We start from the raw sequence: 126,832 nt of genomic DNA on the forward strand, positions 1-126,832 counted from the left end.
GGAAAAGAAGGGGTGGTAAAGATTCCCAAGTATCTTCTTTGCAAGGCATTTAAAAATAATAGAAAAGAGCATTTTATTTTTCCATGGAATGGCTTGTCCCGAGGTTTTCTAAGTCCCTAACCCTCCAAGCACACACCATGGGAGTGAAGCAGTACTTCCTGGAGAGAGATAAAGGGAAGGAATCACTTGAATCATTTGGATGTGAGCAAATTCATGAGACCTGATTGGAGGCACCCAAAGGTGCTGAAGGAGCCAGAAATCTGGGAGAGGCTGCTCTCTATCATCTCTGCAATACTAGAGGAATTGGGGAGCCCATAGTACAGATAGCTCAGGCGAGTTTTACTGCTCCCCAGCTAGAGGTACCTAGTCCATGGACTGAGAGTAGATGGAAGCAGATACTTCTCAAAAATGCAGGTTTATAAGACAAGAGGAAATAGGCAAGTAGGAACATGAGAAATTCCAGCTTTTGGGGGAAGAATMACCACTAGAAAATCCAATATTTTGAAAAGAATTTTCATTGTGAGAGTAGTTAAGTACTGGGAGAGGTTGCAGAGTGTGGAATTGCTATCCTAGGGGGTGTTCAAGGCTCAGCTGGACACATCCCCAAGTACCTTTATCATGTTTGACTACAAGACCTCCAGAGGTCCAGTTAAAACTGGCTCTAGGATTCTAACAGCAAAGTACTGCCACCATGGAGRAAGCTGACTAAAGTAAATTAGGACTTTTCGTTTCCAATTACTTGAGCATTCTTTTAAAGTACTTGAGTTTTGAACACTTCACATTGTTTGAGCAGCAGGATATAGGCAATACAATTTAYCTGGCAGAAATAATTGCTGCAGGATGCAATTGATCTAATTATGTTATTAGAATTTCTAGCAGATTAAGTATAAAAATAATTACAACTGTTATTRTTGTGACATAGGATACAAATAAAAAGGCTAGCAATTCACAGGCTGTAGTCAGACCATAACYATATCACCAGATAAAACAAAAGCAAAATTATCTTGTTATAATCATACAAAATCCTGGTCAGGTATATCTAATACACAATACTATCAGAGACAGAAAGTTGAATTATTTAACTATTTTCCTACATGTTATACATGGTTTTAATACTAAAARTATTCAAACACTATTTTGAGTATTTGATTTTTCAGGTTAAGTAACAGACAATACTGAGCATCAGTAACTATTTCTCTGTCTTTCCCTTTACTCATTCCTCCAAAAGATAAAACAACAACTATGACAGTATGCAAAAACCTGATAAAATATTAAACATTTTGCTACTTACAAATTTTTGTCAAAATGTGTCCACTAAAATGATGCTTTTGTATGCAGAGGTGCTGCAAAATAGATTCAAAATGTAATATTCAATAACCAAAAATATTCAGCCTGAGCAAAGGCTAAAACCATTAAAAGGCAAAAGCCTCTATTATTTTCTTTTTTTTTAAATTGCAGCATTTAAAAACATGCCATAAAAATCCTTCTCCATTCCCTTCTCAGTTCAAGTCCTTCCTTCATAGGAATAAGTGCTAAACAGATAAGTATATCCCAAAATAAAACTTTAAAGATAACATCCATTTCCAGGACCTTTTTTTGGAAAAAAAAAAAAAACAAAAAAAACAAAAAAAACCTGTAAGGTTTATGTTCAAAATTCTTGCTGCAAATTCAGCATAAGTAAAAGTAGACATAATCCAAAATCAGTGTAAGCCAATGGCATCCCAGAGGAGGCTGCAAAAAAAATTTACAGCTGGAAAGCTCCAATTGAACAGAAATAAAGCAAAAGTAAACTGACAATGGCAAAGAAAACAAACAACAGAAGATTAAACCAAAACATTTATCACTCTGATCACACTAACACAGATATTGTTTTACCMAAAAAAAACTGTCTTCCAAAAGAAACCTGTTTTTAAAATCAAAAAAAAATCCACGGAGTTTGCATCTAGAAGGAATTTTTCAGTGAAGAATTTGGACTTTCTAAATAATGAGTTTCTAATCAGACTGGGCATTTTTTGAAAGCAAGAAAATCAAGAATAATAACAAGCTTACAAGACTGACACACTAAAGAAATTAATCTTTGCATTTTATCCTCCTACGCATTTGATTTTTGCCCTTCCCATATAAGTGCACTTGGGGTTTAATTATACAAAAACCAATTATTTGGTTCCAAGCCAAGAATCCATTTGCTGAACAAAAAGTGTAAATAGGAGAATAAACTTGAGGAGAATAATTTTGAGAAAATAAATAAATAGGACAATAAATTTGAGAAAATATATTTCAGATTTCTAATCAACCTGATAAAACACGTTGCAAACTTGCATGAGTTTCAAACTGAATTTTCAAAAAGCAAATAACGAAAAGCTTAAATGCGGTCCCAATTCAACATAAGGCAGAGCATACTTTGAAATTCATAACGATCCATTTGAAGATGCCAGCATGGACCAGCGCCTGCTGCTTGTTTGAACTACAGAACTGCAAACCAGACAAGGCAGCTTTGCCTGCAGTGGGCAAATTTTGGTGGGTATTCCATAAGGGTATTCAGGGTGTTGGGTGCTCTATGACAGACATTATACAAGGGAGTCAACCTGAAGCTGACTTGGGAATTTCTTCACTTAGTATAGAACAAAAAATACTTTTTWAAATTTTGTTATATGAAAAATGGAGCATATACATTCTGCTTTTTAAAATTTCTCTATTAAAAAAACATCAACATCATATTTTAGTACAAGTCATTGCAATCCAGCTCCTTAGTCAAACATTTAATTGTGTGGAATAATTAAATCTCACTGATTTTAGCTATCATTGAAGATGCTTTATGCTTCTGATTACCATTAAAACTAGGCCCTATACTTCTGCTTGCTTGGTTTTGTTTTTCAATCATCTTTTTGTCATTTAGAATTTAAAAGTGGGAAGGAACACAGAGATGAGAAGAATCCCTGAAACATAAATACAGTAAAGCATGGAATATATTCAAGGCACCTTTATCCTAAAGACAACCTATGGGATTTAAAGCTTTTGAATGAAATGCGTTCTAGCATAGCAAAGGGACACTGACATCCAAGTTTATTTTACTGCAGAACTGTCAATCTTTCCTCATCTGCAGTCTCATTTATTGAATGCAGTATCCATGTTTTCCAAGTACTAATGTTGCAACACAAAAGTTCCAAAARCTTGGCCTCTCCAACAGCAAATGCATCATATTCAAAATGTTCTTAGATGTAAGTTCTCCCTTATTTAGTCTTCAGTGAAGACCACAGATGGCAATAACATTTGCTCACACTTTATTGCAGAGCAGACTATTTAATAATCAACGTGCTGGCACACTGTTCATTTTGTCTTAAAATAAGTAGCTTTTAAAAGAAGTTCCAGTGGATAAAATTCAAAGGCTTCTTCCTCTTTTAGAGACAGCATGGAAGTTCAATGAATGTTCAGACTAGTATCCTATAAGACTTTAACAACAGTTGCAGCTGAGGATATGCRCAAACTCATCAGCACAAGCACACTAAAGTTGTAATGTTCTTCTAATTGGTTAACACAAATAACACTGTTGAGGCTTAATGAGAGGGGACATTTAACACTCATTTGACAATTTAGAAGAGAACAAAGTGATCCTAAGTGGTCACTAAGTGATGATACAATTCTGAAAAAAATGACAGTCAGGGACAGGAAATCATCCATGCGTTAATTTCTTTGTACATAATACATGGAAACGTGACTCAAACTAATATCTTCTCCCTGCTATAACAATATATCTGCAAAGAAAAGCTAAGATGAACTTCTCTTACAAACAAACCATTAGATATTTTGTCTACTGCCAAAAGTAATTCGGCAACATTTTAATATTGTACAAGAAAGGCAATCTGACAAAAGAAATAAAGACTAAAATCATAAACAGCTGCACAGAGCAAAACTTGACTTAAAGCAAGTTAGCACAAATAATAAAATATGTCCTAGATTAAAGTCATTTGCATATTCCATATTCTCTCTCAGCTAGCTGCAGAACACTCCCTGCATTACAAAAACCAAAACGCAGCATTTTAAAGGTCATGGATCTAACAGGACACTAATGTTTCAAGGTTTGGTTGTGCACTGTTTTCTGCATGATCACCTATTTATTTAAATCAGTCCAAGATGTAGCCTTTGAATCCTTTGAGTTCCTGAGCTGGAAGGGGCCCACAAGGATCATCAAGTTCAACTCCTGGCTTCTGTAAATACAACCCCCAAGCCCCTATTACAAATTGCTTGCACTCAATCACCCTAACAAGCATTACTTGTAATTTGCAAAAATATAATTCTTCTGGTTTTTGTTAAATTGTACACAAAGRCATGTTCTGTCCAAGTCCATTATTTTAAAGTATATTTATATTGTGATGTACTGTATACAATGAGAACATTTATTATTTTCAGATGATTTATTCTACCACATATCCACTCAAGTCACACATACTTCACTAACAATTCATTCTGGCACACAGAAACTRGGCGTAAAGACAACTGTGGAGAAGATAAGCCCGTGAGGAAAATTTAAAATAATTCTTGTAACTACTCATACTTGAGAGAACATAAAAGAGTATCCCTCTCTGTTTTTAATAACTTTTTCTGATATTCAAGTCAAACGATTCTGTAAGAAAACTGATTTTGCAGAAAACTGATTTTGTAACCATTTGTCTCCACAGACATCAGCCATTCAAATAACATTTCAAACATAACCGTTCTTATTCTGATATTTCTGTATTTATCTTCCATCGATAAAAAGATGCATTATGAAAGAATTGCAGTGTTCTCCTTTCCAAAACACAAATAAGATTTATTAACTTCACTGATTTATTAATGTGATTATTTATTAGTGTTATTAATATTAGTAATTAATATTAATGCTGCTGTTTAAAGAAAACATGTCACATAATATAGTTTGTTACAAAATGCAGAAATACAAAAGAAAATATACTCAAGTTTCAAATGAAGGGAAGTTTACACTTAGAGCAACACTGAGTAAGAGGTAAGGACAAATGGCTTTTTTTTWWAAAAAAAAGAAAGAAGTGTCTTTCCTAAAGTGTGGCTGTGGCAGATGAAAATTCAGTATCATTTATCAGTATCACACTAACTGTACAATTATAAGCTATTCTAATTCAGATGCAAATTCATACACACAGGAGTTTTTGAAAAAAATTGTTGAATAGATATGATATCCTAATAATATGCTCTATTTTTTTATAAAATTTCCTTTATACTTCCTGATACAGAGACTTGAACTTGGAATTGCTATGATTCATTTTTTTTCTGAAAGGAATAAATTATATTAATATTATAATATTATATTAAATTATACTGCAGTAAGTTGGTCATATCTGCTAGTTAAGAAAGGTACTGTATTTGCAGTTGGTTTTATTTATATACAACTTTTCCCAGAACCTAAGCAATATTCTGATCTTTGAACAAAATTTGTTACAGAAATGCAATTAACTTACCTGGAGCGTTTTAAAATCTTCTCAAATATTTCATAATTTTAATTTTCTCAGAGAARCTTGTTTAATAAAGGGCACGATGACATTAAGTGTTGCTATAAGCACCCCAAAGTGAGAATCTGAAGGAGAATTTCTTTTTGTTGCACACAGCCTGTATGACCTTGCCTAACTTGCTCAGTCTCCCCTTTAGTAAGCAAAGACAAAGAATGTGTCCCATCATTGGATTGCTAGTGCAATATTTACCATTTTCATCCATTCTGCAGCAAGTTTAAAGAGGGACAGGGAAATAAGAATGGCAAAACAACCAGAAWGACATTTTTTTTCTAGCTATCTGGTGTACATAATCGCTGGAGYGGGTTTTGTTGCTGTTTTTCAGTTTCTTGGGAGGTGTCGATTTTTTTTTGCGGGGGGGGGGGGTAGTTTGTTTCAAGGTTTCTCTGGGATTTTTTCAATCCACAGTGCTAGAAATCTAAAGATTCTATGTTCAGATTGTTCCAAGTTTTTCCAAGTTCCTGTTTTACTCACTGTAATTCAATCTGTGCCCTTCCAAGAGAATCCCACAGCAAACCCAATCCAACATTGTCTGGAACATCCAGACACATTTGCAGACATTTGACTTTCCAAGCTGCACACATGGTACAGCTCACATGGATGATCTGGAAACACTCTGGCAAATTCTCATCATATCTGGAAGTGAACGGAAACAAAACAAAACAAATCTTTCTCAAGAAAACCTCACCACGCCATCTGCTAAGGGGCACTTTACTCCTTATGGCTCATTAAAACAGTGTAGTCTTTTACTAAGACTTTTGCAGATGATGTCATATCACTTTATACTGCCTCTGCATGAATGTTTTTCAAACTCAGCTGACCATAAATTCTAAAATAATACTTCACTATACAAATATTTTAATCTGTGTAAACAACTCTTTTGACATAAATGAAAAGGTGTACATCCAGCTAGACCTATTGCAATATACTTGGATTCCTAACCAAGCTCAGTTTCTCTTCAAGTAAATAAATATTCACAGTCCATCACTGCAATAATAACAGTTTTAAAATACCTGAAGTTTTATGCCTTACATGGGCCTCTAAAAAATATCAAAACATACAAAGACTCAGGCATTTATATTTTGGCAATTAATATATCAATTATATTGTATTACATCTTACTATATTATGCATCTTAAATATATCTTGAGACATATCTTAAACATTTCTTTTTGTATGACTGTTTTAGTTTTTTGTGTTACATCACATTTTCTTTTTCTTCCTGCTTTTCATCTACTTTTTGTTCCCAACTAACTGATCCACTGCTGTTACAGGCACGTCTAGGCCAGGTCAAATTAAGGACCTCAAAATTCTAAGTAAACACTCAGATTCTGTTTACAAGATGGATCCAAGTAAAAGCTCCCAAGYTTGACTCTCACGAGTAATATTTCACATCTAGAGGTTTCTTTACCCCTGGAGCACCAAGTACAGGCAAGAAGTGTGAGTTTTAAATAAAAACCAAATTTTGCAGTAAGTCTAAAAGGCACACAGTTGCAGAAGAGGTCCTGAAGCCTCTCCTGCCATCAGCAAAGCCTGGTTTCCCAAGGAGCACAAGGACCTCTGCTATTGCACTGATCTTGTACCTATTACAACTCGCATCAGACTCAAACGCTTTCACTGGCCCCTGAGAAACAGTATTTCACTGGAAAAYAAACCCTTGGAAAACTCTGCTCCCTTCTGCTCTTTTTACCAAGGGTTATCCGCTGTGCTTTGGGCTCCCTTCCACCTCAGCCTAAATCAACTTTTCCCCCTTTTAACATCTCACGTCACCCAAGGCTGCCAGACACAGCCGGGTCATGAAGTGCACATTCTGAAAAGCTCTATTCTTTTGCCTTTACCCAAAATCATTGGAAATTATGTTGGACACAGGATTTCAGATCTGTGTCCTGCTTAATGAAGACTAGGGTAAGGTATAGTAGATGAAGTTTTGTCTAGTCTTACAAATTAAGTCTTTCCTTWAAGCAAAACAAGACGCAAGCCCTTTGGCCTAATTCCACTTTGGGAACRGTATAAAACAAAGGACATGAATTCTAAAATGTTATACTAATATATTACTAACAAATTTGAATATTCTGACATTTTCTTAATTCACAGTAATTTGTTAAATATTCTCAATAAAACAATGGATATCCACTTGTTTCCTCAGCCCCTTTCTTTTTTCTAAGAAAAAAAATCTTTTTCTTAGCCCTGTTCAGAGCTATTCTCCTAGGAGACATGGATTTTTACTCCAGTCAACTCACAGTTTAGTTAATTACCTGAATAGATTGCAATAGGAGTAAGTCTATAGAGCTGAGGGCATGATGTCTCCTCTCCATGTGTGTCAGAGGGGTTCACTTCAGAGAAGCACTGATCTAAACCCTTGGATCGACCACCATTGGCAGCGGAAAGCAGTGTGTGTTCCTGGAGCAAATCTTATTTTAGCTTCACTTTGGGATCAAGTTCATGTTCTCCRAGACATATCTGTGATGTGAATGGAAGCTTGATAACTAACGAAGATTATGGCCTTCTGTGTCCATCTACAGGATCAGAGGTGAGTAAATTTAGTCACCCATTTTTATTTACCATTAAAAGAGTGCAGAAGTTTCCAGTGCTTGCTGTGGCAATGGCACATGACCTACAGATGCTTTGAGCACATCAAATAACTTCTAGGAGTCAAGAAGCTGCTTGACAGACAGCAAGGGAAAAAGACATCATAAAAACTAGAATTTTTAATGCCAGGAACATTCCTGAAATTTTCATTTGAGGGCCAGCACCTTTAGCTSGAAAAATAAAATGGGAAAGAGAGAACACATACATGTTTCCTTAACTCTACAACAAGAAGACACAATTCCGCATAAGGCTCACCAAAAGAGCAAAAGCAGTGGAAAATTTAGTGCAAATACTGTTCATTACCCTCATGTTGAAATTTTAATTTCCTTTAATCTAGAGGCAATTAGTTCATAATTAATATGACTCAAATAATCTTTTGGGACATCTTGATTAAGACACAGCAATTCACAAAAACAGCAAGAAAAAAAAACAAAACATGCAGTGATTTAGCATAAATACAATTTGCTAAAACAATATTTCACTGGAATGTGGTTAAAATGTTGGGATTCTACATGCCACACATTGCCACAGTCCTTTCTACACCAGCAATGCCCTGAGCTCTGCTCTGAAGAGAGCTGCTATAATTTTTAAGGCCACCTAATCATTTTCCTTGAACATTCCTCAGACATAAAAGCTATTTTCCACACTTTGTTTCCATAGATACAGAGATTTTTATTTTTTTTGTTAATCAGAATGATAGCCTGCAAATTGCCAAGCAAACACATCAGCAGCAAGCAGCTAACATTCCATGCTGGGTCTGTTTAAATGCAATCAGAGTAGGACCCTGTTTAATTTTGGACAATTAAGACAGCAAAGAAGTGGACAACATGATATTTTCTAAATGGAGATTTTAGCACTGTGGTTCAAGACAGAAACCTGGGGTCAGTTAGCATTTAATGCCACTGTTTCAGAGCATACTGAGAAAAGCAATCAGTTGCTGCTTCGGGGAGGAAAAATCCCTGTCAGGGAGACCAAATTAAAGCATCATTTCATCCAAGTATTTGACTAAATTGAATTTTAATCCAGGAAAGCTAACAGATAAACAAAATACCAGAGGGGAAACAGAGTCCTCAATCTATTGAGTTAAACCAAACAAATCTGGAAACATGCATCCAAAGTGAAGGCTCCAGAATGTTTTGCAGAGACAGTGATTTGGAAGTTTTTTCTGTCTGTCTGAATGGGCCAGTGAAGCAAAACAGATGGGCTAATAATAATGCTAGGCTAAAGTTGCTACATTAACTCTCTGGTCTGAAAAATCTCAGCCTTGCAATTTTAGCATATAAAGTATCTGACAGACTCGGAAGAAGTGGAAGGACTCAGAAGTATTCAGGACTCGGAGACATTTAAAAAAAAAAAAAGATCATTTAAAATTATATCCACATTCTCTATTTCCTTTATCATCTTGAAATATATGAACTGTTTAAAAAGGAGAATGAGATTATATCAAGAATATTTGCAGCAAGTTCAAGAAATAAAACAAAGCATGGTTTTGTAACAAAAAGAGGGAAAACGAAGGGTGTGGCAGAAACACAGCATTAAAACTGGTCCTCCCTGAGCACTGTTCATGAGACAAATATTTGATCCTCATGTTAAGTGTCCAATATTGAAATATTCCAGCCCATCTCATGTACTTAGGTAGCTACATTTACCGAATAAAGTAGCAAAATGTTGGGCCTTCCAAAACAGACACACAACAAGGGATGATCCTAAGCAAAATGAAGCTTCATTTATGTTTGTGACAGAAATAATTTCCAGTTTCTTGGTGCTGCTGTAGCTAATGTACCTTTCATTATGTTAGTCTGACAGTTGTTTTTATTGCAACTTCTCAAGCAAGTCCACCACCAGTGGGCAGATATTGCTATGGCAACTCAGCACAAGTGCAGAAACTTGTGAAGTTGTTAGGCAACACAGTGCCATCAGCTGCTGATGTTGCTTAAGTTTAGAGCAGTTCGTGTTGTCTGGAGTCATCTAAGCAGGTACACCAAAAATAGAGCTTTCAGCAAAGTGATGTGGAAACGAGCTGTGATAAAATTTAGAATATGTAGTGGGAAAAAAAATTAAACAGAAAGGTGTCTCACTTTTCTCTTTTGCAAAACCCAATACAAAATAGTAAATTGGTTTAGTAGGTTTTAAAATGCAGGGCATGTAATTCTTCATAACATGGATATAATTAGTTGGAAAAATGTAATGCAGAATTTTCTTTAAAAATTGTAGAATGAAAATTTTGAAAAGTATTTTTACTTTAGAACATTCAGTTCATATCCCTGGTATAATTTGAATTTGGCCTGCAACGGTCTATATAAAACAAATCACAGCAAAATTCCTAGTGAACTACAAATTATTATCCAAATATTTACTGTTCTGTCTGTCTTCCTTACAGTGAGCTGAGTATCTGCTTACAGGTCTGGAAGGAGGACAGAAGTGGTACTTACACCTTGGAGAAATGTTCCTCTCCATGCAAAAGGAAATCCTGACTGACAAYATCCCATTTATTGCTAATTGTCAAACGAAATGGAGAACAGGTAATGTCACAAAGATGACTGGGAAAAGGAATTAAATATGCACGTGCAAAAGACTGAATTAGATTAAATGAAGAGAGTTCAAGGCTCTGTTGGTTTTTTTTTTTTAATCTACAGTTTACAGACATGCAAACAATTTTAAACTGCTGTAAGACATCAGGTCAAAGTGTCACAGAGAAACTAGTTTTGGCACTTCATTGAATGTGGTTTCTTTGGGCCTAATGCAACTGAAAATACTGAGTGGTTTACACCCTGAAGCATCCCAGCACTACCCCACTGCAGAGGCGAGCACAGAAGAACCAAGTGAAGACAACTGCAGATGCACCTACTGAACTCTTGAGTAAAGTAAAAATAAGACCACTTACAACAGTTTACAGAATTAGCTCCTGGGCTAGCTGAACTCTCACATATTAGAGGCCCTCTGTCCTCAACACCTTGAGGTGTTACTACTGTGCTGTTAACTACTCATAGAAGTCTTGCAACACAACTTGTTTTAACTTTTCCCAGAATATCCATGCCAAGCTCAGATGTCCCTGCCTGAACAGTTGGAGCTCTCTAACAGGAGTATCTCGCCTGATAAACAGATTTATTTGAGGAAAGTGACAATTTATTGGAGGTTTTCTGTTGGGATATTTGAAACACAGCAGCAGACACAGAAAAAGTAATCATGAATGAAATAACATGTCATCGAAGGTAAAAATTATTTCAGGTTATAGATCCTGGATAGCATTCATTGAATTCTAGCTCAGCCTGACCTTACTTCTTCATTTCACAATCACTATTCATCGGAGAATTATCTTCTGGCATTAAGTTCATATAGGAGAACAATTTCAGCTGCCTTTCCCTTTATGAAAAAAAAATGAAAAACCAAAAAACTTTAAAAAAAAGTTAAAAAAAAAACAAAAACAACTCCCCCTTTTTTAAATGTCCCCAAAAAGTCTTTTGAGCTAGAAAAGCATCTAAAGTATAAATACCAATTGATTTGTTAAGTCAGACTTCAACAAACCATAAGGACCCATGTGGGAAGTTTCTTAATCTACCGATGAAGCTGAGGGTCAAAATAATTGTAAAATAGTTAATAAATCAATAATAAGAGAGAAGATTTGTTTTAATACAAGAGGGACTAACAGGCTGCAAAGGTGCCCAAGATGTTAATATTTCAGTAACTACTTTTTATTTCATATTTAATTAATGATACTAGTTATTATGTGAGTCATGTGAATCCATAAGTGTTTCACTGATTACAAAATAATCAAGCTTCTGAAATGTAAMAATGATGAGTTTTGGCCCTATTTCCTTATTGCATCATTTATTTCARCAAAAAATACAAAAGACATCCACCTAATAAATCTTTCCAAAATAAACCACCATTGATTCTAAACATCTATTACATTTTGCTAAGAATTCAAAAATTATTCCAGGAGGATCTACTGGCATAGMCTGCTGCTGGACACTCCCCAAACATTTATTTTGCACATGTATTTTTACTTGGCAGCATGAACTATTGAAAATACAAGTAAAGAACATAGAATAACATGCAGTTGGTGTGTGATATTAACTGTTTTTTCTCTTACCTTTTCTCCTAATTCAAGTGAAATCACTATGACATAGTTCAGAGATCTTTTTCTCTGATCATGTCACAAGGGAAGTAGCTATTCTTGATCAGTTCTGCATACCAGGTTTTTCAAAGACATCTGCAGAATGCTAGACACCAATATGGCTATTCTTGGGTCCCTTCCCAAATCCACTAAAGTCAGTAATGAAATGTAGCTCTGTTTAGTGGTTTTAGGTTTTAGAAAAACCTAAGTACTTGGTTAAAAACCAAGAGATTTTAGAGAGCATTTCAATCTTCAAGCTATAAAAACTGTAAGGGGTGATGCAAAAACCATCTTTGCATTCACTGAAAGTACTGAGTGACAGTCATGGAAGCCTGTAATCCATACACRTGGCTTAGCATGCCAAATTGAAAAGTCACAGTTTGCATACCTTTTTTTTTTTCYCTGACAGGCAAGGCTTCAGTGTGCTGAAGATTAAAGATCAATGAKTCCCTTGTTCAAAAGCACAGAACCCATTTTTGGGTCCCCACTTTTGCTACAGTGACTTCAGCCCATAGGCTTCTAGCACCACATTTGCTTTTTTTCAGGAATTTACAACTTCTTGTTCCTTATAACCAAAAGCCTTGGTCTTCACCACTCTCTTCTGATGGGCCTCCAGTTTCCAATAGAAATGCTGACCCACAGAAGCACAACCTTACTTTTCCTAATATTAAATTTCCTATTGCTATTAATTTGTTTCAAAAGGTCATGAAATTGCTTTTATGCAATACGTTTATCATTACCCTCACTATTTTGTACCTCCTGACTTTGTAGCATGAATAAACTGAAATTCCTACTTCTTGAGCTATGGCTATTGGTAAGACCAAAGTCCAAGAYCAGTCTGTAGGCTGATGTTTGGGCGTAGTATCTAATAATCTTACAGTTTTTCCTTTGCCTTGGCCCAGTTTTGTCTCTGTTTTCCATAACTGTTTGTACCCAGATGAGATTGCTTAATTATTCTGTCCTTCAAAAATGTGTTTAAGAGGATTTTGTATTATTATTTTGATAACAAAGGCATCTGCAGTCTGTTTCATTCCCTTTCTYCAAGTTCAGTTACATTTAACATTAACTCATCAAATTACATACAAAAACCTTTCACATTCCATGGCTGTCAGGTATCTGCACAGGAAATAATTTTATCCCTTTTGGGTKAATGTATTAAAATGTTTTGGTTTTCCTTCCAGAGGTAGAAATCTTCATTCGATGCAGCTATTTCTGCTAACCACACTTTTTTCATGTCTAAAAATTGAAGCCAAGAATTCATTTAAGTTTGGGGGCAATATCCACATTATCTTTAAACTCCAATTAGAAAATATCTGCTAACAGAGAATAAAGTCAAATATAAAATTACATTTTTATGAAGTATTTAATTTCAGAWATAGCTTGTGAAGCAAATCATGTTTCTCATTAATCCTTAAATGATGACATAGCATCAGGAAAGGATGCCATGGAGATGTAATTTTAGTAATTAGTGAGGACATATAAGAAATTGCTTYAGGGACAAAAGAATGAGCTAAGGAGAAACAGCTATTTAGTTCTAATTAAATAGAAAGATAAGCAAGAGGAGTTATAGTATGAAGATTCAGTCCAAAGTGTACAAACTTTGATTATTAATGGAATGATTTGGAAATTAAAAATTCAAACATGGAAGAGACTTGASTTTTCTTTTTCAATTAATGATTCACAAACTGCCTTTCCAGGGAACTGTCAAGCAGTACTGAAGAGTAGAACAGGTCTCTCTTACATAAGGGGCACATCTATAGGACTGGCCATATGGCTGGGAAAACTGCAAGACATGAGCTGCTATTTGCATCTCATGGATGTAATATCTGCATTTTTCTCTATGGGAAGTGTACATTTACTTACATTTTTAGCTGTGATATGCCAAGGATGCACAGATATATGTAAGAAGATAAGCCCATGAAAAATTCTCTGTCGCCCCTTGAATTTCTTTTGACCTCCTACAGGCTTCACTAGCAACTCTTTTAAGAGTTACTGAAGCTCTCTGCACAAATGTAGATTGTTGCAGATACTTGGGTTAGAGTACACTCATTCCTGACAAGGATTTGTATAGAACTTGCACTTCAAACACAGAGCAAACAAAGCTCTGACTAGAATTAAAACAGATCTAGTACAAAAGCTCAGGCCAGCTCCCTCTATTCATTGTGCACAACAGAAGCAATAACAAATTTGTAACCCTAGCTGTCCCCTACTGCCTGTCCTGCAGCTGAAGGCAAGCCTGCTGCTGAGGCTCTGGATTAGAACGTGCTCATCCATAGGCATTGGTGGACACAGCCACCAGCAAGGGCAGGTCCTGCCCCGGCACCAGTATATCCTGCAGGAGAACTGTTTGTGTGCACCACAAACAACTCCAGGGGCTCCAGTACCTGGGCTTTACCTACGCTAATTCCTATTATCCACAAGGCTGACCTCCACCTCAGTAAGCGACAGTACTATAGACAATGCTGGAAGTCATACTTAAATCAGGAATGACTCACTGAAACAGCAATTGCACCAATCCTGAGTYGCAGGTGAGAGGATTTTGCTCTGCAAGTTAAACCGCAGTCCACAGTATGGAAGAGATGAAAGGACAAGAGCAGTGGAGGTGAAGCGCTCTCCAACAGTGAGAGCCCCTGCAAACATTCWATGTGAGTCATTAGGAATTATTCTTAAGGTGAGTGGAGAAAAGTTGAGTCATAAATGACTCATCCACTTACCAGATGGGAGGCAAGCATATATGAAATTTGGGACTGCCACTTACTCAACATCATGAGCCTCTAATTCCCAGTCGGCTTCACTTCCTGCTACAAAACAGGGAGCATACAGASTGATGGAAGCAGAAGTGATATACGCACTTTCACCTTCTGGCTAAAGTGTATCACAAATGAAAGCTGTTTAGAATACAAGTTCCATCTCCATTTAGCTGCCAAGCAAGCAGGGATGTTAACTGGCCTTATCCAAACAAAGCTTATATCTTAACTATTCTATAACTTACGTCACCTGTAAGAGGTGAAGAATAAGAATTCAAGAAACGAAAAAGATCTTGCCATGTCTGCTATGTTGCAGGCTACCAAAACAAAAGATCTCATTAAAGACTGGTGAGCAAAGACAGACATCTGTAACCTTACAGAAGTCTGTAACTGTTCCAGCAAAACTAGAAAACCAAGGCAGAATGAAGGCAACAGCTACTCATCTTCACTAATGCTTGCCAAATTTTGGGATCCTGCACTTCATCTTTCAGAACCAGACATCTCAGAAAGCAGAAATGCCAACATGAGAGTGTGGAYTTACACTGAATTTCAAATACCTTAATATGACCTCCTATTCTCCACACTGAAAGCCTCTCTGAGCTGCCTGTGTACATTCTGGAAAGTCCATTACACCCACTCCAGTCCTTGAAGCCCTAAGCAGTTTGTTCTGAAAAGGAAAAGCTACAATAAATCAGCTTCAAGCTGACATCTAAAAAGAAAAAGCTCRGAGTCACCCATTGTTTTTCTAGCCCAATATCTGACAGTTCAAGGTTAGTCAAGGGCSCATCAGCCCTATCTCACTTATGTACTTAGTAATGTCATAAACAGCTTAGTCAGACACAGCTGCAAGGTTTTTGTCATTACTGTTATGGTCCAAACACTCCAGATTTCCACCTGATTGACTGCAGCAGCCTCCCTGGTAGAGAGCTATTCTGTASCTTTAGCAGAACAGGATTCACTCGACATATCCTTGCATTGGGAGTTAAAGATGTAGATTCTGTAGCAATGAAAAGCCACAAAAGTTGGAAATCAGGATTTGCTAGGTGCCACTCTAGACTAAAACTTAAACCTCAGTTGTGGTCACTCTATAGATGGATATAAATCTASTGTCCTTCCAGTCACAGTACAGTTACTCTACCATAAGTATAATACAGACTTGCATAATTCCACAGTCAAAATCTCTGCATTAATRCTTGTCATACCCACAGAAATCAGTTTGACATACTTGCAATATACCATAAAATTCACAATATTTGCTGGAATACCTTATGYAATTCCTGATAAAAGCATGAGAATTAAATAAGTTCAGCTACAGAAGGAGTTTACACAGCACCTAAAAAACACCTCAGATTAGAGTATTTGCTGGTCTATGACACTGAATAGCACTGCATATGTTCAGACCAATCCAAATTACTTTCCAAGGAACATCAGCGTTATTACATGTTGTTTTTTCTCTTCTCCCTTTGTGCAGAAAACTCATGTTTCTATGCCTTGATTCCTCTGAAGGTATAATAATATCACAGTCACAAGGTAAAGGGTTTCCTTATGTAAGAACAAATCCCTCATGGTCCCAGACTTTCATCAGCAGCATCTAACAGGCAGTTTATRTATGAGATTTTAAAATAAGAGATTAAATCTTGCCAACCATAAAATTATTCTGCTTGTGGGAAAAACTCTTTTATCAATATTTGGAGTACAAGTATTGCTTCTGCTTTACATTAAATAGTGATTAAGGCCCCAAAAAATTACATTAGCATTATTATCAGAGATCCAGCCACACTCCTGAGCCTTCTCTTTCTTTCACAGGGGCAAATCCAAGCCAGTGATTTCCATGATGAGTATCTGAATAAAGCTCAATTCAAGCAAATTCTCCATTTTTTTAGATTTATTTATTCATCACGTGGCAAAAAGATTCAGAGATTTTCAYCCAGGATAGCAATTTTATTAAGAAATATATAATCCTGACTGAATCACTCACTTCRTTTCTTGAAAGAAGAGCCCTTAGTACTAACTAGAGATCTCTCCACCCACTTCTTCAGAAAATTGAATTTCTTTATAGCTACAATTACAAATCTGAAGCTTAAATTGCAATTAATTAGTTCCTCATTTCATTGTGAAGGTTAATTTTAAAAATGCAACATGCAAGTTCTGATGGGAAGGAACATCTATATTAATGGCACTCAAACACAGCAACCTTGATGAGAAAATTCCAGGTGAGTTTTCAGTTTACACCTATTGGACTCATTTCAGTTTCTCATCCCAAGTCTTTCTGACCTGAGACCCACAAAGGGACATAAAAATATGATCTTCATGAGTCRTAATAGTCAAAAGTTTATTTCCCCACCATGTCTAGAGGGAGAGGTGGCCCCAAGCATTCATTYAGTGCTTTACTTAAAAGATGTTGCAATTTTTGCACAAAAGAATGAGAAACAGAATGTACMTAAGAACTTTATTTCAAAGTAGATGGCTCATCTCTTAAAAAAAAGACAACTGCATTATCACCTGTCTTCCAATATTTACTTCTGGTGTTTTGTAATAACACAATAAAAACAGAAATACTGAAATCATTAATGATTGGAGAAGGCATTTCATGCAGGCTTTGCTTACTCTACAAGGACCCTGAAAGTTCCAGCTGACCACCTGAAATGTGATTTTACCAGGCATTACCATCATGTCAGGACTATTGTCTCACCTTGTGTTAAACAAACATTTAACTTTTTGCCTTGAAAATCTTGGGAATTCACCTGCCASATGTGAAGCATTAAAGCTGTTCATTCAACCTTGCATTCAAGCAATAAGTTCTTCTGAATTGGAGCTTGCTTAGCAGGCTACTGCTAAATTATCCAGAAGATGATGCTCGATTAAAGCACAGTCCTGCGGGTCAAAAGACCTGGAAGGTATTGCTTTTTTACTCTTCCATTGAGCCCTACCTTAAAATAAGTTGTAATGTTTGTGCTTTGTCTTTTTTATCCRTGAAAGGTGAAAGTGTAAAGCAATTCAAAACTGCATTCAAGAATTCAAATCCATATGTAGCTACTGGAAATGGAACACAGRGACTAACAGTCAACACTGGTTTTGAATTGAATGCTTAAAAATATTAGAAATAGAGATTTACAGAAACTGTCATGATAACATTTTCTCTTTGACTGSTCAAAGTGTTAACCTAGTTAAAATYTTCAAAGATTCATTGAAATCCTCMAAATAGTGACCTCTMTGGCAGAACTGGTRATAGCAGAAACTCTGGMAAGAGTTGCTGGCTTCCTGAGWTAATCTSTYCCTCTCTYGTCCCAARGACAATCCAGTCCTTACTCYATTTTCCTCAATCTTTTCTTTAAGGTACCAGAAACTGAGTGGCTCTWAAATAAACTGGAGCTTCTTYAAGCYGGGAGAATGTTTTGCTAGAGAGCAGCTACTACAAAGCCAGCCAGTGGGAGCCAGGTTGCCTCCTAAAGCTATCTGGCATGAGCATGTGCTGCTCAGATTGAATGCAGCCCTTGATATGGCCACAGAAGATATGTAAAGCTACACAGGATCTAAGGTCTCCTGCTGTTGGTAATGACTCATATCCTGCATCTTKCACATAAGACTGCAAGTTCCAGCTATTTATGGTGCAGCCCATTAAAAATTTCTTTTCATGAAGAAAAAGTGCTGTCAGTTGCCATTCAGGAGTTGATGTAGGAGGCCAGCTACATGTTAGAGAAATCAGAGAAAAATACTATAATCACAAAGAGCCAAATGTTCCCTCTTGAGCCCTTTGAGATARCAGGAGTCATAAGCCAAATCTTTTGTCTCAAGACTTTGCTCATACACAGTTCACCAAAGAAAAAAAGAAGAGTGGAAAAATATGATATGAACTATTCAGTCCACGGAGTTCTGTGCTGTGTATCTCAGGGACATATCCACTCTTCCCTGCATTCTGCCCCAAAATGGAGAGTGTGAGCACAGACACCATTGTGGAACTGGATGGGGAATCAGCAGAGTGTGTGCATGTACCTGATGCTGACTCATATTGTACTCAACACCTTTCAGGAAAAAGGAGATGGGACTACCACTCAAATGCAAAGCTACAATTTACATTACTTCCATTAAAGCCTTCACTGTCTAAACAAAGAATTATTTGTCCACTTAAAATGCATTACCAACATTATAGTTCAAATTTTACTGAGATAAAACTAAGATACACAATCTTTCTGCTAATCTACCCATTCCTCTCTGATGTTATGCTCAGCTTTTCAGTGCCCCTTCAGTGTCCTAAGACCAGTCACATCAGTCTACAGGAAAATTATAGGAGACCTCAGTGTCCCAAATCTTCACTGGTCACTTTGATGGGGGAAAGTCTTTCGTTTTTCAAAGAACATGATATTACATTGGTGATTTCTTCCTTTTCTATGGAAAGACTATGGGAGGGCCCTCTGGACCACTTCAGACTCTTTTTATACATTTTATAACATGTTTTTACACCTTGTTCTTTCATCTGGTGTTTCTACTTGGTAGGCATTTCCTATAAATATTTTTATAGGGAGGAGATCRTCTACAGAATGACTACATTATAGAAAGTTAAAATATCATAGTTGTTGCTGTCAAATTTCAGTTGTGAACTGACTCAGCAGTGTATTACAAAAATTAAAATACATTTCTAGGTAAAAGTGCTGTCCTTTCTCCATATAAGCAGAATAAATTTTAATAGAGGTCTTGTTTTTTCAGTTATAATTTTTGACTAATTTATTGTATCTAAACAATTCATATTTCATTATATGTACAACAAAATGTTGTATGTATGTTGCACAATGCAATTAGTTTCAAAGTAGTCCCTGACTGCTCAGGGATGGTTTATAAAATCAAAATGGCCCTTTAAAAACATCACCAGGTAGTACATTTTGCAAATGCAGAGCATCAGTCATCTAGGAAATTCAGGGTTAGAAAATTTGAGTATGATATTGATTGATCTCTCCAGGGCAATATTCTGCCATCACTCCCCTTTGAATCAGCAGGAACTCTGAACGCACATGAATAACAGGATATTATGTCATGATTAAATGCCTTAGGGATGATGTATACAGGGAAAAAAAAAACCATTGAGATCATTCATGATAGGATTATTGATAGTACAAACATAATCCAATACAGGAAGCATCGTTCTCTTGCTGGAAGGAAGTTTTCACAGAATGGTCAAGGTTGGGTGGGACCCATCACTATCACCCAGATCAAGCAAGCTCACCTGCAGCGGTTTGAACAAGTTCATCTCTGGTCGGGATTTGAATATCTGTAGGTATTATTTCTATAACCTCTCTGGGTAACCCGTGCCAGTGTRTGACCACRAACTKCACAACAGAAGTGTTTTCAGAACTGCCTATCCTTATTACAAACTGATAATTAGAGTAATGACAAAGAAAAACAGATGAAGGCATTTTTCAAGTAAGAGAAACTACAGTTGTCTGTCCTGCCAGATCTTTGCCCATGAAGTTTTGAAAGGGAAATTCTGATTCTTCACTGTGAAGTAGTGAAGGTCAGTTTTGACAAGCTGGTCTTTGGAGCATAAAGGAAGCATCTGCAACTTATGTACAACCTCACACCAAAATATTTATACCTACAAGTGATGAAGATGGGACATGAATGAAGAGATGTCACTACCTGCTTATGGATCCTAAGGATTCTTTTAAGAGGAGTAAAAAGAAGAAAAAAAAAGAAAAAATAAGTGGCTTCAGGAAGTCTCTAGTCCCAATTCCTGCTGCAAGATTATGAGGTTAGGTTGCTCAGAGCTTTATCTAAGTTAATTTTTTTCAAAATTAAATTTTCAAATGACTTCTCTGAGTTACATATACATCAGCAGAGAAACTGGCAAACTATCAGAGTATAGCTGATTTACAGTCTACAGCTGAACTGAAAAAAAAATACATGGAAAATGATAACTCTGAGGTCAACAGACAACTCAGGATTCAAGACACTCCTAAACCATTATGAAACTTCCTGGATTATTGGTACAGCACATAAACATGGGACAATGAATCCCAATTAATTTGGGCACAATACTGGACTCCACAGAACATACTTGAAATACCAGCTCTGTGCTTTAGAGAACTTCATCCTCTGTCATACTAAGAAACTTTATTGCAGMCATAAAGCAATTTATATGGCTTAGACTTTAAGGTTTTGTGTTCCAAACAGATGTGCAGTCTGGCCCACAGGGACTTGTAACCTGATGCTCCTCTACCACACGAGTATTAATCAGAATAACATCTTTACTAAAGCAAACTTTTCTGAATCATCTGTTTGGCCAAACCATATTCAGTGCAAGAGGAACACAAGGCAAAAAGCAAGAATGGGACAGAGATGTTCTGCCTAGGGCCAGAAGTGCTTCTCCTTTTGGCCAGATTATTCTGGAGATGTAAGACAAAATTTTTGCATAACATCTGTGAATCCTAACATATACCCATATCCTACCAGAGACTAATCACAACCGTTTCACATTTAGAAAACTTGGAGTGAGCAGAAACAGTAGGATCTCAAAAAGCATTTGGGAAAAATCTCCAGAAATTTCCAAAGCTTATGTTAACCCCAGTTTGGGGGGGAAAAAAAAAATCTGGTTGCATTTGAAAGTTTGTAAAATCAGAAGTCAGGGAAAAAAAAAGTGAAAACAGTTTAAACAAACAAATAAAACCATAACCATCAATGGTCACTGCAATGTTTCCGGATTCTAGTTCCTGTAATCAGGTTCACCTGAAAAATGTAGTTTTAATGTGAAAAATTAGAAAATAGCAATGAGAGGATAGATTGAATGGTTTTATTTCTTTTATTTGTTCTTCAGTACATGTACTTCATAGAAACCATTAGCAGGAGCTTAGGTTTTACCATGTAAAATTTCTACTAAAAAGCCTGTGCTCATGTGCTTGCAATGAAATATGCAAATATGACTCCTGGGAGCATGCAGCTGATGGAAACAGTGCAGTGTGAAAAATTGTATACATCCTACACCAAGTGCTTTTGTTAACCCTCTGCCTATTCAATTAACTTCTCAACTATTTCAGAGTATAATTCTATTAATAGCTCTAACATTTACAATATAAATAAGGATCAATCTGCCAAAGGAGAATAATCTATTGGTGCATTTCACTTCATTTGACCTCAAATTACCATCCATCAAAAATTTCCTGTATTTAATTTTTTTAATATCATCACCCACACACCCTCTAAAACGTAAAAGAATTAAAACTAAAATAAGAAAGAAATCACTAAATAGTTCTTYGCAAATGTGTCTAAATTTATCTCTCCAAAGGTATGAGCAACCAGGAAGGATTCCTTTTTAGCAGCACTTTGAAATCCATGTTTCAGAGACTGATTTGTGAGTCAGAGGATACCATGAAAATGACTTTTCTGTTGATCCAATTAATTAAGATATAAAAGACCCTTAGACTGAATCAGCATTGGCAGTGATTGTCTCTCAAGTACCTGGACATAATCATCAAGATCTCTCTCACATTCTCTTTTGCTGTACTCTCATTTCATTGTTTGTTATTCCTATTAGAGAAATTCTGCAATTCTAATGACAAAATTCAGAACTTAATCTTCCAAAATGYCAGTCTTCCTTTCCAAGCTTCTTAAAAACATCCAAAGTTCACATTAATCTCAAGACTGGAAAAGCTGATCATATCTAAAGGCTGGAGAGAGAATAAAGGAAAAAAAAAATAGGAGAAAAACATCCTGAGGGAAAACAATCTAATATTTGCTGCCAATCAMGTTCAGAATATTTGCATTTCATCATGCAACTTTTCATTTTTGTTTGTGTCTAATCTTTTGTATCTTTGAAAAATGAGAATAATAGAAACATCATCCAGCAATAGCTGTATTGAAGAGTAACATGCATTTCATACAGATTGGTGACAAATTATATAYTTTGTAAAAATGTTATTGCACATATGGGATTAAGGGTTTCTTACTCGAAAGAATTATCAAAAGTTACAAGGAATACTGCATTAGAAATGCTACTTGAATGCAAGCTTATGTAGGCTGCTTTGTATCCCTCCTATGGATAAACTGAGGGCCTATTATTCTACTTACCAAAGTACAGTCATGAGTCTTTCTCACCATCAAAAAAGAGAGGAATGATTTTATCCCCGGGTAAGCTTATATCATAAGAATAAATGCATACATCAAAATTAATTGTAGATTTGACAAAGAATCAGAAAGTCTTAGAGAATTTGCAAACAATAAATTGCTGGTTGAGAAAGAGTCGGTCATATATATTTGTACCACACAAATGTCTTGACTGAAGAAAGACAGTAAATACTTCCCTTTATGCAGGAATTCCTTCTTTTCTACCAGTTCTTAACTTGGAATTCAGTTTTCCCTACATTCAGACATCTAGGGATCAAGGCTTCCATTAAAAATTTACTTCTGCACATTACAAAAAAAATTTAAAAAAAATAGCACTAAAAAAATCCCTAAATATTAACTCAGCAACTTATTTGAATATACACTGAGAAGAGAAACAGGCATTGACTTTACTGACTAGAATAAACCTTTCAGCTTCTTTTGCTCCTCCTCAGAAATCAGCAGCCCAAGCAAGGAGCAAGAAACTCTGCATAGCACTGCACCTGCCAAAGGCAAGTGTTTGCAAGTGCATACGATCACAGACTAGCAGGAACATAGTRACAATCCATTGCTACAGAAAGCAGCAATTCTCCATTCCAGAACAGCTCCATTCCTCCACACATCTGGCCACAAATTAGCCAGATTGCATGTCACACTTGTCTATAAAGAGATGCCCAGAGGTTGGAGGGTACCAGTGTGAGAGCTGGGACTGGCTAAGAAACAAGTCTGTTTTAAAGACTAAGCAGGCTCCAGCGCTACTGGATCTTGTTTGGATCTATCTTTGTCACTTTTAAAGCTAGTGCTATGTCACCACAAAATTAAAAYCCCACTAAGAAAACCACAGAGTGGGGATAAACTACTTCAGAACAAAGGAGCAGCAGCAGCAACAATCTTTACTGGCAGATGAGCTGTGAGGCCTGACTTGAATGTGCATCTTGGGCTGTGGAAGTCAATTTGCATGCCTTAGGACAAGGGCATTAAATTGTTTCCTTTAAGAGCTGGATACTTTTAGAATAAAAGCTTTCTGAGGATGGCAAGSAACAAGAATCAACAGGCAAGAAAAGTGTCTAAACAAGAAATCTGCATCAGCAACTAATGATTGAAATACTGAAAAACGTGAAAAATAATATCTGAAATACCACTAACGTTGTAGTAGCAGAGCTTATCTGTCCTGGAGGCCAGCTTGCTTGCTTTCTCTCATTTAAACTCCTTTGCATCACTATCTTAGTGGCTAAATGGTGCTGCAGGATAGAGGTAAAATGCCTGTGCACACAAGACCCCTCTTTCCCTCTCACAGCAACAACAGATCTTTACTTTTAGGAAAGGAAGAACTTTTCCACTGCCTTGCTTCATTGTGCATCAGCCATAGTGYACTTATATAATGGACCTCACACGGAAAGCAGAGCAGCAGCACTAAAAAAGGTGAGAGACACWTCCAACCCACTGAAGGACCCCAGATGTAAGCGATAACACTCACATTAAGTGCAACTMTCTCACTTTAATTCTTTAATACCAGGAAACAAAGCACGAACTTCAATGGACCACACAACTACCTAAAGGAGCAAGATCCTTCCCCTAACTGGTGTCATATTGCTGCTTCCCTTGTTTTAGTGCCAGCATTTGTGCAGCTTATCAGGAAACTCATCTGGATGGAAGAAATAAAAAGAAAACCATACAATATGGTTCGCTTTCAATCAGCATGGCTCCTTGCTCCAGCATACTGTGGGCTCCCTTGGCAACAGCACCAAGGGCAGGGCAAAATGCACGGCAGAGGACGAAAGGGAGGGCAAAATCTCTCTTTTTAACAAAAGCCTGGCTTAAAAACAGACTTCAGAGACATGGTGYAAGTTAAACAGTATGAAGGGAAACTGTAGCCATGGACTATACRTCTTCTATCCTCATTTAAGATGTGCTGGAAAATTGATCACCATTTCCCTAGTAATTAAAATAAGAAATACTTGGTTCAGTAAGACCAAGTATCTTTGTTTATAGAGGAGTGCTGTTGATCTTCTTTAAGCATATGAGTCTACTGAAGTGAAAAATAATGTTCTTGTTTTTCTACAGGTGAAACTGGGTATAAATGGAGCACACTTCACAAAACAGAGAGCCTGCTTTGAGACCAAAATAGTAGCTCTGCACTCAGTGCTCCAAAACACAAAAGCAATGGCTGGGTATTAAATGAATCATAGATGCGGAGTGAATTAATCAGCGTAAAAAACCTTGGTGCATTAAGTAGAGAAAGTAACGATTCAAACTGCAGATACTTTAATTTCATCAACTTTTCAATAGATTTCCATGGTACAGCCACCCTTTCAGATCATCTTTCTGAGGCATCACCATTGCTCAGGGCTCCTCAGGGAAACGAACACATTTGAACCACATGAGTTTCACATCATCTGGATATATCTGCAACCAAAGCTTTTCAATTTARTTACTGACCAAAGAGCACAATCCAATTTCTTGAATTCTATTTCTTATGTAGTCATATTTTTATGTGCATTCAAGACCAACATGACAACGTACCATGCAGAAGTGGTTATGCAAAACTGAGTCTATTTCTACCATAAGAGGGTGCCGGTAAGGGAACTTGTGCCTTTCAATGAGAAACTTCCATGCAGAAAAACACAGCTTATGCTAAAATGTCATTCCTATGACATTTTTGCCTTTTTTGGAGATGCGTGGCTTGTTTAAAAGATACAAGSACTTTGGAGCCCACAGTTCCCCAAGGAAATGGAAATGTGAGTCTGATTCCATGCAGTTGCATAAAAGCACAAAAACCTCAAACATCAAATCTTTTTGTTTGATTRTTGCGGAATTACAACTTTAGGGTCCTTAGTCCTTGAACAACTTTTCCTAAACAATTTCCTTTCCTAAAACATCCTATCAACTAGACTTCTCRTTTAAAACCCATCTTGTTCCACTGAACTTGGAGAGCTGCAATGAAGAAGTATTCTCAAATCTTGTAGCTGATTCAGACTGCTAAAAAAATCCTTTATAAAATGTCACAAAACCTGCGATTACACCAACTCCATTTGCAGATGCTTGATTGCAACTGAAATGAAATTCAGGAGGTATTCAACTATGCATAAGGATTTAATTAAATCCTTCCAATACTTGACATTATAGATGTTCATAACACTGAATTTTGATCCCAGAATTTCTTATCTTCCAGTTCTCTGTGTACTGAATGGAATTCAGTTACCTATTCAGTATTAGACATGAAAGAAAACAGGATGAATTACTAGTATAAGTGCCTGGCTATAGAACATCCTGCCTTTGAAAAGGATGCAGAAGGAATATACAGACAGTACTGAGCTCTACAACATTGACTCAAGCAGGACTGCTGCAACGCCTCTACTTGTACAAGGAAAGGGAGCACCTTCAAGGAAATGCATGTGTTTGAAACTACTGGACAGTTATATCCCTCTTTCCTCCCRTTTTCTATCTGACAATGACATTTACTTGCAACTGGAAGTTTCTTCTTTTATAAAGTGACATCTCCAACATTGTGGCATCCACCCAGCAGGCAAAAGAATTAGCAGCTAAAAGCACTAAATCTATATATCCTTTCCAGATTATAAAATTATTGGTATTTTGTTCTTCAGCGCAAAAAGWGCATGGTTTTCTGTCTTCTCCCACCTGTCTACACACAGGTTTTCTCCACATCTTTGCCCCACATATAATGATTCAAGGGCTAATAATAAAAATGGGCCTGATTTCTCACAGAATCTTAATCTCACCAGCCAGTACAAAGGTGTTTTTAGCTGTAGAGAGTTCCCATTTTTAAAAATGCAGGTTTCTACTTATCTCACTATACAACACACAAGACMCAACATTACAGTCACTCAGTCCAGAGCCCAGGGCAAAAAGGCATAACTAAAAGTGCTTTGCAAAACTGTGTATTAACCAAAAAGGGCAATTTTTGTGAAATGGTTTTGTGATACCCATTGTCTTTTTTTCCTCTGAGTTACAGAACTGTGTGTGGTATACCAATTTGAACTACTGTAAGAAAGAGAAACAGACGGATCCTATCCTATTTAGAATGCCACGGTAAAATGTCAATGCCCATAACTCCATGACAGAAATACAGGTGAATTTCACAGGCAAAAAAAAAAAAAWAAAAAATTATAAAATAGCCTTCATCATTGCAGCATTTAACTAAAGCAAATTAAATGCATATATCGATTCCTGTCACCTGTAATATCTAATGCAGCACTCCTCTTTCCTAATTTAAGCACTCCTCTTCCCTTCCCTGCTGCAGCACTCTTAACTTTAACTTCCACGTGATTCCTGTATCTACAGAAACACGCAGTCATGTTACTGTGGTTACTCTCRTTAAACAAACCTGCACACCACCACATCACAGTTCTATAAAAGGTGTTACAAGGCCTATTATCATCAAGTAATACTTAGGAACATCTATTCAAAATTATATGACAAGTGGCACTACAGGTAAAAAATAGAATCTTCTTCGGAAAAAAAGTATCAATGATTCCACAAAAAGCAGAAGACACTTAACATGCAGTTGTCTATCATACGTATGGTTATATATGTATACATATATATATATGTACACATAGATATGAATATATCTACTATATGTATATTTTACATTTTACATCCAGTTCAATTGTCTAACATATTACATCAATAAATAATAGGATAAAGATTACTTGCATTCAGCATTTTTAATAGATTAATTCTATTTTTAGAATGACAACACAAAGAGATCAGGTCAAGCCAAAGTTATCTACAGTCTGAGGCTGAACTTACGTACTTCCCATTTATTCACATTTGCTAAACACTGCTGTAGTCTCTAAAGAAAGTTCTTTCTCCACTTCTGTATGCGCACTTATCTCACTTGCAACATATTTTGAAGATCAGGCTTTATGTCTTAYGATTTTTTTTGAAAAACAGAATAATTATCTGACTAGTAACTTGCTCATGCTGCAAGCGACACAGTCTGCCTGCCCTTTCTAAACAAGCACATAACACATTTAATTAAGTAACCTTAGACCACACTGTTAATCAGCACTGGAATATAATTCATCAGGACCCAATTTCAGTTTAACTTGAAAAAAATATTAAGTATTTAATGGAATTACAATTATATARAGGACAATGTATGTAATTATCTGACAAAAAATGCTAGACATAGCCATTACTCATCTTTGGATACGCAGGTTCTGAAAGAATTTTGAAAATCAGTCTTACATGTAACATGAACTTTTCTATCAACAATGTTTAAACTTGGCAAAGAGATCTATTTCTTTCAGATTTTAAGACAATCAGAATTTTTGAAATGCTTCTCAAGTATTTATTAGAAAATAAGTGACTATATAAAATGCATATGCCTAACAAATATTTGGAAAAAATATTCAAACTTTGATGGCATAAGTAGCAATAGGTTATTTCCTACACATGAGAGCGGAGAATTCACCTGCCAGCACTAACACTGRGGATRTAAGATGAACAGTCTAAAATATAASACATGACATCATGTTAAGGTTTAGAATACATTGAAAGGTTTTGGTCAAATCCTGTCAATAGGACACTTGTTTTAGGGGAATCAAGATTCCACATGAGGGAATAAAAATCAACTATCTTTTTCAACCCATTAGTCATATTGGTGCTCTCAGAGATTCAGAGTATTCAGTGTGTTTAACATTACCTTAGCTTACCATTAGTGTTAGGCAGTAGAGAATAGCTCATGCTTACAGAAAACTGAAGCTAGCTTTAAAAAGAGTTCACTGAAAGATTCCTAACAACACAAGACATAAAAAGTCATTAGGACAATGAAAGCTGTTCACCATTTAGCAGGATTGGGCCTTRTTTCTTAAACAGGAAAGCAAATATTTTAAATAATCAAAACATAATTTAATTTCCAAGACAGTCACAGAAACTGTTAAGTTGAATGTAAGGTAGAACAGCAGAGAATTCAAAATAGAAAGCTGCCAGATGACTTTTGAACTGAATAATGCACCATGTTACACAAAGTAGACAAAAAAAAAAATTATGAAAAGGTGTTTTGGCAAACAAAGAAAAACTACAGCCTCTGAAATGTAATCCTGGACATTTTGTTGTAGACACATGTGTCCCCATCACTTGGATTAAACAAAATCCTTCACAAAATCTTGTCTAGTTTGTGATTCATCTAGAATAAGACACAGACTGGATGAAAGCTCATMGGTTTATCCAGTATCTCAGCATGCTGGCCAGCCTGCTGCTCTTCTTTAAACACAGCCCATTCTTCAGAAGTTTACTCATAGCAGTATCCAAAAAAAAAAAAATTAAAAAAAAAAATCCACACAAAATCCTTCACCAGAGTCCAGCCAAACAAACTCAAGCCCACATAAAYTTCCCAATTACAAAATGGGGCAGCAAGGGCACAGGACATCTACTTCCATCACACACATTTCTGTAGCGATGCTCAAATACAGATTTCCACTAGTGTATTATTTCTTTCCACACCTTCAGGTCAAGACAACTAGTTGTAATAACACACGGTTCTACCAAAAGATCTCTTCTTGCTCTTGCAGCTCCACCCTTTCACATATTTCACATTTCAAAGAGAGAGAATGCAAACAAAATATTCCTCAGAGTAATCAGAAATTCAAAAGAAATGCAGTAATGTTCATTTTCTTTTTGAAATGATAGATTACAAAGTACATGAAAGTGGCAAGTGTTTGGGACTTGACACACACCACCACCACCACCCCTTTGTGGCAAGGAGAAAAACCCTGCTATGGTTTGCTTCTGCAGGTTAGCAATCATCTTTAAATCAAAAATATATGAAATTCCTGTTTGAAGGGCACATCAAAATTTTTATCTTAAAATAGAATTGCATACATGACTGGAAGCAGAGTCACCAATTAATTTTCAGTTATTTTCTTTCAATCTTGTTATGCATGTAAACAATTACAGAAAGCTAGAATTATTTTCTAAATGCATCACTATGCACATTCTTCGTTCAGTCTAATGGAAACGTGTGAATTGCTAGTGATTGGGTTGTCAATCATTCAAACAAGTAAATAGCTTTTTTCCTCCAAATTACACTTTCAGAAGATTTTCACAGCTATTAAACCTCAGTCCCTCACTATCTATGAGTTGTTAGTTCTGCTAAACATCCCTTCTCTCAYTCCTGTCCAGAAATCTTTATCTCCAGATACTGGGAAAGTTCTGAGATCCACTTTTCTTTAYTTTCCCAGACTCTCTGAACTTGCATTTCTGAGATCTGTCACGTACAGTCTTTCATCAACACCTGAACACTGTATAATAGATCAATCCCAGTCAGGTCAATTGCTGTCTGAAAAATGCTTAGAACATTGCTTCCACAGCCAGTCCTTCAGTGAGAGACTTTCTCCAATTTRAGTCTGTTATGCTCCATATTCAACAGAAACAGCTACTTGTGCCTTTAGAGCCAAATTCCCCAAGACAGGGGATAAGTGAACACTGAGCAGGCAGGGAACTGGCAAAATCAAACTGGGATTCACATGCCTTTGTGCAGCAAACACACTTTTTTTGTTAATGGAAAAGTAGTGAGTAATTATAAAAGATTTCCTAACATGACAGTTTGTGAAGCTGCAAGTATCCTACAAAGTTGGGACTATTTTCACTTTTTGGTGTCACCATGTTAGATGAAGAGTTATAAGAAGTCATTCTGTCTTTAGCAGTTTCTCACTGTATTTCTGAAATAGCCTGTCACACCTTCCAAATCTGCAATTGGCTGTTTGACAATATACCCTGGCCTGTTTGAAAAGAAAAGTTGCAGCAGAAGAACTATACTCCTACTCTTTAAACTAACTCAGCTGGTTTTTTTTCTAATGGGTAAGAACCTGCTTATGTCACAGACCTTCAGGAAAACAGGTAAGTCATGCATGCAGACYTAATGTTCAGCCTCAGAAGGCTAGGAAGACATTGCTTTTTCCTTAAAGGTGTACATAAAGTTGCTTGTTACTTCATTATTGATCTGAATATCATATTTGCAAGTTTTAAAATGGTAATAGAAATGTCCCTTTCTTTCAGAGGTGTGTTGTGAAAATCAGCTGATAGATATTTACAAACCCTTCTGTATACCATATTAAACACCACAGAGACCTATAAAATTAGCAGCTCTGTGTTCACTCAGTGCTATGGACASAGAACTTTAGAAAAGGTACCGACTACTCTTGAAACCCTGAAAACAATAGTAATAGTAGCTTTGCACTACATGTATAGTCTTCCAATGAATATATTTTGATGTATTAAAACACATACACAAACATCCATAAGAGCTGCTAATTTCTAAACATTGCACAAGCAACTAAGATTTTTAACTATCAGGAGTAATTTCCTACTAATCTTAGCAAAGATCTAAAAAAAAACATTCTTTGTGATTTGAAGGACAAAACCACCATAGTCTGGGAAAACCAGTCTGGAGCAAATCACAAGTGCAGTGCATAGTGGCAAATGGTATCTACGCGGAGGAAAGTTGTTTAGGTTAGCATTTTCTCTAGAATGATACAGAGCATTTTAAGAGTACAGTTAACAGATGGATGGAGAGAGTGARTCCTCATAAATTAYATACATCTCTGCTCCTATTTGAATTGTAAATACAATGTYGATATTACCTACTCTGTGGATAAGTTGCAGTACACAGATAATCTTCTGCTAATGTAAAGTGTTGAGAAAAATGCTTGCTGTTAGCTAGAAGCATGCAAAGGGATCTGAATGTAAGTAAAAAGCAGTTAATACTGAATAGTGTCTTTGTAAACAGATTTTGATGAATTTAACTCCAACATTTATAAAACAAGAGACTAAACTCAAAGTGCAATCAGGATATTGAATATCTTCTGTACCAAATCCATTGTGAATTGCTCTATGAAATATGGAAGCTGTCCYTCAGGATTAATAAATACTGCATTTCAGTATTTTATTAAAACAACACATTTTTCTCCACTACCCTCTATTAATACAAAATTTGAAAACATTGCACCTTCCAGTTCTTTGCATTAAAGAATTCAGCACAGTGAATATAAGGCTGGGCACTTCAAACTAAAGACGAGTTTAACTCTCATTCAGCCTTTCACTATTACTTTGGGTGAGGCCAATTGCAACCAGACTGAACCTTAGAATACTTCACATCTTGTGGGTTTGAGTGTACATTTTCACTGTTTAACAGGAGGAGGCAGGGTGGGCACTACCCCATGAACGTATCATGGGCAGGAAGCACAGTCACAGGATGAAAATGAATTTATGCAGTGCAGGTGCAGCCTTAAACAATCTCTCTTGGACAAAAACCCTGCTAAATTCAAAAGCCTCTTTATTCAGAGAGGAACAAAATGCAATCCAAAGGTTAAGGGCTGCAATTAAATAGTTACTACAGCCACGACCCCTTGGCTGCTGCRACATTCTGCAAGGTCTTTGCCTGGTGTCTGACACACGGCTTGCTGCTTATTACTGCAAGAGCCATATTTTATGTGTATGCAACACACAGGCATTCAGAAACAACTGCAAATTTTTTTATTCTACCATATCTTAAAAATCTCATTTCTCCACACTGCCTGAACAAGYAGAATGCCTCAACACACATGCACTCAGGTGTTTCCTCCATGTTACTTCACTCACAGGATTTTGAGAATTCTTTAAGAGAACTGCAATAAATTGTTTTCTATTATGTAASCACCAGAACAAAGATTTCTCCATTGTACTCTTTTCTTAGTACTGAAAAAATGCAGATAGTGGTAAGGGAGAAATTACTTTTTGAATTGAAAGATTGCCAAAAATGCTTTCAACTAAGTGTCCTATAGTACTGTGATGCTTTCTTTTGTATCAAAAAGCCATAAGAGATTTCGCTTTAAATTACTCATTAGTAGAAATAGTTTTACTTTGGAAAGCCAGTTCTCTCAATGCAGAAAACCATGATATGGGCTCCCTCTAGTGTCTTATCTATGACAGAAGCTTGGAATTACAAAAAACTGCATAGGTCATTTATAGGTGCCAACATCCTACTTTAGTTACCATCCAAAAATAGGTTCAATGTTAGTGAAAAAGAAAAAAAAAGTCACACTCCCAGTTAAACAGGTTTTTGTATTTGTACATATCAATTAAATTGTTAATGAAATGTAAATTTTGCTGTTCCATACAACTCTCACAAGGTCCAAATATTATGTAATAACACATGCAATTTTGCACTAAAGCATAAAGAAAGAAAAATACGACATAAAATCTGAGATATTTCAAAAATCCAAAACTCAGCTTAAAAGCAAAATCCTCTATCAGTATATATATTAAAAACCCTTTAAATAAATACCTCATGTAAAAACATCCCTTTCCCCATGAACACCTCAAAGTTGTTTCAGTAATTCAACAAGAACTCACAGCAACCTGGAATYTGATCTTGCTTGATTCAGGTCAGTGGATGCTTTCCCACTGATAMAAGCATGAGAAGAGGCAAGCAGATTATTAGCTCCAYAGTAACTAGAGCAGGGAATAAAAARTGTGGTGGATGGACAACTTTTGCCATCAATTAGTGAAAATTGTATTAAAACCCACACTAATGGAAGACATTCTTATCTTCCACCCAGAACCCTGAGCAGTCTTCTTTTCCCCACCAAATACACCGGAGAAGCATAGCTGAAAGAGCACGGATGAGGGAGTAGCCTGAACCAGGTAAAAAACTAGCATAGCTTTTCTTCCCTAAGAGAAAGGAAACCACATTTTGAATTTCAGGATATCGTCCCAGACACAATGTCAGCAGCAGCTCCATGCAACTATTTAGTACGTCTTCTTCCACCTAATACAAGCAGCAGTGTTGAATCCTAGGAACAAGGCACAGAAGAATTTTACAATAAACCATTTCATTTTCTATAAACTACTAAAACAAAAGAAACAAACTAAAAATAATAATTAAAAAAAAACCAAACCAACCTTTTAAATGCATACAATCTCAATGCAAATCTAGCATCTTCCCAGCCTTGTGGTACTAGATTCTTTTGTTTCCCACTCATTGAAAAACACAAGACTTTGCCATCAGAAAAATATATTCTGCTGTAGACGTGACAGCCTCTTCTAAAACAAATAAAGCATTACCTATCAACCTGACAATTTCACCTAGGCATTTAACAGAGATGCAGATATATATTACAACCAAAATGAACATATGGATTAGAATCTGTCCTTAACAGAGATACAAAACATCATACATAATTCCCACTTCTGTTTTGCTCCACCATTCTTGATCTAAATCACGCATCGTACTTAAAATAGCAAAGCAAAACAAATCATCTAGCACATCACTAGATTAAGAGGGCTATTAAGGTTTCTTCAGAACACTTAGTATTTTTCATACTTTTTCCCAACTGACATTGCAAGGAAAAAATTGCTAGGGCTGGTTTCATAGCCATCCTCTGCAAAGTCATAGAATCACAGAGWAYTCTGAGTTGGAAGGGATCCMTAAGGATCATTAAGTSCAGCTCTTAAGTGAATGGCCCATACAGGGAAARAGAAACTACAAGAAGATGCCTTCACTATCTCAGTCTTCCTTAAATTCTTTGGCTGAACACAGAACAGTGGCTGCACAATGTCAAGCAGTGGCACTGTTTAAAAGAATCACATGCTGAATGGCATCAGGCAGTCTCTTGGGCTTTCAGTGCAGAGTTCAATCAGCTAATAGAACTACAGGCTTCAAGACAAACTGCATTCTAATAGAGTTTCTCTTTTATTTTAATTACCTTATAGTAGTAAGAACCAAGACAAATATAAATAAATGCATTAGGTCATATTTTCCTTTCTTTATTCTTCACTGCAAAATTACATGTATAATTATATCACACAGATTTTCATTACTAATGCAGTTAAGATGTCCTTTTAGTTTTAGCTATTAGTAAAGCAAGCTAGCACCCATTATTTTAGGTTGGAAAGGATTGTCAAATATTACATACAACATCACCTAAGTTTTCAAACAAAATTAACTTACAACCTTCTTCAAAGGTCAACTAGCCTACAATTCATATTAGCTYCCTTACACCTTTCATAGGTGCTACAGGCTCAGGGGAACTTTATCACTCTACACCTGCCCAAAAGGAGGTGGTAGAGCGGTAGGGGTCAGTCTTTTCTCCCAAGTAACAAGTGAGAGAGCCAGAGGAAATGGCCACAAGTTGTGCTGTGGAAGATTTAGAGTGGTATTAAGAAAAGCTTGCAATTAGACTCAATGATACTGGAGGTCTCTTCCAACTTAAACAGATCTAGGATCCTAAACCACTCGTCTATTGAGCTCCTTAGGAAATCAGCAGCCACAGCAGCCAACCCACTACCCAACCTCTAGCAGGGTAACTTCRCAGCTCCAAGCTCTTTTTGCAGCTAGTCTAGCAGAGGGGTTTGCCTGAGGCTGAGCCAATGCTTATATTCTTAAACAAAACTAATGCAGCTCTTCTGGGAGCTCTGATTTGTAAGGTAGATGGCATGGAGTGAAAGCAGAGGGCTCTGAGGTTTAAAATGCCACATCCTCGCTGAGAAGAGTGCTATGTTTTCCCCCTTCTTAGGGGACAAGAGTGGAAAAACATCCTTTTCAACAGAGCTTGGTACTTTCTGATCCAGTTCTCTTTAGCAAAGATCAGAACACTACTGGCAGCACCCATCATGCTGCTGAGGTCAGTGCAATTGTGTGAGCCCAGCTCAGATGAGTGGCTGCACTGACACATCCCTGACTTTGCCAGTGGCAGCCCCACCTGCAATAATGGATCGAGTCCAGGTGGGATCCGAGCCCATGTGGGACCCAGGTCCCACTGCAAGCCACACACACTGGCACTGCTGTCCTGCAACGAAACCAGGATCTGCCCACATTGTTCCAGGGTGGGACAGAGCTGCTCAAGTGCCAGCCCACACCTGCCATCCCCCAGCACAGCCAGATCAASCAACAGCAGTGCTTGAATGATGATAGTAAAGTTGCTTACTGTAAAGACAGCTACAAAGCTCCTCGTAAACACGGCATTKTTGAACAAATGCCAAGCAGTTTAAAAATACTTGCACGTCGACAATAAATACCAAAGACACTCAGGATTGAAGYATGTCGATCTGGAATGTACGAATGGTAGTTTACATAACAAAAATGAATCACAGCAACTGGCTTCAACCATATTCTGATAAATTCTTGTATCAAGTGGATACRCTATGGTACTTCTGTAACATTTAAATCTATGACCTTGATGGCACAGACTTAAGTTCTGCCAACATGCACACACATGAACTTTTTTTTGGTTTTTAGTGGGTTGTTTTTAAGTATAAGCCCTTCAGTGTAATCATCRTTTGGGTTGTTCCTTTCTTTTTTTCAAATGCACATAAATGCACAGTGCTCATGGAACTGAGACTATGTGTGCTGAATAGCTTCCTCTTACTGAGGAAAGAAGAAAATACTGTGACAGTTCCCAGTGAGTTCAATAAAACTACAGTAGCTCACACCACAAGGAAAGCAGTTTATGATCCAGCCCAGCAACCAGACTGGGCATTTAAAACAGTGGGGTTTTGACTTTAGCACATATGTTTATTGCAAGTGACTCAAGTGCTGACCAAATTGAGAGATGCTTTTAAAAGCGACTGTTTATTAGTAATCTTCACTTKCTTATAATTTGAGCATAGAAGTTATAACTATATGATGAATCAGAGCATGAATTAAGAATCTATTTATGGATCATGAATTTAACAGGAGCACAGGGAACAATTTTAAAGGAATACAGATAAAAATAATGCTATTAACATCAGTTTTAAATTAATGAGCCAAGTTTAGTTGGCAATCATTCCTCAGGCTTAAAGATATCTGAATGTGAATCACAAGAAATTTAAAATATATCTGGGTTATCCATTGGGAATTCAAACATTTTTTTTTTCCATCAGAAGCAATAAATACAATGTAAATAAAGGAACAAGGCAAATAAATCAGTTTTAAATTCTCTKTACTGTTTCAAAAGCTTAAACTGCAGCACCCTGTATAGTATGAAGTATAAGCAATGTATAAGACACACCAATGGAAATGAAATTTTTCTCACAATGTCACCTGCAGAACCAAATTAAGCATGATATCTAATGCAAAAACCCCACTGGATGTTAAAACAGCTACAGAGTAGGTAGAAGATGTCATGTTAACACAGAACCTGAGTGTGTGCAATTAGGCGTTTCATTTATTCTATTACAAATAAACCTCTACCTGCTCACAGTGTSGAAGGGGCAGCATCAATTCCACAAMCAACAGCAGTTAAWCACCKATTTCWTTCTTCAATAGTAAAATATTAAATAAAACCAAATGTGCCCAAAGGGAGGGTGATTTTAATTCTCAGTGACAACAAACAGTTATGTTTCTAGTCTGCAAACAAGCTGCCTTAGTGTGTATGAGGCTATGTAGATATTCATTAAAGAAATATGGCTTCCATGGTATGCTGCATGATATGGTTCAGGTTAGAACAAATGCAACAGCCATGAGGAAACAGCAAAGCACAAGGACAAGCAGAACGCAATTCTGACAGCCTTGTGCACTGACTAGGGGAGGTAACCTGTGCAAATAACACCATACAGCTTGTCCTGAAGATTCATTCATGATGTCCAAGGCTCTTTTTGTGAGTAAGTGTTCATCAGCGAGACTTAAAGATCACGACCTGAGGCATTAATATTGAAAAGTACTAATCTTTAAATAACTAACCCAGTCCCCATGACCAAGCATCCCTTTCACTGCCTTCAACAAGCATGGTTTGTTATCTCCTGGCCTTAAAACATMAAGCTCTGCCTCCTCCAACCAAATTTGCCTGATCGCTGACTTCTTTCACCTTTCTAACTTTTGCCTCATGTTCCTGTGAACACACCTTTCCTAGTCCAAATAGCTAATTTGAACTAAAGGGTATACAGGGAATTACTGCATTCTGTAAAGAATCCAGGTGGAAACCCATGAATAGGGGAGAGAAAATCTGGGCTTCAGCCTAGAGCAAATCATCTAGCCACGGGTGTGCACACACACAACACAAACACCAAAGACCTGACATTAAGSAATGAGAGAGCTTGGCAGTGAAGGGAGGAATCAGGAGAAATAGAATTGTCTCATTGCATCCTAACTCCTATCATCAGGTTAAAGTCAGTAATTTTACTTGCTCTTCATGGGCCATAGTCATAATATGTAGTTTGTGAAGATGGGAAATCTCAGTAGTGCAATAGGAATGCTTTGTTTTTTTCCAAACAGTTCCAGACAGCYCAGAATGACTGAAAAGGGGCCAGTGCAGCACACAAAGTAGCAGTAAGCAGAAATAGAGTAGGCTGCTAAAACTCTGAAACCCCCAAAGGGAAATTTAAATGATAAATGAGAAGCAGCAAGCCCATCTCATAATATATTGATATAAATACTGTAAATATTAAGAACAGCTTCCATTTGTTTCCTTTTTTTTTGTACATCTACAGATGACTGCTGCCCCAAAGTGACACATCTATCATCATTTTTTCAGTTTCTTCTTTGATTTAGACTTTTTACAGAGCTACAGTCTTGGGGTTTTTTTCTGATTAATAAAAACTCCTTCAAGGATATTCAGATAGCTTCACCAGCTGCTACACCACTGTAATTTGCATGCCCCTCTATGTGAGGTTTCACTGCAGATGTGGAGCTTTTTAAGACCCAATCGAGTTTATGGACRTCTTCCATACAAATTACCCACACCTGTCCTTAAATTATTACTGAATTAGGAAAAACTCTTAAGATGTTACAGAGTAAGGGAAGACAGGAATTTTGGAATCAAAGCTGCCAACATTTTTACCAGTTTACCAGTGCTACCCTTTTAGCAGTCCATAGTGAAGACATCTCTGAATGTCTCTTCACCTCAGATGTAAGAAAAGCCTATAAAATATTTGATCTCCATTTGTCYAATTTGGACTTACAAAAGCAAAAGTGTTAAAACTGTGTTCTTATAACAGTGTTTGTATATGTTAAACTGTGCATCAAAACAATTAYAAAGATTTCTGTGAGGCTATTAGGAAAAAGAGTGAGTTGCAAGTCCCTGAAATGTACAAGGGAAAAAACACTTTATAACACCACAGTCRGGAGTTCAAAGATAAATTGACAGACCAAATCAGGCAGAAACTACATTTTTGTGATCAAGGTCTGTAAAGAAACCCTTAGACTGTGAAGAATACGTTACAGGAAACTTCTGCCCCCACAGCTGTACCTCATTTTATCTCATCTTTTCAAGACTGGCAGAAACTGCCTTTCTGACAAGCATCTTGCAAACAACTTTCCAGTTGTATCAGAGAATCTCCAAACAAACCTGGCAGTTACAGACAAGTACAGCTCTGCCTATTCAACWCACCACACTCCATTTACAGATTTTTGCAAACCTGCTAACAAGGGTATGGGATTCCTGATGAGCTCCTCTGAATGTTTAGGTTTTAGYTTGGATTTGGCAGGTGGCTTTCATCTGAGCAAGGGTTCCCCAGGAATTTTGCCATTGGGAATGACTGAAGAGACAYATCCCTTCTGCTCACACCCCTTTTCCTGCCAGGAGATGCACATTATGGGACTCTGTGAGTTCATGCTGATTCTTCAGCAACAGGAGTCAGTTTGCAGGCACCATGGCCTGAAARAGCTGTATCCCATGACACTTTCAGCTCCTCAGCATCAATGAAGTAGTTTGCAGGAAAAGGCCCAGCTGATTAATGGAATAAAARTCAGTTCCTCCTAAATTAYCCACCMTGCTTTATACAGAAAGCTTCAAACYGYRGCAGTCTACTTTAGCTTTTGATCTTCTTTAAACTGCTAGCAAGTACCAAAAACTTAGATGACAAAAATTGGTATGTTAAAGTTCAAAATGTGCTAAATGAACAGAATTTCTGTTCAAAGTCCTTTTCATTAACAGTTATTGCATACTTCACTGCAGGRRAAAAAAAAAAAGCTAGTCCTTATGAAAGCTGAATGCTAATTTTAAAGCAATCAAAAATGCATAGATGTTTTAAATTACAAGAAATGGCTCTAACATCTTGACTATTTCAACAGAAGCAGATGGTTTATATAGCTTTACTGCTTAATTAAACATTTTATACATTCTATAAAATGGTATTTGATGGCATCCTTTCCATTGGCTTTCTAAATTTCAACTACAAAGTATTTTATGTAKGCACCATATATACCAGATAATTAATTAAAATATTCATAACTTATACCAACTTACCAACCTGGCTTCTAGCTCCTATTTTCTAATACATGTAAAAAATCTAATTATCCACTTCTTTCCTATGTCTTCTTGATGATAGTAATAACTTTTTTCATAATTCTACTGGGTTCCTTTATTTTAAATAATCCTAATTTAAAAGCCAACATTTTAGATTTTCCCTTTTTATCCCCTTTACAAAAAAAGGAAAAATAAAATGAAAATATTTTATGAAATAAAATATTAAAACCAATGCCAAACAAGATACGGGTATGGATGGTGCTGTAAAAGCTAGACATGACTATGGATGTGTGTGAGAGGTTTGAGATAATAATGAAGAAGGTTTCATGAAATCACTTAGAAAGCATTGCATAAAAACTGAACAGGTATGCTGTCCCCAAATTTCCCAGGGGAAAATCAAATCAAGTTATACAGTTCCACAAAGTCACAATCAGACAGCTGGAAGACAAAAGATGGGATAAAAAGAAAAAACTGAGCATAGCGGGGAAAGTTCTCAAAATCTTGATCAAGTACAAATTTGATGTTGCAATTCCAGCAAGAGGAAGTTTCACTATTATTACATAAAGCTCCTAGCATGGCTTTCAAAAGCTTATTCAAAACTAACAGTAGAAGGCAGAAATAGACAAAACAACAATATAATCACTACGCCAGGGGTTTATTTTTTCCCAAAAATATCTCACAATGGAAATAGTCAGGTAGCTGACAAAAGAAGCAAGAACAAAAAGAATTCCTTTTCAACAATTAATGTTAGATACTTCTGTGTCATTTTGATATCATCAGAAACACGGAGTCAGAACCCATGATCAGTGCCATTTACATGAATGAGAAGAAGAGAGAACTCAAAGACTTTTKGACATAATTTCAAACTAAGCATACAGAGGGGCAAACTGCAAGAAATTCTGGATTATAGGCATTGCAATATAGTCCAGAATTATCTTTGAAACAGAAAAACCTTGCAGAGTTCTTGCTATGTATATGTTTAGGTATTGACAACCTGCTTTCCGGACCCTGCTCATAAAACAACGTTATGTTTTGTCTCCACAATCAGYAACAACTGGTTATTAAGAGCTTAATAGTTCTCAACCCTATGTGATCTTTTAAAAGAAGTCCTCTGCAACCCATTGAACACCCGTATCACCGCCCAGTCCGCTCAGAACCCTCGTTTGGGCTGGGCTGCCAGGCTGACCGCAGGGAGCACCCAGTGCCCCGAAGGATGATTTATTTGCGTGTCCTTGGCTCTGCCGCCCGTGCCCGGCGGGGAGCGCCAGGAAGCCTCTGGCGGTGCTTTGGGCCTGTGTGTTTGCGGACATTTCACCAGGGAAGGAAAAGGTCCACTTGCAGGGACACCTGAACCTCATCCCCTCCGCACTGCTGGCCCCGCCGCGGCCAGAACTGCGGGGCAAAGCCCTGGGGAAATGGCTTCAAAACCTTCGGGACTCCTGCGGCTCCGGGCGGGGTATGGGCTCCGAGCATGGACTGCACGAGAGGCTATGGCAAGCTCTCCTCCTTCTCCTGCTGAACCCCGTCGCTGGCACCTCCCCATTCCTAACCCCTCGACCTGCCGGGACTCCCCGGGGMCGCGGTGCCGGCAGCTGGAGGCGGCGGTCGGGGGCGGGCCCGGCTATGGAGCGGGGGGGCGGGCCCGGGGTGCCCCGGCTGGGAGCGGCCAGGAGGAGCCGTGCCCCAGCCCGAGGCGGGCGCGGCGGCCACGTCAGCCCCGGAGCCGCCCCGCCCGCCTCCGGCCCAGAGCCGGATCCCGGATCCCGCCGCCCTTCCGCCGGCGGTGAGGGAAGGCGCTGCCGTCCCATCCTGCTCCGCGCCCGGCCCGCTCGCTCCGCCGGCTCCCGCAGCCCTGAGCCCCACTGCCCGGGGCCGGCCCCGCTCCGCTCCGCTCCGCGGGGAGGGCTAAGCCGCGGCCGCCCCGCCCCGGTGCCTTCGGACAGCCCTCCCGCCGCAGCCCGCTCTCACCAGGCTCCTACCTGCGGCAGCGGGTCCCGGCGCGGCTGCTTCTCTGCCGGCTTTGTCTGCGACGGACGTTCGCCGCCTCCTTGGTGGGCAGCCCCCGCCCCGGGGCGGCGGCCGCCTCAGAGCCACCCGGCCCTCGGAGAGGAATGACCCCCGGCGCTGCTGAAGGTAAGTGAGTAGAAGGAGCCCTCCTTAACCGGCCCCAAATTTGTAATGCGATGCAGGTGTGTGGCATTTGGTGTCATTCAGTGAAGCTGTGCATGATTAGCTCCGTTRTAATTAAGAGATGATCTGGCGCTTGTGTGGCCTTCAGAAAGAAGGTAATTAGCTATSCAGAAACTTCAGTGTTCACGTGCAGTCCGCACAGGTTGGCCGTGGGATAGCATTTAATTGTTTTTCCTCAGTCAGTAGCATTTAATGTTTTTTTTCCGCTGTCATCTTTCAGGTTGTCTCTTTAGCAAGACTGGTGCCATGAAATAGAACAACAAGCATTTTAAAGATCTCTGCCAAAAACACAGCTGTGTATCTGAATGTTCGTACATTTACTGGMGTCTTTTCCCGAAGTCTGTCTGAATCAGATCCTGTGAAATTTCCCAAAGCTTCATAATGGAGTTTTTAGCAGCCAAAGGAGATTATATTAGATACTTCAAAAGCCATTTATTGCTAGTTTTAGTATGTATAATAGCTCTTGTGTGCACTGATCAGGATTACTATAGTTTACTTGGAGTATCCAAAGAAGCAAGYAGTAGAGAAATACGACAAGCATTCAAAAAGCTGGCATTAAAGTTGCACCCTGATAAAAATCAGGTAAGTTACCTCTTGAACAAGTCAAAGTTGTTGACTCAATGGATCTTAATGTTTAARCAAAAAGCAGTTTTAATTTGTCAAGGATGTTTCTTTGTTATTATGAAGTCATGTAACTGCCTGATAACATAGTTCACCTCAGATTTTCTGCAGAGAAAATTTRTAAAAATTGATAGAGTTATACCAGTTGTGTTGAATTTGGGCACCATTAAATTGGTGTAGCAAACAGAGTCGAGATTCTTCAATTCTCAATTATATTTTTGTAACCAGAGGAAATCTCTGGTTTTATGGTGTGTACCATATTACCTTGTTGGTAAACAGATGAGTTTCTCTCTTTCCATTTAACTTAGAGGGACTTGGTGTTTTCCTTCCCATGAAGTCTCATATTAACATCAAATAAGAGCAGCCTGATCTGAGATATCAGTCTCCAGTTATCAAATGGGACAAAAAACAGATAATTTGGAATTGCCAGGGCCTAATGGTGGAGGTTATAAAGAGCTCTGGACTAATCAGAGAGAGAAGATTGGGAATGGCTCATTCTGTGCTACCATATTTCTGAAATACAAAGGAATAATCTTTAAACTTAGACATCAGTTTTGCCATGAAATAGCTTGAAAGAAACAGACATACCCAGGAAATAAAAGGGTTTAGATTCTTTGTACGTACAACTGCGTGGGGCCCCAAAAAGCAGCAGTATTTCATATGAGTTTAGGGCCTGCCTTCACTGACTACACTGGAGCCTCTGACAGAGCTCAGAGAGAAAGCCAAATGTCAAAGGTAGGAATGCAAAGTTGTGGAAGTATTGTTTTCCTTACACTGATACTCTCAAAATAATGTCATTTTGGGACGGATTCTGTAGTTTCTAAGCACGCAGATACTGCTAAAGATTTTTCAACAGGTAACTTTCAGCCTCAAAGAYGGTATGTAGAAAATGAGCCCATTAGACAAATTCCATAATGGTAATTAATTTCCTCTAGGTGCATCTAGGTAAAAGAAAATCAAGAATCTTTAAGAAAAAGTGCCTTTTGAATGAAACGTGTAAGCAGGAGTTAAAAGAGCAGGGGAGTGTGATACATTTTACACACCACTGTTACACTGCACCTGTGCAGAACTCAAACTGGGCTTCAAAATAGGTCTGCAGGTTTTTCACCATTCTAATTCCCAGGCTRCCTAGAACAAGAATGCTTTTTAAATAAAAGAAGGATGCATCTTCTGTCTACACTGTAAGACCAGAATGGATTAATCCGTCTTGATAACAGATATTTTGAACTGGTCGGGTAGGGATTCTAAGGGAGTTGTACAGGAAATGGTACGTCTTAGTTCTTGAGAGTTTTTCTTAATTCCACTGGAAGGAGTAAGTTGGAAGAAGAGGGATCACTATATAATGTTACAGCCTCCTATCAGTTCTCTTTGTTTTTCAGTTAGCACCTTAGTGAGGATGAAGAAATWAGAGAACATACCTGGCTTCAGGAAAGGCAGACTTTATTGTAGTAGTTTTGAGATCAGAGTGCAATGTCAGCTTCCACTGACATCCTTAGTAGGGATATAATAATATTTCCAAAGATAATTTTTTCAGCACTATATGCAAATATGTTTAGTTAATTAATTACTAATTACAGTTTTCCTTACCTAGAATGATCCAAATGCACATGACAATTTTTTGAAAATAAATAGAGCATATGAAGTACTKAAAGATGAAGATTTACGGAAGAAGTATGATAAATATGGAGAGAAGGGTCTCGAAGATCAGCAGCAAGGAGGTCGTTAYGAAAGCTGGCACTTCTATCGCTATGATTTTGGTAAGTTATGATGTATGTTTGTGATTTGCTTAAAACAGTCACAAGGAAATGCAATATTCAGATCTATATCAGAGCTTTTTACACGCTTCTGATGTATCCTCTCCAGATTTCTGTCTGCTCTGTAGCTGTCACTTTCTTCTGCTGACCCAGTATTTTATTTACCCTGTTATGGCCACCCAAAAATGCAATCTGTTTACCTGGCCTTTTGTTCCTGCTGCTTGCTTTTTAATAGGTCATCCAACTTGTTTATTTTTTTTTAAGTGCAAAGCTTATTTTTTCCCTTAAATATCAGTTTTAGTATTTCATCAGAATTATTTTTAAGTCTTAATGCAGGAAGACATTTTTTATTTAGCATACTTCCAAGGGCATTTTGAGAAGAGATCTTTGTACTGTCAAACCTATTTGATCCGCAATTATGCAATTAGAGACCAGTAAAGACATAGTAGAAAATTAAAAAATAACAGAGTCATACCTAAAAAGATCTTGAGACAAGTTATTTAATGTTTGTCTGTCCTCAAAACTGAGACATTGTCTCAACAAATTTTAGGTAGTTATAGGGAATGGCTGCAGTAAGTGGTTCTCAGAGCTACTCTAACAGGAATAAACTAAAATAGGGAACTGAGGAATATGGATTGATTGAGGTGATGGAATGAGCTGAAAGGAACCTCCACCTTGGCAACAWTTYTTTTCTGGTGTTTTTTGRTTTAATATTTGGTTTAATATGTCCCARTCTTTAAGAAATTATTGTCTATGCAAATTGAAATTGAATAAACCAGTGCTGCAASTATTACAGGAAAATACAGAAGCTTTCTTGAAACTTTCTCAGATAAACAGATTTAAGACTTTTTTTCTGCCTTAAGTTTCACTGCTTGATTAGAAAYAATATCCTTAAATGTCTGTTAACTAGTCATTTGGAGAGTATCTATTTTTATACTTGGTGTGTGTATATAAAAATACAGATTTATATATATTTATATGTACGGGTAAGTGTGTAGTAATAAGTGGATAGTAATATAAAAAGTACCTTGTAGAAATTAATTTCTCTCATTATTTATTTGCATTTAATCCTTGAATACTTCAGGTGAAATGACATCTCACCGTGTTAGGTACTGTAAAAGATTTGCAACCATAGTAGCATAACATRATGCTGTCTAATAGTATTTTTTATTTTGGGTAACTCTGCACTGCCTTTCTTGTGTAGTTGCAGTAGTAGAGTGTTTTGTAGTGATGCCCTGGGTAGGACTGATTAGCTTTGTCTTCCTTACCTCTGTTCACRCATTCTGATAGTGGAAAAGCTTGTGGCTTGAAACACCTTTGTGATCTAAATGTGTAGAGAACCAGAGGCTGARAGAAAGTGTGGAAGCTTCTGGACATTTCATAAAGCTCTCCCTGAGAGCTGAAGCTTCTTGAATTTTAATCTGACAACTGGATGATATTATTTCTAATGCTCTTGCCATAACAGCAGTAGTTCTAATTCTCTGCTTGCTCAGTGGTTGGTTACTAAATTATGGAAAGAACTGTTCTGATAGCTGCTTTTGTAGCATGAGAGTAAGTGAGCTAGCAAGAGGTTAAATTCAGGTCCCAAATCACTAAACAAGGATAGCATTTTTGTACCTCTTGTCAGCTTAGAATTTCAACTTAAATCTGCTGTCTTTCCTTGTGCATAAGGTGGGTGATAGTTTCTTTCTTTGTTTTAAAGATGGAAAAATAAAATACAACTGTTGGGTTTTTTTTCATAGGTATTTATGACGATGATCCTGAAATTATAACATTGGATAGAGGAGAATTTGGTAAGTTTTTAAAATAAATGGCTGTTTGACAACATGGCAACCCAGAGTAAAAATTTTTGTTTGATGAGCTGTATTTTAAAAGACTTTTCCTATCTTTACAAACGTGTTGGAAAATCATTCTCACATGAGAAAACAAAAAAATAAAAGTACCCCTTAATGCTTCCTGTTAAACACTAGTTAGCAAATAGATCAGTATCAATAAACAGTTTACTTTCAGTTTGGAAGATATTTTGTGAGATCTGTAAAAAGGAAACTCTTTGAGTTAAAATTTTGTTTCTCCTAATTTATCATTGCTGTTTCTCTTGTATAAAAATGCACTTGATAGAACTTTCCTAATATATTTTTTTTCTGTGAAATCCATTCAATTGGATATGGTTCAAAACCAGAAGGTGATGCCAGATACTAAAACCACAGTTAAGTGGAAWAAGGTGTGAAAAGAACAACTTCAATGAGAATATCACCCAAGTCTTTTTCTTTTAAAATTACACCTAAGTTGTTTGGAACTRAGAGAGACTAGGGGGAAAAACTACTGGATCTGCTGTGATTTTTCATCTGCAGTTTGAGTACAATTTCCTGTGTGCAAGACTGGACCTACATGCCGAATTAGTTTTGTACTGTTCTRACAGCAGCCCCTCATGATACTCTGTGTGAGAATGCAGTCTGGTTTTGGTTAATCTATTTGCAGGGTCYGCACGTTCCTTAGTTGTCTTTTTTTGTGCAGAAATTTTAATGCATGCAAATATAAGTTACAAAGTCCACTATAAGAGTTATGTCCAAAATTGGACTGACTAAAAGCCACATAATTCAARCTGATAATTGTTCTTTGTGTATGTTTTGTGGTTGTTGTTTTCTTTCATAAGCAAGATTATTAATTTATGTTCCCTTGACTTTTCTAGTCATTATATTAATTTGGATTTTAAAATTGCATTAATCATGAATTTTTCATAAAAAGATTGCCAGGTGGAGCCCATTAAATACATTAAGTAATATAAGGAAACGGAAAATTCTAGTGGATAGCAATCTTTTAAAACTTGTATTTTGTAGCCACACATACTATTACACATTTCAGCTAGAATAATCTGCAGACAGTACTGTTTTTCTTAATTAATAGAATAGATCCTGAAAGGCAGGGTGCTGATAGCTTCTGAAATAGGACTTTTATGCCCCTGCCTACAACAGTGAGTATCTGCAAGTGAAATAGGATCTTCATATCTGAGTTACTGTTACTGTGCCTGATGTTAAATACTTATTACAGCTTTTGGGGAATACAGTATAGCAAAAATGTACATTCTAGATATAACTACATTTTAGATGTGCATTACTTAAAATTTTCTTCTCTCCTAGATGCTGCTGTTAACTCAGGAGAACTGTGGTTTGTGAATTTTTATTCTCCTCGGTGCTCCCACTGCCATGATTTAGCACCTACGGTATGTACAAGTATATTAACTSTGAAAATTCGTTGGTTTTAATAGCATAAAACGTAATGAAGTGGACTTTTACACTGAAACTGAAAGCGAAGACAACAATTCAAAATGCCAGAAATAAAATGTGCTCATTTTTCATTGTATCTGTATAGGAAAATAGCCTTTTATTTGACTTTTTTTAGTGGAGAGAATTTGCTAAGGAGATGGATGGARTCATACGCATTGGAGCTGTGAACTGTGGAGATAACAGAATGCTTTGTCGAATTAAAGGGATTAACAGTTACCCCAGTCTGTATGTTTTCAAAACTGGCATGGTGAGTGATAAGACTTCAAGCATTTTTTTGAATGAAATCTAGAGACGTATTTCTTTATTATTTGTTCAGTCATAGAGATTTATGTGAAGAGCTTCCTTTTTAGTATGTTACTTCTTTACTAAATTTAATTTTTTCTTTACCTTGGTTAAATTCATTTACAAATTTAACTTCCAAAATATAAATTTATTAATATATATATATATATATATATATATATATATATAATTCGAAATAAGTTGTCATATATTTTTACAGTGGTCTTTCTGAATAATTTTTCTGTGCAACATATCACTTCTGATTCAGGAATTACTGTCAGCAGAGGTCAAAGCAGCAAGTCTCCTTGAACAGTTTCTCTTATATTGTTGTAATGGACTTTTCAAATACAAAACATAGTCTGTGTGTTTGAGTCTAAGGAATATGACCATATGCCTAAAGAAACTTGGAAATTTCTTCAACAAGATTTGCTCCATGCTACCTGCATGATTTACCTCACTATAGCTGCTCATTAAGTCGTGGTGCTGGGGTGGTGTACAAAGTGCACTTGAATAGAAGGGTACGTTTTGACAATGATGAGTTTTGAGAGATTGAATGCTAAATGGATCGATGCAAGCAATTTTCATTTAAATAGAAATAAAATCATTGGGAGTTGGTGTTTCTAAGACCAAATTATACTTGTGTTACAGTATTTGGAAAGAAATCACATTGCAAAGTTTAATACAGGTTAAATTTCAAGCATTCTGATCCGGGAGGGAGAGAAAGAGAACAGTTAGGGTGGTAGTGGGAGTTGGTTCTGCAGCTGCATAAGTACTGGTAGAAGAACACAGTGGGCTTTGAGATGGGAGTTTTTGCCCTTTTTTTCCTTAATTTTGTAAATTTCACTCTTTGTTTTCTATAGCAACCACAGAAATATTATGGAGACAGGTCGAAAGAGAGTTTAAAGAACTTTGCCATGCAGTATGTTACAAGCACAGTCACTGAGCTATGGGCAGGTAATGTTCACGTTTTACTTGGAGGGCTGTTGTTGAAATTTTTTTTACCATATAAAATATGGCAGGAACTGTGCATATTGCTGAATCTGTCAAATGTTGCTAAGTCTTCTTTTTTGAGATTAAAATTAGTTCATGTAATTTGCTAATACAAATATAAAACCTTGTTTCATGGTCATGTTTAACTACCCACAAACTGATGCAAATTGTTTTACTCTTAGGAAATTTTGTAAATGCTATTGAAACTTCATTTGCTTCTGGTGTCGGTTGGCTGATCACCTTCTGTGCTGAACGTGGGGGTAGGTATATTGAATACTTTTCAAATAAGGTGACAAAAATGACTTTTGTTGAAAGTGGCACAATCCCTTTTGCTTCTAAAAGAATGGTAGAACATCTTAGGGTGACCACAATATTTGACCTATGGGTCATTTAAGCTCTGTTTTAGAGGCAATTTGACAAAAAGGACTTTAATGGAAAAATTATGTCATTGTGCTTCTGTAATGTCCTGTGAGTCAGTAAAGCAGCACTCGAGTGTAACCCATCTGGAAGGGAAGTGGCAGAAAAGGCTTCTGCCTTCAGTGTCCAGCTCAGGTGACAGATACTGCTTAAGCTGAGTAGAAGAAAGGCTGTATCTCCCCCTTAAACCACCAGTATTAAAATTTAGCTGAATAATTTCTCCTAGGCTTGGACAAAGTTATTGTCTCTTACCACTGGTTKCAGGTCAGAGTATTTTTTTATAGCTGTTTGTCACTGGCTTTCTTGGGATCAGTACTGGATACAGCATATGAGAAAGTTACCTTGGTTGGCTGGTAGAGCTAAGTAAATGCACTACACCTTTGACAAATAAAGATTTCTCAGCCTTATGAAAAGACCTTTGTTCTGTGAACGGAATAACCAGAGCTGCAGTCTTGGATTTATGTTTGTAAATAGCTTGATTTCAAGTTGCATCTCTTTTGTTGTTAAGTTTTCAACTTTTTTTCAGTTAAGGAGAGATTGATGCATTTTATTTTTTTTTTTAAAAAAAAGGTAAAGGATCCAAAGGTAACTAATCAAAGTCTGGATGGATAATTAAAGCCTATGATGGATATATTGTAATGAGTTACTATTTCTGTCACAGAAAATTGGCATTTCCATTGAAACATCATTCCAAGACTGTATGGAGAAACTTGAATTCATTTTTTTAAACAATGATTAATAGTTTTAAAGGTCAGTCTTAATATGGTAAATAAAATAGTAAAATTTATAAAAAGAGAATTCTGTGTTGATGAAGCAAGAGAACGTTATTTGTGGGGGTTTTTAACTTAGAGCAGATGTTCATTAAGTGCTGATTACTAGATGTGACAAATCCAAGTCACTGGAATACTGGATGAACAGCTAGGAAGCATGCCATTAGAAATGGTCACATTTATTGGGAGGAAAGGGGCAATTTTAAGCAAGAGTAGGTTTAATGTATTAATAAGGTGAAGTTTTATGTTTCTAAATAAATAATCTTTGTTTTGCAGATTGCCTGAGTTACCAAACACGCCTTAAGCTAGCTGGCATGTTGGTAAGCAGTGTTTCACTTTGAAAGCATTACCTGTTATATTTAAAACCAAATAACGGAAGCAAAAGCATCAAATTGCAACTAAAACTCTCTTGGAGTTTAGTAGAATTAAGATTTCACCCATTAACTTCTAGAAGAATTAACTGTTTTGACTGAGTAGTTTTTGAAAAAAGATTAATTTTCTAAAGAACTTCATAAAACAAGAACAAATTTTAAATAATAAATTGCAGTGTTGTTTCCATTCATTTTCTAAATGTTATATATAATTGCCTGTGTTGGGATTGTGAAAAGCATTTCTGAATCTGAAATTAAAAAATACTTTTCTTTGGTTTTTTTTGTGTTGTTTTTTTCCTAATTACAGGAAGGTCTTGTAAATGTAGGCTGGATGGACTGTGGCACCCAGGGTGAGCTTTGTGATAATTTAGATGTCTCATCTAGTACTACTGCCTACTTTCCACCTGGAGCCACCATAAATAACAAAGAGAAAGGAGGTGTTTTGGTATGACTCRTTTTTCATTATCTACTTAGAGAAAACAAACTGATAACCACGCTAAAGGAATGTATAAATCATTTCCAGACTGATGATACACAACTGAAAAGATGTTTTTTTTTCTTCTAAGCTTTTATGCTTTGCTGTGAGTCTCCYCAGGCAGAGGTCTTGGGGGTGGTTCTTGCTTGGCAGAGTGAACAGGAGCAGCCTGTAACTGCCTGGCACCTCCTTGGGAACCTCCCTAAGCAGCTCTGCGAGTCCTGGGGAGGAATTGCACTGTGCCTGGCCCAGGAGCTGCTTCTGAAGCTGCTACCCAGCTATCCTGGGCAAGCCTGGGTTCTCTTCTCCCAGGTAGAAACTGATAGGACAATAGGAAATTATCTCAAGCAGGGGAGGTTTAGATTGAATATTAATGAAACTTTCCTCAGCAAAAGAGTTGTCAAGCATTGGAGCATGCTGCCCAGGGAGGAGCTTGAGTCAGTGTCCCTTGAGGTATTTAAAAGACTGTGTAGGCCTTGTACTTGGGGATGTGCTTTAGAGTAGTGAACTTTGCAGCTGGGTTAAGGCTTAGACTCAATGATCTTAAAGGTATTTTCCAACCTAAGTGATTCTGTGTGCTTTGATGTGCCCCTAATTTTTTATTCCAGAAAGAACATGCCCCAGGTATCACAATTTTGAGAAATGCTATTCTGGCATGTGTGATAAAAGTACTCTACAGTGTCTGTCAGTACAAATTTTACTGTTCAGTTCTATTCTAATATTACAACCTACATTTGTATGGTAGTTTAAACTTSCCTAATTGATGGGAAGCATTTCTGTTTGAAGCACGACTTGTTCCTTTATTGTCACTACTGTTACCTATATTTTTAAAAGGAGGAAATTAAATTGCAACCAACCTACTTTGAACCTTTTACTTTACCAACTCAGTTAMTGATTCATATTAGTTCCAAAATTTTGCGAGTTAGAGAAACCTAAATATCTTTACAGTGCAGTTAAGGAAAAGCTGTAAAAATAGATTGWAGATCTTGTAAACTTGACTGTTTKCTTTGGCRTGAAATTTGAATTTCARTTTTTAATCCCTGRCTTAACAAAATATGATTCCTTGAGTGTAATATTTTAGGCAAGTAAGCTAAAAAGCAGTATTCTAAGAGTGATGTTTGTGAAATTACATGTATGAAAAAGAAGTTGATCCATTAAAATATCATTAACTGCATCCTCCAGTTGACTGAAAAGAACAAATCAGAATAATTTCCCTGACACTTKGAGTACTAATCAGGTTGATGTTTGTAATTATTTGTAATAAAGACAGTTAAYTTTTCATCCTAGTTTCTTAACTCCTTGGATGCCAGAGAAATATATCAGGAAGTAATGCAGCATCTACCAGACTTTGAAATTGTCTCTGCAGCATCAYTAGAGGTAATTTTTAAAAATATGTTTTCTTCTAATAATATATTTTTGTATTTTTATTGTTATTTTTTACATTTTTCAAGTCCTGTTGACACAACAGCCTAGTATTTAACTGAGTATGWCTTCTGTACCCAAAATTATTTAATATTGTTTGTCTACGTTTACTTCTGCTGTTTAGCAAAATAACAGATGTATGGGAGGGAAATTTCTTAGGAATATAGAAAATGACAGAAATTGCCATTTCAACTCATCCTGCAACTGTAGCTTTCTAGGTTTTTTTAATCAACTACACTGTAGAAAATTTTGGTTTAAATGTATTTTGTTCAGTAATGTAAGAAAGAAAAAAAGACTTGTTTATCCATGATAAATTGGGTGTGAACTGAAATTAAGGGTCTTAAAAGGTACTCGTGTCTTGAAGGAAAAAAAAGGAAACCTCTTTCCATGCTTGTAGTTGCACATAGCAGCCTAATTTACAACAGGAAATGCACATAGAAACAATAAATATTAGAGTACATCTTGTAGGCAGCTTGCATTCAGATTTTTTCCACTTCCTGGATTATGAYGCAATAAAAGGAAGTTTAGTAGAAGGACTACATGAAAGAGTTTGCTGTGGGGAGGGCTCTTGGAAATGAATAACTGGATRTTTGCCTTTAGAAAACACAGAAGAATTTTACATGTTGGCATAGCTGGGATTAATTTTCTGTGGGTTTATTGTGTTTTGTTGGGGTTTTTTTTTGGGTTGCAGGACCGTCTGGCTCACCACCGGTGGCTGCTTTTCTTCCAGTTTGGGGAGGGTAAAAAATCAGATGTGCAGGAATTTAAGAAACTTAAATTTTTACTTAAAGATGAGCATATTCAGGTAAGAGTGCTGACTCATCTAGTACTAAGTGGCATTCACATTCCAAGAACAAGTCATGGTTTTCATTGTTATTGACTGTTACTACCACATGCCATCTCTGGTACTGAAAGAGATATATTRTCATATGGTACATCTGTAGTAAGTTTTTTATTCAAGTCAATCACTTAAATTTCCTGTATATTTTGAATAATTTCAAAGTAGAGATTYTAAAATCTGCTCTCTYGTTGGAAATGTTGCTGCAAATCCCATTGAGTTAACTATTACAAGGTAACATTCCATCCTATTTATGTAGGTGGAGCTGTATTTTAATCATTCAGAAAACCCTGTGATCATGTCAAATATTTTCTTAATAAAAAAATTCAAGTTCAAACTTATAAAGACCTATTATATTATTCTGTAAAGAATGTATTTTTAAAAAATCGTTGCTTTGACTAGAAGAATTTTAATGTCACATTTATTTTAGGTGTCTTCTTGYTTCTTTGCTGTATATTTGGAGGGGRAAAAAAGAGAATTCTTTTAAGTTTTTATTCTGCATTTTGGCCTTTAAATTAAAAATCAGCAAACAACCTAATATCGCTGTGCTAGTACTTTTCTTTGAACAAAAATTTGTCTTAAGATCTCTATTGTTTATAAAATAGTCTATTAGTTTTCCATATTTTTACCTTTTTTCTAACTCTTACTGCCTTTCAGAAGATGCTAATTGATATAAATTAGACTGCTTTGATTAAAATGGCACTGTCTGTTAAATAGGTTGGCAAGTTTGACTGTCTTTCCTCACCAACCATCTGCAACAAACTGTATGTTTATCAGCCTTGTTTAGCAGTCTTCAAAGGAAAAGGAACTGGAGATTATGAAATTCATCATGGTAAGGGAAACTTTGGCAAGTTTAAATCATTACCTAATGATTTGATACCACTTTGAGATGACAATRTCTTTGGCAAACAGCATTTGTTTTCCCAAAGAACAGTTTTATAGCTTTAATATTTGTTGTCTTTTCTCTGATCGTAATGTAGCCTTGCATGAACTATTTRTAATTTCCTTTCGTTTTCTTTTTTCTGTTTTTCCTGGGTAGGCAGCCATCAGATGCTGAGGGATGTATTTTGTCTTTTGTTTGCTCTCTGTTTCAACATCATTTACATAATTACAAATAAAATCTCTGAAGCTGRTCAGGACAGCTTCTGCTTTGGGTAGGATAACCAAGGAATGCTGTAAGACACACCCTTCAGGGAGGCTGAACATGCTGGTTACACAGTGCAGCCAGTCTGCCAGAGTTGGGTTTCATGCATCACTGCACTAAAACCTAATTCCATATTTTGTTAACTTCTGTCCAAGAAAAAATTATGTTGAGACCTTTAGCATTTATTTTCACTTCCCACATCACAGTTTCATTTCAGGAAAGGCTGGAAGTAAGTTACTATTTACTGCTGAAAGGATTAAAAAAGGCTGGTTGAAGAAGAAGGGAGCCTGAAGTCCAGCTGTAACTTGCAGCAACARGTGTAGCTTCATCCAGAATATGGCACAAGGCAGTTATGCAAGATGAAGTTCTCATTTTTCAGCCTCTGAGGTATTAGAARCAGCTTGCTAGGATTAAGTCAGAATCTCAATACTGTAATAAACAGGAAAAGAGAAGTTTTTCACTACTTAGAAAAGATGAGGCTTATCTAATGGGGTGAGATGATCCCATATATCTAATGGTTACTCTTAGAAAAAGCTTTATATGCTTTCTGCATTACACTCCTGTAGAGAAGGCAACAAAAGATCATATCTATACAGCATTTTTWTAATAGTATGGATTACAGTGTAAGAGAAGTACATTGGAATACAATGCATACAGGTTGGGTTTTTTTCCTGAATGTTTTGGTTTACTATTTAGAATATAGATGGCATGTAGAACATTGACCAATAGCTATCTCACTCATCTTTATGAAAAAATGATCCTCAAAAGAATTAGGCTTTTTTATATGCTATGTTGATGGGCTTCAACAGTTATCTAAGAACAGTAGTAAATCTTATTAAGTCATTGTGCAGTGACTTCAGATTTGATTAACCTGAAGTTCTTATTCTCAGACAGACTCATTTCTGCTGACAAATACMTATATATGAAGGGTATGAAGAGACTTGATCTTTGCCCATTGGAGCTGTGTGAGCAGAAATTTCAGTTACACCTAAATAGCTGTGATTTACCAATATAATTTTGCTTGAAGTTTTTTTATGGCAATCCCTTTGCCAAGTCAAGCATATCTAGAAGCATACTTTTTAATTCCAGTGCTAGTAAGATGGTAAAATGACCATCTTACCATAATAGTGTCGCAAAACAATTGGTCATTTTGTTTGACAAAAACAAAAAACCTTGCTTGGATAAAGCATTTATTTGGCTTATATTGGATRACTATCCAGTTTAATATTTAGCCACATATCAACTATCACCTACAGTATGTCTTGCCTGTGTAGGTTTGGACAGTTTCAYATTGTCCTTATGAGAAAAAGCAAGTTAGTCCCTGCCAAATTTATTTAAGCAGGCTGTGTTTAAAGATCAGACAAGGGATCTCAAAGACTCTGTTGCTTTCACAGGTTTTTTTAATGACACCTCTTATAGGTAAAAATAAAAATTTCCTTTTTTACATTGTTCTTTGAAGGGAAGAAGCTCTTATATGACATTGTTGCATTTGCCAAAGAAAGTGTGAACTCCCATGTCATCACACTGGGACCTCAGAATTTTCCTGACAAAGACAAGGAACCRTGGCTTGTGGATTTCTTTGCACCGGTAAATAGTAATATCTAATTTTCCTTCTTCTAAAATCTGCTCTGTACCTATGTACCATGGAACTAAGGAGTGTCTAGAAASTGCCCTTCATCATCATGAGAGGGGTGATCTAATTCCTCATTCCCTGGCAGCTCTAGTTCCTAGTGTGGGTTTTGTATTTAGTGGACTCGGTTGTCAAAGCAGCAGATTATTAATCCTGAACATTCTCCCAAGAGCTACYTGTGGGAACAGCAATGGCACTTACTTTCCTTTTGTTTTCTAGTGGTGTCCTCCTTGTCGAGCTTTGTTACCAGAGCTGAGAAAAGCATCAAAGCATCTTTAYGGTCAGCTTAAATTTGGAACACTAGACTGTACTGTCCATGAAGGCCTTTGCAACATGGTAAGCTGCAKGAACTAAAAATAAAGAAATACAGTCATTTCAAACAGTATTATTTTCCTTGAGTTGGGGGTAGGATGATATGAGCAGACAATGCTTGTCGTTTAATATTRCTTTCTTAAAGGGTAGTAAATTGAAGAGGGACTTGTATCATAATTTTTTCCAAGGAGAAAACTATGTACACACTACAGATAATACATTAATGCAAAATACAGGTCAGATTTTATTCTAATTTCATATTGTCACTGGAAGACTCTCCAACGAGAGAGCAGATTTTAAAATCTCTACTTTGAAATTATTCAAAATGTACAGGAAATTTAAGAAGTCTCAGAGTTCAGGGGGRTGGGTTGTTAATATCTGAAAACACATGGAAAATGAGTAAAAAAGGATAAGCTTTTTCAAGYATTATTTAGATGTGTTTACCCACTAAGGAATTCAAATGACGGAAACGGCCTGGGGTCAATGGTAACAATAGTTATTCATACAGTACTAACATTCCAGCTGAGGACTGGGAATAGTTTTAAAGTTAAGGCTTAGGAGGCCCATGGATTAATTCCTGTATTTGTGGAGCATGGCAAAAGAATTAGTGGCTGGTTTTTAAATTGAGAACAGACTGCACTGTCTCTGAATACARTTGGCATCTTCTCTGCAGTGATTTCTAATGGTGTCAGATTCYCACCTGCATGTGAGTCTGAGCATTTGTATTGTACAAGTGTACAAACTGAACAGATGAGCAGCTGTGAGCCACCAATACCAAGGAAAGTTAAAGGCAWCTCCAAGAACCTTAATAATTCCATGCAATTTGTTACTGTCTGTTTTGTCAGCATAACATTCGAGCTTACCCAACAACAGTTGTGTTCAATCAGTCTGATGTTCAYGAGTATGAAGGACATCACTCTGCTGAGCAGATCTTGGAGTTTATAGAGGTACGTAAATGATAATGTTTGTTCAGCCTTGTATGCAGCTTATATACAAATATGTTCTTTAATTGGAAGAGGTTTGGGTATTTTTTAATTAATGAGACAAGGAAAATAAAAGATGAAAAAATCTTAGGGAAGAAAACTGATCCAGCAACTGTCAGTCAGAGACATGACACGTAATGAATTAATTTCCCTATTCTATAAAGTAATTTCTTTCGAGATCATTAGGAAATAAAGATCACTTCCAATCTTCAAAGTAACAGTAATGATTTCTGTCTTATAAAGAAGGCAAAGGGATTAATATWACAGCATTTCATACTTTTCAGGTGAAAATGCCTCACATGCACTCCTTGATACAGGAGAGGCTGAACATTTTTGTCAATTCGATTGCTGCTCTTCACATTTCTCAAGCTGTCCTTGAACTTGTTAACTCACAGAACTGCAAATCACTGGTACTGGTCACTGTTGATGCTGGAGTTGTGGCACCCAAGGTGGCTCCAGMATCCAGGTTCACTACTCTATCCACAGGCTGTTTTTACTCTTTAAAGAGACTGTTCTCTCCAGGTAGCTCAGTAAAAGCAGCTTCAAGAGCACACGTACAGATTAGTCTTTCACTTGACATTCAGAGACCCACAGTACACTATGTTCTTCTGCATTCCAGCCTAAAAAGTATGGCTGAGTTTCAGTGCCTGTTCCTGCCTGTTRCCTCCTATTGAGAAAAGGCAGAAAACCTCCCTTTTGGAGCCTGGCTGCAATTTTTTWTTAGTTTTTCTCAACAAATTGGGCTGAAGGAATGTCTTTTGATGCTTCAGTGATGTGGAGTCTTCCTTCCCACATCAAGCAAGCAGATTTCACAGAACCTCCTCAGCATTTGGTGCAGTCTGTACATGATGGCCCTAGATAGGGTATACACTGTGCAACAATAAGTTATGTCTATAAGCTGTCTTTATTTAGGATCTTAGGAATCCATCGGTGGTCTCCCTGACACCAGAGACATTTGTTGAATTAGTTCAGAGAAGAAAACGAGAGGAAATATGGATGGTGGACTTCTATGCTCCATGGTGTGGACCTTGTCAGGCTTTGATGCCAGAATGGAAGAAAATGGCCAGGGTAAATGACATTCAAGTATTTTTCTGTTTTTGTTCCWCTTCTGTGAAATTGCTGAGATGGCACAACTGCTTTCTTAAGAGAATTGTCAGCTGAGAAAATCTAGAGACTAAGACCATGAACAAAACAGGCAATTAGTACTGACAGTTCATTATATTGTTTCAGATACAAAGTTTTTATTTGGCTTTCAAAAAGATTAAATCCATTGGCACTGGAGTCCAGGTTTTCCTCTTAGTTACAAATGTGTGAGGTCATTACAGTGTTCTCTCATTTGCAGAAGTAGTATTACTGTACTGACAACCATTACTGGAGGTGTTTCCAGGAATTTTAACTAGAAAATTTGGGGGTTTTTGGAAACAAGCCCCTGACTTKGAAACATTTAGAACTCAACTGGMCTAGGAGTTCTAGGATTTTATATTYTGTTGGAATGTCTGTGAAGTATTGGAATGCCTGTCCTACTCTGTAGGACATGTTTGGTAATCTTCAGCTTCCCTGCCCATGCCCGATAGTTTGGGCCTTTACAACGAATACAGTGTGTTCAGGACACAGGCCCACTGTGCAACTGTGCCAGGATTGGCATAATTACTGAGCCTGTGATGGGGAAYACAGTAACAGGGCACTCCTTATCCTAAATAATCCCATTCGTGGGTACCTTTGAGCTAAGGTAGGTGCCTTGTGAGCATACAGCTTACACAAAATATGTGCATGATGGGAATGCTCCTAGGTGGCTGGCTCTGATACCMGTGATCTATTTACAGAGAAGAGGAAAGCCTTGTGATAATCTTGGTCTAGTTTGTTGAGATTTTTTTTCCTCCAGTTAAGTTTATTAACACTTACATTCTGAAATATCACTGAAATCGTAATAGTATTGATTAACATATTTGATGGTAGATTTTCTTCTCTCTTTTTCAGATGCTAAATGGATTAATCAGYGTAGGCAGTGTGGATTGTCAAAAATATTATTCTTTCTGTCACCAAGAAAGTGTTCGGGGMTATCCTGAAATCAGACTCTTTCCTCAAAAATCAAACACGGCTCACCAATATTAGTAAGTACACTGCTTCAGTTTGAAACCCCCTTCAATTYAAAGTTTGGGAAACATTACATGATGTGAAACAAGAGAAATACACCTCTTCCATGGTGCCGAAAAGGTTCATCACAGCTACTAAAATAGGTTGTTAGGATATTACTGTACTGGATGCCATTAGCTTTGCTCCTTCAAACTAGGGGCTTTATTTTGCTATTTCATTTCAGTAATTTGAAATTACACAGGAATCTTAATTTCCATTTCTTCCCTTTCTTCTCTTGACCTASTAATCCTTAATTCTGTAGGTTTCAATTGTGTTTACAAGACTTGCACTTATACAAATTTGAAAGCAGAGTAGAAAAATATCCTAAAACATAAGCATTTACATTGTTTATTTGATTATCATCACCTTCAGAGTGGGTCGTTTGGGAGTTTTTTTCCAAAGTAATTCAAACTACTGTGCAAATGGCCTTTTGTTTTCTCTTTAATGTTTTTATAGTAGCTACAATGGATGGCACAGAGATGCCTATTCACTGAGAGGCTGGGCATTGGGGTAAGTTACTGCATTAAACTTTGTTCACAAGCTGCTTATGAAGTTGCTTGCTAGGATAAATATTGAAATGCTACGTAAATCAAGAATTAGAAACACTTGGGTGTATATATATTGCTTACTCTAAGATGTTAAAATTTCTACATCTTTTAATTTACCACTTTTAAAATTGGGAGAAACAGCATACTCCTTGCTGTCCCCCTGTCTTCTGAAAACCATATTATTTTGTTTACCACTTGTAAAATTATTTTCATGTAGKACAAAGTATGAAGTAGGGATTTCCAGACTAGTCATATTCTTAGTTTCAGAAATTTTTCTTACATGGAATTTGGATATTGTTTAAAGTTTTGAATGTATTATGACTATTGCTCTTCCTTTACACAGATACTTACCTCAGGTGTCTGTAGACCTCACCCCTCAAAGTTTCACAGAAAAAGTTCTGAATGGGAAAGATCATTGGGTCATTGATTTTTACGCTCCTTGGTGTGGACCTTGTCAAAATTTTGCTCCTGAGTTTGAGATGCTTGCAAGGGTACGTTTTTAAKTGTATTGGCAGCTTGTTACACTTGTAATGCTTAAAATGTTATTCATCAGCACTTYTATTTCTTAGCAGTCATCCAAAAATCCCAGTATTCCCATGGGCCTCTTACTCAGTAGAATGATGCACTCTTTTAGGTCCCACTTGACACTGGGTGTTGTCTCTTCCACAGACAGACACACAAACCCTCTTTTGAGACAGATTTTAGCTTTCAAYGGAGTGGTCTTTGGAGCTGTGGTGTGTTTTTGTGCTTTGCCCTGAATGCAAGCCCAAGTGCTCTCTGAACACATAGAGACACACCTGACAAAAGGCTGACAGTCTGGAAAGCGAGGAAGCAACTTCTATGAAATAKTTCAAAGATTAGAGCAAAATTTTAATGTTTATTTTTAGCTGCACTGCTGGCTTTTTCTGCTTACATGCTTATGCTCACCCGTGGAAACCTGAAGTTTGTTTCTAATAAACATTTCTTTTCAGGCCATTAAAGGAAAAGTAAAAGCTGGAAAAGTAGACTGTCAGGCATATGGTCACATCTGTCAGAMTGCTGATATCAGAGCCTATCCTACTGTAAAGTTTTACCCCTACCAAGGAACAAAGGTAAAGCATCACTTACTGTTAGTAAATGTATTTCATTTCACATTCAAACTAAATAGAATACTTCCCTAACATATTAAGGTGAATTAATTATATATTACTGCATCTCCAAAATAATCCATTTTAGTAATACTTAAAATAGTAGGACAGTGATACAATAATAATAAATTGCAAATTAATAGAACTAAATAGAATTCTGATAGTAAGTAAAATGTGATCTTAACCAGAACCAGGGTTTAATTTTGCCGGGTCTTAGGTGACAAAATGTTTTTCAACCTTTACCAGTTCCATCACCAGCTACCCAGAAGTAGACAGTCTCTTTCTAAATGAAATCTGGACGACTTCAGTTTGGCTAAGGAGAAATGTAATTAAATGTTCTTATACTGAAAGAGTAATTTTTACTTGTATATTTTAAGATAGATAATTAATAAAAAATATATAGTCGTGTTGTCTCACAAATAAGCCTTATCAAACTATTTTAATTATCAGTGAGACTCTTTAGATCAACATTTCCTACTAATGGAGTAATAGTATAAATTGAAAACACTAAGAGTATCCAGGTAATTTTAGGAAACTGCCCTTATTCTTTTAATACTGTTACATTCCAGAAATATTATAATCAACTTCTTTAATGTATTAATGCTGAAGAGAAAGTATTCAATGCTTTCTGATAGAGAATTGGCTTAATTTACTTTTTCTTAACTGAATTTTTAATGGGAAGTTCTAGAAATCTGTYCTCGCACAAATCTGTCCTCCACCAAATTCAATGAGATTTTCTGTGGTAAAGAGTAAAGGCTTTTTAGGTGTCTTAGAGCCGTGATCCCACTGACAGATTTCACAAATATAGATTACCAAGTGGTAGACTTTGTAATACCTGTCTGGCTTAAATACTTACCTCAATAAATGTGAGCAAATTTTAACTATTTCAGGTTTCTTTACGATCAGGATAAAATGACTGTAGTTCTAAAAACTAGCAGCTAAGTGGGTTCTTACTACAGTGAAATTTAGCATTGTTTAAACAGACAAAAATATATCCATGAATCAAGCTACCAGAGCCCTTGTATTCTGCACTGCATTCCTCTTGAATTTTGTCTGAAAACTGTGTAACATATTACCCACACTCTATGGTTTTTTTTTTAAGAAAAGTTTTCTTGGGGAATATATAGACAGCAGAGATGGAAAAGTTATTGCTGACCTTTTGAATGAAAAATTAGAAGCAATGGAAAACAAAGGAAGAAAAAAGAAATCTAGAAATAAGGTAAGAACACTTACTGTGGGGCCTTTTGCAAAAGACTTGCTGTAAAGAATAGCTGTTTAAAATTATGTTAGTATTTGTTCATTATCTGTAGCATTAAATGCAAATTACAGAGGCTCATCAGTGCMAGATTGGGTAAACTTAAGACAGGATTAATACAGCTACTAAATACCCTGAATTGTATTTAAGAAGCATTTGTCCAATTGAAAAATCAGTGGTACAGAAAGCTCTAAAATCACATKAAAATAATATTATTTATACTTTCATAGAAATTCCATTGTTTATTTTCTTGTCACTAGGATGAACTCTAACTGGTACTGAAGGTAGATATGATTCAAAATATTCTGAAGCTGTGAAGATAGAAGACACCGCAAGGAAAATATAAGGATAGTTACATTGATGACAAGACAAGATACATGAAAAATTTAAGTTCACAGGTGTGTATTGACTGTATGAGTTCTGTTAAACTGTGGGGAGATGAAAACATTTTGGTTTTGGTGGAGGCAGTTTCTGCATGTCCCTCRTCTGATATACCAGCTGCCCTCTTCCTGGCCAAACACTGGAGTTGACCAGAAATGTGGACTCTATCACTTTTGCCTACCCATTTACTAGTTCCTTATATTTTCTTCTGTCTCTTCTCAAATGCTTTTTGGATGTGGCACTCAGCCTGTGGCTGAATATGCACTCAAACCACTCTGCAATGCAGAACATAATGAGGGATTGTCTATTTCAAAGACAAACACATGGACCTGTGATTATTCTGCTTTGGGGTTGCATCATTGATTAGTCAATGGTTAAGAAATAAAATCAAGAACTGGTAGCAGGATATGTTTATTGAACTAAATTGCTCTTGCCCTTGAGTGGATTACTCTGTTGTGGCAGTGGTTGTGCGCCTTGGATGAACAGAACTTTGAAGAGTTTCTTTAGTTGCTTGGTTTGGTTTTGGGATTGTGTATTTTTTTTTAAGTAAGAAAAAAAATAAAGTACTTCAAACTTGGTGTTGACTTTCAAAGTTCAAATTATGCAATAGAAGTACCTGATTAAGTCATTCCGTCATCACTTTTATCATTGTCTTTTTAAATATGAATGTATTCTGTGTACATATTTAACCTCTTTTGACATTACCACTTTCCCTGCAGATGTATTTTTAGGGTTGTTTTTGGTTTTTACATAATCTTCAGGCAAGCAGAATAAGTGCCTTCTTTAATTTAATAATGAACACTGTACATTGCAATGTCTCTCATACTTCTTACTAGGATTCCTACCCTAAAGAGTAGTGTTTTTTAGAACTTCTCCATAGACAAGAAAAATTACAGAAGACAACACAATCTCTGCAAACGACTCTTTCATGATTTCAGTAAAATGCCGCTGAGAACTTGACAGATAGAATTTCCTCCCTGCTCTCTGTGTATTTAGACATGACTGGTCAGTGTAGTAGGAGTATTACAAATTTGTAAATTCATTGTTATCGATAATTTATTTCATAAAGAAGGCAGCAAGAATTGAAGAGACGCAACTGAGACATTCATCTTTTTTTTCCCTGATTTTCAAGGTCGCCTCTATTAATTTGTCATTTTTCAGAATATTCTGAGAAAGAAAGAGACTGTATTGCATCTATTTTTTAATAAAGTACACCTTTCTACATTTAAATTTATCTTCAAACTCAATCACAGTCAAAAATTAAAATTTTAAAACAAACTGTTTTGATCAGTTTTTGCATGTCACTGGAATTGCCCACYTTCTACCCTCTTCTTGGAGAATGAGGTCAGAGTTATGTACTCCATACTGGGCTTATATGGTCTGCAGTTGGCAAGATCACGCTTTGAACCCAACATGGCATGTTTGATTTTTTTTTTTCCATTCCTGGGCATACTTCACATGTAACTAGTTGTGGATGATCAAAATATTTTTATCAGTTTATGAATGGACTTGTTCTATAATTTAAAGTTTTCAACAGGAATGTACAAGCACTTACTCTATTTACTGAAACTTGGCATCTGAAAACAGTGACTGACCCCAAATACTTCCAGCCTTGGTTTTCTCTCTATGCTAATTTTATATCCACATATAGGTAAAGCCACCACAAATTTGATAATGRACAGCTAAAGGTATATTATCAACAAGATATTAAGTATTTCTCCCCAAYATTGAACAGACTCCTTGTACTACCAACTTGCCAGGATCGAACAAACTTCTCTAGCTGCCAGCAGATATTAATTACAGTTAGCTGAGCAAAAAAAGAATGTTTCCCAAATTAACATATGTGACTGCTATATGCTGCAGACTATTTCCTGACTAAGACCACAAGAGCTGTCTTGCTTTACATTTGGTGTGTATTCTGCACATGCAAGAAAATAGCTACTTAAATGTCACAGTTTCAAAAAAACAATCGAGCTGAATTAAGTGGGGTGGGTTCTTGTAAAAACATGTGAGTTGTGCAATTTTTACTGTACAGCTGAGCTGGAATGGAAGATACAACCTGAAGATAGTCTGCTTTTTGGAGACACAAAGCAGAAATATGTCTTTCCATAACGCAACTCAAACTAACATGAAGAAGATACAATTTCTGCATGTTATAGGCTGCTRTGGAGTCACATAAAGTTATCTTATTGGGTTTTTTTTCCTACCTTGTAGACATATTAACAAGAATACATTTCAGTCAGAATTTATTACAGATCAACCACTAGAAATTCATATGGTTGACCAGACCTGTTTCCAGAAAATAGTCTCCCTACAGTATGTATTTTAAGTAATATCTATAGTCTTGTTAGAAAATGTTTTCTTTTTCTTTCTCTTGTTATGTGCATATGTGACCATTATGCAATCCCAGTTGTGCTGTCCTAAGTACATAAATTTTCATCAGTTAGGTAGTTTATTTTAGTTATGACACCACATCTCAGTCAGTCCAGTAGCAGAAGCCCATACCCAAGATATTTCATTTTTTCATACCCAGGATGTTTTGTGTTTGCTGAAGGAGTATTAGAWACATATCATATGTAAATAATGGAGAAAAGTTACAGTTGAAGAGACAGAATGGGAAKATAGTAATTCAATATTCTTTTCAGTAATTATGTTCACTTACATTATTACCCTACCTTTGGTCACTGGATCATTATTTCTTCAACCATGTTTTTATTTCAGTTACATGCTACAGTGAGTGAACTTCCAGTGCACCATTTTTGTGTTCAGACTTGAGGCTGGAACAGCTTGCAGGAAGTACCTGGGCAGCCATAGAGCCAAGAAGAGCCTGTGGATGTTCTGGCACTACCTCCTACCATGATTTGTTCTTCTTCAGCATGAGCACCCTCCCATGCAGCTGTGGGTACCCGTTCCAGTCACTGCTGTGAGAAAAAGGCTCATGGGGAGGAGTAAAGTTGGCATTTGTGTTGCCCTGTTGCAGAATCATTAGTAGAGCACAGRCATCTAACAGGCTAAAAATAAATAAACATTGCAATGTACATGAAAGTATTTAACAGAATGCCTTTACAATTTTAGACAAATAACAGATGCAGATTTGTTCTAAAATCAGGACTCCAAATTTTTTATGAAAAAGTACATATTCAGCTAKTATGGGACCTCAGTCCTCCACCTCTTTGGAGGCAGATTCACAGCACACTTAGTTCTGTATTGGTTTCCCAGTCTCTATCACTAAGATCATATTTTCTCTTACAATTTTTAAGTTCTGTGAGGCAATTTCAGCAGACACATAGCCAGCCCTCGCACCAGATGAGCTGAAGCAGGGGCAGAAGTCATTTACCAGGTGTTGGCAGTTCCCCTTGGGATACAGGAACACTGTTCTGATAACCCTGACTTTGTGCTTTTCCGCTTCATGCCAGAAGCTCAAGTCCCTCCACTCATGTTTACACAAGCAGCAGGCAGCCCTGCCCCTGAATTGAGTTCCCCATCTTTTCCTTGCTCACACCCACAGGGGGGAACAGCTTCTGATAAAGTTTCATACTGCAGCAGATGAGAGAATGCAAAGTCACCTCGCAAAAAATTGTGATGGTACATAATACAGGTAAAATCCTCAAGTTTTRGACAGTTTTATATTGTAGGAATTGAACAAGTCCCCTTCCCAGAACTAATCACAAATGATTTTGAGCCTTAGCAAGGTTACTATATACCAGGTTAATGTGATACAATCAAGATAAAACATTTATTTTCAGACCTCCTTGGATTTTTTCTTTATCTAGTCCACTTAAAAGAAGACTATGGAAATACCTGSAATGTGTTCCACATCTTGGCAGAACTAGGCAAAGGCACACCACCATCTGGACAAAACCGGAATGCTATGTCACACAGCACTGTGATGAAAAGCAGCTGCAAAGAAGACAGAACTGCATGAAAGGTTATTTGCACATTCTACTGCCACTGGCCTGGAGAGCTGCCCAGAGGTGCTGCTCCATCAGAGATGAGCTGTGAAGAACATGGGACAGGGATTGTAGGCTGCACACAAAGCTGGCACTCTCCAGCACAACAGTCACTGCACAGGGAGCAGTGGCCTCACCTCTGATCAAGAAAAGGGGGTGCTATGAGATCTAACTGCTCCACACATGAAACAGACTCAAATATATTTCAGTCACTTTATTTGTATCTATATACATTACATTTTGATTCTCCAAGTAGTCAAGGTGGTTATTCTCAAATAGTTTAGTACATCAATTTTATAAAATACAGCTGAACCAAAGTAGAATAGAAATGCATACATTATAGTACATTAAGTGCTTTAAATAACGACTAGTCTGGCCACCAGCTGGTGAGCAATTCATTTGATTTTGGTCATGCTCAGAGAGGAGACTCCMCAGGTAACTCCCCTGAGCCCAGCAGAACTCCTCTACCAGCAAGAGTCCCTCGTGCTTTTTGGGGACAGAATGCATCCCTGGGCCACTACAAGGCATTCTGCTGTCTACATGATGACTCAAAGCCTTTGCTTCTGACTTGGACAAGATTTAGACATTTGTCTCAAGGTCTCAGATCAAAACAACAGAAGAGCCAGTGTAGCTCTGTAGAAATGCAGTCTCCCAATTTACAACTGGCATTACTTAACACACATAGGCTAAACCTGTGTTATAAAGAAAGAAATAAGCAGCGTCCAAAGGGCTCATCCTTAGGAATTCTACAAGGACACAGACCTACAAAGCTTCCCAGGCAGCTCTCAAAGATTTCTTCTGCATGAAGTATTGCTCTCCTTCTGAGAAAATTAAGCTTTGTAGTAATTGAAATGTCAGGACAACTCTTATTCTGAAAAGGGAACATTTGAGGAGACCCATTTAACTGGTGGGATTTGAACTAGAAATGCTGACAGCTTTATGTCACAGTACACCAAAGATGACCCAATTTCAGCTGATACTGCAGCTACTGTCATACTCACAACCAGTAGCTTACTATTTATTCCAGTCTAGCCAGGACTAGTCTATCAGCCATAACCTGGCCCAACATTAGCTAYTGAAGCCAGCTCAAGACCACTCCTGCAAACCTCTCCAACTGTTGTAACGTCAGCCCAGGAAGGTCACAATTCACATCTCTCTGGCTCTGTGTTCACAGGCTGTAAAACACTGGAAGGTTCTGTCCCTTCTCCAGGGCTGAGAGCCTTGTGCTGTCACCCTCAGAGGAGCATTAGCAACCGTCAGATGAGCAAGCTGCTTTCAGCCATCTGCTCGGGACTCTGGCAGACAAGCAGTACAGAGCAGCCCCACAGCCCAGGGCAAGCGTTACTGGTGACAGACTGGGCTGTCACACACCCACACACATGCTCCACCAACCAATCCACATACTGACAAAGTGGAAGACAACATAATTAGCTGCTGTTGGGTCACCTTAGCTGGCCAGCAAAGTAAAATTTTTTCTGTAAACTTTAAGAAGAAGGAGAACACATGTAAACTTCAACTGAGACTGGAACATAGGCTGCATGGCAGGTTCTTTCACATCAATGAACCGAGACAGGAGGCAGAGGCCACAAAAGTGAGAGTAGCAGTGAGTCAATGGACTGGYTGAACTCATTAGACAAGGCCACACAGACAGCTAGGCATCTTGGGATTTCATTTCAACAAAGGAGGCAAGATGTATCCCAGAGGTGATCAGCTGTACATGATGTGCTATGTTGGACTGAAGGGATTCTGGGTAAAGGAAGCAAGAACTGTGTCAGCTTTCAACAGCACACATCACTGCAGCCTTCTGCACTTCCAGAAACTATTACATTGTACTGAGGAATAGAGTACCCTTTCTTTTCTGCTGCTTCAAGGCCAGCATCTTCACTCATCCTCTAGCACAGTTTTGCAATAGGGTGGGAAGACTCCTTCCAACACAAATGACTGTAACCTCCGGGCAGCTCAGACAAGAGTGCACTGGTTTGTTTTGGAGCCATTCTCACTGATCACCTTTTCCTTTCTCAGTGTCACTCACTGCTGGTCACTCCTAAACAGCCACCACCATCTGCTGCAGAAAATTCTGAACACAGGAGGAGTGAACCAAATGCGCATTTCAATCCATAGTTACAGTGATGAGGGCATTATCAGGCAACTGGTTAGAATGAGCAAATGATCACTAAGAGCTATCCTGTCTCAGATTCCATGTTCATTTGATGTTCTTCCATCAGAGACTGGAAGTCAAAGGACAGTATTCTTGCCTTTCAAATTCATTAAAAGTCCTCTTATTTACTGGCCTATATTATAACAAAACTGAAAAGTAAATTAATCACCTACAAAAATGAGTAAAAATTTAAAAATAAATGGAAAGAARTGCTTACTGTCATAACATAGAGACTCTCAGATCTCTGCACATCTTATCCACCATACAAGATAGCTCTTAGCTCAGGTTTTCTTTTTTACAGAAACAACAACTACATTCATCTCAGTGACAAAAAAAAAAATTACATCACGAATGCAAGAAAAACATTCTCCTGGCAAAACTTCACCATGAGGTAAATGCATTGCTTGAAAGTAAAGGGGAACTGAAATGGATTTGAAGTGATCTGCCAGGAATGATGGTTGCATTAAGGAGAAAGTTATCACTCTMAAGTAGTATGCTTCACTTTGTCTAGCAAGTTACTACCTTTACTAAGGAAAGGGTTAATCTGCTTCATAATTATAATTAATCACGTCTTTTTAAATTAAAGGGTATATTAGTTACCAGGAATTTGAGCAACATTCAGATCAAAGTTCTGTTTAGGACTGAAGGGATATGTTTTGAGCTTTACAGCATACTGATGACTGATGACCCATTTTTATGGGATTCAGCTAAGGAATAATTATAACAGATAAAACCAGAGCTGTACTGCAGTAACATAACTTAAAAGATGGAGTCATAGGGCATTATAGATATGGAGCTGCCTTAAAAAAAATACTGTTTACAGAACCCAGTAAAAATTAGAACTATGAAGCATAAACAGGACAAGTTATTAATGGATCCTAAACAGGTCTACTACAGACCACTGCAACAATAGTAGAACTCATTAATTAACTTCATTGTTCTCTCCCCATCCACTCTTGGAGGGTTTATTTCACATTCGCAGTACCAAGTAACCACTACAGAAAYATGAGTTGTGCATATTCAATACCTTTGTGGCAGTGCAAGACTTCCARGGATCATGTACTTCTACACCATCAGGAGAGAATCTCAGTTCAGTGCTCGTACAAGGAGATAGCATCACCTTCCCAGTGACAGGAGGGATTCTCTTATCAGTATTGTTCAATGGTACTTTACAGCTCAGATCCTTACTGAGGCAGGTTTGCTTATCATCCTCCAAGAGAGCATTAAAGTGCAACAAGCAGGTTTCACACTTGGCTACATGATGCATGTGGTCAGTGTAGACATGGAACTGCAATCCTCTTGCTTGCTGCTGGACAGACCACTGGAAGAGAGAGGCCTATGACATCATTGTCCTCTTGTGCTTTCCCAATATGGGCTTTAGCAATTCAGGCCCAGTCCTGTCCARTGGTCTGGYACCATCAGGAAATACTTGTCCATAGCTTCACAAAACCTGGTCCGGTACAGTTCTGGAGAGACCACAGTGGGCATCTTACCTAATGTGTAAGAGAGTCAAGAGTAGTTAGAAATGGGCTAAAGATACTGCAGTAAACACAGATGTCACATGAGATCACACCAGCARACAGCATAAACTGGAAGTCAACAAGACAGAACCTTATGAAGTTCAATAACAACAAACATAAGGTTTTGCACCTGGGAAAACATAATGCAGGAGCACAGCACAGGCTGGGCTCTCCCTGTCTGGGGAGCAGCTCTGTCAAAGGGACCTGAGGGTCCTGGTGAACAAGCAGCTCAGTGTGAGTGAACAGCRCTGCTGCTGCTGTGCAAAGAAAGCCAGCAGGACACTGGCTTCACAAATTTGCATGGTGGGGAAGTTGTGACTCTATTAGCAGTGTTATAGAAAGCTTCCACAACACAAGGAAACATGATCATATTTTCATTCTGGACTTACCTTGTCCTCCCAAGATGCCAGTTGACTTTACCACCATTTCAAGCTTTTTGTCCCAGGTAAAAGTACGAATATAGTCTGTGACAATAAAAAAAAAACCACACACACAAATATTTTATTTTTTTTAATCCAAGTAACACTGTTCTAAAACGTATCTATTTCTCCCCCCAAAAAAGGCAGTAAAGTAGCTTTTACAGTCACCACTTCAGTGTTTTTTCTACCAATTKCCTCACTTTCTGTAGTATTGCTTATGTTTGGGTAAGGTGAATACAGTATCTCAAAAGCTCAGCAAGATCACAGTCAGCTCTTCCTGTTTCTGTAAGAACAGGCAGCCCAAGCATGTTTGTYTATCCATGTTAGAGTGTCAAGGGCTCATTTACAAGGGTCACTTTGCTCACCCTCATCCCAGAWGCATGATTATTTCATTTCCCTAAGTCAATTCCACATCGTGCAAAATGGCCTCATCTTTTATACTACAGAAGTTTGCCTGTCTAAAGAKAAGGCTCCATGTTCCAGTCACAAGTCAGAGGATGCAGCAAGGTAATTACTGCATTGCCACCCATATTACCCAGGTCAGACTATATGATCATGAGAGATCCCATTATGTCTACCTTCCCTCTTCCAATCCTATCAACACTGTTTCTCTTTAGAGCCCCTCCACACAACATTTAAAAGACTACGTAAACATCACTTAAGTTTACAGACTAAACACATAAAAGCATACAAATAACGGTCCGTGCTTCAACTGGAGTCAAAGTGTAGGTTYAACTACCTGTGAGGCCTCCTGCATATACTCACAGCAATGCAAATGCTAATCTAAGCCTATACAAGACCTGGAGAGAAAAATTCCTGCCTCCACTATGAATACCTGTAAAAGGTGAGGGTGGTATTCCACCAGGGAGAAGACAAGATTTCCTGACACACATCTCTGGTGGTGGCAAGTTCTAAGAGTACTATGAACACCTAAACCTGRGAAAACTGTTTCATAATCTGAGAGTGAGAAAATATAAAAGACAACCTACCAATGATCCCAACAACCAGCTCATTGTTGGTATCATCACGACCCACCAGCAGGGAATAGTCGATGATGAGATGGCTGGAGAGGAACTGGGAATCACTGTGTATGGAAGCTTTCAGCACAGCTTTGCAATGGGAACGGATGTACAAAGGATTGTCCCGAACCATCTTCAGAAGGTTTTCATCCAGCAGAACCACATCACAAGTTTCCTTGCCTGTGTCTGTTTTAACATTTCTATTCCGAAGGGAGCCCTTCAGGTCAAACACCTGCAAATGGAGAATAGCACTACTTACATTTTTCTGGGTTAGGGACTTCAATACCTAACACTTGAGAAGGCAGCACAGGAGGGCAACTCTTTCCTTCTCTTTAGGAGGAAGACAGTTAACAAAAAGTATTTTGTGGAGAACAGCATGTATGCCTAAGTGAAAGCTCTGCCACCTCAATCCACAAGTTTTAGGCAARTTAGTTCCTTAATATTTACTCTAAATCAAGAGGAAAAGGGTGCCCCTACTTTTTATATTGTTTAGGTAAACTCAGTTTTCCAGTCAGTTTCTACAGAATTTATTGCTGACAAAAGCACTGAAGAGGGAGATAGGTGCATGAAGCACCATTTAACACTCCTTAACACTGCACAGGCAAGAGACAGGCCTGTCATTAGGCTGGCAATGATATCCAGAGTTCTCCAGTCCAAAGTCCTGACTGAAGCAGGCCCTGTTAGAGGAGGTTGCTCAGGTTCACTGCGGTCAACATTTCACTAGCTTCTGTGGAATAAAGTCCACAGTCTGTTTAGATTTCTGTTTTCTAGGGCCTGAGCTCTCCTCATGATTTAAACAACAGACAAACAAAAAGAAAACCCACAGCATCTTCTACATCTATCTAGAATTCCCATCATTCACTTTCTCCCAAAACATTCCCTGTTTGGTGTCAGGCACWGGGAGGTAAGGTGGGAAGAATTGAAACTATCTAGTTTTAAGAAGTGATACTTGTTTGAAGTTCCTTTTCAGCTTCAAATCTGTATTTAAAGAGAATTTCCCCTCATCATTTCAAGACCTTCATTCTGCCTGATAAAGATTGCTCTTCCTCGACCAAGAGCAAGACTGAACTCAAAATCTTGTCCCACATCTGAAGTGGTTCCAAGAAAGAACAGTGGGTTGAAAAACTTATTAGCTCCCCCCTGCTACAGAGTAACTCACCATCTCTCTTGAGTGGAGCTCTCAGTCTAAACAAACTAGTCTGTAATTCCAGTCAGTTCCTCTAAAAGCTTTGTAGAAAGACTTYACATTTTCCTAATTAGGCTGGTAATGCTTTCTTTCAGACACAGAGATCCAGGTGTCTGGACAAGATTTCAAAAGACTCAACCCTGCACAACAGCTATCTGAACTAGCCAACACAGGCTRGTACCAGTCAAGTACCTGGGGAACATGGCTACAGGTGACCCTGCTCTTTCTCCCATCACAAGCACTGCAAGGTAACAGAACATTCTGTTCTTACCTGAGCCATCTTCCTACCATAGAAAAGGTTTTCCATGACAAGCAGATCCAGCTTCTTTTCAGTGTTGTTTTGAGAGTTCTTGTAACCAATTCGATATACTCCAAGGATTTTAGCCAGTGCTGTAGGCTTCTAATGAAGACAAGACATGGGTTAAGATCTCTTGTACAGACACCCAGCAACCAKCATACTTAGTAGCACCACTGTTCTGTCTGACAATGTATTACAGCTTAGAAGCCCTAGCACCATTTCCACTTTACATCTTAAAAACACATTAGTGTAACTCATACTCTCTAACATTTTCTTTTCTTTACATGAAAAAGGCTAATAGAAAGGATACTATTATGTAAAATACAGAACAYTGCCTAAAATAAAAGGCACTTTTTAATACCTTCTGCTGAACTGCATTAGTGATGTAAGTGAAGTAGTGTGGAGCAAAGTCAATGAATGACTGGACTTCCAGACGAGGCATTTGCTTCAAGATGAATCTATCATCTGTTTTAATATCAGACAGAGGCAACAGGGTTACATACAGTAAGCTATGCACTATTTGCAATGTTTTTTAGGACTGTCATATAGCTGAAATTGTTTGAAAAATTAAAGTACTACAATTGTCTTAAATCTTTATCTACAGAAGCTCATTTCTAGATTCATTTTACTTCACATACTCTGAATTCCAGCCTTCCTGGATTTCTACCTTCTATTAAATCATGGACAAGAGACAGCCTACACTAGATCTACCTCAGCTGTATGGGCTTCTATACAGACAACTGAAACAGTTCACAGACCATTCTGTTCAATACTTGTTTTACATAGAGGCCTAAAGAGCCACAGTTTAAAACAAAATTAGATTAACTGCAGCGCATGAGATTATCAGAAACACTGTGTCTTTAATTAAACAAGTTTCCCTGAATTATACTCAAGTTTTTGCGTTCTGAAGACTGCCTAAGAGTACAACCCTTCTGGGTTCAACTGYTGAAAAACAGAACTACATTTTGCTCTCCTACATGTACAGAGACAWATAATTTGATATTGAAGACCCCATAGAATAATCCACTTAATTTTGCCTTCTGAGTGGCCACTTCACAATCAGCAACCCTCAGCACAGAGGTCATCAGGGATTAAATGACATGCTAACCACAATCATCCACAAATAATACCCACTAATTACAAGGGGGGAAAAAGTTGCATTTACCCTCAGTCACATAGAATGCAGCTCCAGATTTGCCCCCTCGTGCCTGCCAGGGCATGGAGTGAGAGAGGGATCGGATGAAATCCTCTTCACTGCTCCCCAGTATCACTTCACGCATCTTGTGAAACTCCCCAGCATAATAAATCCGGCAGTAGAACTTGGCATTTGCATCTGAAAACTCTGCAAAAAATGGTTTTCCATAATAGAGCGCAATACACACTGACTACCCACAAAATTCAGATTTTAGTGATGTCTAGAGGAGCAACATTGTGCCAAGCATCCCTCTCATGCTTACTGTAATTCAGAAGTCTCAACAAATAGGATTTAAATGAAAAAATTACAGGAAAATCAACTCCCTCTAGATTAGCTCAAAATATATGTCTTAGGCAAGTGTTTCAACACAAGGCCAATTAAAAAAAAGTTTAAGTATTTATGCAAAAGAAAATTATTGCAGTTGCAATTGATTGCAGTTGCTGCATTGCTTTTTTCTTCATTTGCTTTTCCTTCATGACAAATACAAAGAAAAAACAATTAYTAACTTCAAGATTTCCACTACGTGTGCATGAAGAAATGAGTTTGTCAGCTAAGACTAAGTTGTTATTTACAACTACTCACGGAGTTCCACATGGGGATTCACCACTTGCTTCTTCTGTCCATCTCCCCCATCTCCATCATCTGAAGGCATAAAGGGCAYTCGGTCAAGCTTGTTCACTATTATTACTGAGAAAGTCACATTAGGTACTACTTGTAAACTCACAAGAAAAATATTTTCTTCTTTTTTTTCCAAGAATACAGAGGGAACTATACACATGGAATTAGAAATACAATACATATGCTAGAAGAGCACTGCTGTTTATGGACAYAAGTCCAGTCTTCTTTCTATTCATTCATCTTCCATGAGTTAAACAGCAAGTGAGAAAGAGAAACCGGGCTGCTTAACCAGAGTCAACTCAATCCGAAGGCATTCAAGACCAAACTACTCCATGTCCCTATAGTTTGGGTTTGAAAGATCCCGTTTCTCTTACCACAGGGAAAGCAATTAATTTAGGAAAAAAAAAATATATGATGTTCAAATGATTAATTTTCAATGCATGCCAAGCAACCTTGGACTGTTGAAAAGCAGGAGCACATTCTGGGCCTTGCATGTATGAATGAGGTTTGGGAGAAATAACAATCCAAGAGAAACTGCAGTCTTGTACCTTGAGTCTCTGCTCCTTGGTTTTCTGCTCCCTCTTTGCCCGTCTGTCCAACCTGGTAGTAAGCACTGTCAGCACCACRTAAGGTCTCTTTCTTTTGGGAAGACAGGTCTGGGCTCTTCCCTCCCGTGCCACGGAAGAAAGACAAAACACCAGATGGTTTCTTTGCTACAGTGAAAAGAAATAGAAAAGATGGTCTTGGCATTTCCACAGGCAGTTTAATTAAAAGCATGACTCGTATGAACACTCCCCATTCATTGTTCTAACTGGAAGAATTATGCCATTCAACTGTAACTCATTTGCTATTCAGGCAACCTAAATTCATGAGGGAACATGATCTAGTGTTCTGAGTAGCATCCTAGAATGCAGAGACATTTGAAAACAYAGACCAAGCATGAGTGTCTTTAACACAGTAAGAACTTCCAGTCTCCATTTCAAAATATTTTAACTTCATCTCTTTAAAGAAGGCAATGCCAAAAGAAGGTATCATATCCCACTGAACCAGCAAGATTCAAGAAAAGCCTTAATAATAATAACATTAAATCAGCAAATGGCAGTTTGATCTCATAAGACTCAGAGAAAGCCACAGACTTCAAAAAACAAAAAAACCACACACTCCCACCACTGTCATGTTTTATATTAAGTCAACATTTAAGATTAGTCACAATTGCAACTCAGGATGCTGCTTTTTTCCCTGAAAGAGCTAGAATCCTGATTAAGTGGACTCAAGTGTGAGCCAAGATTAGCATCATGGATGTGATTTTGGCAAAATGGTCTTACACTGTTCTGGCTCTGCATTGCGAAGCGGACACATGTTAGCCTCAGGCAGGCGGACAGGGCTACTGTTCTTGGGTTTGCTGTCTGACATGCTGAAAAGATAAAGAACAAAAGYCATGAACCCAACAAATACTGCCATCCAAGACACTACTGTTTTATGCCTGGACATTTATTTCTCCCCCCTGCCTAAACACTAAGGGAAGAAGAAACAAGGTGTAACAGCGTGGAGACACTCCAAAGTTGCCCTCCTCCACCTTCCTAAAAAATACCTCTSAAGGTCTGTAGCAACAGTTCCATTCATGACCACAGCAAAGGTAAGCAGGCCCAGTAACCCTACCATGCACACAAGTCAAGGTATCAGGTGAAGGAGCCAGCACAGGCCCTAACATGAAATGGAAACTCACATACTRAAGTACATGTTGGTTACATGGAATGTGCCAAACAGGGATTCTAACAGTGACATATTTTGAAGATTCTTCCCCATCCCAGCTTTGGCTTATTCACTACCATCACTGTGTCTTCACTCTATGTACCATATGTAACCTGCATATAACCTGCTTTGTTGTAGTCCTTCTTCAGAAACGTTCTTCAGAGATGCTTTGGACAACTCATCCAGGGCATTTCTGTACTCCTTGCAACTGAAGGGGAAAGGAAAAGGAAAAAAAAATATAATAGAAAGAAAGAAAAAAACCCAACACAAATAAGTGTTCTCTGGGAAACTCTGCAATACCAGCCCAAAGATTCAGTTCAGCAACAGCCACAGGAAACAAAAACAGTAGGAAAACCTCGCTTCATTTTTTTTTCTAATTAGAACTTAGTTTACTTAGAACAGAAGCTGCTCTAGACAATAAAGCAGAAACAATATCCCCTTGTTTTTCCCTTTCCCACAATTTAAGAATGCACTTCAAAAATCTGCTGCCTTGTGACACACAAACCCCAAGGTTTACTGAAGCAGCTGGTGTAGAAARCTGAGCAGTAGCAAGAGCTGCTATGACCAAAGGTAGGCAAGGGACAACAATAACAGTATCAGCTGTTGTTCCCTAATTCTGCTGCAGTTCTTCTAGGCTGCAGAGGCTGAGCAAACATTAGTTGCACTTCTTTTTCCAGTAACTTCTCATTACAAGAAACACTACAAAACTAGTTCATTTTTGTGTATTAAGAGTTCCAATAGAAAGTCCAAAACCCAACTGCACTTTCCATAAAAGGAAGAGAATCCCAGCTCTGGCAGAAACTCTAACATGGCTTAATGTAGAAATTTTGTTATGYTTGTTCCCTATCATTAAAATTTAAATATTCCTCAAACACAAAAGCTGCAAAAGTACAAAGTATGTCAGAYGAACAGCAAAATAACTCCAGTACCTGAGAGCAAAAGCTATGATGGAGCTTGGTTCTTTCTCACAGACTGCAATAGGTACACGTTCATGCTCATACATTAGGTAGTGCTTATCTGGTTCACTAAATGAAAACAACATAGACTGTTAATAGAACGTAACAATCTGGGGAAAGAAAAGAAGTTTTGGTCAAAACCCAGATCTCATCACTGCACTCCCAGACACAAGCTGCAAGTCTCAGCATGGAACCAAAGCTCCCCAGATCAGCTTCTCCCAGACACATTCATAACTACGTGGTTAATTCTAAATGGTTGAGTGTTAGGGCATTCAGCATTTCAAGCAGGCTGCTTAGATCAGAAGACCAGCTCCAAGTTAGAATTAGAGTCTTTTTCTGTTTAGCAGCCACTGTTTCTAAAGGCATCAAAACCTGCCTGAGTCTGGTTTGACTATCCAGCAGTATGAAATTAGGGGACAAGCTAGGACTCTTTTCTGAAGAAGCTGTTTTGCACAGAAAATTTTCCAAAATCTCCTGGATTCCTGTAAGATTTTCCAGTCATTTAGCTTTTACCTCATTGGCCGAAGGCCTCCACTTCTACGCTCTGGGTAGGATTCAGAAGTTAAACTCAGGCTGCCAAACGTTAGGCTCATGTCAAACAATAAACACTACAAAGCACACAGACCAAGTAGCTGAAAGACTTTTCAGCCTGCCCATCTTCACATGAGAGGGAGACTTGAGGGCACATGCAGTAGCCATTGAACCTGACCTACACCCCGACAATGCCAATTTGAGTCCAACCCTTGGAAGAGGTCTGGAAGCAAAAACAAGATGCAGGCACGTAGCTTTAGTAAGTCTTTGCTAGGGAAGAGCATTTGCACTCCCTGCGTGCAGCAATGAAGTTAGAAAGCACCTTTCTCCCCTCTTCCCCCACCCCTTTATCTCCCACAAGAGCTCTGAGGAGGCATGCCTGCTAGGAGGAGGAGAAACTGATACTGGATTTTCATAAGGGCAGACCACAGTTAGGAGGATGAGTAACCTATAGTCACCTACAAAGGACACAGAAAAAGTTCTTGACAAAGTTCTCTAGCTAATTCAGAGGCAAACTCAAGTAATGACCTAAATTATACACTGAGCAAAGGAAGCATGCATGACTCTGCCTGCAATTTAACAAGGCTGCTGATTTTGTACATTATATATATTATGGAGTACTTACAAGGGAAAGGGAATGGGGTTATAGTTGTTTCCAGGCAAAAAGTTGGCCAAAATAGCTTTCATGGTAGACTTCTCTTTCACTTGGCTGTCTGTAGATCCCAGCGAATGTCCATCAAACACATCTAGAACAGACACATGTTAAGTCTGCATCACAACATCAAAGTTTAAGCTGTAAATTCAGAAGGATGACTACAGAACACAGAGGTACCAGATCTTTCATTTCCTAAATGGATCTTGTGYACTTGGCACAGAAAAGCAAGACAAAGACAAGATCACAACTGAACTATACCTTCTGAGCTGCTCGTTGTRTCCTGTTCAGATAGTGTGCTGGCACCAGTCATATGCTCCGATGCAACCTCTGGAGAGGTGGGCAGCTGCAGATGGGAGGAGCCTGTGGAGCTCTGACTTGATAAAGTCGTCAGGAAACGATCCTCTGAGAGCACAAGGACAGTTAAGGACAAAAGAAAGCATTTTACAAGACTGTCAGAAGTGATACTCTTTGCTTCCAGCCCAAACCATAACCAGGATCTACTTTCAGTAAGTTTTTACTTAGAAAGCAGGTAAGGYCATGTAGACCAAAGGACTGGGCAAGCTAATCAACGTAGTACATMACCTCCAGAAAATCCCTTCAGCTCCCACAAACTTACAGTATGCCTCACAGGTAAGAGGTCTCAGCACCCATAACCAGATCACAGAAGATGCAAAAGACATTTCCCAAATTACATGTAGCTATTCAGTTATWAAGCATCTGAACGGAAAGTTGTTAAACTCAAGTTCAAAGGAAAACCTTTGTTGGCCAATTAACTAATCACTATAATTCAGCTTCATATTAGAAGCAGATGACCAACTTCTATCTTAGCATTAGAAAGAGCAAATGTGACACAATTTGCTGTTTTTCTGAATTATCAAATTTGACAAAAGCTCCCATGTTATCTCAGGAAAAGGGCTACAGCATGCTTCTATTGGTAACTTACGAAAAATAAGCAACAGACCTTTGTCTCCATTCTGCAGTGCTGGAGAAGCATTGCGTGGGGAAGCATCCATGCTACTGATCTAGGCAGAAYAACAAAACACCAATGCTGATGCCAAACTCTTTATAGCTGTGTTCCCTACTGCTGGAATACTTGAAAAGCAGATGTACTACAACAGAGCTCTCCCACCCACTGCTCAACCTCTGCATGTCACTGTATCTGTTACACAGGAAAAAGACAAGGCCACAGCAACTAAAGTTCACAAGATACTAATGATGGCTATTATCTGTGGATGTTGCTTTAAACACTACACTCTTCCTCTCTATGAACCTACTTCCTGTTAGATCAAGATTAAGTTTGTTTTAGCACCTTCCTATGGTWGAATTGTTGGGAGTTCAACCTCTCTTTATGATGCTTATATTGTACTGCTTCGCAGCCCAGACATTTTCCTCAGAGTTCCAGCTCCTCAAAGGGGAATGTTCAGCATGCTGGTATGGATAACCTAGGACAGAGCTCTTGAGGGCAGCAGTCCAAAATCATTTACACATCCCTTCAGTCAGYTCCCACAGGACACACCATAAAACAGGAATGATCCTTATCAGTCCTTCCTGTGTCCTTTGTTCTACTTCATATATTTATCCTTTTTTTTTCCACAAGGGRGGCAACAATCTAGGGTCGAAGGAGATAGGAACTGGACTATCTAGGCACACACTTTATAACRATTGCAGCTCTCTGATGACCGTGTTCACAACAATACTACACAAACATCACAGAARATCATCAACTCTTATTCATACTTTGTCTTCTTCTCTACAATACGGCTCTTAGTTCACATATTTTAGGAAATTATACATATACTAACATGCAATTTAAGCTTTTACAGTTGAAAACTACTGGATGCAGTAAAACCTATCAATAATTATTAAAGAGAACTGAAGGMAGTCTCAAAACTAGTGTGGTGCCTCCAAAAAAAAGAATATTAAAGAGGTTTCTAGCCTGTTACCCATACCTTGCTTTCTTCACCTTGCCTCAGTCTCCCAGGGCTGGGTGGTACTGATGGACGTTTTCTCCCTTTCTCTTGTTGGAAGAGATCCTGCAATCTGAAACAAAAAGTTTAACAAATAATAAATTATAATAATTTAATAATATTTTGTTAAATAATTTAACAAATAATAAAACCAGTAAGTAAAAACAAGCCACATAAAACCACCACCACCAAAGAAAAATTAATAAAAAGATAAGTTACTGCTGCTATCTCTGAATGAAGAGTTATRAAGTTTCTCCATACCAGAACAGAGCCAAGCATGACTTCACAAGTCTCTACTGTAAGCTCAGACTGCTGCTAACATGTGCCAAGGATGTACCAATGTCCAAAGACAGTACATTTTTTTCACCTCAGAGATAATTTCACCCAATCAGCTGGTCCCAAGCTCCCCTCTTCCCATCTCTTCCACCTTAATTCATATGAAAATTTATCCTCCAAATGCAAGTTGTGCTCTACAACACAATACTTTTATCATATGGTCTCAAAAGATTTTCTGTTCCTATCAATCAGCTGTGTGATCTTAAATAGTAGAGGACAATGTCTTGGGTTGATGTTGTGCCAATCCTGTATTCCTATATTCCRTCAGCTTGTATGCCCAAAAGGTGCCTGTGCCATTAMATCYGGCCCGGAAGAAGGGGCAGGGGCGGCGYGGGCAGTTTAAAAGCCGRRGCTGCYRTGCAGCCGWTTGCTTTTTGGTAGCTCAGCTCAGAGCTGTGGGAGCTCAGCTCGCYGAGTGCAGCAGAGTTACAYTRTTGCAGCTTTGCTAGCTTGGGTTTGTTATCTTGGGCAAACAGCTCTCCTTGGACCATCACCCCCTTCTYCAACTCGTGTGATTTWGCTTCTGGAGCAATTCSGCRGCCGGCAGGGACAAGCGGCACCSCTCCGTCTGGTCCCAGRCTCCGGAAGAAGCCAAGCCRGTGACAGAAAAACACCCCGAGCCCTCTGTTACATCCACAGTGAGAAGACAATACCATCAGGTTTTCCACTGTTGCCCAAGCACCACATGGACTTTTTTTTTTGTTTCTTTTTTCCCCCGGGGACAGGAGCCACCATCTTTTTTTCTGCACCTTGTGGCCAAGCGGCTGTGAGGGGAGGGGGCAGTGTGCATTCCTGGACTTTTAAATATCTAACAGTTACTTTTTATCTGTGTCCTGTGGGAACTGTGTTTTGTTAATAAACTATTTTTTCTCTTCACTTTTGCRCAAGCATCTATTTCATATTGGTGGGAAARAAATWACCAAATTTTCACTTCAGAGAAAACATTTACTATGTAACRKTTTTTTCTWTGAAAATATTGTCTCAAACAGAGACAAGGACATTCAGCACAAGCTCCACAGAGCAACTGCACTATAGTGAAAGAAACTGCAGCTGAACCTGTTCCCTCCTAGAACCTACACAGTATCAGTGCTGCTCATTATTCCAACATGTGTCCTCTTACCTATTATTCCAGGCTTGCAGCATCTCACAAAGTCCTTGCTTTTTAGATACCAGAGACTCAAAAACAGATTGCAGCTGTTGAGGTGTGTCCAGTGATGATGAAAGCAGCCTTGCCTGGATTTTCTCAGTCCAGTTTCGAAACTCCCCTTCTTCCATCTGCCAAAAGAAAAATTGTCAGTGTTCTGTCACCAAGATCACATGAGATCTGAGTGGCTCCTCCACACACTTAGCCTACAGTCTGTTGATGCAAAAATAGTCCATTACCTCCTTTTGGGCAAAGAGGTCTTCCATCTTCTCTTCCCTTGTTTTGCTGAAAGTATCCGTTTTCARAGAAGCAAGGCGATCATCAACAGCAAGATACACTTGTGACACCCTGTCCACAGGAATGCAAAGAGTTTAGCTGTGACTACTTGGAGCTTCTTTAATATTCTTTGGTAAGTCTGAATGTGTTTAAGCTTAGCATTTAATGATACAAAAGACAATATAGGACAGCCTTCCTGCACACTAAGCTATCCAACTGTATTTACAGAGAAAGTTGCGAAAACTTCATTAATAATAGGAGAAAACCTAGAAGTTRCATACACTGACATTTAACTCCACAATTTCTTCTTAGCAGTGGAAGTTGTCAGAGAGCAATACAAATGTCTCAAACATATTACTGGCAAAKGSGAACTATTGTGTCATCTGTGATTASGAAGGATSTGGGTCTGCAAGCTACAGCTCCACCAGCAAGGCTCAAAAATAATGAATACCTCTATTTCAGCTCTAAACAAACCTCCACAGGTTTGGAAGTCAGACAGTCACAGAAACATSTAGCTGTAACCAAGCAGAACAGCAGTCTGTCTGGATTTAATGGAGTTTTCATCAGRCCTGTCTTCCACCTTTTTGTACCTTCATTTAGAAAGTGTTTAGGCTTATGGTAGCTTACCTTAGACTACAAGGAGGTACAATCTGCCTGCTGTTATCATATTCAATGGGTAACAAAGGCAAAAACTGATACACCAGAGAGTTCTGCTGCCACATGACTAATAAAATGACAACAGTTGTGTTCAGACAAGAGATCTGAGCAAGGACTTTGCAGTTTTTTAGGGATGGAGACAGAACTGAAACTCAGTCAGATATTCCATATAGGAATGTTAGGGTAAGAGTACAGTACAAAGAATAACCTGCAGGTTTCAGAGTAGTAGGACCATCTCCTATGTTTCATTTTTAGCATTAGAGACAGGAATTAAAAAAAAATTTAACTGTGCTTTAGAGGGTATTTCATAAGGTGACATTTCAGACACCTGCTGACAGTCAACCTTTCARTAGCTTGGCAGCATCATTCAGAATCATGCTAACATTCAGGGATAGAGAAGAAAAGAATCTTAGTTTTTTCTGGCTATGTTTAACGTGAATTKCCACCTGACAAAGAGTTGAGAGATTAGTGCAGACAGAGCAGGCAAAGGTAATAAAGATTCCATACCACTCTCCCTTAGAAGTATATACACATACATGCTTTAAACTATTACTTTTCTATTAAACAATGAATATTGAGCCAAATCTCATCATACTAGCAAAAACAGTTGTGTTCTGCTAATAAAAATACAAAATACAAATAAGATGAGGAAGACATTAAAAACAGATCTTACTTTTGTGAGAAATCCTTGAGATCCTGCAAAATAGTAACTTTTAATGGAGCCTGTCGTTTGATGTAGATCTTGGGGAGTGGGACACACACTTCCAGCARCCGGATTGGAGAGTAGCTGAGAAGGAAATACAACAGCTTGTAACAAGACTCACACCACACAGTACTAGTTCTACACCATACTGAGGTTTGAGGCCCTTCTATGAAAAGGGGCACTGTCAATGTGTCCACGGCTTTAGCTACTTTTAGCAGTAATAACACATTGTTCATGTATCTCCAAGGCAAAAAGTCAAACCACAAATCATATTGCAAAAGCAAAATTTTGAAAGCTTTTGCAGTTACATAGGGAAAGGCGTTTCTGTATCATGAATGGGAACCATCCACTCTTAGAACACCGTCCACCATACCTAGAACAGTGATGCCACCCACAATGCCCTCTGCAATCCAGCACACAATCCAGCACACAATCCTCACTTATGGTTATGGTGCAATTATGCTATCCCAYGCTGTGCTCTGCATGAACTGATGAATCCTTGCTAGAGCCATATGGTTCATACAGTACTGGAGAGAAAAGGATATTTTAAGCAGTGGAACTCACCTGAAAGATGCTACCATCTGATTATAGGAAAAATACTGGTGATAGTCATGGTGAATGGAATGCCCACAAGGCTCTGCGTTGGCCCTTCGAGTGTACTGGTACCCATAAAACCTCAGCTCAAGGTATTTTGCAAAAGACATAGACCAAGAGTCATTGGAAAGGGGCACAACTGGTGTCACCTGAAAAATCGAAAGGCAAGTTGTCTCAATTTCATCTTTTAAACAAGATCAAGGACAGGATAATCCAGACAGCAGTCAATTATTTCKAACATCAGAAGCACCCATGACCCTGAAATACCAAACAACAAAGATAGCATCTATGCAAAGCTAAGGCMAACACATAGTTAAAATAAATCTGATAAACAACAACTTCTAGGTGATGATGACAGGTGTTAAGTTTGGAGAGCCCAAGCATACCCTTGATGGAAGCTTATTTCTGGGATGCTGTTTCTCTGTCTGGARTCAATTTCCAGCAACCCAGCCAGCAGCAGTGGCCATATCATGTACTCTTTCCCTGGTGATTCTTCAGCTACAAATGCRCTGGTACTGCTTTGCAGTGAATTTTAACTTCAGAAGTGCCTGCAAGCCTAAGGGTATTTTACACGCACTTAACAGCCTCAAACACATCAGGGTTTACACGAGCCAGTGTAAATAAAAGATTACAGAGCAGGTGTATACACAGCAGCACAGGGCTTGCTGTCAACAACCCCTCCAGGTATCTGTAAATCCAACACCCATATTTAAGGCAGCATAAGCAGGTGAACTGTCATCCATAGGCGTAATGGAGATGTTTTGCATTTCAGGCACTGCATCAATCTTTTTTCATTAAGTTACATTCTCATGTCTTTGAAGGCTCTTAATGTTTAGCTAGAGATGAGTATTGCAGTTAGCAGTGTTTTCTTAGCTAAATTATAAAACAAGTTTCAGATAATACACTATCTTTCTATCTTGTGGGCATTTTAAAGCAATTTAGCACTTCTCTAATGAAGATGTTACTTTCTAATGACTACTAAAGGAACTCTAGACATCACATTGATGCAATGCAGGCTGCTCAGTCCTCAGCAGATCAAAGAATACCAACTGATGCAGACCAGTTACTAACCCAGTAGGTCTCAGTGCCTGCCCCTCCCCACACATACATTCTTTTGATGCTCATAACGACTCACTGCGAGAAAGGGATCATACTCTTCACTTTTAAGCAGGCAACTCTAATTTTTTTCTGCTTAGATCGATCCTCTCAAAACCAGTTTTGACACTTTCTAACAAGACTGCCTCACACAGGATTTTTCACCCTCAACAGTCCTAATTCTACAAGAGGAACTCGTAGGTAACATGAGAACATCTGCACCAATAACAGATTTTCTGATAATTTAGCCACAGCTCCAGGGATGAACACTTTCTCAAAAATGCTGCCCTTCCMTACAAAGCCAGTAACAAGAATAGTAAACTGGAGTAGCAATGATTCTAAAATTCACATCCTTACCTGTTTGCACAGTCTGCACCAGGARTAAGTCAGGATGGTGTGCTGGTAGCCAGGGACAGGGGAGTCCAGCTCCTTCAACACAATTTGCACACAKCCTTGCCCATGAACAAAGCGACGAATGTGGTGCACCATTGGTGTTTCACAGAACATGCTGGGGCATTGGTAGGAAGGCCTACAGAAAGAAGTGGAAACACTTCTGAATGATCACATACTAGGCATTACTGAAGAACTAATTCAACAGATCYAATATGCCTTTTAATATCATGGTATTATTTATCTTCACTGTAAAAACATTTTCTAAGCTTGCAGTGAAGGCTGTTTTTGCAGAGTGATTTACAAGTAGCACCTAGCAACGTTCCACTGCCAGCAGTATCTGTGTAAGTCCCAAAAGCAGTGACTGGATATGGTTGCTATCACCTTTTCACAATGAATCACTTTCTATCAACATACTCTGTATAATCCACAAAATAAGGATCAAAGCACCTGTGGAAGTGCTTGGCACCAAATTAAAAGTCCACTCTGTCAGCGTACCCAAGAAAATGCTACCGAGGACAAAGATGTAACAAACAGCCTTCAAAATGGCAACATTTCAGCTCCTGAAGGACCAGCTAAGCCAAACAATGCCATAGAACACGTCTGAACAGTAAAATCCATGGCCTTTCTTTGGATGGGCTTTTTTTTAAGTCAGGGAAGAAAGACCAATACCAGAAAAATAAAAGCTTAATTGTTTAAATATGAAAGTCACGTAAGATATTCTTCAAAACCAGAAAGAGCCTAAAAAAGGCTCCTTGGTCATGCGAAAAAAAAAATTACTGAAACTATGGAGATTTAGAAACATTCACTTGAGCACACGCTACCTAATGAACAGAGAGAAACAAAAACTGAAAAGTGAGCAGCTAAGCTCCTCCTCAGTGATCACCACAAGGTGAAATACTTGTTCCTCCAGTAGGCTGAACATCAAGAACATTCTTCTACTGCAAGTGGCCAATGGAGAGAACAGAGTAAATTTGTCTTTTGAGGAGGTTACCTATCCAGCTTCACAGCCTGCTGAGACTGTGCATGGGGYTGTGGCAGCACCAGTTATTACAGAAACGTAACAACTTACATCTCTGCAAGATGAAATAAATGAYACAGTGCTTTGCCAGGGTTAAAGCRCTCTGGACCATTTACATTGGCCACCTTGCACATATGACAAAGCCTTACTCTGAAACACTAAATGAGTAGTGCTATCCAACACTTGTATGAATGYTCAAAGAGGAACCTCAGGAAACTGTGACCAGTACAGTTGCTTGTCTTGAAAAACAGACAATTGGAATACATGTTCAGATTCTTAATTAGGCCCTTAAGCTCTAATTGCTATAAAAAGGGCYAAGTGAACACATTTGTCCTTATGAACTTATAAAACTTGTTTCATAATCTGTTTCACTTCCTCATGGAAGGAAATAGGAAAGATAGGGCCACAATAGGAAAGCAATGCATGTATTTGCTTGTGGCAAATGAGCATGAGTGAATCAAAGTAATTTCCTCCTTACCTGAAACAGTAGCGCTCCAGAAAAATCCCTAGAGTTAGGTCATTTTTGCCATAGAACTCCATGGTCACAATCCTAAAGCAGAGAAAGAAAAGYTTTAGAGACAGGATCCTGCCACTGTTAGCTGTACAATGGCCTTTAGATGCACAGATCTACACCCACTGCAGGCTTGTTTACAGCCCTATACACATTCAAAGAGTTTTTTTTCCTCCTGACTACTCTTCTTAGATTCCTCCTGTCAGGTTTGCTAACAATGAGACCAAAGTCCTATTAGAAAAACATTACACATGAAAAAGTCTAATATAATTCAACTGCATTTTCAAAGATTATGTTCAAAAATACCTAGGCAAAGAAGTCTAAACAGCTTTAAGCTTCAAACACTTAATGTTTAAACAGYTACAAAAAGGGAATATCCAGACCATGAAAAAAAAAAAACCAAGAAATCCTCATTCTTCTAGAATATTTAACAGCAACTTTTCTTTCCCCAGAACCTGAGGTGACCAAGCCATTTAGAATGTGTATCAGTTTAAGTCATAATTCAGATATSCCTAATATCATGGATTTACATACTCTCTTTGTTGCTGGTTAGTGAGCATATCACCATCTTCTTTGGCTCACTTCCAAGCTTTTACAGGAATTTTAGACCTTWCCCTCTAAGAGGGTCATCTCTTTAYTTTCATCTAAGCTAAATGATTAAAATTGCCTAGGTTCATGATTAAACAACAAGACCTGTCCTGTTTAGCAGACAAAGAAGTGTATCGTAAGTTGCACACAATTAGCAAATTCCAGCCCCCTAAGCTTAGTACAAATGACTATAGTATGAAAAACATAGCAATATATTCCAATGCCACTCTTGGATAACACAATCTTCTCAAGTTCTCAAGATTCTCATAAGGGTCATTTTTGTCTTGGACACAGTTTTGTGTTAATTTTACACTAACTCTTCTCCATGGCTGCACGCAGGGCTCCCCACATAGAGACATTACACTGCAGTGAAAGATCAACTAAAGCATTTYGTTTCAGGCTGGACTTTCTCATTCRTGCTTTGGGTATTAYAGAGSCTGTGCAAYAMTGCTGTGGATTCATCTGACCAGGCAAGACAAAAACCTTATGGCAAAAGTTCTTCTTACAGGACAAGCACAACCTACTAAGGAGTCCTGCAAGAAATGCTGCTATGAGGCAGGCACTGACACTGACTTTGGGAAGAAAAGGTTAGTAACTATACAAGCTCTAGAGGAGTAGTTTTCATACCAGGGGCTAACACAGGCACTTGGAGCATTGCTGGACTGTGCAGAAGAGCTGCTGAAGAGAACACAGAGCCTCTGATGGTTTACTGGACTCAGGCAATCCACCTAGCAGAGAGAAAACAACTCATTCACTGGTTACAGACACCTCCATTCATACACAAATTCTGCTGACAAAATTATATTCTAATAATTTAATTCAGAGACAAATCCTTTTTCTCCTTTTGTACAGATTAACTTGGCATTATCTCCAAGCTTCACGCAAACTTGTACTATGTGTAATTGCTAACTGCCATTTTTAGAGCAACATAACTCATGCATGACGAAACCAATGCATTTCTGTGGAAATGATGCCAAAAGGAACAGAAAACAACAGAAGTCCCATGACAAACATCCAGTCTCCAAATCACTGTATGGTTTAGGACACTTGGGACTCAAAACTCTGCCAATATATTGTATGCCAATTACTCATTCAGGCTATAGAAAGATTTCCATCTTTCTATTCTCTGGGAAGATATGTGTGACACTGCTGCTGGAACAGAGCTGTTTTCCCTTCCATGCCCTACAAAACTATGACATTACCGAATACTTTTCTTTGATCACTGAATAAATTTAAAACAGCATCAACCAGTCTGATCCAGAGCAAAGGCTACTCTTACAGTTGGTGAGATTACAGCCTATGAAGCCACAAAGATCTACATTTAAGCACCAATTAAAAAGTGACTTCTGCTCATGAACATAGAGGCTGATTGGCTCAGGGACCAAAACSTTTGGCTATTTCAACAGATCAGGTCTGCTGCTCTTGTTCATAGGCTTTTTGCCTAATCAGCTCACAATTAAAGCAAGTCCCAAGACCCTTTTCCTCAGATACAAGTTAGTCACTTCCATGGTAGTTTATCAAAACTTTACTTGTTTTCATTACAAATACATACTACCCTGCTTTGAAATTTCAAAGTTTCTTTCCCCTCCATTATGTGATTCTCACTTTTCTTCAGGACCTCCAAGCTTTTACAATCCACCAAGTACCTTACTGTAATTACAGCCTGCTGCTGCTTCCATGATATCAAGCCCTCTGAAAATGAAAGTACTAAAYTTTTACAAATCACCAAACATAAGAAGCAAAAAAGATGAGATTAAGAAACTTCTCAAGCTTTGCTCCCTTTTCATGGGCTCATTTTCAGAAATCAGTTAGATACTGCCCAGTMAAACAGGCAAAACTGATTCTGGGCTGGCTTTGTGCATTTCACAGAGAAATTTTGCAGTCTCTTGTTTTGAATGATTGCAGAGCACTGAAATCTAAAATGCAGTTATAACCCAGCCAAAAACCAAAACAAACCATAATCAAACAGAAAGGAACACATCCCTCCCAGTTTAATGACCCTACACMTCCTGTATACCACCAGAAACTGATGTAACTTGAGTTTTCAGCAGCTCAACTCCATCTCACCTTATGAGACCATGAGGATTCACTCTGAGCCAGTTCCTTCTCCTCCTCTTCAGTTCTGCTCACAGCTTTTCCTGCAGGGACACCGGACACATCCTTATTATGGGCAAAAGGATCTGTGCTTTTCTGTAGTATCCTTCCTCCTCTGGCCCGATAGTCAGCCAGCATTCTGGCTAAGCTTTGGCTATCCCATAGATGTTCTGCTATTCTGGTATTAACCAGCTCATGAGAAGGTAAGATTTGGATAGCCTTGGCTTGGACACTCCCATTCCTCCCTTGTAGTCCAGAGAGATCCCGCAACAATTGCCTCTTCCTTCTGCTCTCCAACTCCTTATATTCTTTATTGAGGAGCGGAGACCAATAAACTTGCTCAGGAAAATACTCCCGCGCAGGGCATCTCATGCCTTTTTCAGTCAAAAGAAATGGTTCACGGAACATCAGTACTGGAGAAATACAGAGAATGACATCTTTCARCTCCTGCTTAAATGCTGCAGAGTAAGTTTTGAGACGATCCTCAGACGAAGTGACCTCTTCCGTGACATATAAACCAGTATCATCCTGGAGAGGGTCTCTGAAGACTCTCATCTGACTCTTGGATTCCTGTACATCATCTGTCTGTTGAAGAGGTTCTAGTGCCTGGTTATCCAGAGGGACCAARTGATGGTCCATGCCATGGAGGGGCAGTGGGGATGTTTCAGGTATTTTATGAGGTACAGAGCTGAGCACTGCGAACGGTGACTCCGCTTTGTGGTGCTCTTGCTGTTTGGAGGACACCGTTTCCAACTGACTGTTCTCTTGATCACTTCTGTCAAATACACCTCTTGGTTCAAGCGAGCTGCCCTCATCACTGGGCACTGATTCAGAGATGACAGGCAGCTTATCAGAAGATAGTTCAATGTCTTTGACTGCTGTGCTGAAGTCCTCATCATTGAAGAGGTTCTGTTGTCCATTTTCATCTCCTGGCTCCTCAATAAGGGARTGAAAGGAACTGTTTTTGGTGAGAGTAGGGGGCATAGCAAACTCATCCATAAGAAATGAGATTTCAAGCTGGGAATGATAAGCCACACAGACCATGAAGATCAAGATCTCCTTCACACGAGCCAGCTCGTACTCTGCAGCACCACACAACTTGATAGTGCAACCCAGGTGCTGGGGACACCCTTCAAAGAACATCAGGGGTTTTGTCTGATCTAGAAAAAAAGTAAAACACAGGAGTTAGGATGACAACTACAGTCAAAATGCTTTTAGCTATCACACACTCAATAGACTGCAACAGACTCAGAGCAAGTAACATTGGTAACTGCAGAAATTCATGTTACTGTACTGAAATAACTAATTTTTGCAAGAAAAACAAGCATTGGCTGTAAATCTTCTCATGTTTTGTAAAACAAGCCATCATAAAGGACACAGGGAACATCCTGACCTAAACAGCATATTCTAGGATCACTGTAGACTCTGCAGCAGTGAGCAAGAGAACCACTTCCCTCCCAGCACATTTGCTCATCCTGACAAGTCAAAAGCCTGTGACATTTTRAGGGCAGTTTAAGGGCTGGAAGGGGCAATAAGGAAGTGTAAAGGGAAGCGTTCAAGTGCTCCATCAAGATTTGAGGGAACTTACAGCACCTAGTGGAAAGTCTAGGTCCTGGCTATGGCAGAGAAGCTAAAACTAAATGATTTTTAAGTTCACTTCCAGCCCAAACCTTTCTATGACTATGAGGAGATGCAAAGACTGAATCTGCACCCACAGCATTTTTGTGTACAAGCACCACTGGTAACCTGTCAAGCAGCATTTCTTCCCTCCTTTGTAAACTCCCACTGCCTAGAGGGGGTTACAGAAAAAAGGAACCTCATTTCTCAAAGGTGCACAATGACACAATGACTGGACATGGGGAGCTGTGCGCAAATTGCAACAAGACAAATTTTGATTTGATTTGTTAAGGCTGGACCAGATAAYCTTTTGAAATCTSTTCCAACACAGGCTGTTCTATTACTCTCTATTTCAATGCAGAAACATTCTTTAGAGTGAGGATGGTGCCCAGACAGGCTACATAATCTCTGCTCTGCAATATTTTCAAGAGTTAGTTGAAAAAACTCTAAGAAATCTAATGCATGGAAATTAATGCTTCCTGTTTTGAACAGGAAGTTGGACTAAACGAACTACAGTATGTGGGAAGAGTAAAGAGTTTGGAAGAAAGAAATCAGTCTAATTAAAGTCTAGTGTGTCTCATCTTAGTAAGATCATGCTTTTCTCTACACASACAGTTCACTGTAGTTCCAAGAAGTAACAGAAATAAAATGAGTAGGATGAYACATGTTCACACAAGGAAGCCAACAGTTCAGATCCATTTAAAAAGGAGCAAAGCATTTATCCTTTCACACACACAGGCTATGTCACACCAAGTTTTACTCACCATTGGGCAACTGAAAAACTTGCATATAAAATTTATGACAGGTTCCCAATTGTGGTTTGGTCAACAGYTGATCCATTGACATCACTAAGTCTCCCTGGGTCATTCGACTTACCCGGTCTAACACTTGCTGTAAAAATGGAAAGAACAGTAAGAATCTATAATGCCAGGATGATGCTGGCATCCTTATCTTGCTCTTAACAAATCAAAAAACACCAGCGTGATCTAGGAAACCTCTCACTGAGATCCAAACTCCAGTCCCACAAACAGACATGCATAATATATACAAGAATCTTAGAAACACAGTTTGGGTATTTCTGGTGAGATTGTACCCTGCCTGGAACTTCTCACTTGATTACATCCAGATACCTCCAGGAGATACAGGGCAGTCAGCATAATGGTGGCTGTGCCAGGAGCTCAGCCAATTCCCACAGCAACTCTCTGTATGGCTGTTTGTACCCTGCATCACAGGGATGGAGGCTCTCTAGCAATCACTGAGGACCTACACACGACTTGCCACAAAGGGGTGTTGAAGTCAACTAAAACTAAACCAGGGTTCAAGAACCCATAAAACAAGGAGTACCCATAAAACACAGCAGAGWAGCTATGAAGAGCTGAGGAAGAAGTTACTCTCCAGATTYGTCTRTCCTACCTTCTTGGAAGAGAAGTAMTGTTAAAAAAGAGCCCACATTTGATTAGAGAAGAAAATAAGACAACTCTTGGCTTTCTCCAGGGAGCTTCCTACAAGGAGACATTAGAGATCTACCACAATGCTGAGTCTAACTCTGACCAGAAATGCTCACCGGCTTGACATTGATGACCAGAGTGATACCATGCTCTAAGAGCATGTCCTGGGCAATTCTGGACACAGTCTTCTCAACAAGGACCAAATTAGGCTGGACATCAACTATCCGCTGTACATAGTTCTTCAAGAACTCCCTTTCCTGTAGACAGGAACATAGTATGACAGTGAACTATTGCAAACCCATCTGGAAAATAAACCCACTTCAATGTTTAATATTACTTTCTACTTCATTTACATACTGTCCTTTCCTATAAAACAGGGAAAACAGCTATCCAGAAAATACCATCCATTCACCATTGTGAATACTTTCCCGCTCCCACAGAACAAAATCCAGTTTTATCAGTATTTTTTTACAAGCATTAATTTCATAGAAGAATACAGTCCAATGACAGCRTGAAGCAATGAACTTGCAGCAGAATCCAAACACACATACATGAGGATGCACCTTACACCCTCACATGTGAAAAAGCTTTAGGTTCAAAAGGTGCAAGAATAAATTAATGCCCAATAAATTTGGGCATCATAAACCAAAGCTGTTTGCAGCATTATGCTCTCTACTGTATCTCTATGTATCTCTTCAGATACATACCAATGAGTGCTGGCAGTCAGACATACATTCAGGAAGAGTATGACAGTGCCCTATGCTTCTATAAGTCTGCACACACATCCCCAGTCCCTAAATTGGTACTCGAGAACAATGCTCCCGGAATCCCATCCCAAATGCTGTGCACTACAAAACTGCTCTTCTGTCCAGGGCCATCTTCATCTCACTACCCCCAAATGCACCCTTGTATTACCATGCACAGAAAGAAATCAGGCTGCAACTCATCAGAACTAAAGGTATACACTGCAAGAGGGAGGATGCAGCTTCTTAAGCCAGATAGTCTCGATTGTATTATTGCAGCTCACATTAGTCAGGTTCTAAAGGTTCTGTGCACTATAAAGGTATCACAAATGTAGTTAGCCAGCTCCTCAGAATACAAACATTCATGTTAGCATAGCAGAGATAAAGCTCTTGCTGGAAGCTAACCTTTGCAATAAAACTTAATGCAGATACACATTAAGCTCGGAAGCAGACAGTGAAACAATCACAGAGACCAGTATTTACAAAGTATTGCAGAYACTTCTACCCCATTCAGACAAATGGACAGGTCTCAGTTTAAGCATTTACTGAAAACCAATTCACTAAACAGTTAAGTTTTATTGCTAAATTGCTATAATCCTGTCTGTTAACCACTAAACARAACTGGTCTTAAATGCATGCTATGAAAAGCAGTCAAGAACAAACATTATTGCCCAAGTTCAGTAAGGCACAAAATACTATTAAATGGGTATCCTAGCAAACAGCTGAAGACTGATCCTCAGACAAGACTGTAGTGTGTTAAAGGAAAGGTCTGTGCATTTCAGTGTTTTCATATTTAAGGCACATCCCTGCTCATAGGGGCAGGGCACCTGTTCCAAAGAGACATTTTCTAGTTCATCACTCCATTGACATTTTCTAGTTCATCACTCCATTAGGTTGGTGGTTGCTCCATTTTTTCAAGCCTGACAAAAAATAACATGGGTGTGACCTAAACATCACCTATACTAACTTTTCAAATATTCCTTCACATACCTAAACTTTATCTATAAAGGAATAAGGAACATACAGTTCAGGAGGTGCAATAAAAACAAAACAAGTTTTSTAAAATGCTGCATTGTGAGGATCAAAAACTCACACACATGTTCTCAGACATTAACTTGAGGAGAAAAAAAACCCAGTGCAAGACTACAAGTTTGTACCATATTCACTGCAGCAGCTCTCTTACCTAGCTTACCAGAAGAGGAAAGTTTTCTCTTTTCTATGCAATCTCACTCACGCAATTCCACCTTACACGCCAAAAAAAATGCACTGCTCATGATTCTGTTGGGTTTTTTTTTTAACCAAGAACAAAAACATACTCTTACCTGAAGTACTATAGGCTCTATGCAGGTAAACTTTGTTTCTTCTCGATAAAGGTACTCAATTGAGCATTTTAGCAGAAGAATTTTGGGATTTTTTAAGCAAGAGTTCATCTACRAAAGACACAAAAATAGTTAAAAATAMAAATACCTGGAGAGGAAAAAGTAMACAAGAGGCAGACTTCCCRTGATTGGTCCCTGCTKCCCCCACCTCCCTGTAAAGTGKCTCAGCTGTCCCCCCACTACAGACCCAAGTACACATTCTTCCTTCTTCTGAAGCTGTTACACCCAGCTGTTGGAATTTCAGAAATACTGCCCATAAGCAGGCAATGCTAGAGATGATTTCCAGTCACTGCTARGAGCTCCAAAGTCTTGATAAACTTGATTCATGCAGTTGACTTCTATCTTGCCCTACTGCCTTAGAAACTCTTCATACTATCCTATTCTAAGTTAGAAGCACAAATGCCTCTTTCTGGCTAAAGTTGGGTAATTAGATGCTTCATATGGTGGGAAGGGTGGAAAGAATGTTTTCCTATACATGCATGACCAGAGTTTCTCMCCCAAAATCTCTGGGCTAGAACACAAAACAGCTTGGAAAAGAAATGCTTTAAAAGCCATTCTTKTTTGGGAGCTCAAAGCAGAGAAAGCTCTCAAACCTCCTAAATGGTGAGAGAAGCCTCCTGACACAAAAAGCAAGTCAGAGCACCCTTGTTTCCAGCTTTCCTGTTTGCASAGCATGCATTACAGTAAGATTAATCAAGCAGCATTACCTTTTTGTGTGCAACATTCTTCGTGCAAACAAATCCATTCACGACCATGGAGTCAAATTTCTTTCCACCAGGGATCTAACAAAGCAAAGAACRTTTTCAGAACTGTCATACACTCCCACACCTCCTAGTGCAATAAAGCTAATACACAGAATACCTATTGTAAGTGATGTGCAAGCTTCAACTACACCCTCAATTATCAGATGAAAGATCAGATACAATCATGCTGGACACATAAGTCTTTCCCTTTAAAGCCTGGCAAACTAAGGACAACATGAAAACAAGTACTGAGTTCTAKGATTTCTACACCCCTCCCAAGAGATGCTCATTTGTTAAACCAGCATACTCCAGAGCATGACAAGAAAGCCTAACTTTGACAGGCCATGAGGAGCACTCAGCTTTGCCATTTCTATTGTTTCTACAACAAACAAATTGTAAGAAAGGGAGCGAAGAAAATAAAGAGATAAAACAAAAAACCCTCTACCTACCAACTGAACACATCAAACAGTTGACTGGTGTGCCTGCAGTCACAGGCAATCCCAGGAGTAATAAACAACATGAAACAGGTTTCTGAATAACATGTTTCAGAGGACATTCATATTACCAGCATGTGAAAATAGTAAACAGCTATGAAGAGTTTTCACCTCTGAACAACTGCTCTTTGAACTAGAGTTTCAGGAGAAGCAGGAACAAGTGATGCTGTCTGAAGAGATACCACAGAACTACCACCAGAAAAATAAGGTTCTCCTCAAATCTCACATAGCTTTCAAAAAAGAGTACTGCTGAGATAATTTTGGCCAAGAAAAAACCAAGCCCAAATCWTCAATCCTCAGTCACACTAGCTCATTGGATGCTACTTTCACATCAGACTCTCAGAAGAAAGTTTGCATGCCAGAACTCCAGACTTACAGTTCAACARCGTCAACACTGGGCCATCTGGCAGAACTGGATACACCATTCAATAACAATTAAGCTTTCSTCTTGAAGAAAGTCACTGCACTTGGCATGGGAGGAACCCTCCACAATGGATAGTTACAGGGCAACAGATGGCTGCACCGTGTCCTACAAGCTACTTATCCAGCATTTGGTACATCTCCAACTCAAGCGCAAAACAAGCASAAACTAAGAAATTAAGCAAGTCATTACAGAGCTGCTACTCTTTGCTACCTTCTGCAGCCTACAGCCTGAAAGAAGAGGTCAGCCCCAGGGCATTAAAGCACCTTTCACAGCATGCCAACTTCCTTCTGTACAACTTTTTCCAGACGCCCACCTTATCCAAAGGCCAAGTCAGCCAATTACATGACAATGTGCTGGAAGCAGTGGGAAGGAGACTATTCTCTTCAAASAAGGGGTGCTGCCAACAGCTGCATCCTTTTGTTTCCTTACATCCACTGATTGAAACTTACTTTTTTGATGTGGACAAACTGGCGGATATCCATGTCATCATCTCTCTTCTTGACATCAGGCCGTACTGTTTGAACTACCTGGCAGACCACAGGTACAATAATATCCCTCCAGGACAGTGACAGGGACTCATTGTATAGAAGCTGCTGAAGCAGTGACATCATGTGGTTGTGATTAGCAGACCTGTAAAAAAGGCAAAATAAACAGATTTCTCATTAACAAAAAAAAAAAAACAAACAAACAATGCAGTGATTAGCTGAAGTGACATTTCAGAAATAAATTTCTTAAAATTTACAACACAGGAAGTCCTATGAAGGAACAGTTGCCTAGAATGTTCTACAGCTAACTCTAGTCCTGTGCTCAATAATAAACACCACAAGATAAAAAAACAAACCAAAATACACTGTAAAAATGCTGCATTCCGAATACAAGTTAGTTCCTTGTATTGCCCATTGTAGCTCAAGTCCCACTGAAAGTTGGTGGAAAAGATGGGCTTCAGAAATTGTTACTCAAGATACATGAAATCCTTTTTCTACATGTCTCTTACAGCAGCCTTTCCATGGCTTGTTTCTCCCCATTCTCTTCTCTCAGCAAATCCAGATTGCTGTGATGCCAGCCTAGGGGTGTGAATAAGAGTTCTTTGGACTTCTCCTCCACCCTCCTGTTGAATAATGACTCTGCAAAAGACAAACAAACCTAGTTAATATAAACTCACAACTGAATGCTTTGTGTCTTTCTGAAAGGCTACTTTGAAAAGGGAAGWATTTACTAAGATGTAAGTCTAAGCCTCTTGAAATATTGAGTTTAAGGCAGATGTCATGGTCCTCAGTTTGAGGAGAACTGACATTTTCAAATCACTATATTGTGTAGTAACTCGTTAGAACTGTTCCCTGTTTTGCAGTACCAAAATGAAAGGTTATTTCAGCACAGTCTTCATGCTTTGAAAGAGTTACTAGGTTATTTCCCACATGGTCATTATGATATTATAGAGGCAAGTTATAAACTTCCACATTGATGTAATGGCTGACTCGATCATAAGTAATTTATACTACTAGTGTATAAATTTTCGTCAAGCAAGTATGTAAGCCTTCAGAGCTCAAGCTTAAAACTCCTCAGTTTTAAGCAAATCTTTAGACAATGGTAATCCAAGGAGGACTATTGAAAAAGACTCTTAAAAAACAACAATTAAGTTCTTCCAGATGCTCCACACACAAAATTAGCTGTGTAGAAAATTAACAGAAGCTGCATTGATTTCCCTCTTTCTTCTGCAAAAGCTCAGTTAAAAACTAAACATCAGTATAATGCAACACTTTATTTTTCAGAATATACAGACTTAGGAGCTTCCCCCTTATTTTTCCCTTATTTCCTCCTTTTACGAGCTCACCAAAATCAATAGCACTAACTGGAAGGGGAAAAAAGCCCACAAGTGCATCTGGACATGACACTGGAAAACACGTGGGTTTAAAAACCTGTAAGTGCATGTAATAACCTTTCACTTCAGAAGTAATAGTAATGCTGGTGGTGATGACAGGAAACCTAGAAAGACTTACGAGATGAAGCTTTAAGTTGTTCTGTAGAAGGAGTACAATTAACCATATCATATCTTCATCTGCTAGCACAGGAAGTTAAAAATCAATTACATAATTTGTTGGTGGAGAAATTGTGAACAGACTTGCCACTTACACTTAYTTWAAAAAAAGTAAAAGCTTTTGAGTAYTTTGGAATGAAGAAATCTGAGAAGTGAAAGAAATTTAAGCTTGAAAGTGCATTCAAAAATGTCAAAGTACACTTTATGCATAGTTTTGCCACAAATAACATCAGATTTACTGTTAAGTAAATATTTTGAAAGGGTCACTGCTCTATCAAAAGAGTATTAAGGAGTTTACATCATCATATTAAAAAACACRCAACAGTAGCATTTGAAGTTTTTCCTTACCTTTGATAAAAGCATCACTTATAGAGAACATCTGCTGCCCTCCGTTTTCAGGATTCAAGTACTCTGACAGAAGAGAGAAGAGGGATATAAGTGGAGACAAAAAAAAAAAAAAAAAAAAAAAAGAGACAAAAAAAAAAAAAAACCAACAGGTTACACTGGTGCCTGCCCAGATAATTACAMTGTACACACCCACACCAGAAGAAGCAGCATTACTCATCTTATTGTTTAGTCACCAATTTAGCAACAGCTTGGTGAGTGGTTAAGACAAGAATATCCTCTCATTCTTGTTCTATCAAAAAGTTCCATATGACAAGAAAATAGTGCTTATTAATGTGAAAAAATAAAACAAAGTAGACATGAGCGAAGACTGAACTAAGGGTCTACTTTTCCAACTGACACAGACTGCCCTTTTCCAGACCTGAAAACAAATGTGTTAAGATGTGATCAGATACCATGGGAATGGCATCCTCATTTGGGTCTAAAAACACAGCTTCAGAAACCATTTTGGTCTCCCACTCCTTTGAACCATCTCAACTGCTTCTACAGCACAACTACCTGAAGTTCAACAYCAACCCTTTATCATCTTTCCTCACAGTGGTCCAGACCTGTCACAAACAGAATGTAAAGCCAGGCTGCTTTCAGACACCAACAAAAAGCAACAGAAAGCTGACAGGACATAAACAATGACAAACATCTGAACAGCAGCACTCAAGAGACCCTTTACATGCCACCATTTAAAATATCTGAGCTTGCTTGCAAACAGATACTCAGTGGAGGATAAGTACACCAAAGAGAAGTTACAATACTCCTTTGTAGCTTCCYGTTTATTTGAGATTCCCTTCATCTCTTGCTTAGCTTAAGAGTTTAGCATTACAATAAGGTACTGCTTGATAGAAAAAATATGTCATGCTCTACCTACACAAGAGCATATATACTAGCACCTCCATCCCTCTCCATCTTGCAAGAGTCTCAGGGAAGCAGCTCTTACTGTAAACACTCTTAAATTAGGTCTGGCACACATCCCTGACTAGCACAGCCAWAGCACAAGTTATCCCCATCTGACACCTAACCTTAGCTGTGCTCTGGACAAAGACACAGGTAGCACCCCCGAGGCACTTCTAGATTTCTAATGATTTATGTTCTAGATTACTAGATGTTCTTTAAGGTCCCTTTCAACCCAAACCACTCAATTATTCTTTCCAATGCAACTTCAGCTCCTATAACGTCACTTCTAATTGGTTCTTGGGGACATTCCTGACAAAGYAAATACCATACCTCTTCTTAGCTCAGACAGGTAACACTGAGACAGTTTAGAGTGGCTAATAYGCACATTTCTTACCTCACATCATCCCTACATGCATAGCACTCCACAACAAGAAGAAGGGGGATGGGGAATGTGCCTGTAGTTTATTTTATAGCCTGAAAACTCARGCACCTCCTCAAAAGGAGAACCAAAAGGGCTTCTGGCAACAGCACACTAAACCTTGGCAAGCAACACTGAAAAGGAGCTGCATATGGTTACTCAAATCATCTTCTCTTTCCCCCTCCTAATTAGAGGCATCAAAAACTACCCAAAATATCTTCCCTTACGATCAAGGATATCTGGCTGGAAAGACATTTATAAAATTAAGTTTCCCATATTGTTATCTGTATCTCTTTAAAAACAGCAACTAAACCCCATATATAAAATTTGTCATGTAATCTCTCTTCCCCAATTTAAATACAGAAAATAGTCTTACTTTGTTTCTCCTTCTGATATATACTATGTCTTTAGGMAGATGATACTATAAATGAGTCACTATTCTCAGCTAATTTGGAGTCAACCAAATTTCATGGAAACACAGCAGACATKAGTCAGCCTATAACACCACAAGAAGTTCTGCCATTAGACTATATACAAACCACTCTGTTCTAAAACACAGCTGGTGATACATCAYCCACCCTTGCTTCAAAGCAGCTGACCTCTGTGACTGTGTGGAATTTCACATCCCTTAATCATTCCAGAAATCCACTAACTGCTGAGATCAAAGCTGACCTGCACTTCTAGCACTTGATGTTTGCTCTTGTCAGTCCTCCCTGCAATGGCTGGAATTTACACAGTCCTGAGGAAACTGAATTACTAGCTACAAAAGAAAGGTGGGATCTTTAGTTTTACTTTATTATTTCAAAGAAAGTCAAGTSACTGTCACCCAGTCTAAGGGCAAGAGGAAACTCCAACAGAACCAAGCCAAATACACATGTCCATAACAGTCATGGGGAAGTTACTGACGCTGACAGCAGCAAACACCTCATGTCACTGATYAACTACAGAACTCTGATCCTAATATAACCACCCGTTTTACACAGATGCTTAACTATCCAGTTTTGGCTGTCTAATCATTGTGATAGCCTAACATCTTAGATAGCATCTTTTGCTGAATATAGWCAGAAAACACAGTGGAAATTTAAATATTAACTTTATTATATAAAGTCTCTGACTTTAGTATTTCCAGAACAAAGTTTCAGAAGTCATGTACTTCACTACCCTAGACACAGCAGCATTCACTGTACGGTTCTGTCCTACCTCAGTACCCACAAAGCTTGTCTGCCTACTGCCAAGAAGTATTTCTTGCTATTCAAGATATTCCCATTCATTTTAACTTGTTGCTCCCTGGTTAGGTCTTCTCTCTAGAGAGTCTCATGCCAGGAATTATAAAAACCAGCAAAATAAAAAAGGTACTAAATCCTCTGTATTTGCAGATATAGATTTTTTTTAAAACTGTAGGATACCTACCCATCTATGGTGTACTTTCATGACACAACTCCACCCTACCCCAGTTCTGGGCCTATTACTAATACTATCCCCTCAAAGGAAATCCATTCTCTTGGAAGAAAGTTTTCTATTAACAATTACATACCCTCACARAATAAGCTGGTTAAGAGACCACATTTCTCAGGAACAGATAAACACCAGCAGTGATTCACCAAAGATAGCAGAGTGCTACCAGCACGCATAATTCAAAGGCAGAGGTCTTTCTCCTCTCAATCMCCTCACCACTTGCCTTTTCTGCTGATCTTCTCTGAGCTCTCCATCATTAACAACTTTCTCACAGAGCTTTAGTTTTGGCTCTGGGCAGCCTTGATTTGGCCAACAGTTTSCAAGAGAGATAGGCTCTCTTACATTTCCACTTCATCTTGTAATGCTCCTTGTACACAGAGATAAGATTGAGATATATCTAAAAACACTTACCAGAGCCAAATTAACAACTGCTGGCTTTACTGCCATCACACACTGATAAAGATAACCTGCTACAGCTGGAAACTCATAGGATACTGCAGCACACCTGGGCCTGTTTCAAGCTCACTTAATCCAGCACCCCTCCTTCCTAAAAGGAATGCACTGGGCTATCTCCCTCTCCATAGCTGTCCTTCCTGTAGATGCATTATCTTTGCATTTGATTAGGGCATCAGCTGTGAGCTAGCTGAAAGAAACTGAAATGAGCTGGTGTCAGTAGAACTGACTACCCATTCCCACTTGTTGGATCATCTGACATCAACTCAAACTTCTGAAACTGTTCTGCTTCTCTCTTTGTGGGGGAAAATAAGCAGTTAGATTTCTTTACTTCAAGGCATATATTTAGCAAACAATAAAAGGTGACAACAGTAGGCATCAATAACTGTCCCCTCTGATTTGCCTCACTCTGTCACACATGTCTAACACGTGGAAAGTCAGCTTCTCCTCCCGTTCTTCAGTGACCATTTCAGTTTCACAATATGCAATCTGTATGCAGGTTTAAGGCAGCCATTTCATTCWGATTCATAGCAATACAAGAGATCTGTTAGACTTTACAGAAGAATGAATTAATTAGAAGAACTACAAATTATTTAACACTGGATCATCTTTTAAAGTCAGAAATACAAAAGGGATGGGGTGAAACTGTAATTAGTAACCTACTTAGAAGCAGCCAAAGATACAAGCCTACAAAGCTTTTGGAAGCAGAGCAAAGACATCAATTGCTTCCCAACATGTAAAGCAACTAAAACACACTAAACCCAAACCAGTGTCAAGCCCTGATTTCGGATAGGCCTTGGATCATTTACAGAATGCAGCAGTCAACAGGAATCTTCCATAAGGATGTTRCTTATAGAGTCTTTTGATTTGGTACTTCTTTATGGGAAACACCTATCAAAAGTAGTCTTCAACACCAAGTATTTGATTTCTTCCTATTTCGCTTAAGTGGATGATCTCTTTTGAACAAACGCTGTGTGTACGGATTAAGTAAGGCCTTATTGTTTATTAGCAAGATTCTTCTGTAAAATGAACGCTTATTAAGGTACAATTTTAAGCCAGCACARAACTCTTCCAAGTTAATCTTGTTCTTTTGCTCTTTGAGCTTTTATTTCTTGCTTGCTTTTTACAATTCCATCTCAAACTGTACCTATCAAACTGATTTATGTGTGGATTATTTTTCCACCCCAGTTAGCCAGCATATATATGCAGATCTGCCTATTATGCATGGGTGAGAAACTCTGCTTCAATGGCAAAGAGAAAGTCACAGGGGAAGTTACACACTCTGCAGAGAAGGCATTTCACCAGGTCAACTGAGCCTCCTCAGAGGTGAGCACATCAAAACTGCAAGCACCACTTAAATATTATATTTTCCCCTCTACAAGACAGCTACATAAGTAGTGTCCAAATAGGTCAGTAATATTAGGGCCAGCTCTCCATCATGTGCAACTCCAGCTGGTGACTACCTCATACCTTTTTGGTCGGCAGGGTGAGGGGGCACATGTGGGTACTTGGAGTGCTTCTTGATATGGAAGTTCACGTTGTCCAGCTCCACGTTCAGGCTGATGGAGGCGGCCGAATCACTGTCCATTGTGGACTGGAAGCTGCTGACTGAAGTGCGCTTGCTAGGGCTGGCSGAGTCTTTTAGTGTTGGGTGAGGGGGAAGATACAGGGAGGAGAAGGGTTCAAATGGGTATTATGGGGGTACCAGAGAGGAGAAAAATTGTCTTTAATACATAAAGACCAGTGCCAATACAGGAATACAGTATTTTCAYAGCTGTAATCTTGTCTTCATGTGGGCATGCTGACATATTGGACATTCTTTAGTGCACTATTATAGGGCCCAAATCAAGCAGAAGTCTGCCTGAGAAACACAAGGCAGCAATTTACATTCTTCTTCATTAGAAGTATGAAGTTTTACCTATTTCACTAAATTCAAAATACTGTCTCCATTGTGAGGAACTGGAAGACTAGACAGGCTATAGCTTTCTTAGATCCTTACAGCCCCATGCACACATACAAACACACACATAAAGCAAGACACATTTAAACTACTCAGTTCTAAGGACTGGGGACAGCAGGGGAGAAGGCAGAGTGAGAACAAGACTCAGATGAAACTTACTCTCTAAGTTGTCTTCCCCTTCATCAGCAATCTGCTCTGTGTCACTGTCATCAAATTTGATGTCTTTGAACCAGGATGGCTCAGAGTGGCCCTCTACAGAGTTCACGGAATCGCTGTCTGGAGATGGGGTTTCTGAGAACTCTGTGCTCTAGAAGACATGGAAGGGAAAAAACTTGTTAAGTGCAGCTCTGCTGATATATTAAGCAGCCTACTACAAAYGCAGGTGAGGCATTTTAAAAATCAGAGGATACTCTCAGCAGGCTGAGCCACGTTAGTCATAGAGTCACCCCCTTTGGTATGAAGTAGGAACTATTTGGGACAAGAAACAAGTATTTCTTGACAATTCCCAGATACTGTGTCTCTGCATACACTCTGCTTCTAAACAAGTTGTGACTAAGCGGTAATAAAGGACAAGTTTCTTATAATGCACATTTTCTGTCATCACATCCAGTTAAGCAGCTTTGAAGRCTTGCTATCTCCAGCCAAGGTGGGTAACAGCAATATGCCTTGCCCAGAAACCAACACACACAGCTTTTGGTGGAGCTTAATTTTAAGTTACTGGAGCAATTCTCTGACTGACCAACACAGCCCCAAGAGTTTCAATCCAAGATGGGCTCTAGCTGGGCCTGCTGTGTCAAAGCAGAGGCTGGCCAGAGTGCCAGAGAACCTGGAGAATATTTAAGTCATTTCCATCATGCCTCCTGATGCCCCCAGGCACCTCAAAAGAAAGTTATCACTATCACGCCTTTTGCTACAATGAGTGCAGCAAGCAGCTGAGTCAACACCACCATTTCTCTTGATYCTTGCCCAGAAAAATTGAGATCAGACAGTGCTTTCAGCTAATGAGAACAAGAATTGGCTTTAAACATACAATAGCAYAAGCACCTTACAGCTAGTTACAAAAAGGGATGCATAAGCACTTGCCAGTTAAGGGCAAGCTTTTCCCAGGAAACTGAGACAGCTGACTAGCTGAGATACCAGATGARCCCCAGAGCTTCTCAATGGAAGCCATATGATTGTGCCCAAGAGCTGAAATGCATGAGGAAAACAAATGCTAACAGCTGCAAGCTTTCTTGCTTGGGAAATTGAACCATTCTTCATTGTGAGAAGCTGCATAACATGAAAGACTCTCAACCGAATGCTTTCAGTAAAGAGATGCTACAGAGATACCTTGTTAAAGCTAAAAAAAAAAAAATACAACCCCTCAGGCCAGTGAATGCTCTTACACCTCACGATGTTTGATTCCAATTAAGTATGGTGGGACAGAATCTCTAGTCACTACTTCCCTGCCTCCCCTCAGATAACTAATCTCTGTTGGGAGGCATGACAAAGACCCCATCCCAAACTGGCATCATGTGGCAAAGATACTGAATTCCTTATTATTGCCATCACTGGAGAGCAGAAGAAGGTTCCGATAAAGCATATCTAAAATATCCATCTGGATTTTTTTAAAGGAATTTTGAAACATATCATGGTGTGTCTCCATCATCAGTAAATGCACACATATTCTAAATTCTGCACATGATAACACGGGCACAGATTGTGCAGCCTCAAGGCGTCTGTGGAAGACGTCCACCATGAGAAGCACTGGCCTCTCTGGAACCCTTTCCTTCACTTTAGGCAGCACCAGATGTAACAGCTCATTTTACACAGAGGACAGCCCCAAAGCTTTCTCAACAATTAAGCTTCCTCAGGCATCAACCACTGAGGAAAAAGGCCTGGACCCTTTTTTTCTGTACAGTAGACCTGATTCAGAAAACATACCAAAGCTGTTGAGAACAGGATTAGAAAATATTCTAGCCAGCAGTCAAATCCAGGAAGAACCATATCTTTCAGCATTCCTACTCCTCTTACCTGCAGCGGTCTGTAGAGAGCATATTCATCTCTGAAGAGCTGATCATGATGACTGACACACTCTAGCCAACGTCCATCAACCAATGCCTGTCCTATTGCAATGGCCTGAACCCTGCAAGTAGAAGAACAGAGACTATTTTTTAACTCTTACTCTGAACAGATATGGTTTATGATACAGGCAAATGACTCTTGCCTTTTGTAGTACGCTATGCACTATTCAAACTGTGAGTATCCCATTCCCATCTTTACACAGACTCTATTTAAAATACTATGGTCAGGCAGCACAGGGTACTAGTTCAAGCAYAGAGCTAGATAAAGAAACTGCCAGAACTCTGAACTCAGCTGAGGTGTCCAGCATATGATTAAGACATGTTGTTTTTGCTCCTCCAATTATTGTTAACTTGAGTTATGTATACTGACCATCTCTGAGAGAGGACTGTTGCTCTGTACTTAAGAACCATCCCAGATTTATGCCATTTTCACATAGTTCAATACACAAAAATGTTTATCTTTATACACAGTTAAGAGTCAGCCAGCTCCACCACAAATTTAGCTATCAAACACCACAACCRATCTCTGATTCCAGAGGCAGACTCGTACTTTGGAGTACCAGTGAACATTTCCAGAAAATCTTTGTAATACAATCACTGTTCTCCAACTGAGTTATACTTGCCCCATAAGCTACCTCCTATATTGGTTTTCTAACCAGACAGCCTCCTGTGCAGGGTTGTTATGGGCCACATGGAGACAGAATGCTACCTGCTCAGGCAGGCAGTAAAGGAGAGATTTGAATTTTCTCGCATCTCCCTGCAAAGGGGTCTATCTCTGTACTCTAAGGTACCCCGTACCAGTGCAAACTCCCAACCTCCTCTCACACAGACAGAGGACAGCTGCTGTCCTAAAGCATCAGGGTTACCTTGTGGTTATGTGCCCATTTCTCATGAGCCAGTTGACCAGCTCTTTTCCCACAATGCAGTTGGGATGTGTCCGCAGCCAGTAGCGATGGTCCTGAAAGTCCATCCCACTGTTATGATGGCAGATTTTCTTCCATAGATCTTTCAGCTGGACTGAGTCCTGGATAGGGAGATGTGCAAGTTAATTACCAGTCTAATCTCAGAAGTGGTTTCAAGGGCATCAATCCAGGCCTTCAGATCAAAAGCCTTCCATAAAGAGGCACAGAATCTAAGCCATTCTGCACAACCTATGCAAAGGCGCAAACAGAAACAGCAAACAGATATGAATTCAGCTCCTTATTTCCTTCCATTTATATCCAGYTCAGAACAATAAAAAAACAAAGTGGGTACCCTTAGAGATAAGRGGGTTTTGATGTGGCAACATTTTGCACAGCCTGCAAGATATTTACATCCTCACTACTGCCCTCTTGCACCCTGTTCCTAAACTCAGGAGGTGTGAACATAGAAGACAATGAAAACTTATCCTTGGCAAGAGAGGTTTTCTATATTATTTGTGCTCAACACAGAAATTGTGAAGCCTACTAGTCCAAYATCAAGCCCACATATAAAGCAAGTACTTAAAACAGCAATGTCCACTGCTAAGATACCATCTCTTATTGAGAATCCATTTTTGTATTGTCCGCTATCAAGCCTATTTTAGACACTTTTAGCTTTGGCCACTAAGAAGAAATGTGTATTTCTCTCAACTCAATTAACCATTCTTGAATCTGTGAATCTCTTCCCCTCACTGCCTGGAATATTCCAGCCTATACCTAGAATTATTTTGGAGCCCGTTAAGCATGTGTGCCAACTCTTCTGCAGGCTGTGCTCCATCCAAACTGTGCTCTGGCCCCATTTGCCTTCCCATATGTGCCCTGGTTTACACAGCACAAGCCATTGTTGCAGGTGGAAACTGGGATYTGGGATTATTTTGTGCAAGCAACAYACCACCTCAAGGTGTGGAGAAGAKATGCTGCAGCTCCCCTTCTCAAATGTCTCATTTGTTCTACTTTTGTGTAACAGAACTTTAATTAAATTTTAACTCATCTTGGCTTTCCAGTCAACTGTCAGACCCACATTACTGCACTTTCCCAAGGGTGCCCTGAAGCCCAAGAGTTTTGCTGCAGTTTTGTTACTGGACTGGCTTTCTGCTTTCAGCTCCAGCAGTGGCTGTCCTGGGTATTATGCTAAAACCAGTGTCAGCAGCTCTCCTCCCATACCAGGTACAGAGTCAAACTGAACAGTAACTGAACATGACAGGATCACACAATTTGATGCAACTGGAGTGTCCACAGTTGAACTGTGAAGTCTTGAACTGGGGAATACAGTAMACTGAATAAATTGGCAGAACAAAGMAAATCCTTTCAACTCAAGGATTTTGACTACACTGAAGTATGTGCTTATCCCAGCATATGCACAACCTCCCTTACCTTTATTTCATGAACAAAGTTCATTAGTCTTCTGAACAGACTAGGTTAAGCTTTGAATTAACACCTGATTTAGGGTCAACTCCACATGATAAGGGCATTAAACAAACAGTGGGAATGCATAGAAAATCCTACATTAATTGACACTGTCTTCTGCTCCTATATTAACAAAAAAGTACTGGTCCTCTTCTTCCTCAAGAAAGAAAATGSACAAAAAATGAAACAATGTGAATCTGAAGTGCACTGGGACTTGAACATCTTGCTTCAAGCTGCATTTATAGATGTTTGAATTTCCTTTTTCCTGCATTAACACACATGCATGAAGCAGGGTGGTATAAAGACATGCCTTAAACATGTTTCTCCCTGCTGTGGTTATCCATTTACAGAGCAACTCAAAAAGGAGCTTTGCAACTAAACAGGAGTTAGCGTTTCTACACCCTCAGGCACACTTATATGCCTACTGCTGACAGCAGGCAGAACCTGATAACACAGAATGAACCTTCCTGATTTTAAATTGGCAATGGCCTGCATTCTTGATTTTTTTAATGTGTGATAAACACTGCCTTTCCCTTCTCTGCAACTTCTTTGCCTCATTTGTTGGAAACACTTCCCTTTCCTTCCCTCATAGAAAAGAAAYAGTTGTACAGTAACTGCAACCTACAACATTGCCTCTGTAGGGAAGGGATAATAGGATTACACAGAACACTGTTGCCCATTGACTTTTCTTTTTAAAAGTACATCATTACAACCTTCTACAAAGCCTTTTACTAATTCTGCAAACAAAGGGAGGGGCCAAGTTATGTTTTGGCCCAATAAGCTATAACAACTTTAAATTTATTCATCACGGTGTAACTATTTCAAAGCAGCCATGTAAAGCTTGCGATTACATCACCTATGAAAGAGAAAATCTCAGCTTGAGGAAATACAAAAACAAGTCACTGCATTACAGCTGCAACCATAAATGCAACCATAATAACCCACAAAGAGCCACCATACACCAACTCCACGCTGCATAACACACTTAGTGCATGTCTGAAACAGCAAACATTTGTATGCAAACACCGCATGAAATGATGATTTATTTCAGGAAAACAGTAATGTCTAAAGCAGCATCAATATTCTCCATCCCTGCTCCACCTGGAGGAGAGGTCCAAGTTAGAGGGCTTAGGCAAGAGCCTTAAAAGGCAACAAAATGCCCCTGCTGCATGACACAAGGAAGGCAAACTTCACAGAACAAGGCAAAGAGAAGTCTGAAACGTACCAGCAGGATCTTGCGCTCATCCTCAGTAGTCTCTGCCTTCATATGAGTGCGYGTGGCCTGGGGGCTGACCGAGGTCTCGTAGGCAGGCACCATGGGTGACCCCGACCGGTCCAGTGACAGGTTCGTGATGCTGGCTGACCTGCAGCAGAGCAGAGAGCAACTGAAGTGTCAATGTTCATTGGGTGGTGCTTCACCACAGCAGGCTTTTATCTTATAGCATACTAAAGAACAGTTTAAAGCTGTGACACTGTTTACTCTTGTCACTACAGACTGCTTAATGTATCCTCCCATGTCAAAGCAGAAGAAAGGCTCCCTAGGAAGCAAGTGCATTACTTTGGAACTGYAAAGGGAAGCACAAACTTCTGTATAGCCCTTTGTATCAAGCAGCTGGAACTAAGTTTAGGCAYACCAATAAATTTATGTCTGTATTTAAAAAGAGTGGGGAAGGGATAGGATGCTGGGTAATTAGAAGCTCCAGCAGTCTGGAGGCAAGACAAATGTCAGCAAGGGTGGCCAGCACCAGGACCCCTGTAACAGAGCACTGAGATTTACCCCTCTTCTTGTCCCATCTAAAATTTCTTGTCCTCATCTCTCATACACTTGGCTGAAAGCTTGCAGAGTCTGAAGTTTGAGCACTTGTTCCCCAGAGAGGCTAAACCATTTTCTGAAACTGGAGATCACTCCAGCTGGCAACCTTCCTTGTACTGCAATATGGAGCATCCCCCTTATCTCTGCCCAGCTGTTAGGAAATCTGGCTATGCACTCCAGCACAAACACACCATTTTGCAATTATCATTGCGAAGTTACAAATGCAAATACAGGTTCCAGATACCTTTTGCTCCATAAACCCACAACTAGACTTGAGACTCTGATTAACCAGAATGCAACTTCTCATCACACAGCAGCAACATGCAGGGTAAGTTATCAGTGCTAACAGCACTCTAAGGAATGAGGATAGAAAACATTTCTGCATATATCAACAGTGAAACTCAAAATGCCAGTGTTGAACTGATTGAAGGGGCTCRAACCAATCTCAAGAGAATAGCTGCCAGCCTCTAGCCTTAGGAATGAAATTCTGATAACTTTAGAGAGCTTGCTAACTGGCTAGCAGACATACCAGAATTATTCCCAAAAATTTGCAATGGATGATGTAGCTCAGCCCAGGCATGAAAAAGCAATGCCACCCTGTTTCAGCTCTTACACTGCAAGAAAGCAGCACTGAAGGTACAATAGTYTCAAAATCCCCACTTTTTTCTCCTCTGTCTCTTGAGAAGGAMATACTGGGTTGATAAAAGAATTAAGTGCTTTCATGTTATACACACTATGTTCACACTACTACCATATATATCTAAGAGTGATAAACAAAAGCTTTGTGTCATTTCAGGCATGAAATGCCTGACTTGTACTGTCCAGATGCTCTCAAATTAAAGTTAGAACTGGCAGAGTTAAGCAGCTTAGCAGAAARCATCCTTATGCACAAGATAAGGCTGACGTGGAAGTCCATAACTAAGCACTCCTCCCAGTCGTTTTGCAACAGTCRCTTTAACTTTGCTGTGTATCTGCAAGCAGTAGAAATTTTTAATGTAGCTATAAGCAAATTAGAACAGTGAGAKTTCATATCTGTGTCTTTATCATCAACAATTATATCTGGCCTTTATTGTATATATCTTTTCCAAAAACAGAGGGGGAGATTTTGCAATGCAAATGCTCATCCTTTAGAAGGACCTGCAAAGGAGCAGYCTGAACCCTGTTTGCAACATTTGACTGTTCCGCTGGGCTTTTCCCTGCCTCATAAAAAACAAGACTGAGAACAAATGACACATTTCCCATCCATGGGGAAAACAAATAACAATATGTAACTTATGCTACCTGTATGTAAATGCACTCAACCCCTTCTGCTTCATCTCATCTAGAAAGAGGAATAGGCAAGCTTCCCTCAAAGAAGAGGCTACAGCTGCTTTGGGAAGATCTAAAGGCTAACATTGCTTAACCCAAAGCCAACAGCTTGTTTTCCAAAGGTTCAGAATTTTTAACAGAGATGTATTACACCTCATCATTACTTGTGTCCAGAGAGGCAAGTACTTTTGGTGAGGCCATGATCAGCCAGAGAGTTGAAATTTAACTTGATAAGCAATCTGGGCYTGCCAGGTCAAGATTAGAACCACCCTACCACTGCATGTTTGAACAAACAGCAAAGACCTTTCAAAATACAGATAAATTAAAACARGAAGCAGGAGACCATCCTCAACGTTTCAGACATTTCTTGACATCACAGCAATTATTTAATATTGAACTTTTAATTCTGGACTCCTTGCCATGTTTGCCCAGAATTGATTCTTGCTACTCATTTATTCACCAGTATTTTACTTTCCCAGGTGAGATCTTTGGGTCTCAGTTGTACAGTAAGTATACATCTCCTCCTAACCATCCCTATCACCCAGAAAATAAAGGCTCAAAGCACTCCATTCTCTGAAAGGCACACCCAGCATCCTTCTCAGCTGAGTTCTCTAGTCTCACTGGTCCTTCCAGATCCCTCCAAATTGCTAAACATTCTGCATTCCTGTAACAGCGATRCAAAAAAATCTCTACATGTCCCCTGATGCCAATTTCGAAATCTGGATTATCTTTGCTCTGTTCCTCACATCCTTGCCTTACCTTCATTTCCTTAATTTAACCATAAGGGAAGCATGTAACTAGTACCATAGTAGAAGCACTGTTAAGTGGGAGCTACTTTTCTTCTAATACCAGCCTATTTCGTGGGATTAAGCTCAAGTACTAACAAATTACACTAAAGCTCTCATGAACACTTTCAAGTTCAACCCAGCAGTCTTGCATAAAGATCTRTGAAAGGATTCTAGCCTGAGAAAGCCTGGTAACTTCAACAAGATTATCCTTAATGGAAGAACAAAGGAAGCAGATAGGGACACACACAAATAAGCAAAAATTACACCTCTGCTCCTCCACGACCTAAGTCTTTTTGTCTACCATGASCAGGTATGTGTTACTCCCTTTTCTTCAGCTTCCTCAGAACTGTACTTCTCTTAACCACTTCTTTCCCCTCTTGTTCTCTTCACCTGCACCTCTGTTTGACCAGCTCAGCAGCAAACTACAGGTTCCTCAAAAGCAGTACATTTGTTCATATAACTAAGAACACAAATGGTCCTTCCTTACCACTATACATGGGCAGTGAGTTGTCCCATTTTAGACATGAAACAGCACATTCAGTAAAAACAAGCCAAGAAACACAGGTTTTACAGCAAAGCATGCTAGGAGTGCACCCAAAACAGGAAATACTCAGAAATTATTAGTTTACCTGTTTCTAGCTGGTGACTTCCCTGCATCCTCCTGGACAGAGCCAAGATGTGCAGACAACGTGGTAGCTGAAGAGTCTGGATGAATCAAACTGCATGGAATAGAGCATGATAGAGATGTTTGAGATATTTATGACATGCAGTGCATCAGAACAGCTGTAATTAAAGTACAGTTAATTGTCATGTTACATCTCACTCACACCCATGACTGTTAAATCAATGAGGGAACAGGGAAATCTTCCCTCATCTGTAGGCCAACAGTATCTGTAAGACAGATCTTCTTCTTCCAAATTCAGCTCTTGAAAAATACAGACTATTACCACTTCTTGTATTATCCTGCTTTCCCACCTGCTTCCCCTATTTCCTTTTTTTACACATCTTCTTTCCTTACAGGCCCCCTTATGTGCTTTGGAGATAGACACATTGCCCCATCTCCCCAGCATACCATCTTTACAATTTAAGCAATGCTATCCATAGCAACTGCTAGACAGCTTTTGCCAAGAAAGCTGGACAGCCTTCTGTAATTGTTTAACCTGATCACAATCACCTTTGCCCTCCTGTTTCCACCCCAGGAGGAAGGACAGCAGATGTCTGAACACCATCAAAAAAAAGTCCTGTTGGCAAAACTGTATCAGATCTGAGCCACTACAGGCCAACTGATCCAGCTACRCTGGCTGTGCTCCCTCACAAGAAAYGCTCCTAGTGTGATAAATGCTCTTCAGGAGAAACTGTCAGCAATGTGGCTTTGCCTGAGCAGCTGTACTTACCCAGAGTACATCACTCCTTCACTTTTAAAGGACATGGCCTGTCAAGTTAGTTAAAGCAGGAACTCTGTGTTCCAACTGTTCAAAGAACARAGCAAATGTCTGACAAGTACATGCAGCATCAGTCCCCCTAAATGCTGCATCTTATCTCAGATACATTATTTTGGAAAGAGACAACTCCCAAGTTTTCTTYTGAAACAAACTACTTGTCATGCAAAAGCTGCTCTTAGAACAAAACCTCTGCTCCCTTATGAAGTTGTGAGTTGCCAGTTCCCACTGTGGCACCATTTAAATTCAACATCTTGAGTTTAAATCTTGTAAGGTCAATCAGGTATTTAGCAAACACAGTATTTAAGAAAAGCACTGCAACCCCGTGCAAAGTGCAACAAGCACTGAGGAAAATGCTGATCCTGCTAAAGCAACAACAAACCGCCTAATCTCAAAGCTCYCTTCCTCTCACACACAAAAGCAGCCCACTTTCACTCTGTGTCTCCCAAAAAGACTAYATGCTCCATTATAGTTGTCAGACTTTCAACAACAGGACTTATTCTTTGAGTGGTACAAACTATCCAAAACAAAGATATAAATACTTTCTTTACATGCTCATGTCTACAAGCTGCTAAATTGTCGTAATAAAGATACCAATAACACATCCAAAGACAAAACTAACAGTAACTTCAGTATTTTGTACATTTAAAGAGAAGACTCTAAGAACACATACTTATTCCCCAATTCAAAATTCGGCAGTATTTATCCTAAGTATTATTACATTATCATTTTAAATGACTATAACATTAAACCAGAAGTACTTTCCTTTACTTAGACCTAAAGCTGATCATTTAAATGCTTCCAGATAGGAGCACCATACTCTGAAAACCAATATCAAAGCAAGAGTCAGGGCATTTTCTGAAGACAGAAAATTACTTGACGGGGTTTTTTAAAATATTATCAGAAGATACCTGCTGAGGGRCACACATCACTAATACTACCGCTCAATTAAATGAAGGCTCTGACTCAAAACCTYCTCACTGGTTTCTGCCTGTTCTACTGTTTTAGGGAAATGAGCACAAATACAACACTTGATTATTTCTTCTTCACCCCAACACTAACCTAAATCAAAGTACTTCAAAAATAACTTGTATGGCCTAGAAGATACAATGTAASTATCTCCTAAGTTATAAGTAAGAATACAAACACAGTGTTCTTTCACTCATGGTCCAAAAATAAAGATCCCCTCATCTGAGAGCAATAGGAGTAACTGTACTTTGAAAGGACATTAGCAAACCTTTATAGGTGTCCTTTCAAACCCACTTCATCTGAAACAGGCAGTTACACTCATCACTTCTGTTTTACCTTCACAGAGAGGGTTTCTTATATTCTCTTGCCCAATTGAAAAGCTGACAGGTAAAACACCAGTGTTACACCAACTTGCATCTCAATACATTGGTGGTTAAAAGGTGTGATTTTGGTTCTTTTTAAACATAAAAGCCTGCTGAACATAAAAGYCTGCTCTGTCACTGGTACAGAATGACTGATTCAGCAGGCTAAACAAAGAACTGCACATAATTTAAAACTCCACTAGAAGTGTTTCCACATTTCAACTTGAAGAGAAGAATACTACAAGCAAGCACAGGGCTAGATTCTTTTTACAGGAGATAGAATCTAGCTTCCTAGGTGGAAATCACCAGATTTTGTCAAGGTAGCTATCAGGCTGAAAACAGTTGAGATTCTGGAGCTCAGCACGAAGCCACTCACTTTACCTTTGCCAGGTTAGATCCTCCTCCAGGAAGATGTTGCGGCTGGCTTTGCGGTTCCCAACCGGGGTGCGCGGCTCACCAGGATCCAGCACGGAGACAGAACAGGCAGAATCTGACAGGGCATTTAAATCCTCTCCAATGGAGTTACTGTCTGTGGAGTGAGCGTAGCTTAAGGCTATTTTACGGCAGTATGTGCAGGCTCGGAGATCCCCTATGGAAAAGGGAACCAGAGAGTGTAAGTGAACAGGAACAAATAGTACTCTGTTCCTACAGGATCAGAGGTGTATAGTGGTGAAACAAAAGGATTTTCTGTTTCAAAATCTCTCTGCAAGTCTAATTCTCATACTCTCTTAAAGGGCAAAACCCTGGATAATTACACACTCAGGGAATTTTTCCAAAGGAAATGATACATAACACAGTGAAAGAGGAGAGAAAAAAGGAAAGGGAGAAGGAGGGAGGGAGAGAGAACACTGAGCACACTGAAATAATAGCAGAACAATAGCCAGATAGGACATAGTAGCTGATGTCTAGAATTTGGTAACTGGTATTTGAAAGACCTTCCCCTCTCCTTAAATTAAAACTTGTGGCTCATATTTTAAAACTACTGTTACTAAGAGCAGGTTTTCCTTGAGCACACTTTTTGTAGTGCACACCCTTGTTAAATAGTGGCTGTATTTGTTTTGTAGCAGGGTAAAAATTAGCAGGCATAGCATAACCCATCAATGTTCATAAAGAAACTGCTAGAATTAGATCCTGTGATTATTTTTACTTATTTTTAAGCCCACTATAGATCTGTACAGCATTTTCTAGCAGATGCCAGGATCTAAAATGCAGTAGCCCAAGYAGAGCTGAGCACACAGAGAATGTTTTGTTTCTCAGTAAATAAATATTACCTGTGTAGCCCATGAATTTTCCAGGGATTTCCTGATTGCAGCACCTACTACAGAAGATCTGCCCACAAAGTCGACAGTGGTGCCTCCTCCGGAAGGTGGTGAATTTCTCACTACAGTCATAACATTCTTTGCACTGGCTGTCAGGCATCCAGTACTGCTTCAAGTCACTGTCCTACAAAAGAAGATAGCAGATAAAAGCTTTTTATTTTGTAAATAAGAAAGCATGTTTAGTTTCATGACTCTTTGTAGACTGAGTTCACAGAAAGGAAAATTTCATATATTCACATATCTGTGTACATGTATACACACTCTTGCATATAAGCACTAAAATGCACAGAAAGGATTTTTAATGTGGTTTTACAGGGAGGCAGAAGTCTGAGAGCTCTGAACTAAGAGAATAAATTCAGTAGGACTTCACCTCCTTGACCCATGATGGAATAAAAAAAAAGCAGAATAAAATCATCATATRATGTAGATAAAAGTCAAAAAGAAACAACACATGAAGTAGTGATTACTCTCCCCTCTCATCTGCCCCCAGCTCACGAGACATCCTCAACTAGCAGAGTTTAAAAATGAAAAGAAAAAAAATCAACACCATATACTACTTGAAGCTGTTATCTAGGAGTAAATCAAGTTATCAGAAATTATCAGTGCAGGAAGACCATGTCAACATCTAACATTGGGATATGTCTTGAAAGGGTTACAGGTTTATTATAGTATTGAATTCTTCAACACTTCAGTAAATAGTTGTAAAAGCCTGTGTCCCAGATTGACCCTGTTCCAAAACTCCAGATTAATTGCTATGTGAAGAAAACTGAAATTCACATTCAGCAGACAACAATGTATATTAATTTACAGCATTGGTACAGCCCCAGGAAAAATATCATCTCAAAAACAGCGAGTTATAACTTCCATTGATGTTGAAGCTAGAGAGCAAGACAAACTCTCAATTGTGATTCTGCGCACACCAGCTGCAACTACCATGGATGGYGACAACTGCTAATGGTCACATGACAGCCCTGGCTGTGAAACACTCTTTGCTACAGTTCAGTTATGGCAATAAGCCTTTTCAAAGGGATTAAACACTCCAGGTTTTTYTTCAGCAAGAGAAACTGCTGCAAGTATTTTCTCAAAACAATCAGAGAAGTGAGTAATCACACAAAAGAAAGGTAATCCATGCTCTCATTTTCACATAATTAAAAAAACCCGTTGTGTTTAATTTTAAATTGGGATTTAATTTTGAATGTTCACAAAGTAAAGTTTGACACAGCTGCTAGATCAGTTTTGAGACCAAAGCAGTTATGATCAACAACACGTTCATGCTGTCCTCATCCAAGAAAACCCGCACACAAAGAGGCTGAAGACTGCTCAAAACAGTCTAGCGTATTAGAGAATCTAGAAATTTTTAAGTTAACACTAAGCTTCAAGCAGGCAAAGCTGGAGGGAAGAGCTTTGCCAAGAAACTGCTGCAAAGCTGCAGGGGATSCCATGTAACAGTTTTTGCTGCAACTCTGCATGATAAGCCAGGTCTCTGGATCAACCACATAGAAAGGGGCTGTTCCAAACAGCAGTGATGTGCCCCACTGGCATGCCACTATGTGTCCAGAAACCCAGTCACTGCTGGTGAACTTCCCCCACTCTCTGCCTTCCTTGGAGGCTGTTCTTGTGATGAGGGTGGGTTCAAAAAGAAGTCTGGCCCCTCTTAGCAGTAGAGGCTCATTAGAGAGCACCTTCCAGAATGACATAAGCTTTCCATGAAAGAGATGTCCTATAGAGAAAGGCAAAGTCCACAGCAGTCAGAAACTGCTGCCTGAAGTGACTCAAGCAAAACATGGCTTAAGTCAAGGGCAGTGATGCATTATTACCTTTTGTACAAAAGTCAGCATGCTGACAACTAACAGACCATTCCCACAAGACCTGGTCATATTAATTTACTGCTGCACCCTGTCTGTTTCAGTACTCCTCCAGTAGCTTCAAATATGTCTGAAAATCTCCAGGGCCTTCAGAAGTGGCCACAAACTGAAATATTAGTAAGGTGCATACTCAATACCCTGCTTAAGCAGAAGCTTTTCATTGCAGTAACTCTCAAAAATCTTGTCCTTTCTATTATTGCAAGATTATTCATACAAGCAGAATAGCACTGGAAGCTAAGCAAGTTTACTCAAACTCTACCTATAAAAGCTAGCAAGCCAAAAGCCTTTTCCTTCCTCAGTCAGTTAATTAAATGTACTTTTGCCTGTTCATGTCTTGCCCACAGGCACAGCTATTTATACCATCACTTATAAATAGTTGTGGATTCTTTTCTCAACTAGATCCTCTTCTTAAAGGTATGGTCCAATTAAGCAGATGGAGATGAAATCAGCAAGTCAGTAGCAACAACTAACCACTCGTCTATCAAAATCAAAACTGATTAACAGGGCAAGCCTTCCAAGCAAACACTGCTGACCAATCAATACCACAGTAAGTAGCAGATTTAAACCATTCTGCAAATTCTCGTTACTATTCATGACAGTCAATGTCTTTCATCTGCCTATGGTTAGCCTTCTAGGGAGAAAACTAGCACAGTTGGGTTTTTTCACTAGGTTGGGTAATACATAAGTGGAAAGGAGTCTAAAATGAGAGCATCTGGTCCAAGCACAAGAAGCCAAGTAACTGCAATGATTCACTCCCACAATATGAAAGTCAAAAGTCAGCATCAACTGAAATTGTTTTCCCTGCATTCACACAATGCTTTTTGAGTTTATTCACTCATCCTTCAAACACTAAAAAAAAATYCCCATGATGTCTCCAAAAACAAAGCTCAGAGAAGCCCAGTAAAGAGTTCATTTTCTAGATGGTTTGGCCTACAAATCCTTCAAAACAAGTACCTGGCTCTTCCCCTCCATTATTTCTTTGAGGCGTTTTAAAACAGTGCTGAGGCTTCTTAACTGAACTGCTGTTCGAGGATCATGACCTCCAAGAGGTGGTTCTACTTTCCTTCGATTGTCTGGAAGGGAAGAGAGAGCAGTATTAATTTCTTCCATGATACATCAACATCCACAACACAAAACCCCATTATAGGGGAAAAACATTCACAAATACATATGTTTTACAATGTGTATCACTTCTTGCCCTTGTGTTCTTTTCCCCTAACAGGAGCTTCTGATGCCAGGTAGCTTGCTTTGATGGGCACTTTAAATACCCATCTCTGTGTTCACAAGAAGCCATTTAAGTTCTCTGGGAATTCAAACATCTTTTAAAGAAGTGATTTTTCAACCTACTATATGAAACTTGTAGTAGTTTTTAACAAAGCACTGAAGTCTCATTTTTAAAATGCCCTCTAGGATATTAGTACTTACAAAATAATTGCTACAATATGCACATTCATTCTAAGAAAATTATAAGTCAGTGCTTTAACCAGAACTTACTCATAAATTATTACAGCAAACATCAAGACTCCATTGCCCATTTTCTATTAAAAACAGTAATTCAGAATAAAATGCATCCAGAAGTTCACATTTTTGAGGGGTTTTGGGTTTGGTTGGGGTTTTTTTGTTGGGKTTTTTTTGTTTGTTTGTTTTTGTTGTTGTTGTTTATTCCATTTGTGGTTTTTTCTAAGAAAAGAGCCAGGTTATTGAAACTTGTACACTCATTCTTGATTAACTATAGCAAAGAGACTACTGAATAAAATCATAATGCAGTCAATTTCTTTCCTATAAAATGCTTGATTACTCTAAATCATTGCAGTACAAGTTACAAATAGGCTCCTCCTCTCCAGAGAGATTTGAAAACACAGTTCTCTATTTACCTAAACATTTACACATTTTCATAGTCACTTTCTAGATCAACAACTTTCTGAATAGTTTAAAGTCTCTTACCAGCTTTGTTGCTCTCCATCTGACTAGTGCTTTACTTAGCTTGCCCCTAGTACAGGAAGAACAGACATGGCTGCTTTCTGTTTACTGCCTGAGCTRTCCCTGATGTCAGCGGGAATGCTGACAGCTCTGGCTGGAGCCCCGTTAACTGTTGCTGTGCACTAACAGCTACGCTACTGCTTCGTGTGCAGCAGACCAAAACCCTTCCTGTAATGTGACTAAAACCGTGGGATGCTCTGCCTCTTCTTCAGGTTCTGAGTAGGTATTTTTAGACAATCAGCCCACACATAGTTGCTATGTACAACAAAGAAYGCACAACATTTTCCTTTTTAAGAAAAGAAACACATTTYTGTAACTAGCTATTTAGAGTTAATTTCTTTTTAAAAATCAAACAGACTTTTAGGCAGTACAAAGTTGAGTATTTTTGGGTGATTAAAGGGACTTTCATATTTTAAGAAGACATTGATAACACCAGAGAAACCTCTGGCTCCTCCTTGTTTCTATCACAAGATCTGTGCTGCATTTGCTTCCTGGTACTGCCTCTGAGTAAAAGAGTATCTCCTTTACAGGAATGTTGCTTCCAATTCAAAGAATTATCAGGACTACTGCCTGACTAGCTACAAATTTTGTATTTTTGGAATCACTTCCCTGACAAACACACATACAGCACTGGGGAAATGCCACAAGTAACTCCACAATGGTTCTTGTTAGTTAAATGCCCTTTTCTGTTAAATAAAACAATGCCAGAAGGATGCCATCTATATAAGAAAAAGCATGCCATTAGCAGTAGCAGCACATGGCCAACCTGTTTTTACTAAAAAAGCTGATACACAGATTAAAATTGAGTTGGTTCTTTTCCTTCTCAATCATGAGATTTCTCCCTTTCTGAGGAAAACCACACTGTATAGAAAGAAGGTAAGAAATTATCCTTTCCACTGCAAAGGAAACACTATGTCTAAACCACTGTCCTTTACAAAGAATTCCCATATTTTGATCTTAGGTTAACTCTTATTCCTGATCCAAGCTGCAGTATTGTAAGTACTAAAGCCATTTTCTCAGCTAATGCACGCATGATTTATAGATCTAGACCTTTTCAGTGCTGCAACTGTATTTCCTTATTTCAGCAATAAATCTGCAAAACTCATGTTTCCTTCCACAAACACAGAAACTCCAACAGTGGTTTTTTTCTGCTTTGCCCAGGTAATCATCTGAACTGCCACCAGYTGTACTTCTGAAGAGTTTTCATATCCCCTTTTGATGACATCCCAAGAGGGTTAACCACACTTTCACATCAACGTAATGGTAAGCCTTTTTGGTGCTTCTGAAGCAGCAAACTCAGCATATGACAGAATCACAGAATATTAAAKGGTTGGWMTAGACATTAAAGATCATCTAGTCCYAACTCCCACTGCCATGGGAGGGACACCTCCCACTAGAACAGAATGTTCCAAGCCTTGTCTAGCCTGGCTTGAACAGTGCCAGGGCCAGGACATCAACAACCTCCCAGGGCAGCCTTTTCCAGAGCCTCACCACCCTCACAGTTAAAAATTTCTTCTGCCTGTCTAGCTTAAATCTCCACTCTTACAATTTGACTAGATTATTCTTTGTCCTGTAACTACAGTTCCTGACAAAGAGTTCCTCTCTGGCTTCCCTGTAGGCTCCCTCTAGACACGGGGAGATGCCTATGAGGTCTCCAGGCAACCTTCTCTTCCCTAGGCTGAACAGCCCCAACTTTCTCATGCAATATACTATTATATATACACTAATATATACATATTTTACTAAAAGAAACGTTTGCTTGCCATTGTTACATCTCAGTCCTTAAATACTCACATTAGTACGGAATACTTCTTTTCAGGAATACAAGCTCATGCAGCAATTATGCTTTTTTCTATCCATTCCCTTCCCATCTACATGTTCACTGAACAAAACCTCAAGAAAATGCCAAAGGGGCTTCAAAAAGACTTCCAAATTGACTTATTTCTAACCTATTTATTGTTCTAAAGTTAATTTTTAACTCATACAGCTAAAAGAAAAAGTTATTTCAACAGTAAAACTCATCCTTCCTATATGTCTTTATGGCTGCTGATTCTTGGTAAAATCTAGGGAAAAAACTCTCAACCATGGAAATATATTTTTACATGGTTTCTTTCATGACTGTCTAGTATTTCAGCATTCATTTTACAGTGAATGACAAGGCAAAAAAAACCACAAGAACTACTCCATTGCAACTTAGAGTTTCAGTTTATAGGAGAGCTGGCCACGTACTAACACAAGAAGTACAGCAAGATTCACAATTTCAAGAACAGAAAAATACGCCTGCCAGAAATGCCACAGCTTTACTAAAACAAAATAACATCACTTGCTTTCTAATTATTTGCTGACACAGCATAAAATTTCATTTTTTGAGTTCAGTATCACAGTTCAAACACTGTATCTTCCTCAAGTCACTGCCATAAAAAGTAGTGCCACAAGAAGTAGGAAAACTGCTCTTAACTTGCATTTTCATGTTCCGAAATCTTTTTCATTCGAAATCTTTTTCATTGGAAAAGATGCTCTGGTAATAGCTCATGCTCCACAATGATTTCCAGTAAGTACCACACACTTTCCTCAGGCCTTCTTCCACCCATATGATCACTGGCCATTTCTTACTCCCACTAATCTCCTTTGCCATTCCCTATTACTGCCAATCTGCTACAATTGTGTAGCATTAGCAGCATTATCCTGCCTGACAGGGTAACAAGCTAGGAGTGCTTTTACTGCCCATGCTCCCTCTCTAATGGGTCAGCATTTCCAGTTCTCCTTAAACAGGATTTGCAAGCTGTGACATTATGTCCGTGACAATAGTCTCATTATCAGTCTGTTTTRGTTCAATCCAGCACCTTGAAAGCCCTCATCTGACAGCATAGACACACGCAGTCCAATACAACCCACTGAGCCCACAGTCACTCAGCAGTGACACCAGCTCTGCCAGTGCCTGCTGCAGCACACAACGATGCCACAGACTACCCAAGAGAGGCCACACACRCCACTGCAGTMTCWGCACTGGCCATACAACCCTCAGAGCATCTCTGACATAAGCTAGGCATCCAAGAGCTCCTCCTATTTTCACAAAGTCAGTAAGGAGCTATTATAATGTTTTTGTGCAAGCAGTCCTGAAGGGAAGCACACAAGTGAAACCCCATGTATCTGATGACAGACAGTGTCCTACAAAAACCGTCATCCCTCCATGCTGTTCTGCACTTGCAGTTGTCACCCAGCACATTCCCTGAAGCAATCAGCAAATAATGAGAGATCTGATACACAGACAGTACATGCTAACAGACAGATGAGGTGTGAGGGTCAGCATCTTCAGGAGCAATTTAATATCATCACTATTTAGAGGCACCATCAGCAGTCTTTTATTTATTTATTCCTTTCCGTTTGCTTAACTTGAGACATTATTTAAGATCAAGTAGGCCAGACAGACCTTTGTGAAGTGCTTATATATTTTCATGCCTACACTTGCCCACGTTAATGTAAGTAATGACAAAGCCTAGAGAGACATTTACAGGCCTGTGGACACAGGGCTACAAGAAAACTCAACTCAGACACCTCATTGACACTGAATTCAGTGGGTGACCAACCGTACCAATCCAGATGTTTATGTAAATCACATCACTTATTTTCCTACTTTTCATTATTTAGATATGATAATAATTTCTAAGATTATGTGCACAGGCCAGCATCAGCTGCAATAGCAGAAGTAAAATTCTCCTCTACTCAGCGTTCAGAAACCCTCAAAAGATATGATTATTCAGCACCTTTTAAGGTAAAAAAAAAAAGGAAAGAAAAATAATTTTCTAAAGTTTGCTTAAAAAAAAAAAACTCAATGCTTGATTTTTAGAGAAGGACAATGCACGTATTTTTCCCCTTCTTCAAAAAAAGTGAGAAGGACTAAAAAACTCCCCCAAAACCGCCTCATCAATCCAGGACACTTTTACATGCATTACACAGAGCTCATGCTTGTTACAACACCAAGGTTGTTTGGGGGAAAATACTTAACAGCAAGTCAGGCCACCCAGCACACAGTATCACAGAAACTCTTCAAAAAGCCAGCAATTCCTGTTTGGTCTAACTTTACTTCTTTACAGGCTGATTCATCAGCCCATTTTTCTAAGCATACTTGCATCCAAACCCAGGGATATGAATGGAGGTTCTGAAAAGGAATTGGAATAATAAGGCAACAGTTTCTCCCACACATCTTAAAATAAATCTTATTCCCTGGCTGCCTAATCCCTGTGGAAGTCAAACAGCATGATTATTTCTGTCTTCTGAATATTGAACAACATACCTCACCTGTAGGTTTCCACCCTCTAACTCCCAGGCAATTTCCAAGTGATTCACAAGAGGTACCAAGAATAAGGCAAATTGGCTCATCGGCCAAGGGCACGTGGCTGTTCTTTGGACATTTGAGAAAGTTCTTTAGAAAATAGCCCAAGCAAATGAAGCAAAACAAAACCAAAAAATAACCCAAGCCTAAATGGGTTTGTTGGAAGAAGTACAACTGAACAGATCAAACAGTACTAGAGGGCAAGGAGGAAGACGATGAACATGTTTAACTGAGCATGCAAATGACTTAATTTTTGCCTGGTTACCAAAACTACATGTCTTTCTAAAAATCCCATACACATTAACAAATTTAAGCTCTGATTTGTTTGCACTAGTTACCACTCTCTTGGAAATACTGTCTTGCACAAGATTGTTACCCAGTTTAGCAGTTTCCTCAAGGCTATCATTAACAGTCAACAGTAACCAGTCCGATCTCAAGCGGGACCCCTGCACTCTACTTCCTAGCTCTTCCAGATCTTCCTGAAGCCATTAAACAGTTGCACCTTTCACATTCAACTCCCATTCCAGCTAAAAGATTTTATCCAGTATCTGGCCACAGTTACAAGGTTAGGCAGGACAAAAACAAACAACAAAATCAAACATAACAACAACAACAAAAAAAAAAGCTTAAGCACAACTTTTATTCAATTCTCCTCAAAACAGCTACAAGCAAAAAACTGCATTTACAATTCCCTTGAAGACACAAACATCAACTCCATTCACACTAAGCACTAGAGTTAGCATGTAGATGCTAAGAAACTCTAGTCTCTCAAGAAAAAGCAGAAATGTCCAGGACTAAGGTTCAAGTGACTTTAAAACACTGGATGTGTTTTGGCAGCCTCTCCCATTCCAGATTTTTTTCCAACTCAAAGAGCAGAGTCCCAACAAGAAGCTGTCTTGCTGGAACACCAAGGGTGGAGGGAACATGCTTCTGAGGTTAAAGTGCAACCTCACTAACAGAAGCTGTACAGCCTGATA

At 38.6% G+C, this 126,832-nt stretch overlaps 2 protein-coding genes across 5 annotated transcripts; one reads left to right on the plus strand and one right to left on the minus strand.

The window, feature by feature from the left end:
• Positions 1-42,108: 42,108 nt before the first annotated feature.
• On the plus strand, positions 42,109-63,733 carry DNAJC10 (DnaJ heat shock protein family (Hsp40) member C10). Of its 2 annotated transcripts, XM_057363759.1 has the most exons (23): positions 42,109-42,361; positions 42,639-43,000; positions 44,631-44,796; positions 46,536-46,586; positions 47,931-48,013; positions 48,193-48,324; positions 49,220-49,313; positions 49,532-49,609; positions 50,813-50,856; positions 51,215-51,352; positions 52,670-52,759; positions 53,496-53,609; positions 54,360-54,474; positions 56,246-56,373; positions 56,636-56,752; positions 57,574-57,675; positions 58,624-58,779; positions 59,689-59,822; positions 60,301-60,354; positions 60,736-60,883; positions 61,364-61,483; positions 62,622-62,738; positions 63,035-63,733. In XM_057363759.1, exons 2-23 carry the CDS (start codon positions 42,800-42,802, stop codon positions 63,044-63,046), a joined length of 2,394 nt encoding a protein of 797 aa, XP_057219742.1. In that variant the 5' UTR covers positions 42,109-42,361; positions 42,639-42,799; the 3' UTR covers positions 63,047-63,733. The 2 variants fall into 2 exon arrangements, with proteins under 2 accessions (XP_057219742.1, XP_057219741.1); XM_057363758.1 differs by lacking the exon at positions 63,035-63,733 and having other exon boundaries at positions 62,622-62,798.
• Positions 63,734-67,304: 3,571 nt separating this feature from the next.
• On the minus strand, positions 67,305-120,667 carry PIKFYVE (phosphoinositide kinase, FYVE-type zinc finger containing). 3 transcript variants are annotated; one of them, XM_057363755.1, is made up of 39 exons: positions 120,497-120,667; positions 117,630-117,801; positions 116,740-116,947; positions 114,218-114,307; positions 110,905-111,043; positions 108,180-108,337; positions 107,264-107,375; positions 105,410-105,557; positions 104,761-104,928; positions 100,020-100,082; positions 98,631-98,760; positions 98,086-98,266; positions 96,683-96,757; positions 95,919-96,026; positions 93,970-94,110; positions 93,170-93,296; positions 90,762-91,948; positions 89,322-89,422; positions 88,074-88,145; positions 86,542-86,713; positions 85,060-85,238; positions 84,466-84,579; positions 83,099-83,207; positions 82,836-82,990; positions 81,362-81,452; positions 80,374-80,434; positions 79,671-79,814; positions 79,383-79,503; positions 78,200-78,295; positions 77,395-77,478; positions 76,844-76,932; positions 76,067-76,231; positions 75,483-75,542; positions 74,871-75,047; positions 74,067-74,170; positions 73,679-73,807; positions 72,192-72,453; positions 71,173-71,247; positions 67,305-70,756 (listed from the first exon to the last, which is right to left on the minus strand). In XM_057363755.1, exons 1-39 carry the CDS (start codon positions 120,650-120,652, stop codon positions 70,641-70,643), a joined length of 6,039 nt encoding a protein of 2,012 aa, XP_057219738.1. In that variant the 5' UTR covers positions 120,653-120,667; the 3' UTR covers positions 67,305-70,640. The 3 variants fall into 3 exon arrangements, with proteins under 3 accessions (XP_057219738.1, XP_057219739.1, XP_057219740.1); XM_057363756.1 differs by lacking the exon at positions 104,761-104,928; XM_057363757.1 differs by lacking the exons at positions 67,305-70,756; positions 71,173-71,247; positions 72,192-72,453; positions 74,067-74,170 and having other exon boundaries at positions 73,725-73,807.
• Between the last annotated feature and the right edge of the window lie 6,165 nt (positions 120,668-126,832).

Source organism: Malurus melanocephalus, unplaced genomic scaffold (genome assembly GCF_030028575.1).
Source record: "Malurus melanocephalus ecotype Western Australia unplaced genomic scaffold, MMel_1.1 scaffold_30, whole genome shotgun sequence".
Taxonomy (NCBI): domain Eukaryota; kingdom Metazoa; phylum Chordata; class Aves; order Passeriformes; family Maluridae; genus Malurus; species Malurus melanocephalus.